The sequence below is a fragment of the Chenopodium quinoa genome, unplaced genomic scaffold, assembly GCF_001683475.1.
Source record: "Chenopodium quinoa cultivar QQ74 unplaced genomic scaffold, ASM168347v1, whole genome shotgun sequence".
NCBI classification, from domain to species: Eukaryota; Viridiplantae; Streptophyta; class Magnoliopsida; order Caryophyllales; family Amaranthaceae; genus Chenopodium; species Chenopodium quinoa.
In genome coordinates this window covers 2,357,337-2,466,353 of record NW_018744996.1, presented here as the reverse complement: position 1 = coordinate 2,466,353, position 109,017 = coordinate 2,357,337, and the positions used below count along the sequence as shown (strand labels likewise).

General features: G+C 35.5%; 10 protein-coding genes and 2 long non-coding RNA genes across 14 annotated transcripts; 8 read left to right on the top strand and 4 right to left on the bottom strand.

Annotated features, from left to right (window-relative positions):
• Window positions 1–3,044: 3,044 nt before the first annotated feature.
• Window positions 3,045–10,559, bottom strand: LOC110707307 (kinesin-like protein KIN-14L). 2 transcript variants are annotated; one of them, XM_021885327.1, is made up of 19 exons: window positions 10,086–10,559; window positions 9,905–9,981; window positions 9,097–9,254; window positions 8,789–8,935; window positions 8,433–8,670; window positions 7,922–8,013; window positions 7,768–7,839; window positions 7,578–7,676; window positions 6,765–6,848; window positions 6,579–6,660; window positions 6,403–6,498; window positions 6,072–6,245; window positions 5,855–5,961; window positions 5,458–5,771; window positions 5,148–5,350; window positions 4,852–5,015; window positions 3,667–4,499; window positions 3,409–3,575; window positions 3,045–3,329 (listed from the first exon to the last, which is right to left on the bottom strand). In XM_021885327.1, coding segments are annotated over exons 1-19 (3,186 nt in total). In that variant the 5' UTR covers window positions 10,088–10,559; the 3' UTR covers window positions 3,045–3,252. The 2 variants fall into 2 exon arrangements, with proteins under 2 accessions (XP_021741019.1, XP_021741020.1); XM_021885328.1 differs by lacking the exon at window positions 10,086–10,559 and having other exon boundaries at window positions 9,905–10,054.
• Window positions 10,560–13,595: 3,036 nt separating this feature from the next.
• Window positions 13,596–15,035, top strand: LOC110707175 (zinc finger MYM-type protein 1-like). The gene has a single exon (XM_021885180.1). It carries the CDS (start codon window positions 13,596–13,598, stop codon window positions 15,033–15,035), a length of 1,440 nt encoding a protein of 479 aa, XP_021740872.1.
• Window positions 15,036–16,516: 1,481 nt separating this feature from the next.
• LOC110707174 (zinc finger MYM-type protein 1-like) lies at window positions 16,517–17,626 on the top strand. Its single transcript, XM_021885179.1, has one exon. The coding sequence runs from the start codon at window positions 16,517–16,519 to the stop codon at window positions 17,624–17,626; it is 1,110 nt and encodes a 369-aa protein (XP_021740871.1).
• A 1,815-nt stretch (window positions 17,627–19,441) lies between these two features.
• LOC110707173 (agamous-like MADS-box protein AGL17) lies at window positions 19,442–23,011 on the top strand. The gene is made up of 4 exons (XM_021885178.1): window positions 19,442–19,626; window positions 22,092–22,185; window positions 22,358–22,410; window positions 22,906–23,011. Exons 1-4 carry the CDS (start codon window positions 19,442–19,444, stop codon window positions 23,009–23,011), a joined length of 438 nt encoding a protein of 145 aa, XP_021740870.1.
• Window positions 23,012–23,107: 96 nt separating this feature from the next.
• LOC110707127 lies at window positions 23,108–24,040 on the top strand. Its single transcript, XR_002508432.1, has 3 exons — window positions 23,108–23,325; window positions 23,506–23,626; window positions 23,719–24,040. It is a non-coding gene; the product is annotated as an uncharacterized LOC110707127 (long non-coding RNA).
• Window positions 24,041–29,616: 5,576 nt separating this feature from the next.
• LOC110707171 (agamous-like MADS-box protein AGL18) lies at window positions 29,617–34,942 on the top strand. The gene is made up of 8 exons (XM_021885177.1): window positions 29,617–29,801; window positions 31,060–31,171; window positions 31,286–31,350; window positions 31,488–31,587; window positions 31,770–31,811; window positions 31,925–31,966; window positions 34,565–34,713; window positions 34,846–34,942. Exons 1-8 carry the CDS (start codon window positions 29,617–29,619, stop codon window positions 34,940–34,942), a joined length of 792 nt encoding a protein of 263 aa, XP_021740869.1.
• A 4,892-nt stretch (window positions 34,943–39,834) lies between these two features.
• Window positions 39,835–41,158, top strand: LOC110707306 (protein MIZU-KUSSEI 1-like). Its single transcript, XM_021885326.1, has one exon. It carries the CDS (start codon window positions 40,032–40,034, stop codon window positions 40,893–40,895), a length of 864 nt encoding a protein of 287 aa, XP_021741018.1. The 5' UTR covers window positions 39,835–40,031; the 3' UTR covers window positions 40,896–41,158.
• Window positions 41,159–45,224: 4,066 nt separating this feature from the next.
• On the bottom strand, window positions 45,225–56,905 carry LOC110707304 (protein GOS9-like). Of its 2 annotated transcripts, none has more exons than XM_021885325.1 (4): window positions 56,785–56,905; window positions 56,454–56,654; window positions 55,960–56,226; window positions 45,225–45,407 (listed from the first exon to the last, which is right to left on the bottom strand). In XM_021885325.1, exons 1-4 carry the CDS (start codon window positions 56,803–56,805, stop codon window positions 45,387–45,389), a joined length of 510 nt encoding a protein of 169 aa, XP_021741017.1. In that variant the 5' UTR covers window positions 56,806–56,905; the 3' UTR covers window positions 45,225–45,386. The 2 variants fall into 2 exon arrangements, with proteins under 2 accessions (XP_021741017.1, XP_021741016.1); XM_021885324.1 differs by lacking the exon at window positions 45,225–45,407 and adding an exon at window positions 55,608–55,831.
• On the bottom strand, window positions 45,416–46,672 carry LOC110707305. Its single transcript, XR_002508468.1, has 3 exons — window positions 46,584–46,672; window positions 45,943–46,159; window positions 45,416–45,804 (listed from the first exon to the last, which is right to left on the bottom strand). It is a non-coding gene; the product is annotated as an uncharacterized LOC110707305 (long non-coding RNA).
• Window positions 56,906–60,086: 3,181 nt separating the features above from the next.
• Window positions 60,087–66,056, top strand: LOC110707303 (short integuments 2, mitochondrial-like). Its single transcript, XM_021885323.1, has 8 exons — window positions 60,087–60,645; window positions 60,750–60,854; window positions 61,671–61,748; window positions 62,624–62,765; window positions 62,888–62,958; window positions 63,196–63,292; window positions 63,865–64,079; window positions 65,417–66,056. Exons 1-8 carry the CDS (start codon window positions 60,481–60,483, stop codon window positions 65,681–65,683), a joined length of 1,140 nt encoding a protein of 379 aa, XP_021741015.1. The 5' UTR covers window positions 60,087–60,480; the 3' UTR covers window positions 65,684–66,056.
• Window positions 66,057–66,420: 364 nt separating this feature from the next.
• On the top strand, window positions 66,421–67,210 carry LOC110707302 (40S ribosomal protein S16-like). Its single transcript, XM_021885322.1, has one exon. The coding sequence runs from the start codon at window positions 66,567–66,569 to the stop codon at window positions 67,011–67,013; it is 447 nt and encodes a 148-aa protein (XP_021741014.1). The 5' UTR covers window positions 66,421–66,566; the 3' UTR covers window positions 67,014–67,210.
• Window positions 67,211–67,806: 596 nt separating this feature from the next.
• LOC110707301 (thioredoxin reductase NTRC-like) lies at window positions 67,807–78,081 on the bottom strand. Its single transcript, XM_021885321.1, has 10 exons — window positions 77,651–78,081; window positions 76,023–76,230; window positions 75,815–75,920; window positions 73,775–74,040; window positions 71,581–71,860; window positions 70,409–70,516; window positions 69,751–69,837; window positions 69,544–69,648; window positions 68,416–68,546; window positions 67,807–68,150 (listed from the first exon to the last, which is right to left on the bottom strand). The coding sequence occupies exons 1-10, from the start codon at window positions 77,931–77,933 to the stop codon at window positions 68,090–68,092; spliced, it is 1,635 nt and encodes a 544-aa protein (XP_021741013.1). The 5' UTR covers window positions 77,934–78,081; the 3' UTR covers window positions 67,807–68,089.
• Window positions 78,082–109,017: the final 30,936 nt, after the last annotated feature.

The window sequence follows — 109,017 nt, the reverse complement described above, 5'->3', positions numbered from 1 at the left end:
ACTTTTAGAGTCGGATCTTTCTGCACAAAGGACTTCACAAACTCAGATATTATGGACGAATCCAAGTATGGGTGATCATTAGATAGTAATTCGGTAACACAGTTCTCCCGATGCGGGCCTTTGTATGTGACTATGGTGAAGCCACGCGAGTGCTCACTTGTCCTGGTACCCCTTAGAGACCATCCACATTTCTTCTTGCAACGCAGATGAAGGACACTCTCATTTGAGGTCACTGTGGTGTAGAATTGATTTCTCTGTATAGAATACATCTTCACCATTTCTTGAAGCGTTTTCTTACTGTCAAAGTACATCCCCTTCTCGAATTCTCCCCCTGGAACAAATGATGTATGACTCCCTGAATTGGCCCAATACTCATCAACTTCATAATTCTCATTTATCTGACTAAACCAGGGTATTGCAGTTCTAACCAAGGGCTCATCAATTTCCATCTGCCCATCTTCAAGATCCATGTCATCAAGCCTATCATACTCCTCCCCATTATCATCCTCATCATCTGTATCCGCATACACATCGTACACCGACAATTCGTTATTCACAATATTATCAAAATGACTTGGGTCTTCTTGAGACGGTGATTCTTGAACCTCATCTCGCATCGGTGACGGAGCCACGGTGTTTGATGTTGAAGGACCGGATTGGCCGAACATTGTCACACAGCCCCCCGCATGTGCAGGTGATGCTATATGAGGACTAAACGGCATCTGAAATTGATCATCATGCAGCAAGCGACTGAAAGTTCCCATCCCATATTCATTCGATGGAGTGTGGTTTGAAGGGCCTTGGAAGGATGCGGTGTTGTAATTGGAGACATATGTAGGATGTTGTTCTGCCCAAGTACTTTGTTGGGTACATATAGGCACTGTTTCTACATATATCTCATTGGGAACACCCTTCATTGTAACAATGCTTCTCAAAGCTTTTAAATGTTTGTTAGTGGAGACAGGTAACACTTGAACCCCATGCCCAGTCTCACACCTCATTTTAAGGTTCAGTTCAGCATTCATTGGGTTTGAGCCGATACTACTGTGAACCTCATTCATCAGATCATTCACAGTCATGCTCGGTTCAAGTGTTATAAGTTCCATATTCCCTCCACTGTACTCAACATTTGATCCATCGCACATAATTTCACCTCCCCACCGGCATAACAACACTACATTTTGTGAAGCCATATTCTACATACCAACCAAAACACATTTAAGGATAATCGAATTCTAAAACAACGTCAAAAAACCCTAATTTAACAATACATAACATACATAGCTTCGATAATGGAAAGTTATATCAAATTTCGAGAACCTACATGTGTAGCTAATATGACAACAATGAAACAAGTCCATTCTCATTATCAACATTTTCATCACCAATTTCATAAACTCTTAGTACCGCATACAACTATCAACATACTAATACCGCATTACCATCAACAATTTTATCATTTTTTTCACAATAATAGACCACATTACCATCAACAATTTCATCAAGAATTTCATCAAAAACAAACCACATTATTATTGACAATTTCATCAACAATTTCGTCGACAATTTAATCAACAATTTCGTCTATATTTTTCCTCAACAATGTACCACATTATCATCAATAATTATCAACAATTTATCACATTTCATTACTAATTAGCAACAAATTAATACAATTTACATCACAATTTGCTACAACATACAACAACTATCTACTACCAACTATTCAATGTAAAATTCAACAATGTACTACGAATTTAGGGTTTACCCGGATTTAAAGAGTGAGTGAGACAATGCTGGCAACAACTTCCGTTCACTTTGGCGGCGGCAGGGGCGGCGACACGGCAGGGGAGGCGTTGGCAACGGCTGTGGTTCTTTGTTGCTGACAATGAGAGTTAGTGAGAGAGAGAGTGTAAATTGCGTGAAAGAGATTGAGAAAAAAAGGCCTGGAATTCGTTATAATTCCCGCAAGAAACGCTGCCTGCTGCAGCGTTTAATGTACAGATAAAAACGCTGCCTCAGGCTGCGTTTTATGCTTGTACATTAAACGCTGCCTGAGGCAGCGTTTCATTTAAAGATATAAACGCTGCCTCAGGCAGCGTTTATTTGTATAAAACAGGTATGAAATACGAAATTTATGAAAAAAGTCAAACTACCATAAAACGCTGCCTGAGGCAGCGTTTTATGTCTTGAATTTTTTTTTTTTTTTAAAAAACTGAGTGTAAAACGCTGTCCGAGACAGCGTTTCACCTCAGAAGCTTAGTTTGGGAAATACTTTTGCCACGAGACCAATTTCGTAAATAATTTCCGTATAAAGCTTAATTTGGGAAAAAAATCCACTCTCTTTTAGTTGCAGCAATTTGACTTACTTTTGTATACTTTGTATTTATCTTGACCACATTTTTTTTTAACTAAGATATAAATTAAAAATGTTATTCATATTTTACAAAATTTATTGGTTAATAATTAAAGATATTAAAGCTCAAAGTTGTCCGTTGACGGATGTTAAACTAAAACTTGTGACTATAAGTGAATATTGGAAGTATATTCTTTATAGAAATCTATTGAAAGCAAGGGGGGAAAAAAATATCTACCAAACATTTATATACTAAAACAGATAGCATTGATAAGACCGGAATGGATTCTGCTTTCGTTTTTCCTAATTTGAAGTTCATAGAATTCAAAAAGGCAGCTTCTTAGTGAGATAATATTAGCTACATACGACATACCTCACTAACCTCAGTACAGATTAATCGTTCGAAATTGATTGGAAAAAATTTACACACTTATGGTGTATCAATGTATCTTAGGTCCATTCTTAAGGTAACAAGCAGTACAGGCATGAATAGAAATTTGTCATTATCCAAAACGGCGATGTTTAAGGCAAGTATATGAGTAGATCTATAGAATGGTTGTAGCTTGCCAATATAGAATTGTCAAGAACAAACACTCAATAATTTCCTACAATTTTCAGACAATTACTACAGCGTTGTCAGGATTATTTGCATATAGAATACAGTATTTAAATGAATATAAATTTTGGATGCAAAATAAGAAACTATCATATTGAATCTAGTAAAATTGATATTGAGGTGAAACACCAACATTCCATTGTGGTTGTAGTAAATTATCTATTTACATCATGTCCCTGAAACTTACTTGTCAGTTGAGTTCTGAACTGGCCTACATCGAATGAATATCAGTTAATTTGTGCTTCAAGTCGAAGCACAATGCATCTGTTCATAGACTGAGTTACATCCATCGATTTGTTATCTTCATTGATGAGCGTACTGGAGGAGGTGTTTTTGCATTCCTGTTGTCATTTGGACCTAGAACAAGAAACAAAAGAAAGTCAGAAACACTGTCAAACTTTCTGCAAAGCACCCCACATCAGATGTTTCTACTTACGAGCATCAGTCGATATGCCTCCAAGAGAAGATCTTCTATTTGAACCTGGAGGAATGCCTGTTAGTGACTGTCTTCTCACAGTTCTTGCTTTAGCTGTCGAGGGTGATCTTGGTTCACGAGCATTGTCTTTTCCCTTTATCGATGATGATTCGACCACCTGTTGGCTCCTATAATTACAGGAAGCCTTAAGAGTTAACACAGTACACTACAAAGAAACAGAAATGATCAAGTAAGAACACCGGGAAAATCATTAAATACCTTTTCTCAGAGCCATTGATCAACTTTCCAATAGTTCTAAGTGATCTTTTGATCTGAGACCCTTTCTTATTCGTACTTTTTGCAACACTAGGAGGCTGCATCTCATTCAGATCAAGTTTTTGCCGCTCTGGTGTTTTTGGTGGTTGTATCGTTGGATATTTTGTTGCACAATCTGTGAAAGTTAGTCCATTTGTATGAGTTGCAGGGGGAGGGCTCTTAGGAAACTCGGTAATGCTGATATAGTCCTTAGAACTGACAACATCAGCTGAAAGCATGCCTTTCTTTGTACGATTCTTTGGACCTTCCAAGCTCAATCTCCGAGCACGAATAGAACTTTGTGGCGTTTTAGTACTCTTTCTGATGTCTGCAACAGGCTTCACAGAACTGGAATTCTCAATGCTCAGTCGGCGTGTTCTTGGAGGAGTTTGCTTTTTAAGTGTGGTTTTCCCTTCAGAAGGAGTTTTGGGTTCCTTCAACTTTTGTTTATTTTCACTTTTGACAGCCATTGGATTTTCAATGCTTAACCTCCTAGGTCTTGGGAAGGACCCTTCAAGCATTGGTTTTCCAAGTGGTGACTTGGGCTCTTTGCTTCTTCCTGCTGTTGGATCAGAGAGATTATCAGGCTTTTCTGCTGATATCTTTAGTTGCTTTAAAGGTGATTTTTCCAGCCTCTCGGATTTCATGCTTCCAGGATTCTCCATGCTCAATCTTCGTGCTTTTACAGGACTTTTTTCGATTGCTGCTCTTGTTTTATCACAAGGTGATCTCAGCTGCCTGTTAGGCAGTGGGCTTTTTGGGTCCTTGTCACCCAGTGCACTCTTAAGGATCTCAAGCTGCACATGTTCACAGAATGAAAAAGTCAGAAGGCAATACTATATCTGTAGTATAACTTCAAGCATTCTAACACACTTTAACGAGGTGCCCAAAAAACAAGGAAAAACCTCAAACAAAGAAGAAGCAAATCTTGGGCTCACTGAATTATATCATGCGCATGGAATATGTTCCCTTCATATGAATGATATATAGTAGAATTCGAAGAGGAAAAAAAGAGAGCTTATAATTAGAAGTTTATTGATGCCTTGATGGATAAATATGCAGTCAAACTCGTGGTACTAGACTCTCTTGGATGAAAGCAGAGACTTTAATAAATATAAGACATAAAGATTCAGTATATCAGGTTTGTACCTCTTCTTTAAGCTGCATAACTTCTATGTTCGTTTTATTTGACTGAACAGCTCCGAGCTCAATAGTTGAGATCTTCTGTGCAAACTTTAAGGTTCTAATTGTCTCTGTGAAGTTATCTCCTTCTGGAATTACATGTGTGAGCACCACTACCTTTGCATTTCCTCCTATAATTTTATTGGAATGTTATAAAAGTAGCAAGTAAGTCTAATGCCAGAAGTTTTTGGTATATCACTTATTTGAAACTGAATCTGTTCAAGCCTTAGAAAAATAATTCAAGAAGTGTCATATTATGATACCTAAAGCATCTTGCAAAAGTGATGTAATTTTACTGTTTCCTTGATGATTGTTAGAACTTTTCTGAGAAAATGATGTAATGACATCTTCCAAGCAGGAAAGTGACTTGTCATCCTCTCCACTAGCTGCAAGATCTACCAAGTGTAGGCAACCGCGAATAATGTTTCCTGATGTATCCTTTCCATGCACATGGATTGCCACAGCACTACAAGAGATGCAAAAATGATTTCAATGCAATTCATAATGATGCCTTCAGAAAATTGTTAAATGTTCAAACATTTTCAGCTCAAGAAAGATTCATCAAGTACTGACCTATGACAAGGACTGCTAATGTTGTTCATCTTCGAAGTATTGACACTCGCATGTTTTCTTTCACCCAATTTTACTAAATTGATGGCATCAACATTTGACTTCACAGAATGGAATGTGACATCTGGAAGACTTGATTCACTGTCAGATGCAGGATCTTCAGCCAGAAGGTCTTGTATTTCTTCGTTGCATATCCCAATCATTTGAACACGCACATCATAGTTAGTTTCTTGCCTCCTCTCAGCTATTTGGAAGAGGTCATTTAAAGCAAAGAAGTTGATGCCCATATCCTTCTCTGAGACACCTGATGTACCATACTAAAAGCAGCAGAATCAAATCACCACAATTATCTCTAGCAGAACCTAAACAAACATATGACTGTAGAATAAGTGAGCACTACCATAGTATGTGTCTTGCCGGATCCAGTCTGACCATAAGCCAAGATGCACACGTTGTAGCCATCCATGACAGACCTGATCAATGGCTGAATCTCTTTAAACAGCTCATCTGTCAGAAAAGGAAAATTCAGCAAAGAGGAGTTAGGATTAGTTTTATTAATGAAAGTTAAGAATCTGATTATAAAAGGTTTTCACTTGCACCACTAGTTATGTATGTACCTTGTGTAGACGTTGGACCATACAACTGATTGAACCGGAAAATCTTTCTTCCATCATGTCTTGGTTTTGATGGATCAACAATCACAAGTGATCCATCCTGCCCGACAAAGTCTACCACATTCTTTGCTTCTGTATTGAGAATGGGTCTGATCCTACAGTAAACTCTAACATATCCTGAAAAATATATCAGAAAAAATCAAATTAAGGCCTTCTAACTTCGAATAGAAAACCTTGAATTCTTCAGGTGAATTCTAGAAATGTACTGATTTAAAGTTGACATCTGAACTCACAAAAGAAGGATTAAGGAAGGAAATATTATGGAGCAACTCACCCTTTAAGTCTTGGGCCATGTTGTATAGCTTCCTGTTCTCCTTGATAACTTTTTCGTAACCAAGTGCAGGGCCAGACATCTCTTCAATCAGACTTTCTGTAAAACCCAAGGAATCATCACAAAGCAATTTGGACTAAGAGACAGCAAAATATAAACAACCGAGTATCATTGCTTACCTAAATGCATTAAATCATTTGACATTTGAGATTGCAAATCTTCGAAGTCTCCTTTTGTCTTGTACCATAAGGCTTTAATATCCTGAATTATGATGGACAACAATTATATATTCCCTCAAAAGTTACAGCAAACTAAATACCATGGAAATTTTTGGTAGTTTGATTAAAGGTAGCAAGAACACTTACTGAAAGGTCCCTTTCTTGATTTCGCAAAATTCGCCTATGATCTCTACTACCTTTCCTGGTTTGAGCTCTGTGGCACTGCAGTGGCTTTAAGGAAGTGCATGTTGTCAGTTTAGAAGGGAGTTGTCATTGTAGACTATAGGTAAGAAAACTTTATCCCTGGAAAATACTGCATAGCAAATGACATACTGTAAAAGGACCCCGAATTTATACACAGATTCACAGAAACTGAATACTCAATCAAACAAGTCTATCCAGCACAAATAGAGGTCTTTTAGCTACCATAACATTATTATATGTTAGATAAATTATACTTCATTAATTCTATAGAAAGATGAAAAGATACTGATTATTTTATGAAGCATTTGTTAAATATTAACTAAAAAGTAGAGTTTGGTGAACTAAAACAGACACGACACTTCTAAGGAGGTTTGATCTCAATCATTATGCAACCAGAAATAACTGTCTTCTTGATTTTATCCATCTTTTTTACTAACACCTAATGTTTAGCTTAGACACATGTGATTAGGCTAGAATTTCTCTTGACTCCTGCTTAACTACAAAGGGGTATCTAATTCTATTGAAGTAGAAATGTTCTTTGATATACTATCAAGGCAACTTTCTTGCTGAAGGTTCCACTGAAATCACTGAATCAGTCTTTAACAATTAGTTAACTATCATTTGCACTTGTTAGCTCATCGTTCGATACCAGATTTTAAGTAGTGATTTGCTACTAATACAATAGGAATAAGTAGTTCATGAACAAACAGTAATTTCAGTTGCAATACAAATATAAAGTGGGGAACATAGAAATACCTCAGGGTTATGTATTAAAGATGAGTTTTCCTTTAGTATAGATACTGAAGCATGTGATCTGCCTGCTTCTTGCAAGTTTTCTTGAGAGCAAGATTTTAGCTGAAAATCATGAGCAGAAATCAGTTTATATTTGCTATACCTTATGCTGTTATGCATTAGAGTCCAATGATAGCAGGAAAGTAACACTAACCATTGGAAATTTATTTCCTAGTTTTTCCTCCAAACATCTTGACAAAATCTCTTTAAAAAGTTGGATTGGATCCTGTCACAAAAGCATATACAGTGAGCGCGATGTTTATGTTATAATTTTGGGAATGGGGAGGGAAGAAAGGCAGGTGCTATACCTGGCTACCATTTTGGTAAGAAGTAAGAAAATTATCGTCAATGTTTTCCTTTGAATCAACCATACCATTTGTTAGTGCCTTGACAATTGAATCTACAAAGGCCACCAAAAGAGGAAGATTGAATAACGACTGAGAATGGTAATGTAAAAAGACAAATTCGTGGCTTTTACAGATTAACAAACAAATAGGAACAGAGAAGAACCTAGGCGGTCTGCATAATCTCATGATTAGAATGATTGTCATAGTTGTAGTATAATTTCTAGCATGAGCAGTAATGTCAAGCAAACATGCATTCATTAGAACTTAAACCTTAATTGCTAAGAGTGGCGGTTATCTAAACCTGTAAGAGACTGTAAATGTTAAGTTGCATCAATTTCACCAATGAATTTATTGGAAGTTCAACTAACATAAACTGGTACAAGTCAGCTAACATTTAATCTGAGATACTACAAGTTCAATAAGTTCTACACTAGAGCTGACCAAACTGAACAAAAATAGGGCAAAAAGAAACCTGTAAGTGATTGTTTTTCATCCACAGCAGACAGGTCTAATTGCCTACAAGACTGAGCAGAAATCGCGCTTGAAGGTCTAGAAAAATTCTTGGCAGCAGATTGCAGAACAAGGGGAGATTTAGCTGTCACATGCTTGTAAACACCGTTCCCTCCACTCCATTCCTTCCACTCATAATAAGATTTAAGTGCTAAAATGCAATCAGCTATCCTAGCTGCTGATCCTGTCTCAAAATTCTCCTGAATTAATAAGAACAAAAACAATATTTCGTGTCATAAATCGAAACAAATTCACAACCTTCTTCCAATACAATAGGTGCAACATCCAGATTTATATAAAGGGGTTTAGTAATCTTACCAGGTCAGAAGCCTCAAAAGCAGGAAGCTTCAATTCTTTGACTGCCATGAGAAAATTCCTAACATTCTCAAAGTACTGATAAGCAGGCAATGGTTTTGAATCCCAAATTGCTGATTCAGATGCCACAAGTTCATTACTATCCACAACCTAAAAATCACCCCCAAAAAAATCCCACAAAAAAATATGTTAAAAATCAACAAAATTTCAAAGCGCAAAACCCCAACTTGGCAAATTGATGATATCAATAAAAGCCACAAATTTAATCGAAATCGGACTCGAAAATTCGAAAAGAAGAGGGAAATTAATACCTTGGGTATACATCCAGGTTGAATTTTGTTAATGACTTTGCAGAGAATTATGCCATTTCTCAAGCAAGAAATGAACTCTCTATCTGATGGTTCACTATGTATACCAAGGGGACCCACAGTACATTCTAGCCAGTGGACTGCCTTATATCTCCTTAAAGCTGCATCATCACACATTTTTTTTTCTCAGATTAATAAATCTTCAAATTCTTAGCAGACCCAGAAAAGAAAACAATAGAATGAATGTTGAGGATAAAAAGAGGGGGAAAGGAGATGAATTTGAAGAATTAAAAAAGAAATCTTCAATATTTATTTTTAGGAATTTGTATGACTCTCCAAAAGTGAATTATTTTTGTAGATTCTTTGCAAACTTAGGAAATATATATGATTGATTGATTTTTAATTTTTTGTTTGTGGTGTGAAGAGAACTTCAAGGGCAATAATGTAGACGGGATTTATTAGATACCGAAGCCACCAGCTAAGGAAACATATATGATTGCTAATTGTCTTCTATTACTATGTAAAGAATGCATCAACACATTCTTTTCACAATCAGAAAAATTATTAATAAAAGAGGGAAATTTGAAAAAAAACAGGGGAATTGATTCAATTTTCTTCCACTTTCATAATTGGTAGATTACATAATCACCTAAAATCAATGAAAATCATATTGGATTGTCTACCCAAACAAGAAATAAATCTCATCAAATCAATTTGTTCGTTATTTCTTTCCATTTTAGTCAATTAATCAATATAAAACACTTTGAAAAACATATAAAAATTCCCAGAAAATAAAAAAAGAAAACAATACCCAATTCTTCAGCTCTTCTTGACGCTAAATGAAAATCATGTAGTTCCCCACTTCTTCTAATTTCCGCCATTATTCCCCTGCAACACCCAAGAAAAAAAAAACTGTAAGATTGATGAGTAAAATAGCTTAAAATTAATGGAAGAACCGATACCCGGCGAAAATCGATGTATCGAAAACTCACATTATCTTCGTATTTTAGCTGTGAATTTTTCTGCAAATTTTTTGGGTTTTTTTAGTAGAAAAAATGAAGAAGAAAGGAAGAAGGAAAAAATGAGGAAGAAAGGAAGAAGGAAATATGAAAATAAAATCCGAGCCTAAAGTAATTGAGTTTATGATTTGATCAGACGGTTAATTTTGTTTTATTTGTGTTGGTTCGGAATTTCCGAACCTGAGGTATGGGAAGTTAACGTTATAATTTCAGCTCTTTTTTTTGAATTCAAAATGTAGGGCCAGAGGTTTGGTGTTGGGTTTTTGTATTGGACTTCTTTCATTTAATTTCTTGGGCTTTATAAAATTATTCTAGGTGAACAATTGAGACCAAATCACAAGTTTATTTGTGATGGGGTTTTGATGTTACGAACTTACGATGAGAACAAAATCAAAGCATTATCTCTAAATAGATGAGAGCATGAGACTCGTTTATATTTTCTCTATTTTCTTTTAAAATACAAATACGTGATTTTTATGTTATTCATATATTTCACTTTATGATTTGTAGCTAAGGAATTATATATAGTCAAGTGAAGTTTTGTTAGATCCATCTCGATATATACATCAAATTTTTTAACTTTTACGTATTGGAATAAAAGATATATAGTGATTGAGGTAACACAGTGACAAACGTGTAATGAGAAGTGATGCATTTAAAAGAAAACTAACAGAAAAAAGCATGAACTAAGAAATTATTTTACGTGATCATTTACATAGAGTCATAGACCCTAAACATAACAAAATTCATTTCACACTTAAGTTATCTTGGACCTCCCATGGCATCTTTTGAAATCTCCATTGTCCTAAGATCCCTAACCCATGCACTTTTATTATCAATTGCATCCTCAAGTTTTTGTCTCCATATGCGCAAACCAAGATAGTCCAATTTGGGTTGCGAACATTAAATTTTCAGTCTTTGGTATGGTGTCCTTAAAATTCGATCTTCACTTGGACGGTTTATATGTTTAAAATTATGAAAAATAATCTATATAATGTTTGATTTTTATCTTCAATATGCTAACCATTTTTTTAAAAATTTATATTAGACGTCCATAATATTCTTTTAATATCCTTTTTTTTGTCTTCGTTACATAACGCTATAAAAAATTTAAAACTTATAAAAAAAATCTAAAGCGGGCCCAAACCACTCTAGTCCAAGATTTAAACTGATTTATTAATATTGTTTAGGTTCGATCCATGCAAAATCAATCCAATCTCCAATTTTTGAATTTAAAATTTCTAGTCTTCGGTTTGATTTGATCCGGTATTGGACCAATATATAAACCCACCTCAAGGCGTTATTACATGCGTTATTTGAGTCATTGACAGCTCAATTTACTTGAGAAATAGTCTACATTATACATGCCCTATCTCTTCTCTTCCCTACCTTTTAAAAGTTTGAAATGACCCTTATCGCCAGTGTTTGACAGTTGAACTCTATAAAATGTTTATTTAAATATTTACCCTTATTAATGTTAATTGCCTATTTTTTTTTTTTTTTTTTTTGAATTCCTAAGAACAATAAGCGGGCATTTATAGCAATAAAAATATTTGTTTACATATTTTCTCTCATTAATGCCGCCAACAACTAAAGTGGCATAAGGGCTAACTGAAAGAACTCCTTGGACATGACTAGATATGACGCACGCATCATGCGTTAGCCACGAGTCTCTTACAAGTTTGAGATCACTATTAGTAGTGTTTGGATGATGATACCAACTAAATATTTATTTTACATATTTACCCTCATCATTGATGTTAATTGCCTTTTTTGTAACTCTTAAGAATAATGTGCGGATATTTATACCCCTAAAAAATTTGTTTGCATATTTTCCTTTATTAATGTTACCAACAACTAAATTTGTGACACGAAAGAACTCTACGGACATAACTAACTACAACATGTGTATCGTGCTCATTAACCGCTCTAGTAGTGGAATAAATAATGCATCACTTTGACTTATTCAAATGTTAACTTTGACTTTAGATTTTACTAAAATAAATAAACCAAATGTTATTATGTAAACTTTTATTATTGGATCGTAATTAATAGTGATTCATCACTTATTTAAATATGGAAAGATATAGTATGTATCCTATGTTCCTATGCAAGCAATAGTGGTCCCAGCTCTAATAACAACATAGAAATGTATCCTTGCAGATCATGAAATTGATGATTTCTGTATTAAATGGAGAGATTTATTTCCAAATTTGGCATATATTTTCATAATAGAAATGCCCATGCTTAATGTGTGACTTGTGAGAGTTACAAACCCCCTTCTTAAATACCAATTATTACTCTAATTTTTTTTTTAAAATTTTGCATTATTACAATGGGATATGGTAAAACTTATTTGTACAAGATCATCTAACCCAAATTTGAATTGTATATTTGTACCCTAAATTAAGTGTTAGTAGACTTAATTTGGCCCTATTTAATTAATATTCATTTGACTAATATTATTGATTCAATTATTTAATAAAGTAAAGTAGTAAGTAACATGGGCGGATCTAGGGGGGGTTCAAGGGGGTTCATTGAACCCACAGATTTTTTGGAAAAAAAATATAAGTTTTAATTTTTTTTTTAAAAAAAAAAAAAGTTTAAAAGAAATTTTGGTGAGAATAATTATCACACGAGTAAGTTTGGCGCATTGGTAATTCTATGGAGAATAGAGCAGCGCGCTCCTTTAGTACCTTAGGTCTTGGGTTCGACTCCAACTGCCCCCCTTTTTTGTACTTTTTTTTTTTTTTTAAAAACTCCTTACATTCAGATTTCAATAAGTCATATTTCAAAAATCAAACATCAGACATTTTTCCCCAAATTCCCAAACACCAAAACCCTAACTTTAAAAAACTCCTTACATAAAGATCCGCCCCCGCCGCCGCGACACGCCGGCACCGCACACTGAGACACCGACGGCCGACCGGGCGACCGGCGAGGCGGCGACCACCTCACGGAGATACGGACGACTGGACTGTGGACGACTGGACGAGGGACGACTCACGGACGAGTTTAGATTTCGAGTTCTTCTCTTCTACAATTGTGACTTTGTGAGTCCTCTTAATCTCTTATTCCTCATTTCCTCTACTCCTATTAAATCTTAATCTTGGTTTGCTTCATTGCTTGTTTTATTTTTTAAATTGGTTTATGGTTTTGATATATTGTTGAATTCTTGAATTGTTGAGAAATTGAATTGTAGAAAGTTAGAAGTTAGAAACTTAAAATTATAAATTTTTACTTGTTCTGTTAATTAAAATTTGATAATTAGAAGAAGTTTATATTGTCAAATTTGTGTTTATTGGGGACTTGTGATTTTTTTTTTTTTGAAAGGGAAGTGCTCAGCGAGCACAATTAGAATTAATCAGCTGAAATCAACAGCAGCCAAGGCAGCAAGGCCTTGTTTATTGGGGACTTGTGATTTTAATTGATAATTAATTGTGTATTTTGTGTATTATTGTAGATTGTAGAGCTTTTGTTACCATGAGTTTAGAGTCTTTTTGGAAACGTGCCGGGAAGTCACAAAAGTCCTCTACTTGTTCTTCACCTAGTTCAAGGAATCCTCCAATAGAAGAAGATGTTGTAACTCCTATTGATGATGTGGATATTGAGTCTCCTAATGATGATGCGGATGTCGTGTCTCCTAATAAAGATGCGGTTCCAGTGGCTGCTTCAATTCCAATCCCTGAAAACACAACTCAAAGTAATCCAAATGCTAGTGTTGAGTCTGATGATACTCGCATTTATGATGTTCATCTTCTTCCACATGATCCTGGAAAAAGAATTCCAATTTTGGAATATCCTGCTACTGACAGGGATGCTGTGAGAAGAGGTTATATTACAATGAAACGTTGTGATCCACGCACTCATAATTTCCCTCGAAGAAAAATAGGAGGTATGCGTCGATTTAATGTTGCTTGGTTTGATAAATATGATTGGCTTGAATATAGTGTGGAGAAAGATGCGGCTTTTTGTTTTGTGTGCTACTTGTTCAAAGATAAAGTTGATTCTATGGCTGCTAATGATTGCTTTATTAAAGGGGTGTTTAGAGGATGGAATAAGATTGGTAGATTTAATATTCATGTGGGAGGTCTTGGTAGTTTGCATAATCAAGCTTATGAAAAATACAATTTTTTCATTAACCCAAAAACATCAGTTGCCGAATCTTTTTCCACTTACACCACAGAAGCTAAACTTCAATACAAATCTCGATTGACTTATTCATTAAAATGTATTAAGTTTCTTCTAAGTCAAGGCTTAGCTTGTCGTGGGCATGATGAAAGTGAAGACTCTTGGAATAGGGGTAATTTTCTTGCACTCTTAACATGGCTTTCAGAGAATAATAGTGATGTTGCAAAGGTTGTTCTAAGTAATGCCCCGGGAAATAATCAAATGACTTCTCCTTTAATTCAAAAGGACCTCATTAATTGTTGTGCCAAAGAAACCACTAGACTTCTCATTGATGATATTGGGGATGACTACTTTGGAATACTAGCAGATGAATCTAGTGATGTATCTCAAAAGGAGCAATTGGCCCTTTGTTTGCGTTATGTGAATAATAAAGGGAAGATAACTGAGAGGTTTCTTGGAATTGTACATGTTAAGGATACCACTGCTTTGTCACTAAAAAGTGCAATTGAGTCTTTGCTTATGGAGTATTCATTGAGTTTGTCTAGAGTTCGTGGACAAGGTTACGATGGTGCTAGTAATATGAGGGGTGAGATAAACGGTTTGAAGACTTTGATCATGAATGAAACAAAACAAGCTTATTATATTCATTGTTTTGCTCACCAACTTCAATTAACCCTTGTTGCTGTTGCTAAGGATAATGATGATTGTATTTGGTTGTTTGACCAACTTGCTATTTTATTGAATATTATTGGTGTTTCTTGTAAGAGAAAGGAAATGATAAGAGAAATATGAGCGCGGGGAAATTATGTCGTTGACTAACCTCCTCACGGCCAAACAAAATTTATTATAATCCTAAACTAACCCCTAAACAAGTCTAGTGGTAAGTTCGGAGTCGAACCATAAGGAACGGTAATGTTGGATTGTTCTCGATCTAATGCTTAAGCTACGCCGAAGTCGGTTTATGGATAGTGGACACTACAACTACACTAACACACATATAAAGATCAAGATATTACAAAGTCTACTAGGGGCAAAGATCCACTTTGAACAATTAACAAGTTAATGGGAATCGATTTGATAATCAATCATGCAAAGAAATAATTAAAATGGGAATTAATTACCATCAAGAGCAATCTCTCAAATTCCTAGCCTAGATCCCTCATTGACTAGGTGCATAGAAGAAATTTACCCAAAATGCAATCAAATATATAAATTCTAATTCACAATCCCTTGTCAAACTAGAACTAACATGCAATTAAGTTTGATATCTTGGGAGATCAATCCAATCTAAAACAAACAACATGCCATCATCAATTCAATCAATTTAATCACACAATTATCATCAAATTTATCTCAAATAACTCAATTAACCATAACAAAGCTTCACTCAACACCTAGTAGAAGGAAATCTACTCAAACATGATTAACAAAGAAATTAATAAAGCATAAAGAGAGAAGAGAGTAAGAAATGCTCATTGATATAAAATGGAGATCTTCAAATCATCAAATTCCTCCTTTGATTATCCAAAATCCATGAAAACCATTGTTTCTCTCACTTTCTCTCTCCAAAATTTGAGAGTTTCTCTCTCTAAAAACCTAAAACTACTGAAAATATGAAATCTCTCCTCTAAAATGAGCAAAAAATCTATTTATAGCCCTTACTAAATTGCCTAGGAAGCTCCGCAAAAAGTCGAGCAGTGCGTAGAGGAGCGGGCGTGCACCCCTCAGGAGCGAGCGCTCCAAACCTTCTGCCAAACTTCATAATTGCACACCCTGTGAGGAGCGGGCGTGCGGCCTTGAGGAGCGGGCGCTCCTGGCTGCGGACTGGGCAAACTGCTCAGCTTCAAATGAGCATATCTCCCACGTTTTACATCGGAATTGAGCATATGACCTGTCGTTGGAAAGCTCTCAAGATAAGCTTTCATCTCCGATTGGAATCGCCCCAAAATGTTTTGTAGATCAAAAGATATAGGCGTTTGAAGTATGATCTTTGCAAATCAAGTGCACATTTCTTCATTACTTGTTCTTTTATGCTTTATATTTCTTCAATCTTGAGCAATGAACTTATCCAAGTGTTCCTAAACATAAGAGTAAACCAATAAAGTTTAATCTAATGTCATAAGCCACCAAAATATGCAAGAAAAGCCAAAATTGAGCAATAACGACATTTCACACATAAACATGACAAATGTATAAAACGTTATTAAAACCAAGTAAAAAGATAGAAAAACTATGAAAAACTAACTAGAAAACTCCTAAAAATAGCGACATAAATGACACTTATCAAAATACAATCTCAACATGTTCTAGAAGCATTAGATCTAGGGGAAATTGAAAGTGTGCAAGGTTTAAACCAAGAACTTGGTTTAGGTAGGCCTGGTGATACTAGGTGGGGGTCACACTACAAAACTGTTTCAAATGTTACCTCATTATATGCTACTATTGTCAAAGTTCTCGAGAAGGTTGGATCAAATAAGCTTTATAAGGATGATCATGTAAAGGCTATCACTGTTATGTCTACATTTGAATCCTTTGAGTTTGTTTTCATGATACATTTGATGTCTGAAATATTTGGGCAAACTGATAAATTGTGTCAAGCTTTGCAAAGAGGAGACCAAGATATTGTTAATGCCTTGTCATTTGTTACGTTGACTAAGGAACAATTGCAACAAATGAGGGACCATGGGTGGGAAGAATTTTTGCATCTTGTGCTTTCTTTTTGTGCTAAACATAATGTGGAAGCTCCTAATATGGATGATATGTATGTTCCTCGTGGAAGATCAAAACGCTTCTTTGCCAAAGTGACAAATCTTCATCGTTTTCGGGTAGAAATGTATTTAAGTGTCATTGATTTACAACTCCAAGAGCTCAATAATAGATTTGATGAGAAAAATATGGAGTTGCTTATTTGTATGTCATGCTTAAATCCGGTAAATTCATTTGCGGCATTTGATAAGCAAAAGTTGATGAGACTTGCCGAGTTATATCCCGAAGAGTTTCCAACTAATGACATGACAATGACTGCTCTTCGTCATGAACTTGGTTTCTATATTAATGACATGCGTACAGATGCAAGGTTTGGAGACTTGAAGGGTATTAATGAGCTTTCTATGATGCTTGTTGAAACAAATAAGCATACTTCTTACAAATTAGTTTACTTGTTGATAAGACTAGCATTGATCCTTCCGGTGGCGACTGCAAGCGTGGAACGAGTGTTTTCATCAATGACTTATGTAAAAAATAAGTTGCGGAATAGTATGGGTGATCAACTATTGAATGATAGTTTAGTTACTTATCTTGAGAGAGACTTATTTGCAAGAGTTAGTGATGATGATGTATTAGCACGCTTTCAAAGTATGAAAACTCGAAGAATGCTTTTGTAGTTTTTTTTTTTTTAGTGTGTAATCCATCCATTTGTAATAAAAATTTGAATTTATGTATTGAATTTTTAATCAATATATGATCATCGTTTTTTTTTTAAGATTTCGAACCCACGGTTCGGAATTCCTGGATACGCCACTGGTAAGTAAAGGTATTAAAAGCTAAACTGATCCGAAAAAAACCCACATACATATTTTAAAGTGACCCGTTCCAAAATTTGAAAATAATAATTTACCATGACCCAAATTAAATCCAACCTAACTAGACCTAACCTTAAATCAGTTGATGATCAGAATTAAGATCATTTTAATGTAAATTCGTAACTAGTAATACTTCTAATTACATAGTTGTAATACGAAGTATTGTATTAAGATGAATTAAATAAGATGCTACATGAATATATTTTATCATGCATATACATTAAATGACGGTATAGTTTGTGAATTATTGTACAAAAGTCGAAGTGTAAAGAATGTTAAGGAAAAATAATTAGTACTTAAATATGACCAACATAAATGGATCAAACTAGTTCATGAACCGAATTACTAATTATCAATTGGATATATAACCCGAACCGAACCCAGCCTAGAAAGATCAAGAATCAAATACTCTTAGGCTATGTTACGTTTAACTCACCTTATTTTTACTGTTCGGATCAGATTAGATCAGAAAAAAGCAATTCTAACAAACTTTATATTAGGTGCATTTTTTTATTGTTATATATCTCTACTAATTTCGTAATGATTTTTTTTTCTATGAAAATTACCTATTAATAAAACGCATCATTAAAAATATAAAAGACATCACTCAATCATTTTTTTCCGTATATTTTAGCGTACATATAAAGTCAAAATTTAGTCAAATAGGACAATCAGATTAGATCATAAAAAAATGGTTCAAATCAAATCAAATTAGTGAAAATTAAATAATTTCAGATCACATCAGATATTAAAAAATAAAGTGAACAAACATAGTAACATACCCTTATTATAAAGATAATTATTTCATTGGCTGGTTGACAATATAGCTAGCTAAGAAATCTCAAACTTAAGGATTCTTTCTAATTGTTAAAGACTTATTTACAAATCTGGAATATATTTTCATAAAAGAAAGCCCAATCAGAACCAGGAAACATCAAAAAAATATCAAAAGAAAACCCAATTATAAAACCTAAAAATAAAATTCCCAAATAAGCAAGATGCCTCCTAGTTAACTAATTAAGCTTTCCATTAATCTCATGATTCTATTTAATACCCCTTTTGTCTTTTTTGTTCATCCTATTTGAAATATTGACCCTATTTATAAAATGAGAAAATCTTCTAATTACTCTTAATATATACGGAGTACTTCGTAAAACATAATAATATAGTCATGTTGGACCTTATGTATCAATTAATCTCAATGAGTAGTTTATTTTATTACTATTCAATTATTTCATATATATATTTTATGGTCAAAGTATTGCATTGACAAATATACGTATATACGTAGTTAAAATAAGAAAAACTTTTAGTAACGGATGGAGTATTAAATAATAAAAACAAGTAGTAGGTACACATGGGTTGGACGTTTAATTGACTTATTGTTTTAATTGTGATATCTTACCTTAAACAGAAAAAAAATCTTCTATGATAATTATTTCCATAAATACTAAAGAATCCACCCAATAACAAAAAAAAATAATAACTAAATTTATTTTTAATAAAAATATTTAATTCTACTTTTCTATCCAAATTTTTATATAAATACAACACCCAACTCAATAACAATCCTCAAATTTCCTTCATTCCTCCTAATTATTTTCTAGATTTTCAGCCATGGGAAGAGGCAAGGTTCCAATCCAGTACATCGAGGACACCGGAAAACGTCAAGTTACGTTTTCGAAACGTCGAAAGGGGTTGATAAAGAAAGCCTCAGAAATCTCTATCTTGTGCAAATGTGAAGTTGCTCTCATGATCTTCTCCAACACTAACAAGATGTACGAATATAGGAGCTGCAATAGGTAATTAAACAGCTTATTACATTTATTTTAGTGATATATACTTTTTTTTACAAGTATTTTACGTGATCATTATATTAAATTTCTTGTTTTTTATGGGTGAATATTAATGGTTTATAAGATTTGTGGGATTTTTCATCGCTTTTAGCTTATTTCACTGACTTTTTTTCTTAAGTATTGATAAATTTGTGATCAGTACGTAAATTTGTGCTAAAAAATTTACTTTTTTTTTTTCTGAAAAAAAAATTATAGGATAAAATTTTGAATGAAATTTTGCATGTGTTTGAGTCAAGGTAGGTCTTTCAGCTTTCTTCATGACTTATGGTGGACTAGGTCACTCCGTACATAGAGTTTTGCTGGAGACACGTGTGCATTTTTTAAGTTTTTATTATTTTTTCTCAAACTATTTTTTGTTCAATTTTTTATCTTAATTTCAAGAATTTTTTTTTTGCACCAAAATGACGTGATAAATTTATCCCTGGAGTGATTTTTGTCTATCTATTTATCTTTTTATTTATTTTATGTGTAAGCACAAAATTGGGACTAAAAAATATTGATCTGCAACCTCCTTAATTTAATTTGCATGTGGTTTTTTTTTTTTTAATACCCTCCAAGTTAATATTTTGTGTGCCCCTATCGCGATCCATTCGCATGGGATGCATGCGCGTGTATATCACGCGTGTACACGCGTTTTCAAACAAGTGAACGGACAATTTTATTACCTATATTAATATTAACATAACAATAATACATATAATTAAATGTGTGGGGCTTAGAGTATATGATCCTTTGCATGTAATGGATGCGCAAGTGAGATTCACGCGCTTTTTACAAAAGTGAATAGACTTGTGTGTATATAGTTATTTATATAATTAAATGTGTGTGGCGTATATGCGCAAGTGAGATCCATGCACTTTTATAAAAGTTAATAGACCTATTAGTGTATATAATTATATATATAATTAAATGTGGCGTATATGCGCAAGTGACATCCATGCGATTTCATAAAAGTTAATAGACCTATTAGTGTATATAATTATATATATAATTAAATGTGGCTTATGGACAAGTGAGATCCACGCCTTTCACAAAACTGAATAATAGACTTGTTTGTGTATATAATTTAATGTGGCCTAGAGTATATGCACCTTCGCATGGGATATATGTGCAAGTGAGATCCACATGCTTTCACAAAAGTAAATAGACTTGTTTGTGTATATAATTATATATGTAATTAAATGTGGCCTAGAATATATGCACCTCCGCATGGGATATAAGCGCAAGTGAGATCCACGCGCTTTCACAAAATTGAATAGACTTGTTTGTATATATAATTAAATGTGGCCTAGAGTATATGCACCTTCGCATGGGATATATGTGCAAGTGAGATCCACACGCTTTCACAAAAGTAAATAGACTTGTTTGTGTACATAATTATATATGTAATTAAATGTGGCCTAGAATATATGCACCTCCGCATGGGATATAAGCGCAAGTGAGATCCACGTGCTTTCACAAAATTGAATAGACTTGTTTGTGTATATAATTAAACGTGGCCTAGAGTATATGCACCTTCGCATGGGATATATGTGCAAGTGAGATCCACACGCTTTCACAAAAGTAAATAGACTTGTTTGTGTACATAATTATATATGTAATTAAATGTGGCCTAGAATATATGCACCTCCGCATGGGACATAAGCGCAAGTGAGATCCACGCGCTTTCACAAAATTGAATAGACTTGTTTGTGTATATAATTAAACGTGGCCTAGAGTATATGCACCTTCGCATGGGATATATGTGCAAGTGAGATCCACACGCTTTCACAAAAGTAAATAGACTTGTTTGTGTATATAATTATATATGTAATTAAATGTGGTCTAGAATATATGCACCTCCGCATGGGATATAAGCGCAAGTGAGATCCACACGCTTTCACAAATTTGAATAGACTTGTTTGTGTATATAATTATATGTGTAATTAAATATGGCCTAGAGTATATGCACCTCCGCATGGGATATATGCACAAGTGAGATTCTCATGCTTCTATTAAAGTGAATAGACTTGTTTCTTGTAGAGAACAATTTACTTGTCTGAGACTTCTTCTTGGAACTAAAACTAAACCAATGTGCCCAAGTACCATATACATGCACCTCCACATGGGATCAGAGCTTGTTACATGCGCATGTGAGATCCACGCGCCATAAAAGGCATAATGATTTCCTTCCTTCGGAGGATATATTATGCCTAATTTTTACATATAACCACATTGCTATCTAACGTAACAGTTACAATATTTGCTTTTAATTTTGAAACATATAAATGAGTAATCCGTAGCTATACATTGATAGTTAATGTTAGTCATGTAATTATATTATTGTTCAATATATATACTTTTATATGATACATCTTGTATTTGTACGTGCTTCTTCTTAATTAGTGAACATTTTGTAATTTATCATGCAGAACCATGGATTCATTCGCAACTATGCATAGGAACATCATTGCTGCTGCCAGTTCATCAAAATCCGCCAATGTTGGTCCAATAATATTGCCGGAGGTAAACATATAACTATATTGAAATATATGCTCTATATTTTACTTTTAGATGTGCTTTAATAGTTTGAAATGTAATCACAAAATGATCTAATGTATATTATTTATGAATTTGAGTATTTATGTTTTCATTTTTACCTTAATTATTTGTCTGGCTAATATTATTATTGGAATAGGATGATCCGGATGTTGATGTGGCTACCTTGAGGGAAGCACTTATTGAGCTAAGGTGTTCATATAAGTAAGTGATACGGAGTAACTCTTTATGTTATTCACCCGCTCTTTTTTTATCTTCTCATTTATTATTCATGTGGTCAAACATATAAAACTTTGAATGTATTTGTACTTATTATATAAAAATTTATCATGTGACATATTATTGTTAATAATTTTCAATTTGTATTTTCATTATATCAAATTTTCATAAATTTATTGATATGACACTAGAAATATTAATGATAAAAGTTGTACAATAAAGAACTTGCAAAACACATGAGAAGATAAAAAAAAAAAAAGGGAATGATTAGTTAAATTTAACTATTAATATGCTTAGGAAGTACTTAATATTGTAACGAAAACTATTATAAAGGGTCGGTCTTTTGTAAAATCATATCACATATATACTTGATTAATATTATGCAAGGTTCATTCGGACAATATATATAACAACTAATTCCGAACAAATGGTGTGTAAGCTCACGATTTAACCGGTCGATTTCTGTAGTCAGATGCTGGGAATAGGATTGGAGCACTTGAATTACAATGAGCTTCATAACCTGGAGATGAAGTTGACTGATGGGTTTCGTTATGTGAGAAATAGGAAGGTATGAATAATCCTGGTTGTTAAAATTCACACAAACACAAATACTGAAAATTAATTAAATGATTTTATATATATACGTAATAGGTTTAACATGTAAGTTTTATATATGTTGTAGGAACATTTATTCATGGAGGAAATGAGTCTATCTAATGAACATGTAACTTTTTAACTCAAATGACATTATATTGCGTTGCACTAGCTATGTACTATTTCCGTTTTATGAAGTTCTAGCCATTCGCAACCACTTAGATTAAACAGTGTTACCTTCTGTTTGTGCAGGCGGAGGAGATGGAAAAGGAGAATGAAGAATTGCGCAAGGAAGTAAGTGTACCAAAAAAAAAAAAAAAAAAAAAAAAAAAATCAAAGTTTAATTTACGAAACTACCACCGTGAGAAACAAAACGTTTCTCATAGTGAGTAACAGAGATTTACTGGTTTAATTTGTTCTTAAGTTTTTTTGTAATGATATATCATTGGATTCGAAATTTGTATGTGTATGTAGGTGGAGGAGCTTCAGCAATGCTTGAAGAGGAAACGCGCTGATGCTGGTGTCATGACTGATGAAGGTTACATTACTGGGAAAGGATTCGAGTCTGATGATATTCTCAGCTTAGGATAAATGGGTATGTACTTGTTCTATGTAAGTTTGAAATAATTTCGAGATTATTGTTACACTGTGGTATATTTACACAATTCGATTATTTGTACAATGTAGGTTGTCAACAGAAGCTTGTGGTGCTGATCTAAGATGATGCCAAAAGACGGTGTATGCACACTCTTGACTGGTCTGAAGGCGCGGCGGTACATGAATCATGAAGCACCATTTAGCTAGATGTTGATTAGCCATCGTTCCAGCTAGCTGCTTTGTTTAATTCGTTGTTGTTTTTAATTTATGTCTTAATTAGCTAGCTAGTTTTATATAGAAGAATCAACCGATGTTGTTACAGCTTATTACTAAGCTTGCTCGGTTAATTAGGGATTAGTATAAGTACAAACTACCGTTCAATTTTAATTACAGTTTCAGCAGCTGGCATATCATACATTATTGCCTTTCTTTATAATATAAACCCTTTGAGTTTTCTTATATCTTTGCTGTTTTTTTAATGTATTTATTTATTAATTTATTTATTATTATTTTTTTAATGTTTTTTGTTTTTGTTTTTTTTGGATGGATCGATATTTTAGGAGTCGTAATTTATGGGGAAATTGTGTTATGTACCTGGGTGTATCGTACACCCAGGGTCATTTGATCAACAAATGAGCAAAATTAATTATTTGAATTATTGTCGTCATTGTTATCAATGGTGTTGTGAATAGCTTTACGAAACTTCAAGAACCCATCATCATATTCCTCACATACTTTAATCTTCAGCAGTAATACACCCTAAATCCAGAAATTAATGGATCTAGGAATAATTATGAAACAAAATCATGAATATAATCAAAGTTTCGAAATTTAATTAATTGAATCAGAAATATGGAAATACACAAAGAGTGAGAAAGTACCAACCGGAAAAAGCTCAGTACATACGCTAGCTTGGAAGCTATGGCGGAAACAAAATTTTAATTGAGGATTTACGAAATCCGATCCGAAAATTGGAGAGAAATTGTATTTGATTTTGGGCTTGAATTTCCCCAAAGTAGGAGGAAGGTGGAAACAAAATTTTAATTGAGGATTTATAAATTGAATTTTTTTTTTTTTTTTTTTTTTTTTTTTTTTTTTTTTTTTTTTTTTACAAAACATAAACGATTTTCATTAAATATCTTAATAAGATTAAATATAAAAACAAATACAAAACTAATATCTGTTGAAATAAATCCACTTAACATAAATGGGTTATGGTTATGGGTGAATATCAAGATGTTACTTAAATTAGATGTTTTATTTACAATCAATCGGATGCAATTCTTGAGTAGGTAATGTAGTTTAACTTCTTTCGATTTTTTATCAACCCTTTCTATTATATTGTCTATCAATCTTTTGAGTTTTTATTTTTTATTTAATCTTTCTCAATCACTAATAACACGAATTGATTGTCTTTATTAATTTGTGTTCTTTTGTTCAAGATTGTGCATTTGAAAATTCAAGTTGGTGTATTTTGTAAATTAATGTTGTAATGATGTAATTAAGGTATGCTCTCTTTAATTTTATTGATCAATGTCACAAAAAAAAAATATAAAGAAAAGAATTTATCTTCCCATCTCTCTATATTATTGATCTTCATAATATTAGGGTGATAGATACCATAATTAACGCTAACGTGAAAAAAAAATCTTCAATAGAGGCAAAACCCATAGACGATAGGCATTGAAAAATTCAGTCATATATAAAAATAGAGAGTATATAAGTAATCCTAAATTATTAGGGGTGAGTTATACAAGAGTATGTAAAGGTAAGGCTGAGCAAAGCTATCTGAAAATCCAAAAATCCGATAATTTGATCCGCATCCGATTCGAAAATTATGGATATCCGATCCGAAAAAATCGGATATCGGATCGAATATCGGATATCTGAAAAAAGTTGGATATCGGATATTTTATCCGATATTAAGAAATTACTCATTATACCGTATCATTTTTACCTCAGGCACCCCCCCTCCACCCGCCTCTCTTCCTCTTATATGCGATTAGTTATTAATTGATGAATTTATTTGATATTGAAACTTGCTTTCGGTTTCTCATTATATGACAATCTCGTCCTTAATTTTGCTCAGATTTCCGGTAATTCTCACAACTATGGACAATAGAAAATTATGACTTAATATAAGATTTAAAATATATTTTCTAAAATATCAACATGCATATTATAATTATTAAATTACATACTAGATGAAACCCTTGCGATTCACGGTTTGTTTTAATTTTTTAAAACAAAAATTTATGTATTTATAACAAAATTTTTATGTATTTATGTAATAAAATTTATTATTCTATTCGTATACGTAGTATATCATTTAATATCTTTATTTTAAAAAATTATGAATTTCCTCTCATTCGTTATATATTTAGATAATTTCCTAATGTCAAAAGATAGTATTTTATATATTAAAAATTTGAACACTAAAATACCATTTGAAAATTTTGCTTATGTGACACTTTAATTTAAAATAAAAATCATAAATCTCTTATTTAATTGACTATAACTAAAATTTATAATCCTATTTGATGCATTAAAAAATTATAATCCTAAGTGGTGCTCCAAAAACTTTGTGCCCGGGCGATGCTGCTAAAATATATATATATATATACATATATATATATACATATATATATATATATATATATGTATATGTATATGTATATGTATATATATATATATATATATATATATATATATATATATATATGTATATATATATAAAGATTTAGAGAGCCACATAGTATTTAATTTTTTAAAAATTCTTAGAGCGTCATGTAGGATTAGTAATATTAGAGCGGTACATATAGAATTATGCCACGTAGGATTAGAATTAAAGTTTAAATTAAATACAAAAATAAAATATTATCTTTTTACATTGGAAATTTTATTATCTAAATATGAGAAAACAAATAATTTAATTTTATCTAAAGATTAAGTGCGCTAACAAAATTTATCATATTATCACCACTTTAAATTCAGTATTTTTTCAATCCTATACAAACCCATCTAATAACCCGCACACAAATAAATATACACGCAAAGAAGCATATTTTAGAATTTGAATACTATAAAATTCTTGAATGCGATGAACGATGATTATAATAAGAAGTCATTTTGTAAGGGGCGGATTTAATTATAGTGATTGATTTACAAAGGATGATGGAAGCCTATATGATCATATATATCACCGTGTACACAATTTGAAAAAAAAAAAAGTTAGTTAAACAAATACATATAGCTTTACATTTTATTTCTTTCTATATTTCTTCAAGAATTGTTTTGTTTTATTGTGTAAAAAATAATTACAAAATATACTGTGTTTATATATGGGTGAACCTTATTAATTGTATAAGATTTAAAAATAGTAAAATTATATTTGAGTATATTTGTTATTACGATTCAATATCAAATATTAAATTTAACTATTAATAGACACCTGTGCATTGCACGAGCTTATATCTAGTTTTAATAATTGGTTAAAATATTCATAAATGGATCTTGTTTTAAAGCAATTTTTATTACAATTATATGAAGCAAAAATTACAATTTTATTAGATATATTTTACAAATTGTGAACTATTTACGTATAAAAGGATTAATAGTTTATCAATAATAAAACTCTAAAATAATTATTTATTTATATTTTTTTTAATCCTGAAACTCTATAAAGCTTGCATATTTATGCATAGTTGTCACTTATATGGCTCGACACTTGGAATATTTGTAAGTGATATGATATTAGAATTTAAATAATTTCTGTCACATGTTTTTTTTTTTTTTTTTTGATTGTTTTAATATATTTCATGCATTTTAATGCTTGGTGAATTGATTCGTTATATATATTTATTATTTTTTTAATACCATTTTTTTTACTTAATTATATTGTCAATGTAGTTAATTAACTTCCGTGCATTGCATAGGGTCCAACATAGTTATTAGCATACCCTTCTCACCACTGCTGCTACTGTTTAGACGCCAACAAAGAAAAGGATGTCACTGAATAGTAGCTCGACATTGTTGTCGGAAGAGAGAGATATAGTGAGGTGGGTGGGTGGATGGTTGCCATTAGTAGGAAAGTATGAGGAAGGAAAAATAAAATAATAATAATAAAAAAAAATAGCTAATATCCACGTAACTGGTCATAAGGGACCAATAGAAGTAAATGACCCCCAAAGGTGGGATTATTATATAATAATAAAAAAGTGGGATTATTAACATCGAATTGAAAAAAGGTGGGTTTGTTAGAATCAATCTATTAACTATTACTAAAACAAAACATTCCTGCCATCATCTCTCCTCAAAATGTATACGTGTCGTTTTCTTATGAAATTTTTTCTGGCCTAAAACCATCGATGATGTCATTTTCTGTGATAGTTTTTTTTTTTTTTTTTTTTTTTTTTTTTTTTTTTGTTTTTTTTTGTGTGAATTTCGTAAACAAGCTAATTAAGTTCATTCAACAACTTTAATCTAGAAAATCGAAGTATAGTAAATTGAATAGCAACTATATTCCTTTCTTTTGATTTAAAGATTTGTGATTCCCTTTCCTCAATTCCTTAACACTAATATTCAAACGTTCAAAAATTTCCTGAAATATTCAAACTGTATTTCTCTTAAGAAATCTCTTTCCAATGAATTTATGACAAAATTGAAAAGATTCATTGTATATACGAGTTCTATACTATAATTTATTTTTGATAAAACCGTGCATCGCACGGAGATAATCTAGTTTATCCTAAATTATATAAAATTGATCTCTCTAAAAATGGAGAGATGTAGAAGGAAAACACATCTTCCTTCCAATTCCCTCCTTTCCCTTCCCTTATTTTCCTTTCCCTTCTCTATCTTTCAATAAAATTCAGGAGAAAAAACTTTTGTGTATAGCCGATTCACAATAATTTTAATGTACATCGAACTATATTAGGGTAATTTTTAGCTCTTCACTTTTTTTTTTTTTTTTTTTTTTTTGGGTCTTACATTTACAATATAGGTTTAGGTTGGACGGTCTTGTATAAATGTCAATCTTTATTATTATTATTATTATTATTATTATTATTATTATTATTATTATTATTATTATTATTATTATTATTATTATTTATTTATTTTTATTTTATTTATTTATTTATTTATTGATATTTACAAGTATACAAGACCGTCTAACCTAAAACCTAAGCTTGTAAATGCTCAACCTAAATTTGATCCAACCCAATTTGAAAATAAGTATAACTAATATTAATCGAAATATTACACCCCCGGAATCTAATATAACCCAAACTGAACCCAGTTGCAAACAACTAACAAGAATCTCATCTAATATAGAAATGTTGATCATTGGTTGCTTTCAAGCTAAACAAGTAACCTTGGATCTGAGGATTTAATTTTTTTTTCTAAATGGCAAGGCTTATTTACAAATCTGGCAAATATTAAATTTCCATTAAGGAATTAAAGACCAATCAAAACAAGGAAACATAGAAAGATACCCTAATTATAAAACCTAAAAATATAGAAATTTAAAGTAATTCAAAACACTATTACCAAATCAAGGTGCCTCCTAAAGTTTCCTATATATTTTCCGATTATATTGTATGCGAAAAACAAGTAACTTAGCTATATATGGGCATAATTCTTACCTTACTTTTTTTTTTCCCATTATATTCTTACTAAACTTAGTGATTACCTTTAATCATAATACTTACTACAAATATACAAGTATAAGATTTCCTCCCCTCTTCTATTTATTAATATTAATATTAATTTCTTATTTCTATTTCTATTTTTCTACATATATATAAACAACCCACAAAAATAAAACATAACACCCACCTCAATAATAATAATAATAATCTCTTCCTCTTTTGACTCTTTTCTCTTCCTTTCTCCTTTGTTTTTGTAGTAGGAAAAAAACACAAAAATATCAAAAAAAGAAAATCATTCTTTAAATTGTTATTGTTGTAGATTTTTGTTTTTTTAGCAATGGGAAGAGGAAAGATTATGATCAAGACTATTGAGAACACCAACAACCGTCAAGTTACGTTCTCAAAACGACGAGCCGGGTTGATTAAGAAGGCGAATGAACTCTCTGTCTTGTGTGATTGTGACATTGCTCTTATAATCTTCTCTTGTACCGGAAAGAAGTATGATTTTGTCAGCAGTAAAACGTAAGTTTTTTTAAAAAAATTATTTAGGGTACATTAATGAATTTTTTGTCGTATAATTCTTGTTGTTAGCTGTTGTTGTTTAAACATAATTGCTGTGAAATTTTCTGATCATAATTGAAATCTTGAAAATAATCCCAAATTGATGTTAATTTCTTAATTCAAAGGTAAATTTTAATATCCTGCAATTTTTTCCTATTCTTTTGGAATTTTCTGATTATAATTTAATGTTGTTTAACAAGTTTTGATGGATTTTTATGACTTGAAAAATAATTTGGTGTTTGAGTATTGTACATTTGTACCTAATTTTTTAATTATTTGTTAGAGTTTTTTTTGTCCAACTAAATTCGCATGTGTTATAAGTTATGGAAGATCTTTCTTAATTTGTATAGCAGATGAAGGAGAATCTGAATCCATACAATAAATAATATTTTACGAGTCGATGAAGATAAATTATTCAGGAAATATAAAAAAATAATTTAAAAATATCCTTTTTTTTTTTCTTGATTTTTTTTGGCCATTAAAAAAAAAAAAAAAAAAAGTAGAAAGTTATCTTTTTATTGTGATGTTATTTTATCTAATATTAACATTTCAAAAGATAAATTTTTCATTAAAGTACATTTTAGTTAAATCAATATTGACTCAGATTTCGTGACACTAGTCAAAATTCTATCCACCGTCTAATTTATGTGCCCTAAGAGTCCACAAACACACTTTCTTATCAAGGGAAAATCGTCCAGAGGGCAATATACTTTGTACTTTCACTATTTTCCAAATATTGCAACAAGGGGATGAGACACGAAAGTTGAGAAGAGGAGAGAGATAGAAAGAAATAAAGGTAAGGATCCACAAGAAAAAAATATGTAAATAAATAATGTTGTAATATTTGTGAAACTTTGTAAAATATGCAAATAAGTAGTAATTGTTACAATATTTGTGGAATAGAGAAATGATTAACTAGAGATGTCAAATTCCGTCTAGGCTATGATACCTTGGGGAAACAAAGATACAAAAATATACTCTGTAATTTATAGAGGTATAAAGCCAATCCCAAAATGGCCCTCATGGGCGGCTTGATCATTGGGCTTGAAAAGCCCGAGAATTGCCCCAATTGTAGCCCAGCCCAGTGAGAACCTCTAATATAATCCCAATAGAGTATATTTTTGAACCTTAGAAATTTGGAGAATTAATCCTAATAATAATTCTAGTTAATATTGTTGTTACTACTTGAGCATTGAATGATTTGTGGTTTAACTTGCAGAACCATGGAAAACATGTTGCAACGGTACAAGGATTTTGTTGCCAACCATTCAGCTACGGCCGCATCAAATTCTTCCAATGATGCAGCTACTGTTGAGCATCAACTAGTTGAGGTACGTAACTATAAGTCTATAAGTATGCTGTATAATTCAAGCTTAAATTGTTGATTAAATAGTATGTTTTCATTTTTACCTTAATTAATTGTGTGTTTAATATTGTTGGAACAGTATAATCCAGATTCTGATGTGAATTCTATGCGTGAAGAACTTACAAAGCTACGAGCTTCATGCCTGTAAGTCACACTCTTTATAAGTGTAATTTTGTAATATCGTGTCACATTATTGATTTTGTAAGGTTCGGACAATGTAACAACTAATATATGACAAATAGTGTACGTGCTAACGATTTTTATATGATCGAACTCTGTAGGCAGCTGCAGGGGAAAGGATTGGAGGGCTTAAACTTCTTAGAGCTTCAAACGTTGGAGAAACAGTTACTTGAAGGGATTATGTCTATCAGAAATAAAAAGGTATAAATTGATGGTTAATTTATAAATTTGATAATGAAATTGCAATAACTTAAAATGATCAGTATTTATTATTATTATTTTATTTTTTTTTCTGATTTATTAAACAGCTAAAATCATGAAAAGTGTAACTATAATAAGAAATTCAATGCATAACATGTAACTTAATTGTGTATGTATTGTAGGAGCGCATGCTAAGGGAGCAGTGGGAAAGAAGTAAACAACAGGTATAATCTCAAACAATATGATGTCGTGTTAAACACAGTACTATCTCCGTTCCATAAAGTTCGTTTTGCCCATATGCAACCTTATTAAGTGTATAACTTTTACCTATTTTCAGGAAGAGAAGATTAGCGAGGAAAATGCAGCATTACGCAAGGAAGTATGTATGCTAATAACAAACAATTAGTAGTATTTTTTTTTTCATTTACTCAAACTAGAGGGTTACATTGTTTGTCTATTCTTCTGGGATTTGTTAAACATCGCCCGCAAATTACTATATAAAGCCCACAAATATGACTTGGTGAGACATTATTGCCCTTATCATTTTTTAAAAAAAAACACTCTCTACTTCTCTCTAAAAAAAAAAGAAAATCTACCACTCCTAAATACGACAATGTCTAGGCGGCAAGGGAAGGAGGTGGCGGCGGCGACGGCGGAGAAAAGGCGGCGACCTGGTGGCAAGGTAATTATTTAATATTTTTTTTTAAAAAAAAAAAAAAAAATAATAAGAAAACGGTGTCTGGTGGTGGGGCGTCTGGTCTGGCCGCCAGAGCCACTGGCGTGGCGTCTGGCTTGGAAGCCCAGCCATCAGGCCAGGCGTCCAAACCAGAAGCCACGCCATTGGCTGTGGCGGCCAGATCAGGCGCCTGGGCCATTGGCGTGGCTTTTGGTTTGGACGCCTGGCCTGGTGGCTGGGCTTCCAAGCCAGACGCCACGCCAGTGGCTGTGGCGGCCAGACCAGACGCCCCACCTCCTTTTTATTTTTTATTTTTTTTTATTTTGTTTTTGTTTTTTCTGATTTTTTTTTTTATTTTTTTGTTTTGGTTTTTTTTTTTTTTTTTATTTCGCAAAATCAGAAATTTATTTTTATTTAAAATAATTTTGTGTTATGTCTAATTTTTTTTCGTTATTGTGTTTTATTTTTTTTAAAATATTTATCAACTTTATGTGTTTTTTTAATAAGTCGTGTATACTTTATTTTTATAAAATCAGTTTTTTTTTTTGTGTGTATGTTTTTTTTGTTTTGTGTTTGATGACTAAACATTTTTTATCCCTTAATTGATGTAGTATGTGGAAATTGTTTGTGTTAATGTGTAATTGTTTTTTTTATTTATTTTTTTGTGTGTATTTATGTTTAATTATTTGAAATAATTTTTATTCTTTTTTGAAATCCTAAATTTTGTAATATATTAGGGTATTATGTGTGTATTTGTGTATGCCGTATAATATTTTTCTATGTTTAATTAGTTGAAATAATTTGAAATTTTTGTAACATTTCCTATTTATTTATTATGTGTTTGATTTTTTATAATCTTTATTAATTTTATGTTTATAAAAATGACGATATGTTGGAAGTGTTGGTATTTTGTATTTGTAGGTAGTTATTTATTTTTTTAAAAAACTTTTGTATGTTTATATATTTTATAATTTTTTGTAGAATTCACTGGGTCGTCAAGGTGCGGGGAAGAATCTAGCCATTCTTAGTAGAAGCTATTCAGTGGAGAGGTCGGGGATAGACATGTTAGATCCCGTTTTATTTCGGCCTCGGCTCGTAGAGAACGAATCCACCGTCGGGATGAGGACGACGATGACGATGATGATGCTGAGGAGGGTGACCAGGAGGAGGGTGACCAGGAGGAGGAGCAGGAGGAGGGCGCATATGAGGATGAGGATGTGGACGATGGGAGTGGACCGTATGATGATTACGGTCCATTCAGTCAGAGGGTTGATGACATGTACGAGGCACATATGGTGGAGGTGCGTAAGGGTAGGGGTGGTAGGTTTGTTAGCAGATCTGGCACATCATCTGCGTCCACTGTATCTGGGGCAAGCAGGAAACGGTCGAGGGCCGTTAATGATTCTTGGGTTGTTAGGAGTGAGGTGCCCGGTGGGCCTGTTGACGGGAGTGTGATTCCTAGCTTTCTAGGACACATAGCTGCCCGTATTTGGGAGGACCAGGAGAGGCCTTCAGTTACGGGCTTGTTGAAATGTCATACCCGGGAGAAGACTTGTAGCTTTTTGCGTACATGGGCTGATTCTAAAAAAATAAAAAAAATAAAACAACAATAAAAAAAAAAAGAAAAAAAAAACAAAAAAAAAAAAAGGGTGGCTGGCGTCCAGCTTGAAAGTCACCACCACCAGCCTGGCGCCTGGCTAGGACGCCGCAGCCAGTGGACTGGCGCCTGGCCAGGACGCCAGCCTAGTGGTTGTGGCTTCCAAGCTGGACGCCAGTGTGGTGGTTAAGGCGTCTGGCTTGGACGTCCATCCAACGGTTTTGGCGTCCAAACTAGGCGCCTGCGCCACTGCACGGCCACCTATTTCAGACGCCGGCACGTAAAACGTCAAATTTAACGGTGAATTACCTCGTTTTCCGTCGACGACGATGTACCTCCGCCGTCCCCCGCATCTCCGGCCTCCCCTCCGGTCTCCCCCGACGACCCAGTACGGCTCCACATTTTTTATTTTTAGAGATTTGTTCAATTTTGGAAAATGGGCATAAATGTCAAACTACGTCATATTTGTGGGCTTTATATAGTAATTTGCGGGCGATGTTTAGCGATTCACATTCTTAATCTCTATTTGGTTCATTTGATTTTGTCTGTACTAATATTTTGTAAGTTTTAAACTTATTTTCTCTAAATTTATTTATCTGAAATTATTTTTTCTGAACTTTTTTTTATTTGTTCATCCAACACATTTAATTTTTACACAATTTAAAGTTAGAATAATTTTGAATGTGCAAATTTTGTGATCATAGGTGCAGAGGCTTAGACAATGCTCGAAGGCATCTTGCAGCTCTGAATCTAACTCTTTGAAAAGAAAGCGCGCTGCAGCTGGATTATCGACTGATGAAGGTTCCGTTATGGAGAAAGAAGTCGAATCTGATCAACCTTTTCTAAGCTTAGGGTAATAATAACACTAATGTTTTAGACCTTTGATGAATAATTAAGCTATTGAATGGTATTAAGTTGTGTACCTTTACATACATTCTTAGATTATGGTCAATTCTTACAGTTTAATTAAACTTGTACAATGCAGGTTGCCAACTACGCGTTTTTGTGGTGAGGTGATACCTAAGACAGAAAGCACGTCCAATGATTCGATTGGGGAAAATCCCGCGACATACGAATCATGAAGCACCTTAGTTAGTACAGATAGTTGCTTATTAGAGTGACAGCCAGTAAATCGAACTGGCTCATCGACTGATTAGAGTGTAGTACTAGTACTAGTACTCGTAGACTCGTAGTAATAGGTTCAGTTCAGTATAGTTATAAAGTAGTGGCAGCTCTGCCGTATGATACCAAGCATTTCTAAAGATTTTCTTCATTTCAAGATTTTTATAGTTCTATACATAGTTCAATGGAAATACAATCATGCCTTCTTTCATAGTTGTTAATTGTTATATTGAATTCTAACTAATTTGTCTAATTACCATGGATATACAGGCTTATAGGTTATGCTGCTCTTTGTTTAATTAGTTAAACAAATATTTGAAATTTTAATATTTGAAAAGTACACATTAATACAAATTATATGACCATAATTTTAACTAGAAAAACAAATGAGGGAAATTAGCACATAGCCATAATTGTAAGTTTATGGACCACGTACTTCATTCCATTTTGAAACAAAGTCCAAGCCCAATTAGTCGTTGGATCGCTTTGATGAGGCAATTCGTTTACTGATTTTAAGAGGAAGTCTAAAGTAGCCTTCTAGGGATCTCATTTTAATTATTTTTTTTTTACTATTTCTATTTCTATTTTTTTTTTTTTTTTTTTGGTTTCCTTTTTTTTTTATTATTTTTTTTTGAAAACTATCTCTATTTTCTTTTTTTTTTTTAATCTTCCCATCTACTATTTATTTGGTCTAACTTTCTTCCCATTTACTATTTATTTAGTATAACTTTCATAAGTTTGACTGTATTTTATAATTTAGGTATATAAGAAAAATTATCAAATGAATTTGGTTAGATTCGTTTAAGTATGTTGTTTCATAAAATCAGATTTTTACAAGTACGGTATTATATTAAAGATAAATAAATAAATATATATATATATATATATATATATATATATATATATATATATATATATATATATATATATATATATATATATATATATATATATATCATCTAAATCCAGACAAATAAACTTAAAAAAAAAAAAAAAAAAAAAAAAAAAAACTTAAAGCATGATTTTTTCAAAGCGCAAGAGCACGTAACCTTAGGTTTCATTAATAATCTTTTAGGATAGATAATTATTGTAAGATCGAGATAGAATGTGAATTCTATTAAATTTTAGCGTAGCATATGACTCTAATTGTAACTTTCATAATGAGTACTCCAAATACACATTTTATATTATTATTACAGCTAATATCTACTTACATATTAGTTATTTATATTTTTAATGGTAAGGTGAAGGACTCGGCTATTTATTGTTAGGGGAAAGCATATCATAAGGAAAACCTCACTCCCAAAGAGATTTGATCCCCACAACTTTTAAGTCATGAGACCAAATCCTTACCACTAGGCTAAATCTTACTCGGTGTATCTACTTATACAGCTAGCTATCTGCCCACTAAAACAACTAATTTTGCTACACACGCCCATAGAATAGACAAACACTATCGAAGTTGTATAATGTACTAGTTTAAATCAAGAGACTAATTGGGATTGGGTTTAACCTAACTTGCTTTGGGCTTATGGACATTGTGTGGGCCCGATCGGGCCCTATTATACACAATTAATTTACACTAATGTCTTTTCTTGAAAATCTGAAATACTTTGTTGTTCCACTTACAAAGGTGGAGTTCAATTCTCAAGTGAACCTAAAGCTGTATCAGTTGATTATAGTTATCACTTCTCACAGGCACTTGAGAGTATAATTATAATGCTCACACCAAAATTTGTCTATCAAATTCAAGGACACATTTCCTATATTTTCGGTTGAATGTATGTGAAATTGTGAAGGGTGAATATTAATATACATAATCAACCAATTGTGCCATCTTTATCATAGGTTTTGTGGGTTTGATTTCATCTAGGATGACAAAATAGCAACGTGATTCTGACGCTTTCAACCTTATTTATTTAAATACAAGTATTTGTTTGTATTAGGTATATATATATACGTATTACTCTGTATATAAAACACATTTTGTTTTTTTAATTACAGTTGTGTGTGAATTTGTAATAAACGCATACTCTAATTTGACTATATATGATATTATTTACTGAAAGATAAACATGATAATTTGAAATCTCGTTAAATTATTTACAATAAATATTTTTTAATCAGCCAATTTTTATAAATTTTCTCTTATTGATGATATCAGATGTTTATATAGTTGTAATTATGCAATAACGAACATGAAATACTGTAAATCAGTTTATTTTAACCTAACAATGATCCCTCGCTCACAATGCACGCCACATGCCAATTTATTTTAACCTGCGTGGGTCATGCTATCAAGAGTAGGAGAGAAATGATCGATTGAGAAAACTTGACAACTAACCATAAACCTAAGATCGCATATTGATTGGTGTTAGTAGTGAAGTCATCACTAAAACAATGACTTTTAAAGATCAAGGTTTATTTATTTATATATATATTTAAATAACTAAGGATCAATCTGAAAATAAGGCCATAAGGAAGGGGTTTGCAAAACAAAAAAAAAAAAAAAAAATTTAATTACTAGACATCTTCCACAAACAATGAAACAAATAATAAATTTTCTTTGGTTTTATATTTTATTCTAGAAAAAGTATTAGAATAATTCAATTGTAACTCGATAGAGGAAACATTAGACTTCTTAAAACCAAGTATTATTTTCATAATATAATGCCTAATTGATTAAAACAATGACAAACTCACGTGTAGAAGCAAAGAAGATATTGATGCTAAAAAAGATGGTGACATGTATATGTACGCAAACATATAGACATATGTTATACTTGTATTACGGAAGAATTGCTAATGGTTATAATACTACACACGTATCATATAATCTTGTCATCAAAAAAGAAATTAGTAATTGTTAGGCCACCAAAATTATTGGTACAATGCTTATTACCTCAAGCATATATTATAATTAATTAATCATAAAGGGTTTGGAACCGCCCATAGGTTAATTAATTAAATAGTAGGAGTATCAAAATCATCGTTAAACTAAATCATTAAAAATTTGTTATCCTTTCTCAAATGAAAAGTGATAGAATGGCCAACTAATACTGGCCTTTCATCACCAATTGCTTCTCCTTAGAATGCTTAGCTTTAGTAAGTACTCATAGTCTATCACAAGATTTATTTATTTTTTTTTTTTTTTTTTTGAAAGGTAGTCTATAACAAGATTATTTCCTTCAATTTAATAAATATGTAGTAGTTTACATAAACGACTCATATTAAACGATTAATCAAGTCATATCTTATTCTAGAAATTTAATTTATTGTATTGGTGTTATTCTTACTTATGTACTTATTATTATTAATTAGGAAGTATAAGTAAAGGTCAAATCAGACAAGAACATACAAGACTACATACAACGAATACTAATTGATACTAGTATTATATAATTTATTAGGTGTTCTCATAGTTTTTTTGTATTGTTTTTTAAGATGTATGTGTTATCATTTATTGTTTTGATATTATCTATAGTGATCAATGATACATATTCTGATCAAGGGAGTTTTCACAATCTAACATATTGTACCACATATCTCACGTAAATTAGCTTAATTAGCTTCCACAAAACATTTATTATAGATGAAAAATAAAATAAAATAAAAACATACACAAATGTAATTATAGGTCTAAATAAGTGCTAATTGACTCTAAATCAAGTTAATTATAAAAAAAAATGGCAACACTAAATAATTTGGACGGTGACCTATGATATTATATTAATGTAAATGACAACATACATGTTCTGTTAAGATCAATTAATTTACAGGGACACAAGTCACAAAAAGTAGTACTTCAAAATCTATTTAGGAGTTTATTAGGATCCTATTTATCAACTAAGGAATCCTAAATTTCTAAGTACTAAGGACTGCTTTGTACTATTTTTGTCAAACACATCACGTCTAAACAGCCAATAATATCATAGCAAAGCAAGTTTTAAGGAATAATTTTTATAATAGTCATGGTCCATGATGCCTTCTTGTTTATTCATTTTGCCTTTGTTTAACTTTATAAATTAAAGATAATAAAGGGGATGAAAAAAATATATTAGGAGATCCCCTCATGAGGAAAAATATTAACTTCTTATATGATTTATTATAAAGAAAGTCGGGACAAAGTAATTATGATGAATTCTATTCCGTAGCTCATACTTGATTTATTGGGATGCTTTTTTAAAAGTGTACGTGTATCATGTGTTACTTTATGTATGTGTTTGTATATTTGCATTGTGCTGTATAAACATCCCATTGTAAACACGATATATTATATGTTAATTCTGTTAGATGATTTTATAAAATCTTGAATATGTCTAATATTGTTAGATATATGGATATAGAAGATATAAGAAAAGTATCACATAAATGTATTATTTTTATATGTCTAACATTACTCGTTCTTAACAGATTTTATTGCAAAAATATTAAAAGTTGTACATACAAAGTTGTCTCTAAATTATCAAATTTGAAATTCGTGTAATTAATTCTTTCATACACTCTTCCATCAAAGTAATACTACGTACTCCCATTTATAATAATATAGTTTTGAGATAAAGATTGTACCCTTTAATTTGGGTTAAAATATGTGGGGTTAAAGAATAAAGCTACAAAATTAACAAAAACAATGGCCTTTTCCTATTTGGGGTTAAGACAAATGAAAGAACACAAAGGAGATCGTATGACCTAAGTACACTTAATTAATTAATTGATCAATTCAAAAGCTTGCAAATAATGTTACCTCCACAATTATTAAAAACAAGATAATTAATAATAATCAATCCCAAATATATATTCAACTATCTTATGGTCTTACCAATGTAATGAATATATAAAGGAGTATAAATATTATTCTAAAGCATATGATAATTGATCATTAACACTTCCAACATATTGGACCACCACAAACTCTCCACTCTTCCCTCTTTACTCATCATTTCCTTTGTCTCCCCCAAAACATTCAATCAATAATTCTACAAACTATTTCCTCTAATTCTTATTATCATTCATTCTCTCTCTAAAATCACTATTTTCTCTCTCTAAAATATGAAGCAAGATCAAAAACTTTCTCTTAGTAGAAGTACTAGTTGCAATTCTTGGAGTTCTAAAATTATACCTTCTAATTTTAGCCGTTCAACTTCTTCTACATTTTCTCCTGATAGTCCTAGGGACGTGTCTCATAAACCCTTTGTACGTAGTAGGGATTCTAGTAATAGTAGCAATTCCCTCGTGGTGTCACGGGTGAAACAAACTCGTCTTACTTTATCCACCTTTTTCCGGTCCCTGCTCCATATTTTCTCCTTCTCTACATTGTCATTCTCGGCGGTTCCCACGTGTAGATGGTTGACTATTCCGAACCGAGTCCTTTCCTTATCTTCCCCTACTCCCCTAGGGCGGAAGGTAACGGGCACTCTCTTTGGACACAGAAAAGGTCATGTAACATTCGCGGTACAAGATGATCCTAGGGCCGACCCTGCCCTACTAATCGAGCTAGCGATCTCTACCTCGGCTTTAGTACGTGAGATGTCGTCGGGGCTCGTGAGGATCGCCCTAGAGTGCGAGCGAGGCTCACACCCAACGGGGCGTGGGAAGCACGCGCCTAAGCTTTTCCTTGAGCCCGTGTGGACTATGTACTGTAACGGCCGAAAATGCGGGTATGCAAACTCACGCGCGTGTAATGAGTTTGATTGGCACGTGCTTAGTACGGTTCAAAGCGTATCAGTTGGGGCGGGTGTTATCCCTCTAGTGGAGAATCGAACAGGTTTCGGTTCCAGTTCCGAGGGAGAGTTGCTATACATGAGAGCCAAGTTTGAGCGGGTCGTAGGAAACCGTGACTCGGAGGCATTTTACATGCTAAACCCGGATGGTAATGGTGGACCTGAGCTCAGCATATTTCTTCTTAGGTTATAATAATAATAATATAAATATATATAATCGTCATTTATAATTTAATTTCATGATGATAATGAGCTAGATATAATCATGATTAATACAAGAAAAGAGTAAAGAAAAGGGATGTTTAGGGTAATGATTAGGGATTATATGGCAAATGGAAGAAAGTGATTGGTTAAAGTAGTGATCAGCCATTTGACATTTTCTATAATGTTGATTTATTATAAAGGGTGTTGGTGTGACCATGTGCTTTTGTTTATAATTCTAATACTTTTTTTTTTTTCTTTGTTTATTTTGATTTTAATTTTTTAAGATATATATGATTTTATACTATAGTTAATTTTATCTTTTGAGTGGGTTTGATGACAAAAACTTTAATTAGTGAAATGTACCTTAATACAAAATTAATGAAAATTCGAGAAAGAATTGTAGTTTAATTTGTAATTGGTGTTTGGAATTTAATTAAAAGTGTAAGCATATCATGTTTTAATTTGTATGCCTTTTTTTTAGTGCATGCGCATGCACGCCACCTTTGTTCTCATCTCTCCAAATAATTGCTATGTTTTGTTCTTACTTTTGTGTTTTATTGCCAAACTTTTTAATTAATCTTCTTCTTGTAATCTTTATGACGTATTGTTGTTGTGATTTTACTGATTTTACACCTTCGACTACTTGACATAATTGTGCGCTATTTGTTGAGTCATGGATACCTTTTACTGTATATTTTTATCTTAGTGTACGTTTTGATGAGCTTAAGTTTTATTTGGTTTCTGATGATAGTATTTATCATTCTATCAATTTTTCCAAATACTCTAGCTAGTTCCATCGTATCCCCTGCTAGCCGGATTTCTTATTGGGAATGTGCATAACGGAACATACGTAGTTATATATGGTGGCATATACTTTAAATTAATTTACTGTAGATTAGGTAATATCGTAATAGATAACACTAATAACCATCTGTCATGAAAAGAGGAAAAAAATATGAAATAAGAATTGGACTTTGATTGTACACATCGAAACTTTGAAAGTGTGAAAGGAGAGAATAAATGGGATTAAATAGTGTACTTATGAAATCTTCATCATCCTCCATGAAATGACACCATCTCCCCATGTCTCTCATCCTCTCATGGGGTTAAGATTGATAGGTGTTTATTGGCTAGGGTATCATACTGTTATGCTTTGAGATGCTTTAAATCACACATATGTATTTTCCGGTCAATAATATCATGATACATAGTAACAACAATTATGTATAGTCATTAGTCATTTATTACTGATAGATCAATATGTAAAAATGCATGTAGCATAAATATTGAAAGGCTAGATGATTAAAGATTGATAGAGTATAATATATATTCTTGGGCCTCAATCATCAATTTAAGTTTTTGGTTGAGGTGGTCCTTTAACATGGTATCAGAGCTGAATCCCATCCACCCCCACCTTTAAGTGGAATATTAAGCGCTCATGTTAGAGGACCAACTCAACAAAAATCTTAAACTGATGGTTGAGGTCCGATCCAAAAATATATTTTATACTCTATCAAAGATGTTCATGTTATTATATTTTTTTTTTTTTTTTGTGATGAAACATAAATAATCAAATGTCACACCATATGTCAAACGTCATTATCAAATATGAACACAAAATTAGCTAATAATAATTGATGAACAATAACTTAATTATCACCTCTGACCCCTAATTAGTTAAATGCCCAAAATCTAGGAATAATACTACGTATCTTTCTTGCTTTTAGCTAGAAAATGAAATAAGAATGCACGAGGTTTAAATAGAATTTTCAGAGAAAGTAATGGAAAAGTAACACTTTCTTTTTCACATTACATTAGACATACAGTTGGCCCGGTTAAGCAAAGGCTAAGCGTGCAAAGGAGCAAGAAAAGTTAGCTAGCAAACATGCATTACCAACTTTTTGGTAACAATAGTATGATAGTAATTGATAAATGTATGACTTTTGATGAAACAAGAGTTCCAAATTAGTTTGAAATTGCTCTTCCTTTTGATCTCTAGAAAATATACCTCCCAAACACGACCAACATGGTCGACTATTTGGTTGTGTAAGCAGCCCAACAATATAGCTTAGGGCTTTAAAATTATCGGAGCCTTAAAATAGAAAATTCATCAAGACATGATATACTTCGTATATACTCTTTTCATTCTGAATAACTAGCATTATTTTCCTTTAAAAATCATAACAAATGACAAGGAAAGTTGCAAACACTTCTATAAAATCCATGAATCTTCAATCTGTATCTTAATTCTCTCACTTATTTTGGGACAACTTAACTTACTACTTTCTATATATAACACTAAAAAAAAAATTAAACAATTTATTATTCCATCTATGTGTTTTTTTAAGGACATTTTGCTGAAAAATACCCTTTAAATGTTGAAAATAACTTTTATTTACACTTTTTGTGAGTAACAAACTTTTAATAAAATTTTAGCAACTTGAAACCTTAAAACCAAATGAATGTTAGCAAACAATTCTACTAATATTCTTGGATCAACTATTTATATTTTTGACATTGTAACCAAATTCTCGAGGTGAACTTTGGTCGAACTACTTGTTCTGATTCTAATGTAGTCTTATAACTTTTGACTACCATAATTTTTTAAAATGGACGGCTGAGATTATTTATTTTTTTCATTTTTTTTAATTAGTAATTTTAATTAAAAATAATTTTTTGATTATTTTAAATATATTTTATCTTCTAGAAATTATTTTTTAATATTTTCGAAATTCTATATATATATATATATATATATATATATATATGTATATATATATATATATATATGTATATATGTATATATATATATATGTATATATGTATACATATATATATATATATAGATATATATAGATATATATATTTTAAAAAGTGATTTTTAATTAAAATTACTAATTAAAAATAAATGAAAAAACAAACAATCTCATCCGTCCATTTTAAAAAATTGTGGTAGTCAAAAGTCATAAGATTACATTAGAATTTTTCAACTTGTTTTAAGTATATCGGGTTGGGCTAAATATTAGTCAGGTTAACTTTTAGCTTCTTGTTATCTTCTAGATAGGTAGGTATTGGATAATATTGGGTTAAGGGATACCACAAAATCTGGTTAATTAATAACATGTTGTGTATCATTCTAATTGGTTTTGGGTTCGTTCTAGTCTGAGTATTGGGTCAAATATGTTGATGATTAGGTCGAGTTTAATTTAGGTAACGGGTCACTAGTTTTATCAATTGTTCGATTATATTTTGATTTGAGTGATTGAGTCATTTTAGTACGTGTTGGGTTCTCGAACCTGTTCAAAATTAAACAGCAATTGCATTCTTATAGATATGTATTATTAAGGAAAATTTAATTCGAATAATCCAACCTTTGAGTGGTCTTATTTTATTAATCCGACCTTTGGATTATTCAGCAATAATCCAACCTTTGGGGGGTGTCTTAATCTATTAGGCCAAACTGGTCACTTGACCTAAAATTGTAGGTCACCTGCCACGTGTTGGATTTTCATTTGTCCGAAAAATATTTTTCATTTTATTTTTTTAAAAAAAACTTTAAAAAAAAAAAAAAAAAAGCTTTTTTTTCCTTTCTTCTTCTTCCTTCCAACCTCCATGAATGCAGCACCACCACCCCCTCCCCTCCAAAATCTGACCACCAGTCACCACCACCCCATCCCTTTCCCTCTAAAATCCGACCACCCTAACCCCCTCCCTTCCAAAAGCCGACCACCCCAGTCCCTCCCCGCCAAAATCCGACCACCCACAGCCGATCTCCTCCAAAATCCGAGCACCCTAACCCCTCCGTCCTGAAATTCATGGGCCAATGGAGGGGTTCGCCGGGATGGAGAAAGGGATTCAGGGTAGGATCGTGGGGTGGAATGGGTTTGCCGGTCGGCATGATAGTGTCGACGTGGTCGGTCGCGGGAAGGGCGCTGTTGGTAGGGGGAAAGGGAGGAGTGGTAGTGGCGGGGAAGGTGGGTCGTGGCCTCGTGGTGTTGCTTGGTTTTATTTTTTTCTTTTGTTTAAAATAAGACATTTTTTTTTTTAATTGGTAAGGTGAACACTCACCTTGAGAGGGGGGAATAAGGAAATCCTCCCAAGGTGAATTTGATGAGAATCGAACCCAGGTCTCTCACTCGAAATTCGAGAGACTTGGCCAACTGAGCCAAGCCTACTTCTCAATTAATGTACTTATATAAGACATTGATATTTGATATACTGATTACTTAGCATGCATTTAGAGAGAGTATAATAAAACATTGATATACCAAGACTTGTTAATACTTAATAGTAGTTATATATTAAAAGTAGACAATGATACAACAATCACTCAAGTTGATTATTGGTGACAAATAATATAATCACACTTAAGAGGCCACCTTATACTACATAGTACATGTATGTGACTTATTGGAAACGTATAAATTCCAAGGCAAAACCATGAAAGCTAGAGGCTATCACGGTAGCCTCAGCATCGTACTTAATTAGTGCATGGGCAATCCTGATCAATTTGACATGGAAACCAACAATAACATTATTAGGTGCGTACAACAAAAAAGAATTAGCAATATCCATTATTATGAAAAATCTTGCATTGGTGATCTTAACAGTTTATGAATAATCTTGTCTCACCATCCTCTTGACGAAAACTCCAACAGACTCGACATAGTTGTTGTGCCTTCCAAAAAACTCCGACAATAGAGCCGTCTAGTAGCATTGGTGATGGGAATTCTTGCGGACATTGAATTCCCTTTCCTTTTCCAAATGGTCCATACCCCATTGGACATAAAATTGGTGTGGATCTTCATTGTAGCAATCACGCATTCGTTGTTTTGATATTCGTACTTTCCATACGTACCGCTAATTATAGTTATTTTTTCACCTTCCTTGAGCACAATCTACATTTGAAAACATGTCAGAACATGAATTATTACCAATTAAAAACTTAAGCTGATAGTTAAAGCCTAGAGCTGATATATATATATATACTCTATCATCTGGCTTAATTGCTTTTGAGTAGTGTATTGTGTATTCACCTTTGACTCGCATCCGCCATTGCCACCAAACATCTTGGTGATGGTGTAGGTAACTCCACATGTCTTAGCTACAACGAACCCAATTGCATCCACAACGTAACCATGCCTTACTATGACTTCCTTGAAACTTTAACCCTTTTGAAGTTGAAAGCTGTAGTTTTCAGGTAATTGAGAACCATAAGGTCCGTATTTTTCAACCTTGTGCTCCTGCCAAAGTCTAAAGTTAATGTCAACATACATAAATAATCAAATAATTAAGCTCGAAGAAATTATTACTCCCTCCGTCCTCAAAAGTTCGACCCTTTTGGCCTAATTTTAGTCCCAAAATGTTCATCCCATTTTCATTTTAATACCCTCTAATTTGCAATAATATTTGTGCAAAATTAGCTTCCCCATGCAAATTTTGCTTTTTTTATATACTTTTATTACTTTCTCTCTCTACTTTCTTGCAATTCCAATGTAAATTTCCCTTTTCAATTTACTTTCTTAGCTTCCCCATGCACTCTTATACTTCCAATAACTTTCTTAATACCCGCGAAATCAACCCAAAAGGGTCGTTCTTTCGGGGACGGAGGGAGTAAAATTTATGTACAAAGAAAGAGAAAAACTATGGGAGCAAAGCAAGCTAACTCTGTACGAACCTGGGCGATTTCTTGAGCCATTTTAATTTGTTGAGAGGTGATTGAAGAAGCTTGGAAATAACAAAGTTGTAGTAGTCGTAGTAGTGAGTTGTGATGTGCTCTGGTTGAGGATCGGAGGTAGGTTACCTATTTATATTCATATTTGGCTCACTAAGAATGAATATATTCTTATGGTCCGTCATGTTTGTCATATTATAATATATTCGGATCACTAAGAATGAACATATTTTTGTGATCCATCATGTTTGTCATATTATAATATATTCATTTAGATAATTGACATTATATATGATTTTATACATGCATGTGAACAAAGAAAATGAGATATATATCATTTGAAATTTAATAGATGATCCGTGGATGGATGTATGTATATTGTACGTTAAATTATCATGAGTTTTTATCTTGATGCATTTGCATGTAAATTTATTCTCTGTGTCCAAAGCACGAAAAGTGTGCCCACATTTTGAGGCTTGGAGCTCAATACTCATATTGTCAGAAATAGTCTAATGGACTAGACATTCAGAGACTAGGGGAAGGTATCTCCGTCTAACTTTCTATTTAAAGAGCTCACAGCAAAGATAGAACATTATATTCAACCTTAAGACTGGCTGATAGGTTATTTCTTTACTACCAGAGTATCAGTCCAACACTTAGTTGGTAGGTGATACTTATACATATATGGTAACTTAACTTTTATATATGCATATTACTTCATGCATTGTCTTTTACTAGCAACACAAGCATATGACACATACTTTGATCGAGGAAAAGATAAGTTGATTAGATATTTTAAACATACAAATAATATTAATCAAAATGATTTATATGTGATAGAATATATAAACTGATTCTGGGTTTCAACCATCAGCTTAAACTTTATTTCATTAGCATTGATGACCATCAATTGATGACCATCAGCTTAATCTGAGATCGAAAAATAACGTTTGCTTTATTTCATTGGTTAATTTGGTGAGGTTTAGATAAACATAGATTGAATTCACACTAGCTATATGGGTAAGACTAATTGAAGCAATAATGTCAGTTAACTGAAAGTAATACCGAAACTTAGATTACTACAATAGCATTGATGACCATCAATAAAAGACAAATTTTGATGGACTATGAATTTATAATTTGAGATGCATAATTTTCTCACCTTTCCTTTAATTTTTAATTTACATGCTTAAGAACGAAGAAAATGGGTGGGACTTTGGCAAGTGATTTTACTCGAAAAGAAAGAAAATAATAACTACATTGGTGTCAAAAAAAAAATAATAATAATAACTACATTAGAAATTTAGAATTGTCATCTTCTTAAAAAATAAATAAAGATAAAAAAAAAAATTAAAAATTAAAAAATAAAAATTAGAATTGTCATTGTCAGTGTGTCACAATCGAATGAGGTATTATGCTCATTATATCTAACAAAATATTCCTCTTTAGGAAATTCAATGCATTTTTTTATGCTATTGCAACTTTGCATGGTTGAGAGAATGCTTCAGATAATCAATGATTTTACCAAATGACATCGAGTTTTTTGAAAATTTCCCAAATGTCATCGAAGTTTTTCAAAATTTACCAAATGTTATCGAATTTTTTAAAAAGCTAGGTCCAATTCTAAAACTATCCCTGCCCCACCCCCACTTGGATATCCACCCCTACCTAATTCCCACCCACAACTCGCTTAATCCCCGCCTCCCAATTCAATGGCGGATCATCATGGGGGGCCATCAAGGGCCTGGCCCCTGGTACCGGCCCAAACAAAAATTGGTGTAATAGGATGAGTATTAGAAATAGTCAAGTACAAGAAATACATGTAGGCCCAAAATTGCTTTAACCGTATAATTGCTTTAACCGTGTAAATGTAACTGCTACTCCCCATTATTAACCTCCTACCTACTTTATCTCCTAGATTCCCTAGTGACCTATTTTCTTTTTTTTTTTTCCTAATTTTTTTTAATATACCCTAGGTACTAGGAAAGTATGAAGTAACTAAGTAAAACTTGGAAATTATATTTATCATCAATTGGCTATTGGGATTTGGGAAGACAAGCAGTAGTACTTTCGCAGTGAGGCATGTTCGTGCCTCTTGTAGGCATGTTCGTGCCTCTTGTAGGCACGTCCATGCCTCTTAGGAGGGTTATGCGCTGAATTTTCTTACGTTTTCTTATTTTTTTTGTTGGGAGTATAAATACCCCAGACTTTATTATATTTCAGGATCTAGCATTCATTATGAGACCTAGTTTCTCTAAAACTTTTACGTTGCTTTTGTAATTCAAGATTCAAGTTCTACTTTGCAATCTCCATTTATTTCAAGATTTGGTATTTTCCTTTCATCCCTTATTTCTTAATTATGTTTTCTTTGATTATTTTTGCTATTAGTTATTTCAATATGTGTGAGTAGTTTTTATATTCCAAGATCTAGGGTAGCCCAATTGTGATTGATGCATGAATTGATTCATTAAATTCTCTAATGACAATTGCGATTATTTATGCTAATTTGATTGTGATTATGCCAACACTAGATTAGAGATAATTAGTATTGTTATTATTCCATAGTTTTAATCACAACGAGAGTTGGGTTTTAACGGATTTGAGTAGATCAATTTAGGGTTTGAGATTCATCACGAGAGTAGTTGAATTGATAATTGGGAAGCGAAGTAAAGTGTTTAATGTCTCTAATATGCATGATTCCATGAGAATAGGCTTGATTGTGGTTAGAGAAGCCATTGATACTCGAGAGAGGTCCTTGGTATTATTAGGGTTTGCTTTTCCCCATGTTAATTGGATTTGTATGCTAGGGGTAGATAGATAATTGCATCGATCGTAATTTTGGTGATACTTGATCTTGGATGTTTTAGTTCATTGATTTATCACATTCTTTAGATTTATTGAGTTCTTTATATATTAGTTCTTAGAATATTTCACCATTGATTGTTATTTGCTTAGTGATAATTTGAGTCTATTTAATTAGGTGAACCTTAGTCTCTTGGGATTCGATCCTTACTTGCCCGTCTACATAGTAGTGGTCTCGTTAGGTTATTTTTGTTAGGTACGCGACACGCCTATCAAATTTTGGCGCCGTTGCCGGGGACTAATGATTTCTTTCTGATTATTTGTGATTCGTTTTTACTAAGCTTTATTCGTTGCTTCGGCTATTGTCCCTTGTATTTTTGATCTCCTCTCTTTAGTTCTTTGTTTCATGCAAACTCGACGTTCAGGTTTAGACAGCTTAACACCTTTTGACTCTGAAATCGAAGCTACTGCAAGGAGACGAAGAGGTAGAAGAAAGAGATATCAAAACACAAGTAAAGTGACCGAAAGAATCAAATCTTTATTAGAGTACGACATTCCTGATACCGCAACTGGCCTCCTATCCAACATTGTCAGACCACCTATTACCGCTCAGAGCTTTGAATTAAAACCTCAATTCATACAGTTCATCTCCAATGACTCATTTGCAGGCACACCTCATGAATGCCCTGTTAGTCACATAGACAGTTTCTTGGAGAAGTGTGACACCATAAAGCTCAACGGTGTTACTGATGATGCTATCAGACTTCGTTTGTTCCCTTTTTCACTACGGGATAGAGCGAAGGAATGGTTACGAGATGAAGGTATAGGTTCCTTTGATACATGGGATAAGCTTGCCAAAGCTTTCTTAGTAAGATTTATAGGGAAAGAGAAGACTGCAAGGTTAAGGAACGAGCTAGCTACCTTTCGTCGATCTGATGATGAGTCTTTATATGAGGCATGGAGAAAATTCAAGCGCTTACAGAGACAATGCCCTCATCACGGTATTCCAGAGTGGATGTTGATCCAAACATTCTACAATGGTCTGACCCATGAGTTCCGCATATACATTGATGCTGCATTCGGGGGTTCTCTCATGACTAAGAACCCAACTGAAGCCAAAGAGCTAATTGAGAAGATGGCAACCAATGATAATTATCATCCAGGAGGTCGACATAGTGTGAAGAAGGGAGGTAAATTAGATGTTGATGCTCTAACTCTTTTGACTAGCTCTGTGCAGGCATTGACAAGCAAGTTTGACAGACTCCAAGCCGGAACATCTACTAGCTCACCGGAGACCTGTCAGATGTGTAATGTGCAGGGTCACATTGCACCTAATTGCCCCAAAAATTCCAGTGAGATGTCAATTGTGGAGGCCAATGCTTTCTACACCTCTAATCCTAAAAGGCCGTATGATCCTCATTCAAACACATACAATGAAGGGTGGAGAAATCATCCGGACTTCTCTTTTATGAACACTCAAGCTCAATTGAATTCTCCGTCGCCACCACCTAGTTTTCAAGCAAGGGCATCTTTTAATCACCAACCCATGAATCAACAACTACCACCGCAAACTTTAAAATACAATCTCGATTCCATTATGGAGACTTTCACTACTTCCCAACTTCGACAGCAAGAGCTTATAACAAAGCAATTTGAGCTACAAGCAAAGCAAAATGAACACTTTGAAAGCTCGATTCAAATGCTTATTGCTCAAAATAAGAGGATAGAAACTCACCTTTCTCAACTTTCACAACAAGTGAGTCATTTATCAACTCTTCATGATCAAGCAAAAGTCCAAAAGGAACAATGCAATGCAGTTTTCTTGAGAAGAGATGAATTATTTTTGAGGAAAATAGATGAGAGAGTGTGTAGTGTGGAGTCAAGAAAAGATGAAAAGTGTGAGGATGTAAAAAGTCCCAAATATGTTGCTCCACCGGCCTATGAGGAACCGATGCCCTTCCCGCAAAGGTTGTCAAAAGCCGTGCTCGATAAACATTTTGGAAAATATTGCGAGACTCTTACAAAGGTACATGCTTCCATTCCTTTTTCTGATCTTTTAATTCAAATGCCTCAATTTGCAAAATTTGTGAAGGAAATTAAAGATCAACATGATGATAAGGAAGTAGTAAATGAGAAATGCTCTACTCTTTTACGTGATAGCCTACCACCTAAGCTGCATGATCCAAACTTTGCCTATTTATGCTATACGAATACTATACTTTGACTAGTTTAAGAGATTTATACACAAGAAAAAATAGAGATACATGGGTTCTTAGCTTGTAAGAATCGTCAATATATAGTCTTCACATATTATTACTTAATATAATTAAGGAAATTTTAACATGAATAATTATATAATTTTTGCACCATTCTCCCAAAATAATCCAATCTTTCGATTAACCCTGAGTAATCCTAAGTTACTACTTATTCTCTCCTAGCAAACCTATTGTACTGGCAAATAAGTCCACATTGTTCTTTAACTTTTTTTCCCTTCTCTCTTCCATTCTAACTGACATCAATGGAGGAGGATGGGGCTATTATGAGAGCCACCCACCATCCTTTAAACACCACAACCCCACAACAACCCACCCAACAACCGCCAATCCGCAACTAACACCCACCCTACCTTTCCTCCTCCTTCCCCTAGCCACCACCTCACGCACCCTCCCTGCCGCCGCTCCCCCCACCCCTCCCCACCACTCCCTTCATCCGCCTTCACGTAGCCACTACAATCCCCTTCCCCCACCATTCCCTCCCTCCCTTAACCCCGAAACCACCACCTCTCCATTTCCCAAAACTTTACCTGCATCCTCTTTTCTCTCTTCTTATTCAATATCCTTGAAACAACCATCACTAGCCCATTGTCAACCCTCGTTGGTTTGGGGTTTTAAATTTATGGGTGATTTGGAGTGTGTGTGGTGGTGGTTTGGGGTAAAGGGATGGTGAGATTCGTGGGAAGTGGTGAAATGAGAGCAATGGTGAGTGAGTGGTGGTGGTGGTGGTTTGTGATTCGTGGTGGTGGGTGATGATGGGGTGGTGTGGGTAACGATTGTAATGACGAGGTGGCATGGCCTGGGTAGTTGGTGTTAAGAGGTTAGGGGTTAAGCAGCCATAGAAGGTAGAGGAAAGTGAAAGAAACAATAAGGAAGAAGAAAGGAAAAAGGAATTTTTTTTTTTTTTTGTTAATTTTAATTTTAATTATCAGAATAAATTTTTAAATAAAAAAAAATTTAACCAATATATAAAATGACACGTGGCTTGAAAATTGGTTATAGTGGGTAAGGTGATCTGCAAGGGTTGCCAAAAGAAAATATTTAATAAACTTAGGATTATTCAGGGTTAATCGAAAGATTGGATTATTTTAGGAGAATGGGGCAAATGTTGGATTATTCTTGTTAAATTTTCCTATAATTAATCTTTATTCCTAATTTAATATATTAATGGTTAAAATTTCTTTGCATCAACAAACATTCTCCAAAAGGTAGTACTTATCCAATCGTTGATTGGTACAGGTGAGTGTACCATGTGCATGTTACATCCGGAAGTACATTATATATAAATAAAAGAAAAAATTATCAAAAATAATACAAACTTTGAGCTGTCCGTCAAAAACAAGTCAATCTTTTGATTATTCCTGAATAATACAAACTTTTGGGGGCATCCACTTTAAACAAGTCATAACCTGTTGTTGACTTGATTAATAGGTATATGGGACACGTGTCAATGTTTGATTGGGTTAAAAAAATTTAATTTGTTTTTTTTTATGTAATATTTTAATTTTTAATAGGTAATAATATTAATTATTATTATTTTTGTAAAAAAAATAAATAACCCCCTCCCCCACCAGCCACCCCTTCCCCTCCCTGCCAAGGCAACCAGCACCTCTTCCCGGCCCTTCGGCGACCACCTGCCGGCGCCACAGCCTTCTCCTTGCGCCGGAAAAGCCGACCCCAGCATCCCGCCCCTTCCAATTACCTACCCGACTCTCACAACCCCATGAAAACCGCTATATACTCCCTCTCCCACCACCAAATTAAACCCCAATAAATTGCCCGCTCCTCACCCCTGAAAACCTAGCGGCTAGGGTTTTTGAGGATGGAGGGAAGGGTGGTTGGGGTTTCGGAGGGGAGGGGTGGAGGGGTTTTGGAAAAGTTGTTTCGGGGGGAAGAGGAGGAGCGACGACCAACAACAGGGGTGTGGAAGGGCGTTGGTCTGGCGAGGGAGGGGATGGGCGTTGCCGGGAGTGGAGTTGGGAGGGCGTTCGGTGGTTTTTCTAGGAAGAGGGATTTTGGTGGTTTGTAGGGGGAGGTATTTCGAAGGAGGGAGTTTGGTGGTTTAGGCAACGCCGGGATGAAGGAAGATGATTAGGGGATTTTTATCCACCAATCACCGTCTGACAAGTGGACCAACCAGGTTCCGCCACGTGTCCTTCACGTAGGCCAATAGGAGCCTGCCACGTGTCAATCACAGATACGTCCTCTACGGACCAATTGAGACACGCCACGTGTCCACCCATGCCAAATGGGAAAACCGGCCAACAAGGCCCAATCCTGTTTAGAGGCCCAGTCAGCCCTAGGTTTACCCTAAACCTAGAGAGTGGCACGCTTCCCGAGGTTATAAATACCCCTCTTAATCCTCATTAAGAGGGAGAGGACTCGAAAACAACACACGGATTACACATTAAACACTCTCACCTAGAGAGACTAAATCACTTTAATTTCCGCATTTATTACTCCTTAATCAGGTACTAACTTGACCGTTGGAGGCGGAGCTCCTACCACAAGGAGTTTTCGTTGTTTTGCAGGTACAAGCGTCCGGTTCCAGTCTCGGTGTTGTAACTCTCCCGCAGGACACCAGAAAACCCCGAAACAGAAGGGGTGACGTGTGGGGGAGGGGAGGCCGGCGCCGGTACTAGGGAGTGGTTTTTGGGCGCAACCGGCGCTGCGGGCTGGGAAGGAGCTGGCGCCGGTGGTGGCTGGTGGGGAAGATGGTGTTTTTTTTTTTAATATTTTATTTTTGAAGAAAATTTTTAAAAATATTTTTAATTGTTTTTTTTAGAGATAAAAATATTTTAAATGTAATTAACAATCATTAAACTTGTTATTAAGAGTTAATTACATTATTAAATGAAGTTATTAAAAAGAAAAAAGAAATTTAACCGGTCATTCAGGTTGCAGGTTAAATAACTTGTTTAAAGCGGACACCCCCCAAAGTTTATATTATTTAGAAATAATCAAAAGTTTGACTTGTTTTTAGCGGAACGCTCAAAGTTTGTATTATTTTTGATGATTTTTCCTAAATAAAATAACCATGGGACAAATTTAATGTTCTTTTATTTATATGTAATGTTCTTTATTTTATATGTAATGTTCTTTTTCAGAAAACATGATGTACTCTATGTTCGTTTGTAATGTATAATAAATTATTATAAGTACGATTTTTTTTATATGCCCATTATTATATAAATTCAAAGATTATATTTATATGTAATGTTCTTTTATTGATAAGTTATGTTCTTTTATTTATGGGTATGTTCTTTCGGGTATACCATGCGCATGGTACAATTGCTTGTACCATATAAATTTCAATACTTATCTAAGTAAGTATCCTTTCTACAATACGAGCAAGAGCTATTAACATGCTAATAAACCTATATAATTGTGTTACTTATGATTCAAACAATGAGTATAACTGTGCTCGTAAATCATAAGCATAATGAATGTTAGCAAACAATTCTACTGGGAGTAATATATATTTTTTGATCAACTATATATTTTTATATTTTTAACATTGTTAACAAATTCTCAAGGTGAACTTTGGTCGAACTTGTTCTAACTATATGGGGTTGGATTTAAAATTGGTCAGGTTAACTTTTGGCTTCATGTTACTTTCTAGATGGGTATTGGATAAAATTGAGTTAAGGGATACCACAAATTGGGTTAATAACATGTTGTGTTAAATTGTAATTATTTTGGTTCTAGTCGATCGAGTATGGGGTCAAATTTGTTGATAATTAGGTCGAGTTCGATAGGTTAAAGGTCACCAATTTATCAATTGTTTGATTATATTTTGATTTGAGTCATTTTAGTACCTATATGGTTCTCGGACTAGTTCAAATTTTAACAACAATTGCATTCCTATACATAGGCATTATTAACGTACAAGTATAAGACATTGATATACCAATTCCTTAGCTTTTAGAGATGGTGTAATAAGACACTGATATACCGAGAGTTGAAGATAGTATTTATATATTAAAAGTAGAAAATGATACAACAATCACTCAAGTTGATTATTGGTGACAAACAATCACACTTGAGAGGCCACCTTGTACTATATAGTACATATATGTGACTTATTGGAAACGTATAAACTCCAAGGCAAAACCGTGAAAGCTAGAGGCTATCACGATAGCTTCAGCATCATACTTAATTAGCGCATGGGCAACCCTGATCAATTTGACATGAAAACCAATAAAAGCATTAGGTGCATACAACAAATAAGAATTAGCAATATCCGTTATGAAAAATCTTTGTACGTGTTCTTAAAAATTTATGAATAATCATGCATGTCTTACCATCTTCTTGACGAAAATTCCAACAGACTCGAGATAGTTGTTGTGCCTTCCAAAAACTCCGACGACAGGGCCGTCGAGTGGCATTGGTGATTTGAATTCTTTAGCTGAGCATTCAATTCCCTTTCCTTGTCCAAATGGTCCATACCCAGTTGGACAGAAATTGGTGTGGATCTTCATTGTAGCAATCACGCATTGGTTGTGTTGATATTTGTAGTTTCCATTGGTACCGCTAATTCCAGTTATTTTTTCACCGCACTTGAGCACAATCTATATTTGATTATTTGTACATGCATATAAAGTGGAGGTAAACGAATAACATGTTAGAAGCCTGAAAATTAGGAATTAAATACGTGTGACATGATCAACTCAACCAAAAGTTTAAGCTAATGGTTGAATTAAAGCTAGTATAACCAAGATTGGTTTACATACTCTATGAGCATGCTTAAATGCTTTTGAAAACTTGAATAGGTACAAGTAGGGTATTGCGTATTAACCTTGGACTCGTTTCCACAAGTGCCACCAAACATCTTGGTGTAGGTGCCTCCACATGGCTTAGCTACGACGAACCCAATTGCATCCACAATGAACCCATGCCTTACTATAACTTCCTTGATACTTTCACCTTCCTGAAGTTGAAAGCTGTAGTTTTCAGGACATTGAGAACCATAAGGTCCGTATTGTTCAATCATGTGCTTCTGCCAAAATATAAAGTTAACGTCAACATACATATATAATCAAATAATTAAGCTTGAAGAAATCAATTTAAATTTATGTACAAAGAAAGAGAAAAACTATGGGATCAAAGCAAGCTAACTCTGTACGAACCTGGGCGATTGCTTGAGCCATTTTGTTGAGAGGTGATTGAAGAAGCTTGGAAATAACAAAGTTGTAGTAGTAGTAACTAGTAAGTGAGTTGTGATGTGCTTTGGCTGAAGAGGTTATCTATTTATACACATATTTGGATCACTAAGAATGAACATATTCTTGTGGAGTTGTGGTCGTCCGTCATGTTTGCCATATTATAATATATTCGTTTAGATAATTAACATATGATTTTATACATGCATGTGAACAAAGAAAATGAGATATATGGTTTGAAATTTAATGGACGATCTATGGATGTATGATGTATATTGTACGTTGAATCATGCATGAGTTTTATGTTGCATGATGCACTTGCATGGAAATATATTCTCTGCGTCAAAAGCACGAAGAGTGTGCCCACATTTGGAGGCTTGGAGCTCAATACTCATATTGTCATGTATATAATTTTGGAATTTCTCCCAAATCAATCTATATTGACTGGGGAAAGGTTAATAAAGGTATAGATACCTTCGTTCAACTTCCTATTTAAAGTGCTCATAGTGAGGATCGAATGTTATATTCAATCTTAAAGCTGATAGGTTTTATCTTACTATTAGTTCCTATTTAAAGTGCTCATAGTGAGGATCGAACGTTATATTCAATCTAAAGGCTAATAGGTTTATCTTTACTATTAGTTCAACTTATTTTTACTTATTTTAGAAAAAATAAGTTTAGATCACATCATCGTTTTATGTGCAATTTTTTATCGTTAAATATCTTTAATTTTGTAATGAAACAAATTATGAAAATTACATATTAATAAAATTCACAATATTACGAATCTAACAAGATCTTTTTTCCTTACAGATTATCATACACTTAAGGTCAAAGTTTGGTCAAATCAGATATCAAGATCAGACCAGATCGGATTAGATCAGACCAGATCAGATCAGATCAGACCAGACAGATCAGATAAATTCAAATAAGCAAAAATAAGGTGAGCTAAACAGGGGCTTAGTTGGTGATACATACTACGCGTATAAGGTAACATAACTTTATATGCATAGTACTTCATGCATGGTCTTTTACTTGCAACAAAGTCATACGCCACATACTTTGATCGAGGAAGAGATAAGTAGATTAGATAATGTAAACAAACAAATTAAATCAATCAAAATAATTTATATACATAGTACATGACCCTTATTCCCGATGTTAAAATTAAATACTTCCTCAATTTTTTTAGCTGACATATTTTGTCTTTAGACATTATTTACAATACCTAGTTTGACTAATTTTTGTGATTTAAAACATAGTCATGTGAGCTAGGGTCTTGTTAGATAATAGATACGTCTCAAAATATAATCATTGAAATATTGCGTTAGCAAATATAAAAAAAAATGTATCAACTACAGAATTTCGAGAATCCATTAACAATAACATTAGCTTTATTTAATTGGCTGATTTTGGTTTTTTTTTTTTTTTTTTTTTTTTTTTTTGGGTGTTTAGAGAGCCACAAGGGCGGGTTGAGACCCAGAATCTCTTAGAATCGGAAAGAAAGCTCTAACCACTTGAGCTATCCCTCACTCTCTCATTAACTGATTTGGTGACGTTTAGATTAATATAGATTGAATTCACACTAGCTAGGTAAGACTAATAAAAGCATATATATATATATATATAAAGCCACTTAGCTGAAAGTAATACCAAAACTAAGATTACTAACACTAACATTGATGATCACCAATAAAAGACAAGCTTAGATCGAGTTTGAAATTATAATTTGAGAAGCATAATTTCTCACCTTTCCTTTAATTTTTAATTACATGCTCATGAAGAAAATGGGTGGGACTTTGGCATTTGGCAAGTGTTTTTGCTCAAAAAGAAAGAAAATAAAAACTACATTAGAATTGTCATTTTCACAAGAGAATGAGGTATTCTGCTCATTATATCTAACAAAATATTTCTTTTACTTCATTCCTCTTTAGAAAATTCGATGTATTTTATTTATTAATTTTGCTATCGCAACTTTGCAAGGTTGAGAAAATGCTTCGAATAATTCATGTAAAAAGTATGCTACACGTATATTTGATTTTTTATGAATTTGTGTTTAACTAACATTATTATTGTGGTCCTTTCAAAAAAAAAAAAATATATATTATTATTTTGGAGTTTATTGATTTTACATATTGAAAATATTATTTCTTTCGTTTCTTTATATTTGCAACACACACTTTTTCACGGTATTTAAGATAAGTAGGGCTCATATGATTTAATATACTTAAAATGAGGGTGAGAGATGGTTAGAGTTTAGTGAGCCATGAGATCAATATAAGGAAAATAGTACAACTTAAAAAAAAAAAAAAAAAAAAAAAAAATTCTAATTATAGTGTGTTGCAAATATTGCGATATTTTCCTTTTAAAGAGGTACTTTATTTGTCCTAATTTAGTGTACCTCATCAAGGGAGGAGTTTTGGAGCATAGTTAATAATTATTACTTTGGATTTTAGTTGCATTACACAAGTATATATCTAAAAAAAAAGTGAGAGGATTGAGATTTAATTTTTAACAGTGGGAAGAGTAATTTTTGGAGAAATACCACGTTGTAAATTCTTTCCAAAGAGAGAAAAAAAGCATACTAAATTGGACAAACGAAAAAAGATAAGTGGGCACATTAATTTGGGATAAATGGAGTAATTATTAAAGAAAACAATTTTACTTAATTTGATTGGTTTCTACTAAATATATACAATTTTTCTTTTGCATCGAATGGAGTGTTCAGATAATACTCAGGTAACTCGTAATGTACTACCTTTGTTTCTAATTAGTCGCAATAATTTAACTTTTTCACTATTAATTTATATATTTACTTTGATCACGGGTATAATTTTTACCATTATATAAAAAGTAAATGTTGTAATAATCGCAACAATTGTTTATTGGCACAAGTAGCAGACTATCAATTAAAATGTTTCAATTAATCTAAAACAGGGAGAGTAAAACTTGTTCAAAACTCACTCTTTTCAAGTCGGATCAATTTTGTTAACAAAAAAGATATTGGGTCGTGTTTGGTGAAAAGTTGAAGCTAATTGTGTTAGCTGGATTTGTATTAACTGATTTGACTAACTTATTTTATTAGCTAATTGTATAAAAGTGTTTGATAAATAGTTGATTGCTTAAAGTTGTTTAATTATGTGAAATGACCAATAACCTAATTGTGGGATAGATAGTTCAAGTAGGATTTAAAATTAAATAAGGATATAAGTGTCATTTCACTGTAAGAATTGAATAAGCTAATTGAAAAAGCTCTTACAAGAATTATTTTTTAAAAAAAGCTTATTTAGTGAAATAAGCTCTTTGGATAAGCTTCCACCAAACACCTTATGCTAGCTTATTTAAAAGCCAATAAGCTAATGTTGATCAAATAAGCTATTTACCACTTTAACCAAAAAAATAAAATAAAATAAAAAAATAAAAAAAAATATACCAAACACAGTCATTGGGTCATAATTTATTTGTGGACCGAGCTTTGTTATAAACATCGTTTATTCTTTCTGGACAGTTAAACAGAAAATCCCATGTAATCAATTCATCAAAAAAAAAAAAAAAGAAAAAAAAAAAAAAGAGGGGTTTTACAGAAAAAAAGGGTTTAACACTACACTGTACAAACTACTCATTCTTCTACAATTTTCCGCCATTATCAAACCTCACTCAACAATGGTGGTTCTAAAGAAGGTAATGAAAAAGGGTTTAGGAGAAATGGGGTTCAACAAAGGAGGTGGTCCAGTCAATTGGTTCCCTGGTCACATGGCTGCTGCTTCTCGCGCCATTAGAGACCGCCTTAAGCTCGCTGATTTCGTAATTGAAGTTCGCGATTCTCGTGTAATCATCTCTTCATTTTCTCACTTTTCTGAATTTTGTTTTCAGTTTATTGGTTGGGATTTGAATTTTTGATGATATGATTATGAATTTATGATGATTAACAGATTCCGTTATCTTCGCAAAATGAGGAACTTCAGCCGCTTCTCACTGGTAAAAGACGTATTGTTGCTCTCAACAAGAAAGATTTGGCTAATCCTAATATTTTACCTGTATGTTATTGTTTTTGGTTTAATTTTATAATAGTGTGCGTTAATTTAATCTTAGTTTTGAGTAATTGGTGAAATATTGTGTATGAATGTATGATTATTAACATGTTTTGATGAAGTTGCTTTTTTTTTTTTTTTTTAATGTTATTATGGTGGATGATAGATAGTGAATTGAGGAAGAGGGTTTTGTCGACTTTGTAGACATCCTTTGGAGATAAATTCTTGGTTCATGTAGCCGATCACTGGATCTCATTTAATTAGGATTAAGGCTTTTACATTGTTGTTGGTTTTGATGTTGTGATAGTAGAGGTGGTGGAAGATAGCTAGTGCGGGCGGGGCAAAGACAAATGGGGCTTATACGATTTCTTAAAATTGGGCCCTTGTTTCATAGTTCAAAATGTTTTTTATAAAATTTGGAAAAATTGAAACCAAAGGATTTAAAAGACAAATTGTTGACATGAGAATAAAAAACCAACATTATTAGCATTGAGCTGAACATACCTCTCCCAATGAGTCTAAAATTTCCTTTTTATCAATGCAAACAATTAAATTTTTCTTACTTGAAACCCTTGTATCTTGGGGGCCTAGTGCGGTTGACCACTGCCACCCCTGGACCTAGTGTTGGGATAATTGTAGCTGGATTTATTGTGAAACATTAATAAATTGCTAAACATTGTTCTTTTAGTTGTGTTCTGTACATGGCATTGCTTGTGCAATTATGGCTTAAGCAGTTGAAGACAGTTGTATTATTAAGTGGGTTACTGACCTACAATCGAGTTTGGATTTTGTTTACTTGAGTTTTTTATATTTTTTGGGCAGAAATGGATAAAATATTTCGAGTCTGACAAACAAGATTGCCTTTCGATTAATGCTCATAGCAAGACTTCTGTGAAAAAGGTTAGTGAAGTGTAAAGTTCTGTTTGCTCCAAATGGTTTCTTTAATTTTGCTATAATCATGTCTTTTAATTTGGTTTACTAAGGATTTATGTTAGTGGCATAAATTCTTTAAATATTTTACTGTTGCTATGTTAGAATGCCCAGGAAATAGCAGCTCACCCAAATATGTTGTAATGATTTTCTTGGCAGTGGACTGCATTGTTGAAAACAACCTGATACTTTTTTGTGTCATCGAAAAATTTGTAATTTGCTTTTCCAATTGTAGGTGTCATCGGTGCTACATTTACAGATTTACTATATACTCTGTATTTAGAGAAGGTCCAACGTCCAATGAGGATAACTGTGCAAAGGTGTTCCTTTTGCAAATTTATTGACCTAGTAAGACCCTAAAAATGTAGCCATAATATAAGGAAGATAAACATCAAATAACTAAAGGTGATGTCCAACTGTACAGTTTCACGTCTCTTCCATCTCTCATGTCTTTACAAAGGTTCTTGTAGTCTAAGGTCCTGAGAGCTGCTTTATTTCTCTCTCCCCCTCTCACTCTCACACACACACACACACACACACTCACTCTCATAATTGAACAAAAACAAATCAGAGGACCGGAAGAATTCTTGAGAACCCTTTACTAGTGCTAGAAGCATGAGATATAGCAATCTTAAGAAACCTTGTTCCTAAGCTTTGGACTTATAATATACTCTAATCCAGTTCTTCCTTGACAAGAATTGAGGTCAATAAGTTGGCATTGTTCCTTTTCCTGATTCACCATCAAGGTTGTACCTACTCATCTGATATTTCTGCAATTTATTTATGGATAACTTCACATGTTGAATGTTTAATTTGGTTTTCTAATTTCCTTTGTATTTTTCCAGTTGCTGGATCTTGTGGAGCTGAAGCTTAAAGAGGTCATTTCCAGGGAACCTACACTGCTTGTTATGGTAGTTGGTGTTCCAAATGTTGGCAAGTCAGCTTTAATTAATAACATCCATCGGATTTCAGCTGAACACTTTCCTGGTAATTTCAGTAAAGTTTTTTTTTTTTTTTTTTTTGGTCTGAACTTGATTATGCAGTGGTCAACTGGTTGATTTTTAAGGATACTTCACCCTATTGAATAATTACCTAAATGTTCCTCATAGTGCAGGAGAGAATGAAAAAAGCGATTGTGGGACCATTGCCCGGAGTTACTCAGGATATTGCTGGATACAAGGTCAAGTGTGCTTTTATTTTATTCAATGCGTCCTTGCAGAAATCATTTAGTGGTACCAATAAAAAACTACAAACATGTTGAGTACAGAGTTCTGAATCAGAATTCACTTTCAGCTCCAACCCCCCCCCCCTCTCTCTCTTCCCCCATGCCTCTTCTGCATGCAAATCTTGTATTATATACCGTGTGAATATGTTTTGAAGTGGGTAACACTCTAAAAATTGTTTACAATTTGCACAGATTGCACATCAGCCTAGCATTTATGTTCTTGATACACCAGGAGTGTTGGTTCCTAGTATTCCAGATATAGAGACAGGCTTGAAATTAGCTGCGACAGGTTGGTTTCTTCATCTGATGTTACTTATGCAAGTGGATTATAAATCTTTATTTACCTCTGCATTATGCCTCAGTTTGAGTTGTAAGCTACCAAACTTTTTGGGCTTGATAATCACTTTGTTCATTTGCAGCTGTCTACACTCTGCAATATATAATGTTCATTGTTCAATATTCTTAATTAATAAATAGGTTTTTGTTGTTTGTAAGTTTAAGATAGTGCTTTCCTTTAACTTTGCATTTGTTCTCTCCAGTCCTATATATGTACACTTTGGCTGTTTACGCCATGCTAATACCAGAATAAGTAACCAGTCCTAGATATATAGTTGATAGTGTATTCATGGCTTTCTTTTGCAATACTTCATCTAGGTACTTTCATGTTCTCGGATGCATTTCCCTCAACTTCACCCAGAATATAGAGTAGCATCTGCTTTCTTGCTGTCTCATTCTGCCCTTTTCTTGATACAACAATCTGAAGTATTTATCTTGCCAAGTTTGGGGCTAGCATGTTTGTATAGGAGGGATAACAGCGCTCAAATTTCTTCTGAGTTGTTGAACTCATTGGTGTCCTTGCAGGATCTGTAAAGGATTCAGTTGTAGGTGAAGAGCGTATTGCTCAATATCTACTTGCTGTATTCAACAGCCGTGGGACTCCTCTTTATTGGAAGAATTTGAATGATCGGAAGAAAGGACTTCAGAATGGTTCTGAGGGAAAACATGAATACAGCATAAAGGATCTTTTGCCAAACAGAAGGAAGCCACCAGATGATTCTGCTGTTTATTATATTGAGGTATAATTTCTACTTTTACAACTTTTAGTTTCTATTATATTGAGGTATAATTTCTACTTTTACAACTTTTAGTTTCTTAGACCTGAAACTAGGGTACCATGATAGGTTTAACTTTTCTGGATTCCAATGAATATCTTCTGAGCAGCAATTCTTACATGAGACATTTAAACTTTGAATGATGGCGTATTTAGCCTATAATTTTGTATCAATACTGAGCTGGAAACCTAACACAATCCCTGATAAGTGAAGCCTTGATTTTATGTGTTTTATTTGGTCCATAGGGTGTAGTTACTATGTAGTTGTCCCAACTACCATGGTTCAGTTTCTTTTTTCCACATTTCACAAACATAAACACCAAATGATTAGGTGTCAAGTCTTGTTTACAAAGGAAATGAGTGACGCACTCATTAGATGAAATTGCTAGGAAAGAGTTGGGGGTGGGCGGAGGTTGACTTGACTCTAAGGATTGTTGTATGAAGATCCTTTTCAATTTTCATATCCTTAAAGATACTAGGAGAGGATGTTAGAAAGAGAGCCACATTCGAGGTTTTTGCTCCTAATCCAAAATTGAAATTAAGAAATTATTTGAAAGTTCTGTATGGTGGGATTTGCTTAAATTATACAGTAACAGATAACCAGCAAAAGAATGAATGTTGTAAAAGAGAGCGCCAATTTGAGTTTTTTTGGAGCCTCTGATTTCCAGACGTCTTTAGCAACACAGAAAGGGTGTAGAAGAGGCAGCAGGACCGATAGTATTGAGAATGAAAGAGCACTTTACTTTCTTAGGTCTTGTCAGGATAAGATGGTGAAGGTGAGGTCTAGTGGTCTACAATGCTTGTACTAACCAGATTTAAGGTTAACTGATTGCATCTTAAGTCACAATTGGTTGTGTAACAGAGATAAGTCCACAGTCTCAAACTGGTGGAATAGCTATTTGGTGTTTTTTTTTTTTTCATCTCTCGTAATATGTTCTACTGTCATGTATAGCTGTATTGGAAACTTTATTACCATTTGTGTAAACATCACAAATAGCTTAAGCTCTATCGCCAGTAGCAGCCAAGGAGGTTACAAGGGGAGACTATGCCTGCTGGAAATTTCTTTTAGCGAGTGTTTTAGACTTTTAGGTTTCAACATCAGATTTTTGTGTTCTCAGTACATATTTTTCTTCATGCGTGATGTGCTGCTTCTTTTTCAGATGTAGTTAGCCCAACCTGCTTTGTTAGCTAACCTTAACTTGTGTTTCTACATAGAGATTCAACATGTTCATTGCCATGTGGAATGATTTTGCTAGTTTGCTTAGCAATTTAGAGGGGTCCTAATCTGAATAATGTATGCAGGATATTGTAACAGAAGTGCAATGTGCACTTACCGCTTCTTTCTTAAATTTTGATGGTAATCTTGAAGATGAAAACGACATGGAGAGCCTCATAGAATTGCAGTTTGAAGCACTTCAGAAGGCATTTAAAATACCACAAACTGCTTCAGAATGCCGTGCAAAGGCTTCAAAAAAATTTCTGACTTTGTTTAGGATGGGTAAACTTGGCCATTTCATCCTTGATGATGTTCCCGATGTATGCCAACCTGTATCTTCAACAATTTTGTAAGGTGTATTTTATTCGAACTGATGATCGAATCTGTTGTTATTGTATAGCAAGTGAAGAATGAACATTTGCTTTTTCGTCAATATAGGGTAACGTAGAATTATGAAGTAAAACATGAGGGGCATTGTTGCATAAATATTGGCATAAATCTCTTTACAAATTTACAATCCTTTATCACACCCTACCAAATGATTCGAAAGTGTAGAACTTCATCATAGCAATAATAGGAAAACTATCTGTTCGCATGTTATGGTAATTAGTTTCTCCTATTTTGCCGAGAGTATTTTTAAAAGAGCTGAAGTGTCATGTTTGTGTTTGCGTTCGAACATAACAAGTTTAGAAGTATCAACTCTTGATCCATTTAATTAAATATACATGTCGTGTTGACCCATATAAATAAACATGATGACCTCGACACTAACCTGCTTTTTTGTGTTCGGTTCGTGTCATGTTATATAAAAAAGAGTTAGCCCTTGATCAATATATTTATGATTCTACAAAAATGTTGTTTATCGTGTGGGGTATCTCTATGCAAACTGACATATTCAACTTAACGTGTTGTGTTGTATTGATCTTTAAACGAGTTATAAACCCTTAACACTAACCTTTTTTTTTCGTGTTTAATTCCTATCGTGTCAACTTTTGCCAGCAACAACTTTTACGGAGTATACTATGCATTATTATGATAAGATTGAGAGCACTTGTGGTACAAATCCTATAGGAATAATTTAGTGGATCGTTGAAATAACTCCCTCCATTTTAAAAGTCGTTCCTCTTATTACCCTAAGCCCAAAACCAGAACCTCAGAACCCTAATTTCTCCCACAAAACCCTAATCCTAATATAACCCCTAACTCATTTCTGAAAAAAGCTTCAATCCTCCAACAATGGCGACTCCAGCCCCCAAACAACTCCACTCAGTCCAATGCTTCGGCCGCAAGAAGACCGCCGTCGCAGTCACCTACTGCAAAGAAGGCCGAGGTCTAATCAAGATCAACGGCACACCAATCGAGCTAGTTCAACCAGAGATTCTCCGATACAAGGTGTTCGAACCAATCCTTCTACTCGGTCGTCAGCGCTTCAATGGCGTCGACATGAGAATCCGCGTCAAAGGAGGAGGTCACACTTCTCAAATCTACGCGATTCGACAGAGTATTGCTAAAGCTCTTGTTGCGTACAACCAGAAGTTTGTCGATGAACAAACGAAGCAGGAGATCAAAGATATTCTTGTGAGGTATGATCGTACTTTGCTTGTTGCTGATCCTCGTCGTTGTGAGCCTAAGAAGTTTGGTGGTCGTGGTGCTCGTGCTAGGTTCCAGAAGTCTTACCGTTGAAGAACAGACCTTGTTTTAATGGCGGATTTCTGGGTTTATTATGGATTATTAGTGTTTTTTTCATGATTATGAGCTCTCTTTGTTGTTAATTGAAACTTGAAACCCTAACTTTTGATTTTGTAAGTACTTGAAAGTTTTGATTAATCGTCGGATTTTACATTTCGATGATATCATAATGTTTTGGTTATGCTTTTTAATGTTTAGAATGAGTTGCTCAAGCTAAACTCGGATTCAACTTGCCGTAACACTCAAATTTGGTTCGGATATTTTACATCCTTGCACTAATTCAATATTGTTTAGTGTATCGAAAGCATGTTCACGAGTAATCAAGTTGTTAGCTCTTAGAAATTTCAAGCCGAGCTTGAATAATTCACGAAATAGCTAGACTCATCAACATCTCTAACTATTACAATGTTGATGAGTACACAAAAGATGCTTCCTAGTCTTCTCGTATGTAACAATCAAGTAAATCAACTACTAAAGCATTGATATGTATGGTTCTCATTTAGTGCAATGTCCGAATGTCGTATGGAATGACTGAGCATTTTTTTTCACTCAGGAAATATTCTGTAAATGCTCGTAGTAATGTAGTACAGCTTCTCTACTACCAAGGTCTTCTGCTCAAACCAACATCTAAGTTTGCCCGTCGAAAGAACCAAGATACTTCGATATATACAAAGTAATACACGTGGTAGTAGAGATGTATCGCCATTAGAAACATTCATTATACCCATAAGTATGCTGCTAGTAAACAGCATCCTATACGTCAAAGGAAAAGAAAAAGAAAACCAGATACATCATTAAGGGAATTAAATAAAGTCATAAAACTGGCATATGTGCTACACAACAATTTGGTAGCTGTAATGATTTCACAAAGTTGTCGATTTGTCCAAAGAAAGACAAGAATTTGCAAACCCGAAGTCAAAAATTGAGGGCTAAAAATGCCTAATATACGAATAAGGTGTTCCAAAAATTCTCCTTAATGTACAAATACGACAACATTTTTGTCAAGAATATGGCTGAAGAGGTACAAAATTGAACCGCAAAGCAATGGTATGTGCCAAGATGAAATGACCTTACTTATTTGCCTCTATAAATTCTCTGTACTCTTTCTTCATTTTGACTCCTGGAATAGACCTGGATATGCATAAAAAGAGGTCATATTCAGTCAATTGTGTATTTAGAGAACTTGATAATTAGCTGTGACAACCACAAAAATTCTCCACACCCAAATTATCGAGTTCCTTTTTTTATTGGAAGGAGAACTAATAGAAAGTGACGATAACAAAACAGTTGTGGGAAAAGCTCAGGTCATCAGAACACCAAGCAAGATAGGGAATGGAGAATGATGTTGCATACACATAACAGTGAAGGACCCTACTCTACAGGTTAGATGACCAACCTAATCATTTCCTTGTTCTTGAAGAATTGTACACAAGGTGTACCCATGATTCCAGCAGCCTCTGCTATCTCCTGATCTTCCTCGATGTCTATTTCAACTAAATGAACGCTCTGGTCATATTCATCAATTACCTGCCATTACAAGAGAAGATTTTATGCAAGGTAAAGGTGTATAATAATATGGAAATATCACAATACTTGACCAAACTATAAATAGTTTTTAACTATACTACAAAACTACACATGTGCCCTTAATCAACAAGTCGTTCCCGCCCTTCCTAATAAAATCCTTCTCTATCTTCAACCCAACCCCAAACCACCATGTCCATAACCAACCACCACCCTCCCCATTAAAACCACTACTCACCCCCCACGGTCCCCACCCACCTCAGCCATCCTCATTTAAAACCACAATCTTTCTCACTGAACCCCACCACCCCTAACCCACCAAAACCACCCGCCCATAAAATGCAAACACCACCAACACCTTGACCCTCAAATCTAATTCCTTTCTCCTCAACCCTTCTCCTCCCCCCTAATCACTAGATCCATAAACCACCATCGCTCCCACCACAACCCTCACGCAGTCACGCACCACCACCTTTGCAGTATTGTTTCTGAAATATAGAGAAATTTCAGATCTGGAACATTTCATCTTTACAATAATCTTGGTGGTGGTGTAATTTCTAAATCTTTTTCTTTACCTGTCTACATTCAGGCCCCATATTTGGTACTGGTTAGGTGGAAACAGTAGGATGCAGCTGCTGATAGTGGTGGGATGAGATCAGAGGGATGGTAGAAGTGGTTAGATTGATGTGGTGGGCTGAGGATGGCGAGGTTTTAGTTGTTAGATATGGACAGTAGGATGACGTAGGTTGTAATGATTGATGTAGCCAGTGGGGGGCAGAGAAGGGAAGGTGACTGCGAAACTCCACCATGACTCAAAACATTCAGAAAGTCAAAAATCATTCTCACTCCATCTGACTTCCAAACACAAAAAATTCTGACCATTTTCAACCCCATAATATGCATCAGAAGTACTACGAGCAGTGTACACAGTTGTATGTCCTTTTCAATTCATAGTGCAAACTATTATCTACACATACATATAGATTTTGAGTAACCATACCTTGTTAAGTATTGGTTTCAAGGTCCTACATGGTCCACAAGTTGGTGATGTATAGAGAACACATACAAGCCTCGGGCTTTCATGATACAACTTCCGTAAAGCATACTGCCAATGAACAGCAGAATCAACTAAATGAATAAATATGGTTGAGAAAAAAATAGAAAATCACATGCCATCAAGGGCAGTAACGAGGTTGTGAAAAGACACCTGGCCTTTGTGCTTGGTACGGGTAATATCAAAACCCTCTTGTACATCACGAGGAGTGAGTTCCTTTTTAGCCTCTTCTCTTTGTGGCTGTAAAAAAGTAGTGATTGAAGCATGAATTTCTTAAATTTGAAACTTACTTAACATAGAGTATGCTAACATCAATATAATTCAATCTGTAATATTATACGAAGTGACAATGTACGCAAACTTTCTGTCAACATAAGGTCACAGAAGAAGGCATTAGATGTAGACAAATAGCACAGAAATGACGGCTGATTATAAGATCACCATTTTGCCTTTACTCTTACATGGCATTAAAAGCATCCCTCCTGTTTCCTTATTACTACGTAGCAATAGAAAGAGCAGACAGATTTTGTAAATACTTAAATGGGATAGGAGATGAAGAATTTACAAAATACAAATCAAGAAAGAAGCATAGAAATTGGTATAGTATAGGCCATTCGGCATCAAAAACATTCATGGACATTAGTCTCGATTTAACAGCTCAAGCAAACATGTATGATTAGAAATAGATTATAGAGCTTAGAAGAGGACAGAATAAATATCTAATACGGAGTACTTTCTTTAATTTGATAAATTATGCAGTAAAGTCCCATGGAGTATGTAAGATAAGTGAACAATTTAGTTGATTAAGTACCTGATGAAACTCAATTAGAAGATTCTTGCTTGTAAGATATCTTTCAACTGACATAGCAGCAACGCACCCAGATCCAGCTGCAGTAACTGCCTGTCTCCACTCGTGATCCTGCTTGTCCAATTACTCATGTAAGAACTTTTCAGACTAAGACAGCTGTAGCTTGAAGCATCATTTAGATGTATTGTGCAGTAACCACACAACTTTCATCCAAAAATTTTCTATTACCAGGTAAAGTTCAGATCAAATAGTATGCATATCTTTAATACCATATCAGAACCCTAAATCTAATTCTTGGTAGTAAAGACCATCTACTCTAATGAAGAATTTGCTAACAAACATTTAATTTTAGGATTTATGGTGTTCGGCAAATTTTAATTGAAACATCATTTTGCAACGTAATTAAAAAATTTATAGGCAACATAACCAGTGCTCTCCTTTTTATTTTTTTTTCAAAAAAAAAAAAAAAGCATTTTATGTTGAGATTAATTGGAGTCTGAAAACCATAGTTACAAATATTTTATTTTTCATTGAAATTATTGACCAGCTACTACAAGATACGATGAGGTTAAAATCAACAAAATAAATATCCGTTATATCAAGATTTTAAGACCACGCCAATAATTCAATGGTGATAGAGGAATTTTTTGAAATCCAAAATAGAGAGAGATTTTGGGAAGAGAAAATTTAAGAATAAAAGAGGAATGATGATTGAACTTGGGGCTTACAGGGGTCAATATAAATTGGAGATGAAGTTAAACTAGATATGTTACGTCGTCTGATAGCAATCTGTCATTCATAAGGGCATTTTGGCTAAAAAATCAAACCTCAAGGCCCCAAGGCCCCCAAGGGTACCTCAGTCCTCAGGTAACCCCAAAACCAGGGGTATTTTGAAATTTTCATCAAACCTCAAGGTACCATAGAAAATTTCCAAATTTGAAGAGCATCCTGAATATTCCAGATTAGGTGTGATTTTAAATACTCCCAAGTCATGGATGCGGAGTTTGCTATTAGTATAATAGCCGCATCGTCCCACCAACATACTTATTTTCTCCCAACCAACCTCTACTTCATCATTTTTTAGAAACTCTAATAATTAGTACTCAAGGTCAAAGTAAGGAAAGTAACAATATTACTCTAGTACTGCAAATGAAATTAAATATAGAGAACAGTACCTGTACATCTCCAGCTGCATAAACACCTTCTACTGAGGTGCTTGCAGTGCCATCCTTCACTAAAATATAGCCTGCACTATCAAGTTCAACTTGACCTTCCAGCAATTGGCTGTTTGGAGAATGCCCAATGCCATAGAATAAACCTTTGGCCTCGATCACAGATTCCTCACCAGTATCAGATCTTCGAGTCAGGACGCCAGACATTTGGCCTTTAGCATTGCCAACCACATCCAAAGTTTCTGTGTTGAAGTGCACGGTGATGTTTGGGTTGTTGAAAACTCTGAAACATTCGCCATAATCAACCTGTTAAACAAACGTTCAGATAGTTGAAAACTTGAAAACTCAATAAATCAACTTTTCTAGTAAACTTATCTAGACACAAAGAGATGCGCCCAGGTTGTAACACCATGAACAGGTCGAATAATTGCTAAAGTAAAGGCAAATGTCCTTGATGAGGCAGTTCCTTTTATTTAATTTTTTTTTTTTATTTATTTTTTTTTCGGTGTGGGTACAGCATTTTGAAGGCAGATGACTGTAAATCATTTTATGGCCGGCAGGGAAGTATTTTAACACATACATTTATTATAGAGAATTTAGAAATAAGTCAAATAACCCTAAAAAAAAGGGGGGTAAAAATAAACCCTTAGCATAGATAACCCCCTTCTCAAATAGTTTGGAATATGCTTTTTTCTAAGGCAATCCAAGATTGATGCTACCACTTTACCAAACTTTTCCTCTCAACATATTTCCTATATATATAATAACATACATAATTATATAAATGAAAAAAGGAAAGAAAACAAGAAGTTAGGAGAACAGGAGTTGAAAGGGAGAAGGGTGAGAAAATGGAAGCATATGAGGAAGGGAAAAAATGTAGACACAAAACATTTGAGTTATTAGGGATGGTATACTAAAAAGTTAAGGTAAAAGGAACTTTAGATGTAAATAATCTAAGATTCCAAACTACTGCTGTACAGCCTCTCCCCAGGTTCACATATTTTATTGGACAAAGAACAACCAAATCTTCTATTTAGGATTTCAATAATCCCAACTATTATTAACAATGTAGCGCTAAAAAAACCCAACAACAGATACACGTTCCAAAATAAGAACATATCTGCTAGCAAAATATAACCTTCCATCATCATAAAAATATCACATGAATATCATCACATAAACCATTAGGCAGTCATTGTCTTCTACATATTGGTGACTGGTGACTGGTGAGCACTGATTCAACTATTCCCAAGTTCATTTATCAGCATTCCTCTATGATAAGGTTCGCTTTTTGATAAGATATAAAAAAAAAATAAAGATCAAATATATTTAGCTTTGTTGGCAGCAGAAGTGGCTGAGCTTCAGGGCTTTAAAAGTTAAATCTATTTTGTTGATTCAAAACAATTTGGTTAATTTTGTAGCACTTGTTAAGTTGTTAGAAGCTGTTATAATTGAATTCACCTTTTGTTCCTACTTTACTCTCCGTTTGCTGTTCCACATGTACAATCTTTTTATTTCATAAACAAAGGGTGAAGTATCCGATGACATTATTGAAATAATGGCTAGTTTAAGGGTGAAGAACAACACAATGAAGAAAAAATACATTTTAAAGCACTCCTGTAGGCCTATGATTTTAACAAAATATGGGATATTAACCACAATGTTTTTGGAACTCCTATCATATGCACATTAGAAACTATTTGTTTGTTTTATCTGAATCAATCAATCTTGAACTCCAAAGTTAATCACTCCACTTTTCCCATTGAATGAAAGGTGATGAATACAACTACCATTACTTGCACATCAACAAAATAGCAACTTGACGAAGAGACTACAATGCTAACTATTTAAGGCCTGCATTGGCAACATTTGACACAATTGCTTCAAGCAGAGATGGAGCTAAGAATACCTAGAAACTAGGGGGCGTATGGGTAGGAACACACGGCTTTTGCAGCCAGGTCCCAATGGATCTAAAGTCTGAACTAAGTGCCCCAAACCATACTCTTATAAAAATGTTAGAATAGCTCTCATCATATAGCATTATAGCTCATCTCGAACCTGGCAAGACAACACTATTCGAAACTGGCAAGACAACACATTATTAAGTGATGGCGATAAACTCTGTTCAGACACTCATATTGATGCAATAAGAAGTGATGAAGTTCAATGAAGGCATAATGAGTAAAGCAACACTGACCTATCTTGCATAGCTTTAGATGCCCTCAATTCATTTCGGCGCACAAGTAAATGAACATGACGAGCATACTTGGTCAGATAAATCGCTTCCTCAGTAGCTGTATCACCTCCTCCAACCACAGCAAGGACTTGGCCCTTGAACAATGGTGATGCCCCATCACATATTGCACATGCACTTATTCCTTTGCTCCAGAACTCATCTTCATGAGGCAACCGAAGCCTCTTAGCATTAGCTCCCGTGGCAACAATCACAGAATTGCATTTTATCTGAGGATGAATATGATAAAGAATTTTTTATTAAATTCAATCAGTAGTCGATCATAGGCAACAAACCAGAAAATCCTGAAGGCCAGATTAAAGTATCAAGATGCACATCAACTTTCTTCACATGTAAGGCTTTTAATTAATAAAGTATAGCTTTAAACCTTTCTGTAACAAGATAGAATGTAGCAATTGACTTGTTTAGAAAGAAGGAAATTCAGAAATTACTCACTCCATCCATAAAAACATTAAATTCATATCATGGAAAATAAAATAAGTCACACACCTATTCTTAAAATCCAAGGCAAAGACAAGATATCTTCCCACATATCTCCCCTTTCTAAGTTGACACAGTGCCACAATGCACTAACATGTCATCTTCTTATGTAGTTTGGAACTTTGGAGAGTTTGGACTGCTCACATTGTAAAACAAAACGCTTGTAATAGGACTTGAGCCCTTGTATCACTCACATTCATAGATTTCTAACATTCCAGTCATCAAGCTACCATCTAAACCTGATATCTGAATCACTAAACACTCTTGCAATTTTATACATTGATGATTTATGATTGCATATCTATCCTCCTAGAAATTCAGCCAATTTTGATAAAACCGCTATATCATTTGTGATCATGTGGTCTATGCCTTATAATCTATAGGTCGTTCTAGCGGATCATCACAAACAATTACTGTTATAACGGCAAGAAAGATAATAAAATCAACAAACAAAAGAACACAGATTTATGTGATTCACCAACAATGCATTGGCTATGTCCACAGCCAAGCGAGAGGAAAATTTTATTACTCTTGAGGAATTACATTTTCCAGATTGATAATGAACATAATCACAGCTAAAGTACTCCCAAAATGGAAACGAAATTGCGCTATGGCCCAAACAGAAAACCGCAGCCCAAACCAACAGAGTCGCGCGAAGCACGACCGCATGAGTTTCATAGTTGCGCACTATTGCGCAACAGCATATTACTACACATGGTTGTGTACTATAAATCACATGGTCGTGTGTGTTGCTAGCAGTAGTACGGGACTACACATGGTGGTGTACTATGAAGCACAAGGTTATGTACTCGTGTGTATTGCAGAGTAGTAATACGGTACACAGTCGTGTCCTATATGATGCATGGTCATGTATGTATCTCATCATATATAGCTCGCCTACTCAATCAACGATTCAAGGCATATTCATTACTAAAAGTTCCATGTATACAGTCAAGTTATTCTTCCCCATAAAACAGAGCCAATTATAATATATGAAAGCAAAGAATTCACATCCAATTTAGCAACTCTGATAGACTGCTAGAATGCTAGATCCCCAACTTCTATCAAGTGAATTAAGATGGATGTGGAAGTTAAGAGGCAAGATGTCTGTTTAATTGAAATAGTTGTGCTTTGTACAGTAGACAGTGCTATAAAGAGGCTGGGAAAATGCAAAAAGAAAAGAAAGAGGTTGATATCATGCCCAAAAATCCACCCAATTACTTAGTCCATCATCATCTCAAAAATAGATCAATCCAAATCAAATAGATGATGACAGAGCAACAATATTTCTGGAAGCTCATGAAGGAGCTCAATCATAATGTTTAGCCTTTCTAAGCATCACAACTACAGTCCAAAGCGCAATACTAGCCAATACCACCCTGGCCACCCCCAAACCTATCAAAACTTAAAACATATATCTCATTCATAAAAGTAGAAAAAGAGCACATATGAGATGCCCTAACTTAATAGATGATGACAGAGCAACAGTATGAAAAATCTCACCTCACGCTCACTGCTCCGCACAGTAAATGGACTATTTTTTACATCAAGTAATTCAACATCTTCTTGATGCAACTCTGCTCCCCATCTTTCTGCTTGTCGCCGCATTCTACATCCAGAAAGAAATTCAAGTTAGGAACTTCAACAGTTAAATTTCACTTTAAACACTAATATATATTAAATTAGAAAATTTCATAGTTCAATTCTTCACCTATCCATTAGATCAGGGCCGGTAATTCCATCAGGAAACCCTGGGAAGTTCTCTACTTCTGTGGTGGTCATCAACTGTCCACCAGGTACACCGCCTGCTTGGAACCCCTCAAAGACCACTGGTTTCAAGTTAGCACGGGCAGCATAAATTGCCGCTGTATATCCAGCAGGACCTGAGCCAATTATCACCACATTCTCAACACCTGACCCTGCAAGTTATAAGTAGCTAGCATTATACAAGGATTTCCACTTCTCAAGCACACAGCTGTATAGGATACAGTATCCAAACAATCTCAGTTAAGTCAAAGCCCAAACAACTGGAACACAAAACTAATCATTTAAAAACACAAAGATAAAGGCTTCCAATTTCTGCACTAACTCAAGATTATACAGTCCTTTCAAACATTAACACTACAAAATTCTAAACACCAACACTCTTAAATGGAAGTGTGGAAGTTGCAATTTAACATCTTGAGTTGGTCATAAATTTCAGAGTAATTAGTCACAGTTAGCATACTATGTCAAATAATAGCAACTCTTGATTTTCACTACTAATAAATCCATAATTACTAATTGCCACGTAATATATCCAAGCCCCGCAAATGCTTTGACTGTCAATTGCATTTACTAGTCAAATTATGCCACATCTCCATAAGTTAAATTGGATAAAAACATTTGGCAGAACAAAGAAGTTAGTTCTAAAAGCTACTTGTCAACAATTACCAGTTCACCTAGCCTCATCGTATTGCAAACCATACCAAAGAAGGGTCGAATTTTCTCCTTGACAACTTAATAATTGTTGAAGGCCTTTAGTATAATCAGCGAAATCAAAGGATCAGTGCACATAAATTGTGCTCAATGCATCAAATTGTGTCTCAAAAGAACTTCCGTGGTAACACTTAGCACTTCTCGTACAAATGAATTATAGTGAAAACAGTTAGAGAAAAAGTAAACTTAGTGCTATTACTAACTCCCAAGATACACATTCATATTAAGAACCCTCGCCTAAACTATATGTCATCATACTTCCATGTAGCGATCGAAATAACTACACCACATGCTTTTAATACAATCAACTTTTAGACAATGAAATTTATATCATCATACTATAAAGATGATGGAACAGCACACGCTTGCTTGGGGCAACCATTTATCTTGTTGGGTACATATCTAGGCTTCATTTGACACATTCTTATTCACAAATTTACGCATACATTACTCATATTCAACCATTTTCACAATAATTCTTCACCTCAAACCAATCTATCAACTTCAATATCATACTATGGACTATGGTCAACGATACATTCTAAAAAAAATAAAAAATGGCGCCTTTCAATTAAAAAAAACAATATAATACCAAATTCAAGCAAATTATAACAATTCTTAGAAATCCCACCATTTCTTCAACCTCAATTTCCAGAATACAGTTCTCAACATTGCAGTTAATAGTTTACCAAAAAAAAAAAAAAAAATTACAAATAAGATAATGCCAATTTCAAGTAATTTCTAACAATTCTTAAAAACCCCACCATTTTTTCAATCCAAATTTCTAAAACCCAGTTCGCATCATTGCAGTTAGTAGAAAAATAAAATCCAGAAACATAATAAAATTTGAAAAAATTAAACCTTGAGGAGATTGGGGGTCTTGGGAGGAAGCAGCAGAAGCTCGAACACGAAGAGCTGAAGAAGATTTAGTGAAACTCGGGGAGTTGCAGGAAATTCGAACTGAGTTGACTCGGATACTTAATCGACGATTCAAGCAAGTATTTACAAACAGCAGATTACTGCTACTAGTTCGAAGAGATGTTGAAAGGGTTGAAGAGAGAGAAAATGAGGAAGAAGATGAAGTTGGAGGGGACTGGGTTGAGGTACCGAGTCCAACGCCGAGTCCCATTATCCGAGTCGTCATTTGCTTCGGAGCACACAAGATGTAAGCAAGCAAAGCTCTGCTTATCACTGAATGTTGTGTGAATAATGGCAAGTGTTTGTAGAGGAGAGGCTTTTTTGTGTTCCAAAAGATAACGCTTTTGACTCGCGAGAGATCTCATCCACTACATTCTCTTCCCTTCCTGTGTTACGGAATTATGCTCCATTCGTTTTTAAATACTTATAACATTTTAATTAGCCTTTTGAGTTTTGATTATTGTTGTAGTAGTGGTTGGGGCTACACTTGGTAGGGAGGGTCGTGGTTCAATCCCCCGCAACAACAATTTGAAGGGATTGAAACATAACCACCCACAACTGATCCTCGAATCCGTATTAGCTCAAAGGGTGAACTAGGTATAACACCCAAAAAAAATTAAAAGTTTCAAATTATTCAAAATAGTCAAAAGTAATACTCTCTCGGTTTTAAATTGGGACACTTAAATAAAAACGAATGAGTATTCCAATATAAATAATTAAATAAAAAAATTAAGAAATTTTATTTAAAAAATTGTTATTATCAATTAGTTAAAAAAATCATTCTGTGAAGTTTTAAATTATTATCCATTTTCACCAAATATTATAAATGTTGGTAAAATATTTGCATCACTTTCATATTTCTCCCATTTCTGATTAATTGTGAGAATTCCTTATTTAATAAGGATCCATTATTATTTTATTATTCATCTTTCCCACAAATACAAAACAATGATGATTTGTTTTCAACTTATCCATTTTTTCCCAAAAAATAAATATCAGCTCATGCTTTTGTACATGTTGTAGAATTTGTTCATTTGACTTAGGTGAGTAAAACTTGTAAAAATTTTTGACATATAAATTCAACTTTGCGCAATTTTATTTAAATTAGTATAAATAATGTTTGTTTGCAAAGTGGCAAACTTTATATGGGTTGAATTTTTAGAATAATTATTATTGTTATTGAGGTGATATAGAAACTTACTTTTATTTATTCATGAGCAGAGAAAATATTACTCGTTTTATGCAAATGAGCAAAATTTTGTGCTATATGATTAGGGATGTCAGTGGGGCGGGTCTAGTAGGAGACCCGCCCCATCCCCGCCCCGATGGGGCAGGGATGGGTCTAGCTTTGGCGGGTCGCGGGGCGGGGATGGGTCTAAAATCCATACCCGCCATGGGTGATGGGGCGGGGGTGGATTTAAAGTAATACCCGCCCCATCCCCGCCCCGCCTGACCCACCCCATACCCGCCCCGCCTGACCAACCCCACACCTGACCCATACCCGCATTATACCCGACCCGTCCCATATAATGCAATAACATATTTCGTTAAATATTATACAGCAAAAAAAAATGTTACTGACTTGATTAAGGAAGTCTCTAGACACTAGACTTCTAGAAGAAAAAAAAAAAAAAAAAAACCATATTCATTTTCATTCTCAACCCTAGCCGACACTATCACTCATTCACTCTCCTCTCCTCTCCTCTCAAGCTCTATCAATCAGACAATCACCACCTCTGAATCTCGCCGCTGAGTTGTGCGCTGATCAACACTCCGATCTACATAATCCCTACCTCTTCCTATATAATCGGTACTATCTCAATCTCTCTTACTCGTTTTTTTATTTATTTTAATTTCCCAATTATTTTTCCCCAATTATTGATGAAAAAGAATTTGACAAATCAACTAAGAAATTGATTAGCCATAATTCTGTCCTAGATTCTAACTAATCTATTTCTGAATGTTTAATTTGACTCTAATTCGTCTGATACTTTGAATTGTTTGGTGTTATGATTTATGAGTTACTACAAATTTTAGTTTATAGGATATACATGTTGCTAATTTGCTATTCCGAGTATAATGTAATTACTTGTACTTTTGAGTTGCATGATATTGATATTAGTTTAGAAAATGTTTTGATAATTTCATTTAATTTGAAGTTCTGGACAGAGGGCATACTTTTATTTTTATTACCCTTGTTCTGGTCTCTTTAATTGTGGGTGGTTATAAATCTTATTTAATTAATAATATTATTATTATTTTTTTTAATTAAGTCACATTGAATTTTCAGATTGTAGAGAATACAAGGATGATGAATATGCTAAATTGGTGGGAGAATTAGTGGAAGAATTTGAAACATGAGATATCGATTCCAGTACAAGTGAAGTTTGCACTACACAGAATAATTGAAGGCTTAGAGTTATTATTATGTATTTTTAATATTTGGACTTTAGACAATTTAGAGTTACATTTATTTGTTTAGAGTGTATTATATTAGTTACTGTGTTTTTTTTTTTAATTATGTTAAGTATGTACTGCTAATTTTTTTTTTTTTTTTTATTTGAGCTGTTAACTGTAGGCCTGTAGACTGTAGTACATATTTTTTTATTTTTTTTATAATGGTTTAAATATGTTATTTGTGGTGGATTTAAGGTGGGGAGTTGGTGGGTACGGGGCGGGGATTACGTGGGGTTGAGACAGGGATGGATATCCACATGGTGATGGGGCGGGGGTGGTTTTGGAGTTGGACCCGCCGGGGCGGGGATGGGGATAATTTTCAGACCCGCCGTGGGGATGGGGACGGGGATGGGGATGGAAATGTGAGGCGGGGATGGGGATGGGAATGCAAAAACCCGCCCCGCCCCGCCCCGTTGACATCCCTATATATGATATCCAGTTGTACATTACAATCGGTTAATTTTATGATCTTTTTTTTTTATTCGAATGAGGATAAAATCCAAGATAAAAGAAGAAAAATACAAACAAGGAAAAAGAAAAAAGAACAGAACAAACAAAATAGGACAAACAAAACCAACACAAGACACCAACCCCTCAACCACAGCCCCTAAACACACGACCTAAGGGGGCACAAGATGAGGAGAAGTCACCCCTCTTGCATCCTCCATTAAGATCCTACCAAGCTCTACCGGGATAAAATTAAATTAACAATTTTTAAACTTGTGTCTTGAGTGACTCCGCAGTTGGCCAACCAATCCGCCGCTTGATTCCCCTCTCTATAGATGTGGGCTACCTTCACCTTCCAACTTGCATCATTCAACATTCTCAGGCAATAGTTAATATCATGAACATTCTCACTTCTTGCTTCTCCTTGCTTCAAAATCTGCACACAAGCTAGGTTATCAAGCTGCACCTCTAGCTGTTTAATTTGCAGATTTTTGGCTAGCTCTATGCCTCGAGTGACAGCCATGATTTCAGCTTTGAAGGTTATACAATGCCCAAAGTTAGCTGAGAAACTCGAAATAAATTGGCCCTAATGGTCACGTATAATCGCACCTCCTCCTGCAGAGTTTGGACTCGCTTTGGCTGCACCATCGGTGTTGAGAACATACCATCCAAAATCAGGTCTTTGCCAAGAAATATTGACCACTTGTTTGTTGCCTTGTGCTGAATTTTGCAATTCTTGTTGATTTTGTAGGTTGTGTATAATCTCAGCTACTCTGATCTTATGCGTATAAAAGCACCTAAATCAACAAGAATCTCATCTCCTCTGTTATGAACACGACAATTACGCCATCTCCAAATCCACCACAATGTAACACCAAAGATTGTTAGCCAATCATCCGAATATTTGCTCGAGTCTTTGAGATTGCGAGTCAGCCAATCCTTAAGAGACCCCTACCAATCCATAAAGTGATTTTCTCAAGCGACATACCTGATTCTCTTTACCCTCAACCTTAAACCCCTCAGGTTGATACATATAGATTTCCTCATCCAAGTCACCATGTAAGAAGGTTGTCTTCACATCGAGTTGTTCCAACTCAAGATCTCCATGAGCTACAAGACTTAACAGCACCCGAATAGAAGTATGTTTTACCACTAGAGAAAATATCTCATTGTAATCAACACCTTCTTTCTATGCAAATCCATTGGCCACTTGCCTAGCCTTATACCTTACTTTATCTAGCTTGGAAAGATCCTCTTTCCCTTTGTACACCCACTTACAACCAATAGCAATCTTTCTTACAAGCAATGGGACTACCTCCATATCTTGTTTTTATGAAAAGATTGCATCTCTTCTTCCATAGCAACCAACCAACTCTCATTATCCTTGTCTTTGATAGCTTGTTTGAAGGTGACCGACTCATCATCCTCCATCGAGAGTGCATATTCTACCAAGTTAACCTGCCCATAATGCCTCAAAGGTTCGTCTGACCCAAACTTCTGAACTAATTAATAATTCCTCTTTGGCTTAGTTGATCCAAAGAATCTTGTTGTTGTTGTTGTAATAGATGTGCATTTTCCTGCTGAGTCTCCTCATGATCAAGCTCATCCTCTCCTCTTCTTAAGTAAAACCAGGATGCTCCACCTGAACATGACTAGAATCTTGTTGGTCTCTAGATTCTATCCCCACCACTTGAGTATCTGTAGTCATCCCAACATCACCATCATTAGGCAACATAGCTTTCGATAAATCTACCATAAATTTTTCATCAAAGATCACATCCCTACTGATTACAAATTTAGAATCCTCTACACTCTAGAGACGATATCCCTGAACCCGTTTTGAATACCCCAAAAATATTGCTTTCTTGGCTCTTTCGTCAAGCTTGTTATCCTTAACATAATAATAAGCCGTGCATCCAAAGACTCTAAGCCTCTCGTAATCTGCATGTTCCCTTGACCACACTTTATAAGGTGTGCTTCCATCTAAATACGAATGTGGGGATCGATTTACTATATAACAAGCTGTTGCAACCGACTCCGTAGGGCTAAGCAAAACTATTTGATAATCCGAAAATCCGATCCGCATCCGATCCAAAAATTTAGGATAACCGATCCGAAAACATTTTCGGATCGGATATCGGATATCCGATCCTAAAATTTCGGATATCGGATCGGATATCGGATATCAAAATTTTCTATTTCGGATATCCGAATATCCGAAAAAAATTCGGATATCGGATCGGATATGGATATCCGATCCGAAATCCGAAAAACACACTTTTTGTTACCATTTTAAAAAAATCTGTATAACCCTAAGACCTAAGTCCCTAATCCGCCTCATTCTCTTTCTCCTCTATTTTCTCCCTTCTCCTTCCTCTCAGATCTCCCTCCTCCCTCCTCTCTCATCTCAGATGTTCTTCTGCACATCAATTGGTCAATTAATGAACCCCCCTACCTTTATTACTAAAGCTAATTCCCTTTACAATTTAATCCAATTTTTAAGATCCGTTAATACCAAGAAATCAACAATTGATGTTCTTCTGCAGCATCTTTGTCTAGAGATATGGTGAAATTTTTGTGAGATACTCTTTGATCTGGTCTATCCATAGATGCGATAATTACCAACCTTGGAGAAATCGCCCCTTTTTCTCAATCAACCTTGATCGGTGCTATGGCTGAGCAAAGTTAGCTCTCATGGAAGCTCCTTCATCTCCCTTTGCGTGTTTACATGAATATATTTGCTAAGCTTTATTACCCATCTCCTTTCCCCATAATTAATTTAATGGTTTCTTTGATTTTCTCAATGTTTTTTCTAGTTTTTAGAACTTCCTATGTGGTTTATGTGTTCTATTAAGGGTTTATTTTGTGGTTTTAATTTTATCTTTTATTTTAATTGGTCTGTTAATCAACGTGGTTTATGGTACTAATAATTTCGGATATAGGATATCCGACTTATCCGATCTGAAAATTTTGGATATCCGGATTTTCGGATATCCGACATTTTTGGATCGGATATGGATATCAAATATCCGGATTTTCGGATACGGATATCCGATCCGAAATCTAGTTTCGGATCGGATATCTGATCCGTGCTCAGGCCTACGACTCCGCCCACCATTCTTTGCCTAGCCCAGAATTACAGCGCATACACCTTGCCTTCTCAAGTAGTGTACGATTCAGTCTTTCCGCGCCTCCATTATGTTGTGGTGTGTCTCTGACTGTCCAGTGTCTCACAATGCCTTCCTAGTCACAAAATTCCTTGAAATCCCCCTTAGTGTATTCGGTACGATTATCAGACCGTACAATTTTTAGCTTTTGACCTGTTCTGTTCTCAACCATTGGTTCTTTGATGGAAAGCTTCTTCTTCTCAAGGAAATTGGAGGTAAGGAACAACCCTCGAAGATTGTATTCTCGAATTCTCCTATGTGGATCCGTTTTCTTGATGTTCCCTTCAACAAAAGAACTCTGCCTGTTATGCGTAGCATTGGGGATTCTCTTGGGGGATTTCTAGAGATGGACGATTCAGACCCGCTTGGATGGTGCGAATTTATGCGAATAAAAGTTTTGATCGATGTTAATAAGCCTCTGAGAAGAGGTATTTTCATAGCTGGTAGCTCGAAACCGAAGTGGATTGATGTGAAGTATGAGAGGCTGGCTGGTTTATGCTTTGTTTGTTGTAAAATTGATCATACACAAAAGGAATGTCTTAATAAAGAAGATGGTGCTGGTGTAGAGGACACTGTAGTATTTAGATATGAACCGTGGTTGAGAGCTTCTCCCCTCAAAAGTTCTCAAAAGTCCTTTGTGATTTGAGAAAAGGAGAAAATGTGGAGTGATAAGATAAAATCTTTGCGAGGTTCGAGTAACCAGCCAAACTGCCCTACTACGATCAGCTTAGGTCTTGTAGGAGTGACGAGGAAGCTTCAATTTCACTCTCCAAGGGCTAATACTTTTGCATCAAAGCCCTGTGATCGTGAGGCAAAACTAATTCTGGTCACTAATGAAACGAGCAAGCAAGTAATTTTGAGGCCCAGAAGTATCAGTGATGATGCTGGAAGTAAAAAACTTCCTACTGAAGAGGAACTCAGAACAAGTGAAGGGTTGAGGGGGTCTATGGTGGTGGTGGATAAGGATGAGAAAGGGCTAACTGTAACATCCTAGAAATTCCTATCCTTTAAAATACCTGTTTTGCCCTTTTTAAAATACGAAATAGGAAAATCTAAGACATTATTGCCACCGTGAAAACGGCTAAGACAAATATCAAGACACACAGCAGAAGACTATCTTTAAAAATCATTTAAAACAAGTCAACTTTTTAAGAAGTTAAACAAAATCAAACTAAGTCAAACCAAGTCAACCTACAACTTGGAACCATTATAGGCCCCCTTAAAACCAAATCTTACTAAAAATCTTGCGTTAGTCTCATAAGCTTAATAAAATAAATAATATTCAAAGCAATTAAACATATCATATTCCTATAGGAACTAAGCATGATTCGCTCTTCACTCATCCCCATCATGCAAATGCTTCATCACCTGAAAAGTTTCTTTCTACTTGTCCCCACTACTCACCATTAGAAATGGGTTGTCGTAGGGCCAAGGTAAAGACAAGGCCAAACAAACATGCAAACACACAATCAGTAATGCTGAGTACATAAGCGTAATAAAACACACTAACATGCTTGCATCCTATCAACACACAACTTACCATGTTGCACCTGTTTACAAGCACACAAACATTTAACACGAAACTAGACCAATAACTAGTCCAATTATTTAGCTTGATTACGCATCGAACGGGTTTTCCCCTAACCTGCCCCAATAAAAGGGGTACTAACATGGGAGCTAACCGTGAAAGTATAAAGTAAACCACTCGCTCGCAAGTGGCGGAATTCCTGCTCATAATAAAAAGGAAAATACAGCGTCCTATACTCCCAGTAGAAGTTATGGTCAAATATAAAGTCACATAACTCCCCCCATATGTTCATACTCAAGGTATATACGTTCCAAGAGTTTAGGTGCGTAACCTCTTTCACTTTACGTTATTTACAAATTATTAGACTTGTTGATGACTCTCAAAACACAACCAAACATTATAATTCATTCAAGCAATCAAACATACCAATTTAATTCTTGAATAATTAGTGACCACATAACTTAAATGTTGAACCCTTTTTAATCTACCTCGGTGTTTAATAACACCTTAAGTGCATAAAGCACCTCAAATCTTATCCCTCGGTGTCAGAAACACCTTAAGTGCACATAGGCACCAAAATATAATTTATCCCCGTGTACAAAGACACTTAAATAGCTCCTTCCTCATGCTTATAGCATCAATAAAAATTATATGAACCATAATACAATTCCCTTTTCATATTCCAAACCAAATTAAACATTTAGTTTAATTAAACATGCTCTCTATCATGTCAATAATAAAAGTGTGGTTCATATCCAACATGCCAACATAATTAATTCCATTCACCAATTCACCATAAATAATTCATACATCACAAATCATTCACCAACATCAATCCAATCAACAAATTCCAACCAACACCTATCATGATACTATTTGGAATTAATTAAACAAAGCCTAGCATGCTTCCACATATTCAAGCAATTACCAAATACGTAAACGTACTTTGGATATGATCTCAAAATCGCCACGACTAAATAAAATCACTCACTTGGAAGTCTCCTACAAACCAAAATTATAAAGAAGTCTTAATACCTCTTTAACACAAATTTCCAGCAATATATACTCTCTTTAAATCACTTACAAACCCTCTAAAATAAGCTGAAATTTTATTTAAAACCCTTACTTTTATTCCCAATTAATGGATAATTAAAAATCCTTTCAAGAAACCTAATTATAATCTTTTATAAAAATTCCAGCTTTATTAAACCATGAAAAATTACTATAATTATGTTTTAAAACAACTATTTCAATAATTTAAATCACCTACAATCAAATTCCATCAATGTACATTAATTTATAAATCTAGGGTTTTCAATTTGGGGCTTTTTAATTCAAAACTAAATCTGAAAATTTATATACAATATACTTATCATTAAACATCCTAAAATCATCACAAAACCCAAAAACAATAATTAGATTTAGGGTAGATTTAATTAAAAACCAAAAACACTAATTAATTTTTTTTTTAACACCACCGGCGCACACAACCACCAAGGCTGGCTGCTGCCGCGCTGCCTAGTGGCTGCTGCTGCCGGCAAGGGCTGGTGGTGGTGGCCGCCAACCACTGGTGGCGTGTGGTGGTGGTCGACTGATGTGTGGTGTGTGGTGTGTGTGGGTGGATGTGGTGGTGATTTAAAACATTAAAATTAAAATAAAGCACTACTAGAAAACAGGCCAATTCCGACGGAAAAATCCCGTCGGAATCACCCTGAAATCCGTCGGAAAACACTGTTCCGACGGAATTTCCGTCGGAACCGGTTGTCGGAATCCCTTTTGTAGGAAAAACGACTTTTTCGACGGAAATTCCCCCGGAACAATGTTTTTCGACGGATTTCCGACGGAATTTTTTCAAGACCAATGAAAATATTGTGTTGGAACTGTCGAGGGGCGAGGAGCCCTCGTACAGTTCGAGCACTCCGCTACTGGAGTCGTACTTTGAGCCCGGATCTGATCTTTCTTTTAGAGACAAAAATCAGTAAAGCGGTGTCGGAAAATATAAAAATAAGCATTGGTTTTCCCAATGCGGTAGGGGTGGATAGTAAGGGTAAGGCTTGGGGTTTATGTATTTTTTGGAGGGAGGGTATTGACTTTTCTTTGGCTTCTTACTCTAATCATCACATTGGTGGAGACATAAAGGAGGTTGGTGGTCGGTTTTGGAGATTTGTGGGGTTGTATGGGTGGTCGGATATAGAAAAGAAAGGTAACACATGGTCTTTGGTTCGGGAGCTTTACTTTGATTCTCCATATCCTCTTGTTGTTGGTTGTGATTTTAATAAGATTCTTGGATCTCATGAGAAGTCTGGAGGGGTGGCCAAGGAGCAACAATGTATTGATGTTTTTAGATCGATGCTTGATTTTTGCAAATTGAGGGATCTTGACCATGATGGTAACTGGGTGACGTGGGAGAGAGGTAATACTGAGACTTTGATTGTTAGGGAAAGATTAGATAGATTTGTTGCTTGTAGTGGGTAGGCGACTTTCTTTCCCAAGGCCCATGTTAAACATTTAACGAATTAAAAGTCAGATCATGTGGCCATTGTTCTTGACACTAAACACCGAAAGCTAGACAAGAAAAAGGGGAGGAAAAAACATTTTAAATTTGAGACTTGCTGGTTGTTAGATGAGGGAGTGTCAGCTGTAATTGAGAGGTCTTGAGAGGGGTCTCGCCATCTTTATATGGCAGCAAAGCTGAATTATGTGGGGCGTGAATTAACTAAGTGGAGTAAAGATTCTTTTGATAATTTGAATCAAAAGATTGCAGAGGCTGAAGATGCTTTCAAAGTGGCTCATAATAATAGTGGGGCAGTGCACAATTTTTCTGAATGTACTAGGCTAGAGGCTCTTCTTGAGGATTTGCATGAGAAGAATGAGGCATATTGGTATTTACGGTCACGGGTGGCGGAGATTAAAGATGGTGACTGTAATACCAAGTATTTTCAACGTAACATAAAGCATCTCAACAAAAGAGCCGAAACTATACGAAGAAGTTGATAGATGATGATGGTACTTTGTGGACTAAACAGCGGGATTTGGAGAAAGTAGTGCTTAACTACTGTGGCTCTTTGTTCCAGGCAAGTGATATCGAAGATGGCCTAGTCCAAGAGGTTCTTGAAGGGGTCCCCACGTTCATTACAAAGAGAATGAATGCTGCTCTCTTTGCTGCCCATATTCAAAGGATGAGGTTCTAACAACCTTGTCTCAGATGAGCCCTTGTAAGGCGCCGGGTCCTGACGGTCTTCATGCTATATTCTACCAAAAATTTTGGCACATTGTAGGTAATGACATTACTACTTTTGTGAATAAAATTATTGATGGTAGTATCTCTCCGGCTTCAGTCAATAAAACCAATGTGGCCTTTATTCCAAAGATAAAAGAACCACAGAACATTTCCCAATTTCAACCCATTTCTTTGTGCAATGTGATATATAAGCTCGCGTCTAAATCGGTTGCTAATAGATTAAAACCTCTTCTTCATGATATTGTTACGGAAAATCAAAGTGCTTTTGTTCCCAAGAGGCTTATCACTGACAATGCTTTGATTGCTCTTGAATTATTTCATACGATGAAAAATAGATCTAGAGGGAAGAAGGGGTCTATTGCTATGAAGCTAGATATGAGTAAAGCTTATGAAAGGGTGGAATGGGTCTTTTTGAGGAAACTACTTATTAAGCTCGGTTTTGCTAGGGCTTAGGTGGATACGGTTTTGCCTTTTGTGATGATAATTCAATATTCTTTTTTGATAAATGGTTCACCTTCTGAGCCATTCTCACTTATTTAATGGGAGTTTACGAATTTCCGGCTTCATTAATTCATGATATTTATATGATGATGGCTCACTTTTGGTGGGGGGTCAAATGTAAAGGAGAGGAAATTGCATTGGAAAGGTTGGGATTTTTTATGTCAACTGAAGTGGCTTGGAGGAATGGGCTTTCTAAACCCGAAGTCTTTGATGATGCGTTACTTGGTAGGTAGGATTTTTGAGGCTACTGACTAATGAAGATTCTCTTCTTAGTAAGGTTTTAAAGGCTAAATACTATCCCAATTCTTCTATTTTTGATGCAGCCCTCGGTCATAACTCTTGCTTTTCTTGGAAAAGTATATGGGGTTCGAAGGCTCTTGTGAAAGAAGGTATACTTTGGAGAGTAGGAAATGGCAGGAAGATCAATGTGTGGCATGATCCTTGGATTAAGGACGACTCGAGCTGCTTTGTTTCTTCTGATCAGCAAGACCCTAAAATCTTAAATGTGAGTGATTTAATTGTTGAGGAAGAGTTGTGTTGGGACTATGAAAAGGTGGAACAGAACTTCAACGATCGAGACAAGAACTTAATCTTGGCTTTGCCTATCAGTGAGAGGCTTCCTGAAGATAGCATCACCTGGGCTTGGTCAAAAGATGGAGTATACGAGGTTAGTTCTGCTTATATTTTGGGGATGTCTTATGACTTGGCGCATTTTGAACATTATTGGGATCAAATCTGGAAATCAAAGACAACCCCAAAGTTGAGGCATTTCCTTTGGAAATGTTGTTCGAGCTCCCTTCCAACGCGTGACATTTTATGTGCAAGGCATCTGTCTGAGGACTCCCTGTGTCTTGTTTGTGGATTAGAGCCTGAAATGATCACTCATGCTCTGATTTTATATCCTAGTGTTCAAGGACTATGGATTAAAAGTGGGTGTGAAGAAGCGTGCAGGGTGAGCAGCCTGGATTCTTTTGGAGAAACAATGGTAAAGTGGTGTGAACAGCTCAATGCCGATGTTAGACAACGTTGTGTTTTCCTAGCATGGTTTATTTTGTTTCATAGGAACAAGAGGGTGTTTGATAAGGTTGTTGAACGAGACGAAATCAACCTTGATAAGCTTCGTAGGTTGGTGGCTGATTTTGGTGTGTATTATGAGAGAATTTATGGTGGGCTCGCTCCCTGCTACCAATCGCTGCATTTGCATCCTCCTCCCTTGGTCCTTACTAAAATAAATGTGGATGCCTCCCTTTGTGTTGATGGTTGGGTGGGATTAGGAGTGGTTACGCGAGATACTAGCGGGACTGTGCTATATTCTGTTGTGCGTCGAGTTAGAGCTAGGTGGGATCCTTTGGTGGCGGAATGCAAGGCTGCACTTTATGGTTTGAAGAAAGCAAAAGAATTTGGGCTGACAGAAATTGTTCTTGAATCTTATTCCCTCGCAATGGTGCCAAGGCTGCGTAAGAACTCAATGAGTTTTTCCCTCGTTGATGCTATTATGCTTGACATTATTCAATTTGGTAGTTCTTTTGATTTTGTTGAGTGGTTACATGTTAAGTGAGATGGTAACTTTTGTTGCCCCTCATCTCGCTAAGTTAGTGCCGGTAGGAGTTAAACAATATTGGTAGCGTCATACTCCGGATGAGGTTTCCCCTTATGTACTCTTGGATAACATTTCTTCTTAATTAATTGATGCATTAACTTGCTTTCAGGAAAAAAAAAAAAAAAAAAAAAAAAAAAAAAAAAAAAAAAAAAGAGCATATTACTGGTGATAGTTCGAAGAGAGGTTGAAAGAGTGGAAGATGGAGGAGACTGAGTTGAGGTGCCGAGTCCCATTATCCGAGTCGTCATTGGCTTTGGAGCATACAAGATGTAAGCAAGCAAAGCTCTGTTTCTCACTCAAAGTTATGGGATGTGTTTGTAGAGGAGAGGTTGTTGGTGTTCCAAAAGATCGATAACGCTTTTGACTTTCGAGAGATCTCAACCACTACATTTTCTTATTTCGTGTGTTACGGAATTCTACCCGTTCCGTTTTTTAATACTTGCAACATTTAATCAATGTAGTTATTAAAAGAAAAAGTAAGTAATACTCTTATATAAATAAATAAATATTAAAAAAAAAAACTATTTTAAAAATTGCTATTATCAAACTTTATATTAGTAAAAAAATAAAATATTATGAACTTTTAAATTATATTACGGGTTATGCACTAAAACTTGAAGATTGCTGGTAGTATATTTGCAACACTTTCATATTTCACATGATTAATTGCTTGGCTTGTTTGATCAGCTAGAAGTATTAGGTGTATTAGTTGGTTTTTTAAGTTGGTTGTTTCAAACGGTTGTTTACAAAAGTATTTGGCAAAATTAGTTGTAGCTGCTAGCTATTTATTAGTGAAAAAGTGGGCCGACAAGCCAAAAGCTAATTAAATAAGCTACTCTTAGTGGATTTTAACTTTTGGTTGAAAAGCCGTCTTAAAAGCAAAGACTAAACTAAAAAGCCAAAAGCTAATTGCCAAACACCCCTAATATCAGTTGAGTTGTAAAAATTTGTTCATTTGACTCAGATGAGCAAAAATTGTAACGTCTTGTAATTTGCACAACTTTATTAAATTAGTATAAATAATGTTTGTTTGCAAAATGGAAAACATGGGTTGAATTTTTAGAATTATTAATGTTGTTCACTGTTGAGGTTATATAAAATCTTACTTTTATCTATTCATGGTTTGTTGTTGGAATAGAGAGTAAACAAAAAAAACGGAGTTCGATCAAATTTGCTCACTTTCTATAAATAAGTAAAATAATATGGTTATTTTTTCAACAAAATAGCAAAGTGAATTTCTCATTGTACACATCGCTGGAATATACATCCTTATCGGATGTGAAATCCAACATTCGCCCCACCCCGCCCCGTTGACATCCCTAAGCATATATATAAGATGCACAGCTAACCTCGTTTGTTTTCCATAATATAGGTGTTTTTAGGGAATAGGGTAGGGGGACGAATCGAAGCAATATAGGGCTGAATCTCAGTGGATCATGGCAGCAAGGCCACTCTGCCACTTACAATAGCAAAACCAAACTTAGACAAGGTTGACACTTAGTTGCTTGTTTTCCTTAATGTTTTCTTAAAAAGTTTTGTCTCTTGCCCTTTGTTGTGTTTGACTCATCCTGCCGTCCCTTTCATTGACCCTCCTTGCTGACCGTTGGTGTTGATTGCTTCCTCGTGTTGCTTCTTCCCCTTGGTTTGGGCCTCCGTGTATACACTTTTACGGGCTAACCCGTACCCCCAATTGGATCCATAACACATTCCCACAAAAATAATCTATCCCCCACTTTTATCAAATCCTATATTTTTAAGTGTCCCACATACAATCTACTTCTAACAGTGTATGTGGCTAGTTACTAAATCAGTCACATCAGCAAGAAGCTACAAATGACTATTGAATTATGCTAGATGCATTCAAACATTTCATATGTGCACTTTGCTAGGTAAGGTTGTATCAGTCACATACACAAGGGTGCACTTAAGATACAAATTACTAATTTTGAGCAAACTCACTCACCAAGGTATATGAAGAGACAAGTTAAGGTGTTTACTTCAGCTCCCAACGAGACCTGATCACCATCCATTTTATTAGTGCATCCTTTCACATTATTAATCAAACCACCAAAAAACCTTGATTCCAGGAACCAACTCTCTTATCTTATCACTTCCACCAGCATGATTCCTGAAAATCAAAAGTTTCATATTCAATTAGGAAAAATATATAGTGCCAAATCAGGATACTAAAATTTCTTAATTTTGCCCCATAAGTAAAACAATAAGTGTGTTCTCAAATGACATCTATGAACAAAACATTATGGGTAGTGGTAGCCTATATGACAACACCATATAGATCCTTAATTAATTCTATAAGTAATAACACAAAGAAGTTGTTGTGTAATAGACAATATGTCTTTTACGACATGAAAACATACTGAAGTTGTTGTGTAATACACAATATATCTTTTACGGCATGAAAGCATACTGGAAAAAGGGGCACCAAGAGAAAACAACAATAATAAGCATAGAAATAATGGAAAAGCTTATATCCTTTATTATTATTATTATTATTATTATTATTATTATTTTTATTATTATTATTATTATTATTATTGTTATTATTGTTATTATTATTGTTATTATTGTTATTGTTATTATTATTATCATTATTATCATTATTCTTATTGTTATTATTATTATTCTTATTATTGTTATTATTGTTATTATTATTGTTATTGTTATTATTATTGTTATTATTATTATTATTATTATTATTGTTATTATTGTTATTATTATTATTATTATTTTGAAATGATCTACTTTACTCTAACCATAAATTCTATTCTAATCCCTTGTACAGACAATTTCCGGTTCAAGACATTCAAGCTACTAAAAGAACAATAATTCAGTCCTAACAGGCAGCCGGTATTCCCCATTCATAATTTCATTGGGAAGCCGCCAATTCGTAGGGAGCAAAAAATCATATTCAAGGTAATCTAATACAAATTTATAAATCTCTAATTTATTGTTATAAATCTCTAGCTTATTTTAAAACCTCGAGTTTTGTTTGACATCACTTTAATTCGCATCTTCTACAGTTACAACAATTGAAACTGATATACACTTTATATATTCTAATAGTAGCACCATCATAACCTGTAAGTTGTCTTAGTAAGATTACAAGATATATTCTATTAATAATAATTAAACAAGTTTATAATACTCAATTAATACATATAATTATGTATATCAAATAATATATATGTAATTTTACGTAATTTGTTAATTAATAAATAATTTTACGTAATTAATCCATAAACCTTGATTCTAGGAACCAGCTCTCTTATCCTATCACTTCCAACAACATAATCCCTGAAAATCAAAAGTTACATATTCAATTAGGAAAGATATATAGTGCCAAATCAGGGTACTAAAATTTCTTAATTTTGTCCCAAAAGTAAAACTTTAAGTGTGTTCTCAAATGACATCTATGAACAAAACATTATGGGTAGTGGTAGCCTATATGACAACACCATACAGATCCTTAATTAATTCTATAAGTAATAACACAAAAAAGTTACTGTGTAATGGACAATATATATCTTTTACGACATGAAAGCATACTGAAGTTGTTGTGTAATAGACAATATATCTTTTACGGCATGAAAGCATACTGAAAAAAAGGGCACCAAGAGAAAACAACAATAATAAGCATAGACATAATGGAAAAGCTTACATCCTTTATTATTATTATTATTGTTATTATTATTATTATTATTATTATTATTATTTTTTTTTTTTTTGAAATGATCTGTTTTATTTCTAACCATAAATTTTATTCTAATCACTTGTGCAGACAATTTCCAGAGACCACATATTTCAATCTAGTGTAGACTTATACAAAGACATTCAAGCTGCTAAACGGATAACAATTCAGTCCTAATAGGCATCCGGTATTCACCATTCATAATTTCATTGGGAAGCCGCCAATTCGCAGGGAGCAAAACATCATATTCAAGGTAATCTAATACAAACTTATAAATCTCTAGCTTATTTTAAAACCTCGAATTTTGTTTGACACTATTTTAATTCGCATCTTCTACAGTTACATTATTCTCAATTGAGTTTCTCAATTTAAACTGATTCACACTTTTTATATTCTAATAGCAGCACCATCATAACTTGTAAGTTGTCTTAGTAAGATTACAAGATATATTCTATTAATAATAATTAAACAAGTTTAGAGTACTCTATTAATACATGTAATTATATATATCAAATAATATATATATAATTTTACGTAATTTGTTAATTAATAAATAATTTTACGTAATTAATAAATAATTTGTTAGTAATAATTAAACAAGTTTAGAATACTTTATTAATACACATAATTATATATATATATATATATAATTTTACGTAGTTTAATTTTTAAAACATAAACATTTTCATAATGATTTAGCTTATATACCTAAAAGAAGTTTAATTAATCTCATAAAAAAATAAATTATTATTCGTTTATATTTATTTTATATGTCATTACAAAAGTTTATTTATTTAAAAAATTATAAAAGTGTATTTATATGTTTTTTTGTAATAATTTCTATGAATATATTTATTTATATAATTTTTAGAAATGCTAAATCGTCATTGTCTTTCCAAATTTTATGTCCCGATTTGAAATTTTTATTCAAATAAATAAATCAACATTAATTTTTAAATACTTATTGATTAGGGGATTTTTATCCACCAATCACCGTCTGACAAGTGGACCAACCAGGTTCCGCCACGTGTCCTTCACGTAGGCCAATAGGAGCCTGCCACGTGTCAGTCACAGATTCGTCCTCTACGGACCAATTGAGACACGCCACGTGTCCGCCCATGCCAAATGGGAAAACCGGCCACCAAGGCCCAATCCTGTTTAGAGGCCCAGTCAGCCCTAGGTTTACCCTAAACCTAGAGATTGGCACGCTTCCCGAGGATATAAATACCTCTCTTAATCCTCATTAAGAGGGGGGAACTCGAATAACTCACAGATAAAACATTAATCACTCTCGCCTAGAGAGACCTAGTCACCTTAATTTCCGCATTTATTACTCCTTAATCAGGTACTAACTTGACCGTTAGAGGCGGAGCTCCTACCACAAGGAGTCTTCGTTGTTTTGCAGGTACAGGCGTCCGGTTCCAGTCTTGGTGTTGTAACTCTCCCGCAGGACATCAGAAAACCCCGAAACATTTTGGCGCCGTCTGTGGGGAGAGTACTTCTGAGATGGCATCCACGTTTGTACCAACTTATGAAGAGAGGCGTCCCCTGGACGACCCTCAAGTCCAGTCGGACCATGATTCTGACAATGAGCTTGAAGTTGAAGCTCACACAGCTCCAGACGGGACCCTAAGGGCCCGGCATACCCGTCAGACCGAAAGGAGGGAACGGGAACATTTTCAAACTGCAAGTGAGCCAACAGGCGCACCGTCTGTTCGGCAGCAGGCGACTGATGGATCGGCTCCTGTCACAAGGAACGAACTCATGACCTTCATGAGGGACTTCAAGGGAGAGATTCAAGAGTTGCTTAATAAGAAGCCTGTTCCGGCCAAGGAACAGTCGGCTAAGAAACCTTCCACCTCAGGCAGGAAAAAACCGGTTCAAGGACGAGAGGGAACTCCCCATCCTAAGTCCAGGAAGTGGGAGCCGCCTGCCCTTGATCTCACAAAATACCGTTTTCCAACTCCAGGAAACAGGAAACCTGTTCGTCACATTCAGGCGGACGGGTCGAAGAAAACATACACAGACGCTCGTCTGCTGTTAGAACAGAAGAAGAGTGACCGACTGTCAGAGTCGGCCTCTACTTCAAATTTTCAATAAAGTTTGAAAAATACCTCGATGAGGAATACTCAGTCGTACCATGAGAGTCAGTCAGGCGGCACCTCCCGTCGGTCAGGCTTTCATAACGACCAGGCGGTACCAAACTTACCGTTTGTACCACAGCAACAGTATTTTATGCAGCCACCTCCGTTTGGTGGACACGCAGCTAAAAATGTCCAACCTTTGGACTGGCAGCTACGGTTGCTTAGACTTGGTGAACAGCCGTCGGCCTTCTCCAAGGAAATCACTGAAGCCGCTCAGCCGGCCAAAGTGAAAAATGTGTTAGTAGGCGCCTATGATGGCACTACTAACCCAGAAGATCATCTGATGGCATTCTCCAACCTAATGTACCTTCAAGGGTTGGACGATCCCACTTGGTGCAAGTGTTTTCCAGCTACTCTCAAAGGAATTGCACAGCAGTGGTTCGGCAACCTGCCGACTGGTTGTGTTAACAATTTCAGGACGCTTGCTTATTTGTTCACCTCCAACTTCGCCATGAACATTCCTGCGAAGAAGACGACCCTTGATTTGGGAACAATTCAGCAGGGTGAAAAGGAGGGGCTTCGATCCTACATCAGGCGGTTTAACCTGATGAGAATACAGATTCAAGGGTTACCGGATGAGGTAGCTTATACTGACTTTTTCAGGGGGCTCAAAGACGGGTCGACCTTCAAATTCGATCTGGTTCGAAAGAGGGTGGCGACTCTTCAGGAGGCCTTGATTGAAGCAGAAGCCTATATACAGGCAACTGATCTTTGTACAGTGAAACAGTCGGACGGGAAAAAGTTCGACAGAAAAGAAGGACGACAGATACAGCCGTCAAACAAAGAAAAGAAGAGAAAAGAGGTCTGGGCGGCTGATTCCTCTAAACAGCCGGCCCAGAAAAAGAAAAAAGAATTCAAACCATACTCCCCAAAGTATGCGTTTAGCAAGGATAGCCAAACTATCCTAAAAGAAATCAAGGGACGGATCTCTATTGAGAAGCCGGTCCCCATGAAGGGTTCTGCAAGCAACCGGAACCAAGATAAATTCTGTGATTATCATGAAGACGTTGGTCATCACACCAACGACTGCATCAGTCTCATGCGGTACCTAGACCGCCTGGCTGAGCAAGGTGATCTTGACTCTTTTGTCAAGAAATCCACGGGGAGCACTTCCTCGAAGAAAAAACAGTCGGCCAAAAAGAATCAACAGGCCGACAGCTCTGATACAGATGATGCTGTCGTCTACACTATTGCAGGCGGCTTCGCAGGAGGAGGTCCCACTATTAGGGGCAACAAAGACAATATCAGGCGGCTAGACGTCAATTCCGTTCACCCAGAACGGCCCTCCAAAAATTCATTTCCTGAGATTGTCATTACTGAAGAAGATTTAGGAGGGGTCAGGGGGCCGCATGATGACCCTATTGTCATTGAATGTAAAGTGGCCAATCAGAGAGTTGGCCGAATCCTAATAGACACTGGAAGCTCCTCCGATCTTATCAGTAGCAAATGTCTGTCAAAACTAAAATACAAAACTGATTGTATACATCCAGCCTCCCACCCTTTAGTAGGGTTTGGAGGAGGAGGAGTCCACCCTGTAGGACGAGTAGATCTACCCATCCGCCTGGGTGAAAAAGGAGAAGGACAACACATGGTAGTCCGGTTCCTGGTGGTAGAAGAACTCTCGGCCTACAACATGATTCTGGGACGGCCAACCCTGAATAATTCCAAGGCTGTAATCATCCCATCTCTTATGTTGCTCAAGTTTGAGAGAGACGATGGAACAGTCGGCTCCCTAAGGGGAGATCAGAGGATGGCACGAGAGTGTTATCTCTCGGATGTCAAGCCCACTGTTATGGCCGCTGGGTCCAGTGGAGGAAAGATTGACAATGCCAAGGACAATGCGCCTGTTCAAGAAGCAGGCGGCAAGAAAAGAAAGGCATCCCAGATGGGGGCCGCAAGAAAAGATAAAAAATAGCAATCATTGGCAGAGGAGCGGTCGGATGAATTCCGCCCTCAGCCGGCTGGCGAGCATACGGACCTAATCTTAGATGTCTCGCGTCCTGACATAACAGTCAAGGTTGGGACGACTGCTCTAGGGGACCTGGGTGATGACTTTCACAATTTGTTGAAAGAATACAAGGACATCTTTGCATTCGAAGTCCATGAAATGCCAGGCATTAGTCCTGAGCTGGCGGTACATAAACTGGCTGTGGATCCAAAAAAGAAGCCGGTAAGGCAGAAGAAACGGAACCATGGCGAAGAAAGAAGTCAAGCGGCAGCCGCCGAAGTTAAGAAATTACTTGACGCAGGATTCATTCGGCAGTGTTACTACCCAGACTGGGTTGCAAATGTTGTTCTTGTTAAAAAGCCGAATGGTACCTGGCGAATGTGTGTAGATTACACAGACTTGAATAAGGCGTGCCCAAAAGACAGTTACCCTCTGCCTAAAATTGACAGTCTGGTCGACTCAACAGCCGGCCATGCTTTGATGAGTTTTATGGACGCCTACTCTGGTTTCCATCAAATACCGTTATGGAAGAAGGATCAGGAGAAGACGGCCTTCGTCACTGATCAAGGGTTATACTGTTACACGGTCATGCCGTTTGGCCTAAAGAATGCCCCGGCCACCTTCCAACGAATGATAAACACTGTGTTCTTTGATCAGATTGGGAGAAATGTCGAAGCATATATTGATGATATGATTGTCAAGTCTAAACATCAGACAGATCATCTGTCGGACCTCCGAGAAACTTTCGCCACACTCAGGCGGCACCATGTCATGCTCAATCCCAAGAAATGTGTCTTTGGAGTTGAGTCTGGGAAATTTCTCGGATTCCTCATTAATCAGAGAGGAATAGAGGCGAACCCTGAGAAGGTGCAGGCGGTCATTGACATGCAGTCGCCCCGTACCGTCCGAGAGGTTCAGAAGTTAACAGGTTGTCTGGCGGCCTTGGGAAGATTTCTAAGCCGATCAGGCGACAAATGCCTATACTTCTTCCAAGCCATTAAGAAAAAGGCAAGGTTTGAATGGGGGTCGGATGCTGAAGCGGCCTTCCAAAAATTGAAAGTTCATTTGCATTCCTTGCCGAGGCTAGTCAGCCCTTTGCCCAAAGAGGTACTTTACATGTATCTGGCCGTCTCTGATCATGCGCTAAGCGCTGTTCTTCTTGCTGAAAGAGACGGCTGTCAGCTCCCGGTCTACTTTGTCAGCCATGTGTTGAAAAATGCCGAGTTGAGGTATCCCTTAGTGGAGAAGTTTGGCCTTGCACTCTTCATGGCTGTCAAAAAATTGAAGCCTTACTTTTTGGCACATTCAGTCGTCGTGTATACGGATCAACCGATCAAGCGGCCACTGACCACCATGGAATCGTCGGGACGAATGATCAAATGGGCCATAGAAATACAGAGCCTCGAAGTTACCTTTGAGCCTAGAAAAGCAGTGAAGGGGCAAGCCTTTGCTGACTTCATTGTTGAGATGACTCGTCCCCTTGACTCTCAAGTTCCAGACCAAGTCTGGAAAGTATATGTGGACGGAAGCTCTACTTCAAATGGTTGTGGAGCAGGCGTCATATGTCAGTCGCCAGAGGGCGACAGGTACGAGTATGCTTTACGCTTCAGTTTTCAGGCTTCAAACAATGAAGCAGAATATGAAGCTTTACTAGCCGGAATCCGCATGTGCAAGGCGGCAGGGGCAAGAAAAATAGACGCCTGTTCCGATTCACAATTAATAGTGAGTCAGTACAATGGCGAATACGAAGCGACCCATCCGACCATGATCAAGTATTTACAGGCGGTCCGTCAAGCAGTCGGCTCCCTTGAGGATTTCCATCTGGTCCAAGTGCCGAGATCAGAGAATAACCAAGCGGATGCACTTTCAAAATTAGCATCATCCGCCTCCTGTGATACTCCCCGAACCGTTTTTTGGGAAGTAGTGGAGAAGAGAAGCATTGAGGGAGACCCTGTTGGAATCTTAGACAGAAGTTCAACCTGGATGGATCCAATCAGGGCATATCTGACAAACGGTACCCTGCCGGATGACCATCAACAGGCGGCAGTGCTGAAAAGACGAGCCACCAATTTTGAAATGATAAAGGGAGAACTTCACAAAAGGGGGTACCTACAACCCTTCTTAAAGTGCGTTACTCCAGAAAAGGGGCGAGAGATACTAGACGATCTCCACTCTGGTTACTGTGCTTCACATATAGGTGGAAGGACGCTTGCTCAACGGGCAAGGCGCCAGGGCTACTTCTGGCCTACCTTAGAAGCTGATGCTATGGAGATGGTGAAAAAATGTGACAAGTGCCAAAGGTTTGGCAAACTAATTCACCGTCCGGCTACTGACCTCACCACCATTCATAGCCCCCTACCGTTTGCTAAGTGGGGCATGGATATTCTGGGTCCATATACGCCTGCTACAGGCGGACGAAGATACATACTTGTTGCCGTCGACTACTTCACTAAATGGGTAGAGGCGGAGGCTGTTAAGGGAATCAAGACGAAGGATGTAATTTCATTCATTTGGAGAAATGTCATCACTCGGTTCGGGGTTCCCATGTCTATGGTTTTTGATAATGGTCCCCAATTTGAGACGCCTGTTCTCAAAAGCTGGTTGGGTGACCAAGGAATTGCACACTGCTTCGCATCTGTCGGCCGTCCACAAGCAAACGGCCAAGTAGAAGCCTTTAATAAAATCATCTCAGACGGCCTCAAGAAAAAGATTAAACGAGCAGGCGGCCTATGGGCGGATGAACTACCACATGTTCTCTGGGCCATTAGGACGACTGAAAAAGGGGCGACTGGAGAAACTCCATTCCTCCTAACTTATGGTGCGGAAGCTGTTCTTCCAATAGAACACTACGAGCCGACTCTTCGAATAATGCTATATGACGAAGAGGCAAACTGGGAAGCCATGCGCCTGGCATTAGACTCACTCCCTGAAAAGAGAGGCAATGCTGTCTTACGCCATGAGATTTACCGCCTGAGAATGACTCGATCATACAACAGAAAAGTGCACAGGCGTCCACTCAAGGTGGGGGATTTTGTACTTAGAAAAATGGAAGCTGTTGGTAGGGCTAACAAGTCTGGCAAACTAACTCCCAATTGGGAAGGCCCCTACCGAATATATGAAGAGGTTAGAGACGGTACCTACCGTCTGGAAACACCAGACGGCCAGCCGTTACCTCGAACTTGGAACATAGATAATCTTAAGAAATATTTCTTTTGAGAAAATGTGTAAAGTCAAGGACTACTATTCAATTTTGTATTAAGAGGGGCATGCCAACTGACCAACAGTCGGCTACTCTCCATTTTTTTCATTTTTAATTTAAGAGGGGCATGCCACCTGTACCTTCACAGTCGGCTACTCTCCATTTTCATTTTTATTTAAAGAGGGGCATGCCAACTGACCAACAGTCGGCTACTCTCCATTGGGAATTTTACTCATCTATATAGGGGCATGCCGCCTGTACCTTTACGGTCGGCTACTCTACATTGGGTATTTCTCTTATCTTCAAAGGGGCACGCCGCCTGTACCTTTAAGGTCGGCTACCCTCACATAATAAAGTTCACCAAGAACTATCAAAAAACATGATCAGACCAGGCGTCAAGCCAACTGACCAAAATATAAAAATTCAATTCGACCTGTCCCAACATTATAGCAGGCGTCCGACGGCATCCATCCGGATGAAATTCGTCGCAGAGAGCAGCTCCCTTTTGGGTGGAACATTGTTCTATAAACTAATCACACGGCACCTATACGACTGTCCCCAAGGGCAACCACGTAGCCGTTTTTGAGACAAGGATAACTTTTATCACTAACCAAACTAGTGGTAACAGTTTACATCTGAGTCGGATTACCGCCTGTATTACTTGGGATAAATGCAGGGGGTACCTCTTGAGTTAATAGCCAACAAACATTGGCGAATCAAGGGGTCCAGCCGGCCTCTGCCGCCTGGTACCTCTACTACTCAATCTAGAATGAGGACGACTGAGTAACACCAACGTTAACTCAGTCACCCTCCCAAACTTGGTATGGAACCTAAAAAGTTTGAATAGACCACCTGTTTTTTGGCAAACAAGGGCATTCAAACTACTATTCCTACTAGGTTTTTCCTTTTGGGTTAATAGCCAACAAACATTGGCGAATAAAGGGGAACAACCGGTACCGACCGCTTGATACCTCTACTGCTCAATCATTCGGCGACTAGGACCGCCTGCCTAAAGGTAATCCAGTCCGTAGACTGCCTACAAGTCTAGCCTACAAAATACAAGAAAACCCTTTCTTGGTTAATTTTACAAATAACAGGACCGCCTGCCTAAAGGCAATCCAGCCTGTTAAACGGGACCATTACCGATTGACTAAATGGCCGACTGATCGCCCAGCTTGGAACCAGACAACCAATCGTCCAGGGGCATAGGCGGACTATCCGTACCTGTAAACAATCGGCCATGCAAAACAGTCGGTATAGTGTACAATGCAATATCAAATATTCAACACTTAGACAAATTTGTGCAAAAAATGATTTCATTCATTGAAGATAAATATTCAGAACACCGGCCCCCTGGCCGGGTAAATACAAGCGAACGGCACGCAGGCCGTGAAAGAATACATTAAAGCTTAATGGGGCAAGTTTTCAGCATTAGCAGCGTCCGCCTGGTCAGCTTTCCTCTTGCTAGACTCGGCTTTAGCTGCATCCTTCTTCGATGCCTTGTCCCCAAGTGGCACAAGCGCCACTATCGGCTGCTCTTCCCCAGCCAAGGCCTCCTCCATCGCCTCGTCCTCAGCAGCCGCCAGGATCTCTTGATTATATGTTTCAGAACACTGGCGGTATGTTTTTTCCCACGAGGCAAAGTCGGCATTGGGGAAGAGGCGGCTCCAGGTCATGCGCTGGATCTGGGAAGAGTCTTCCATCATCTCTCGGACGAGCTCTCTCTTCTCTTGCTCGGCTTTCTCCGAGAGCTCTTCAGTTAGACTCTTCTCCTGGGTCACCAGGCGTTCCTTTACGTTGGCCAAGGATTTCTCCATGGCTTCGTAAGAGAGCATCTTTTGGCGGAGAGGTTTAAGCTCGGCCTGGAGATTGGAGACGGTCGCCTCCAGCTCGCTGTTCCTCTTCTGGGCCGCCTCTAACTCAGCCCGGATAGCGGCGGCAGCCTGCGCCTGATAGTAAAGAATATCAATTGTCAGAACTTCATTTTGGGCAATTTGAAACATTGCCTTATCACAGTTAGAGGCGGCCATAGCTTTTGCGGCCTTTACCTCTTTGTTTTTCCGATCAAGCGGCTTGCGAAGGCCGTTCACTCGGAGCAGGGCCTAAGTGAAGAAAAAACAGGCGTCAGTTTACAAAAAAGATAACAGGCGTCCTGGAATTCAAAAATACAAAAAATGCCAAGTATACCTCAGCAAGGACCCCTGCTATCCCATCAAGGTCAAGGGTGCCGACACCCCTGACCGCCTCCCTTTCTGCTGGAGGAACTGCTTTGATCATTGACTTGGCAACCTCTACCAAGTCAGGCTCCTGGGGGCCGGCTGCATCAAGCGTAAAAAAGAATCGAGTTAGGCTAAGTCAAGAAAGAAGCAAGTGTAAAAGCTTTCACAAGAAATTGTCCATACTTCTAGGCGGCCCCGCCGGAGCTTTTGAAGAAGTGGCCGGCTGCTTCTCAGCCGCCACCGTTTTCCTGGAAGACCCAGGAGAGCTTGCAACAGTCGTCCTCCGGGCCTTGGGGTCCGGCTGTTGCGAGGAAGAAGCTCTTGGAGTGCCCGACTTGAAAAAAAAAAAAAAAAAAAAAAAAAAGAGAAAGAGTTAGTATATGCATAAGACAATTCCTAAAAGAGGAAGTTTCGAAGCTTACCAAGGGTGCCCCCTTGTTGGGGGAGTCGGTACAGGACTGTTGCATAAGAGAGGCCCGCAACATGGCCGCCGCAGTCTTGGATGACGTTATTTTGCTCATGGCGTCAGCTGCAAAAAATAATAAACAGCAAAGTTAGTAAAAATCCCAAGCAAGAAAGGCGTAAAAAGCAGAGTATTTGTCAGGCCGGCTACCTCTAGAGCACCGACTGCTGAGGCCACAGGCGGCCAAAAAGTACTCGTCATAGAGCCACTTGAAGCTCGGGACGCAGTGCAGGGGTACTTGCTCTCGTACCCCTGAAGTAGAGTTCACCCTAGTCTCTACTTTGAAGAGTCCTTTGTCTAGGATCTCTTTTTTAGCCTTTGGGGGAACAGGCGGCATGCTGCGGCCGCCTGCAAGGAGAGGCGGATCCCTATTCCATTTGTTAAAGCGTTTGTTCAGCTCCTTGTCTGAACTCTCGATGATCAGAAAGGTGTTCCGCCAATCCTTCCATTTATTTGCCTTACCTCTCGTCATGAGGTAGCCCCTATGGCTAGTTATTTGATACCAGCCGGTACCGCCCGACTTAGGGGTCCGGCTGAGATAGTTCATGTGGGCGAAAGCCTCGAAGCTTGGCTCCACCCCGTACATTTCGCACCCGGCCACATAGCCGAGTACGTTTACCCAAGAGTTGGGGGCTAACTGCTATAACCCCAAATCATACCCATCTAAAATCCGCTGAACAGCCGGATGTAATGGGAAGCGCAGTCCAACTTTGATGGCCGCCGCATAGCAGCCAAAGCAGCCGTCATCATAGCTGGTACCAGCCGGCCAGACGACAGTATCTTCTGGATCCGGCACGAACAGTAAAAACCCAGGGCCCATTCTGTGGTTAGCTATAAAGCTCTCCACTTTGTCTTGCATGGCAGTGATCCGGCCCCGGGGTACCGTGCAGTAGTAGGGGGTGTTCTCCTCTCTGTAAGAGGCGGACGGCTCGGCCCAATTGCTCCCCTTCTCAGCTGCATGAGAGAGCCTTGCCTCTTGTAGGCGGCTGTGTTTTTCTTCTGAGCCTGGAGAGGCGTGGCCAGAAGAACTGGACTCAGACTCGTCCTCTGACGAGTCCGAGGAGGACGACTCCTCCCCTCTCCCAGAGGGGCCCGCCTCCTCTCCCTTAGAAGGAGCGGGATAAAAGTTAGAGGTTTCAACGGAGAAATGGGAAGGGACCACCTTGGCCCCTCCCTCAGAACTGTCGGCTTGGCAGCCGCCTTGTTTCGCTTTTACATCTGGCGCCTGGTCAGATGTTTCGCTGATAGGCACCCTTTGGGAGGAGCCGTCCGAGTTTGAGATCCTAGCTGTCTTTTTTGTTCTGGCCATCGCGTTCTGCATAGACACAGATACAGTCGGACTTTGTATAAAGGGCAAAGATGGGTCCAGAAGAGGGCAGGCGGCACTCCTAGTCCTAGATTCAGCCGTCCCCGGTGACCGGCTGATCGCTAACTTAGGTCGTGTCGTGTGCTTCCATGGTGCCATTTCAAAAAATAATAATAAGAAAAGAAATTAAGAACAAGAGAACCGACGGTTACCTGAACGAGTGACGGTTGATGAAATTCTGAAATCCTTTGCAAACGGCTTGTCAGAACAGGCGGTAGTCAACAAAAGTCCAAAGTGTCAGAGCAAGTTCAGGGGTCCGAATGTTCTCGCAAAGTTCTCAAATGTGAAAATGACCGAAGTCAGCACTTCCTTATATAGGCAAAGTGAGAAGGCGAAGGGTCGCTTTCAAATTCAAAATTTGGGCGGGAAAATCTCTCGGCCATCCGCAAGGTGACACCTGTAGCAGGTCGTCGCCTGTCACCGTGCGACACCTGTCACAGGTGACACGTGACCAGTCACGTGCCACCTGTGAGGGGCAAATGATTAGGGGATTTTTATCCACCAATCACCGTCTGACAAGTGGACCAACCAGGTTCCGCCACGTGTCCTTCACGTAGGCCAATAGGAGCCTGCCACGTGTCAGTCACAGATTCGTCCTCTACGGACCAATTGAGACACGCCACGTGTCCGCCCATGCCAAATGGGAAAACCGGCCACCAAGGCCCAATCCTGTTTAGAGGCCCAGTCAGCCCTAGGTTTACCCTAAACCTAGAGATTGGCACGCTTCCCGAGGATATAAATACCTCTCTTAATCCTCATTAAGAGGGGGGAACTCGAATAACTCACAGATAAAACATTAATCACTCTCGCCTAGAGAGACCTAGTCACCTTAATTTCCGCATTTATTACTCCTTAATCAGGTACTAACTTGACCGTTGGAGGCGGAGCTCCTACCACAAGGAGTCTTCGTTGTTTTGCAGGTACAGGCGTCCGGTTCCAGTCTTGGTGTTGTAACTCTCCCGCAGGACATCAGAAAACCCCGAAACACTTATCTTTTATTACTTTTTAAATACATACGTTATATAGAAAGTTAGTAGACTTTAAACCCAAAAATTCCTCATAATTAAAGATTCCAAAAACAATAACCAAAAATTTGAAAATTTATTCTTGCAATTAAACTTTAAAGTTTCAAACTTTATAATCATAAAATAACCACAACCTTTGTTTAATAAAATTAGAGACTTGAAACACATGAAATCAATACAATTTAAACCCAGGATTAAAACTTTAATAATCTAAAAATTTATTTAAAACCTTCGTTAAAAATCAAAAACTGCCCAAAAACCATATTTAGAGGCAGAATTTGGCCACGAGAGGGTGGTGTTTACTACCAAAGGTAGTGAGTTTTGATTAAAACGTTGTTTACACACGAAAAACACTATTTTTTTTGTAAAAATTGGTTGAGTTAGAATCTAAACGTGATTAAAAAAAATTAAGAACGGAGATCATAAGTTGATTACGGAAACCTGAAAATTTGTTTTTATGCTTAATTAATCATTAGAAATTCAATAGGAACCAAATCCCCAAATAAATTGATCATTAGAACCCTAAAATCCCAATTTAACTAAATTAAAACCCTAGGTTTAAAATTACAAAATCTGAAAATTAAAGCAACAATTATAATTTGAAATTATTAATTTAAACAATCAAAAACATGATTTTGATACTAAATAAATTAATTTCAAGCAATAAAAACCAAAACTCAAAAATCAATTTCATAAGCTTTATGAAAATAATAAGAAATAAAGGAGGAAGAAAATAAGACTAACTTTTTTTTTGTGGGAAAGTTTGGGGATTCATGGGGTATTTATAGGAGAGAATTGTAAGTAGAATTGGGCCTCATGAAAATAATGGGCTAATTAAATAAACAAATGGGTTAGACTTTGTTTTCATGATAATGGATTGTAGGATATAGGTTCATAAAATAATTTAGCCTAAAATAATTTTTGACCCAAATTAATAATTTGAAACTTTTAAAATTAAACTCTGGAAAAATACAAATAAATATTATAAATAAAATAAAATTTCATTTATAATTTATTTAAAAATACGGGAGATTACAAATAGTGTAGATGAGGTTCAATCCCAAGTATTAGATATCACCCTAAAACTTAACATCCACTTTTGTGTAAAAAATTAAAATAACAATAGTGAATTAGCAATGAATATGTGTTTGGATTATTTTTCCTTGATTTAATATAGTGTCACTCCATTATTTTTATACGAGTATAAATTTTCAAAATGTGTCAATAACTTATTTAAATCAATTTTGTACAACTTTTTATCACTTATTATTGTCTTAGGTAGTAGAGATTATTTCAAATAAATTTACAACTGAAATCAGCTGCGTAGAATATACCATTTGCACAAGATCAATACGATAAATTCCAGTCCACAATGCAAGATCTATTCAATGATCATAGCTTTGATGAAGGAAACCCTTATTTGGTTCAAACACAAATTCTTCAAAAAGGCGGGTGTATGTTAATTTATTGTAAAATGGGTTAAGTTAGTTTAAAAGTACTTAAAATTACCTTTTATACTGCAAAAGTTATTATTTTTCTATTAACAAATTTTATCTTACAAAAAAACTTATAATATATTATATTAATCATATTAGTCTTTATAATATGTAACCACGTATCTATAAGAAATTACACATTAAAATAAAATTCAAACCAACGATAAATTAAAAGTTACCCTTTAAGTGGTTAAAGTTACCATAAAAATAGTTAAAGTTACGCTCAAATTGATCGTTTTACAATAAAATTAATGTGCACCCGTTGTACACAAGATTTATTCTTGGTTCAATTTATATATTTGTTAATTTAGAAATCATTTGTAAATGCCGTATAACTTTATATTAATGAATTGATTTTTTTTAAAAAAAAAAACCCTAAAAAAATTCTTGTTTCTAGGGGCTACCACCAACCTTTCGGTTGATGGTAAGCCCCTAATCTCTTAGTTTTTTTACTAGCTTTTTACTTTATGCTCACAACAATTGTAGTCTCTCTATTTGAGAGTTTTTCTACTTGTATATCGGGTTATTTCTATCCGTATATCGGGTTAATTTTCTCTCTTTTTGAGAGTTTTGGGGCTATGTTCTTTAATTTTGTAAGAAAAATTGATTTGTTGATGAGGAGTTGTGCTGTGTCGCCATGGAGGTTAATTTTACATCTACAATCAATTGTATCGAATGGTGTTCGATACCAAAACTATAATAGATCGAAAGACCCCCTCGTGAAAAGCTGTATCAAACAGCGGTGTGAAAGAGGGCATTTAGAAATGTCAGATCCAGATAACAACAATCGTAGTTTTGTC

What these genes read in the sequence shown, in the direction of transcription:
- LOC110707303 (XM_021885323.1), top strand. Translation starts at nt 60,481, where the DNA reads ATGGTGGTTCTAAAGAAGGTAATGAAAAAGGGTTTAGGAGAAATGGGG. An exon ending in CTAATCCTAATATTTTACCT is followed by an intron (nt 60,855 to 61,670) that starts GTATGTTATTGT and finishes TTTTTTGGGCAG; the next exon opens with AAATGGATAAAATATTTCGA. An exon ending in CTTGAAATTAGCTGCGACAG is followed by an intron (nt 63,293 to 63,864) that starts GTTGGTTTCTTC and finishes GTGTCCTTGCAG; the next exon opens with GATCTGTAAAGGATTCAGTT.
- LOC110707174 (XM_021885179.1), top strand. Translation starts at nt 16,517, where the DNA reads ATGACACTTATCAAAATACAATCTCAACATGTTCTAGAAGCATTAGAT.
- LOC110707175 (XM_021885180.1), top strand. Translation starts at nt 13,596, where the DNA reads ATGAGTTTAGAGTCTTTTTGGAAACGTGCCGGGAAGTCACAAAAGTCC.
- LOC110707302 (XM_021885322.1), top strand. Translation starts at nt 66,567, where the DNA reads ATGGCGACTCCAGCCCCCAAACAACTCCACTCAGTCCAATGCTTCGGC.
- LOC110707301 (XM_021885321.1), bottom strand. Translation starts at nt 77,933, where the DNA reads ATGACGACTCGGATAATGGGACTCGGCGTTGGACTCGGTACCTCAACC. An exon ending in AGACCCCCAATCTCCTCAAG is followed by an intron (nt 76,231 to 77,650) that starts GTTTAATTTTTT and finishes TATAACTTGCAG; the next exon opens with GGTCAGGTGTTGAGAATGTG. An exon ending in TGCGGAGCAGTGAGCGTGAG is followed by an intron (nt 74,041 to 75,814) that starts GTGAGATTTTTC and finishes ATTCATCCTCAG; the next exon opens with ATAAAATGCAATTCTGTGAT.
- LOC110707306 (XM_021885326.1), top strand. Translation starts at nt 40,032, where the DNA reads ATGAAGCAAGATCAAAAACTTTCTCTTAGTAGAAGTACTAGTTGCAAT.
- LOC110707304 (XM_021885325.1), bottom strand. Translation starts at nt 56,805, where the DNA reads ATGGCTCAAGCAATCGCCCAG. An exon ending in TGGCTCAAGCAATCGCCCAG is followed by an intron (nt 56,655 to 56,784) that starts GTTCGTACAGAG and finishes ATATTTTGGCAG; the next exon opens with AAGCACATGATTGAACAATA. An exon ending in GAATTTTCGTCAAGAAGATG is followed by an intron (nt 45,408 to 55,959) that starts GTAAGACATGCA and finishes CAAATTGATCAG; the next exon opens with GATTGCCCATGCACTAATTA.
- LOC110707173 (XM_021885178.1), top strand. Translation starts at nt 19,442, where the DNA reads ATGGGAAGAGGCAAGGTTCCAATCCAGTACATCGAGGACACCGGAAAA. An exon ending in GAATATAGGAGCTGCAATAG is followed by an intron (nt 19,627 to 22,091) that starts GTAATTAAACAG and finishes TTTATCATGCAG; the next exon opens with AACCATGGATTCATTCGCAA. An exon ending in GAAGCACTTATTGAGCTAAG is followed by an intron (nt 22,411 to 22,905) that starts GTGTTCATATAA and finishes CGATTTCTGTAG; the next exon opens with TCAGATGCTGGGAATAGGAT.
- LOC110707307 (XM_021885327.1), bottom strand. An exon ending in AAGAAGAGCTGAAGAATTGG is followed by an intron (nt 9,255 to 9,904) that starts GTATTGTTTTCT and finishes GTGATGATGCAG; the next exon opens with CTTTAAGGAGATATAAGGCA. An exon ending in CTTTTGAGGCTTCTGACCTG is followed by an intron (nt 8,671 to 8,788) that starts GTAAGATTACTA and finishes TTATTAATTCAG; the next exon opens with GAGAATTTTGAGACAGGATC.
- LOC110707171 (XM_021885177.1), top strand. Translation starts at nt 29,617, where the DNA reads ATGGGAAGAGGAAAGATTATGATCAAGACTATTGAGAACACCAACAAC. An exon ending in GATTTTGTCAGCAGTAAAAC is followed by an intron (nt 29,802 to 31,059) that starts GTAAGTTTTTTT and finishes TTTAACTTGCAG; the next exon opens with AACCATGGAAAACATGTTGC. An exon ending in TTGAGCATCAACTAGTTGAG is followed by an intron (nt 31,172 to 31,285) that starts GTACGTAACTAT and finishes TTGTTGGAACAG; the next exon opens with TATAATCCAGATTCTGATGT.